The sequence below is a fragment of the Peromyscus californicus genome, unplaced genomic scaffold (genome assembly GCF_007827085.1).
Source record: "Peromyscus californicus insignis strain IS unplaced genomic scaffold, ASM782708v3 Scaffold_17__1_contigs__length_78620276, whole genome shotgun sequence".
In the NCBI taxonomy this organism is placed as follows: Eukaryota; Metazoa; Chordata; class Mammalia; order Rodentia; family Cricetidae; genus Peromyscus; species Peromyscus californicus.
In genome coordinates this window covers 37259313-37403491 of record NW_026294469.1, presented here as the reverse complement: position 1 = coordinate 37403491, position 144179 = coordinate 37259313, and positions in this window count along the sequence as shown.

The following is a 144179-nucleotide window of genomic DNA, read 5'->3' as shown; positions in this document are numbered from 1 at the left end:
GGGGGTTGGAACTTCCAGATCCATGCTGGAATGGCTACCCACTACATCCACGTGAGCGCCAGATATTGGTGAAATTATTAAGGCCACTCCACGTAGTTAAAAGGAGATTTATTTAATGGCGTAACTTACAAATTAAGGAATAGGTAGGTCGCGGAGTCTGGGGAAGGTGTATCACAGTCCAGCGGTGTTCTCTGGAGCTCTGCTCAGTCCACCTCTCCAGTCCAGGGTCCCGCAACAGAGAGAGCGCCCGCCGATCCAGATCTCGGGTCTCCCGGCGCCTCCCTTGGCCCCGCCTTGTAGGCGTGACAGTTGCCGAAGTCTCAATGGGGGTTGGAACTTCCAGATCCATGCTGGAATGGCTACCCACTACACACACTCACTTGTTATCCCTTTAAATATTGTTGCCTCAGCCCCTTTTTCCTCCTTGCTCCCTCCTCATTCTCACCCTCCTCTACCTCTTCTTCCTCATTCTCCTCACCCTTGGCATTCCCGTCCTCCTCTTCCCTTCTGTAGCTCTTGATGCAGAAAGCAAAGGCTTAATTGAGGACTCAGAGGGTCCTGACATTCAGTGACTGTGACGGGCTAAGAGATAAGATTCTTTTGCCAAGTGAACTAGACATGCTGTGTGCAGATCATCATGCACTGTGGTGGGGTATCACAAACGCTATGTTTGACAAATGAAATTTCATATGCACTGGAGATTTACAAGGTGAATGCCACTGAGATTTACAACTGTTAGAAGCCTAAACATGAAACTCTTTTTTTTTTCTCTTTAGAAATATCTAATGAAAGGAAATTCTTCTGTGCCTAAATCAAATGCCAACAGTTTAGCCTGAGTCTGTGAGTGATGTGATCTGTCAGCTCAGAAGCGTCTGTATTTTTTGACAACCAAGTACACAATATTTTAACTTTAGGTAAGTACAGTAAAGAGAATTTTATGATCTAAAACATTGGACTGGTCAATAGTTTTTAGGAATCTTATAACTTACTTGTTCACAGAATATAACTTTTAAAGAATACCCCCTACTGGAGTTTATGATGAAAAATCCCAAATCTGGAAATCAATTCTCTAATTTATAGTAAGGGTGTAAATTACTGTCATGAAGTTTTCTGCATTTAATTTTAATAATGCCCTCTCCTACACCCTGGGAAAGCACCACAGTTAAAAAGGAGATGAGCACAACTTCAGGTCTCCATCCTGGTCTGTGTACTATGTATGACACAGTGGCCCTTGGCCATTTGCAGATCCCAAATCCTTAATCCTACAACTACATTTCTATATGTGTCCTCTGAACACCATTTGCAGTAAATGATACTGTTTACCTTTTTAATTGTTATGAAAATCATGGTCACTAGAGCTGCTTGGAAGGAATCCTCACGAGTGACAACTTTGTTTTTCTGAAATAATAGAGAACAGATACCTAAAACATATTATAATTGATATGTACTGTTCCTGAAATGCACTAGTCTGGTTTGGAAAGAAATAAAACATAATGGATTACTCAAGAGTTTCCCTGCCTTGTTCATTCCTTCTCTGAGCAGTAACAAAAGTAGCAAGTGGTGAATGAAGTCTTCTAGGCCATTTTTACAGTTATAAGTACACACTCACACACTGAATATAGTTTGATTATTTCAAAGTATTATGTAAACTCTAGTATTGTGACTATGTCTTTCCATTTATGGGTTTTTTTTAAAAATGCAAGCACTCTGGTTTTGAGAACCATTCAAACTAATATATTGATTTAATTTGCTGTGAGATGGTCTGTATGTCAAATGTGTTGCTGATTGGTCAATGAATAAATCACTGATTGGCCAGTGGCCAGGCAGGAAGTATAGGCGGGACTAACAGAGAGGAGAATTGAGAGAACAGGAAGCTGGGTGGGAGAGACACTGCCAGCCGCCATCAGGATAAGGAAGATGTAAAGTACCGGTAAGCCACAAGCCACGTGGCAAGGTATAGATTAATAGAAATGGATTAATTTAAGCTGTAAGAACAGTTAGCAAGAAGCCTGCCACGGCCATACAGTTTGAAACCAATATAAGTCTCTGTGTTTACTTGATCAGGTTTGAGCGGCTTGGGACTGGCGGGTGAGAGAGATTTGCCCTGACTGTGGGCCAGGCAGGAAAACTCTAACAACATTAATTAGTTCATTTGTTTAAACTGCACTGGTGCTTAGCAAAAAATACATGAAATACCTATAAGGGATTAGTGATGGCAGTTCTATGCTTAAAACTGTGGTGATCTGGAGGATGAGGATGCCAGAGGATGAGGAGGCAGGAGGATGATATGGCCCAGGGGCTGTCAACCATGACTGGCAATGGCTGCTCTTCTATCTCCATGTATGTTACATGTGAATACATTTCTGAATTCTCTGTATTGTTGATCTACTCTTCTTTTTCTCTTCAGTACAGCATAATTTTAATTATCTAGCTTTAAACATAATTGATATGTATAAATCAATGTTCTTTTCTCACTTTAATATGTTCTTGGCTAATTGGGAATGTTTATACTTCCATATAAATTTTAGAACAAATCTGTTAATTTCTAAAGATGAGCATTAGAACATTTACTGAAGTAGTAATATCTTTCCATCTATTAGAATATCATATTTTTCTGTGATTCAAAATTGTTTTATGTACATATCAACATCATTTTATGAATTTTTATTCAAATACATTTCTAAAGAACTATAAATCTATTGTTTCTCTATTGAGCCTCATATTGTGGTTTCTTTCACTGACTGAAGAGCTCTTATATAATGAATATAATTTTAATATTTTGATATTAAACAGTTCATTCAAAATAAGCCTTGAAAGGAAGAAAACTAATCTTTCATTACTCTATCAGATAAGCAGAATTTTATTAAAATATACAAAAAAATAAGAACATTTGGATTGCTGAAACTAGCTCACCATTATTAAGGATAGATGACTAGAAATACTTATTTTGATATTAGTAGTGATGCTATGCTTAGAATATAGTCTTCTAAAATTGGTCACATTGTACTTAATATCTAATTAATATATTTTATATGTAGGGTTTTATAAAACACAAGAGCAAACTAAGTTAAAATAATTGAGGAAATCAAGGAAAAATTGGAAATTTTCTGATGTGACTACTGATAATAGTTAGACCTGGAGTGTTCTGGGACTTATTGGTAACTTTGAAAAGGTATGTTACACTCACATCTTTCAAGCCTGCAAGTGTGATAGCCATCCATGGAGAAGACCTAAGGTAAATGCAACAAATTACAGACAGCCTCACTATGTGGCAACACAGGAGCTGCTCCACCTTTTTCAAACAGGAATCTTATTTATCTTATCCAATCTTGATTTCTCAACTAAGGAATGTAAAAAGAAATTGTACGCATTACCTTCATGCTTGTTCTATTTGAAAATAACAGCTGTCAATAAAAAGATGCTTAAGAATTAATTTACTAGCTCCATGTACACTCACTGAAATAATCAATGCAATTTTTTCAGGAGAGTTTGGATAGCTCTCTTATTCAATTTTCTTTTCATTTTTTAATTAAATTAATTCATTTATTTTACATCAGGACTGAAGTTTCTACTCCCTTCTCTCCTCCCATTCCCTCCCCCACGTCTCCCTCTGCATCCCCTTCCCAATCCACTCCTTCCCTGTTTGTGTTCAGAAAAGGGAAGCCCCCCCCCATAGGTGTCAACAAAGCATGGCATATTAAGTTGAGGTAGGACTGAGCTCCTCCCCTCATATTAAGGCTTGGTAGGACATCCCAGGATGAGGAATAGGTTCCCAAAAGCCAGTCAAAACATCAGGGACAGGCACAGCTCTCTGTGCTAGATAGAAGTCCCATAAGTAGACCAAAGTATACAACCATAACACATATGTAGAGGGCCTAGGTCAGTCTCACATGGGTTGATTAGCTTTCAGTCCCAAGTCTGTGAGCTCCTATGAGCCCAGGTTAGTTGTCTCTGTGGGTTTCCTTGTGATGTCCTTGAACCCCTGGCTCATACAATCCTTTCTTGCTCTCTTTGACAGGATTTCCAGAGCTAGGCACAGTGCTTGGCTGTGGATCTCCACATCTGTTTTCATTAGCTACTCCATATTCTCTCCATTGTAAGTTGTCACTAGTGTTTTTGATCTTAGCCATTGTGACAGGTGTAAGATGGAATCTCAGAATCATTTTGATTTGCATTTTCCTGATGATTAAGGATGTAGAACGTTTAACGTTTTATAAAATCTTTATTGACAAATAATTCATGTAGTATACAATTTGCCTGTTTGCACAATTTGAAAGACTTTAGTCCAGCATCCTCATAGGCCCATGACACCATTTTAGAACATTGCTGTCTTCAATTTCATATACACATATAATGTGTTTGCTTCTTTTTGTTCTAGAGCTTTCAGGTGCTCTATTTAGTCTCTAGTGTAAGTTTTCTTCTAATTCTTTATGTAGGCACTTAGTGCTATGAAATTTCCTCTTATCATTGCTTTCATTATGTCTCATAAGTTTCAGTATGCTGTAATTTTCATTTTCATTGAATTCTGGGAAATCTTAAATTTCTTTCTTTACTTCTTCCTTGACCCATTGGTAATTAAATAGAGAGTTGTTCAGTTTCCATGAGTTTGCAGGTTTATTGCAATTTGTGTTGTTGTTGAACTCCAACTTTATCCCATGGTGATCTGATAAGATACAGGGGTTATTTCAATTTTTTTGTGTCTATTGAGATTTGCTTTGTGGCCAATTATGTGTTCAAATTTAGAGAAGGCTTCATGAAATGCTGAGAGGAAGGTATATTGTATTGTTTTCAAATGAAATGTTCCATAGATGTCTGTTAAGTCCATTTGAGTCATAGCATCTGTTAGTTCCCTTTTTTCTCTTTTTAGTTTCTGTCTGGAATACTTATCCATTGGTAAGAGTAGAATATTGAAGTTTCTCACTATTAATGTGTGGGGTTCAATGTGTGATTTAAGCTTTAGTAATGTTTCTTTTACAAATGTGAGATCCTTTGTATTTAAGGAATAGATGTTCACAATTGAGACTTCATCATGATGGATATAAAATGTCCTTCTCCATCTCTTTTGATTAATTTTAATTTGAAGTCTATTTTGTTAGATATTAGAATATCTACACCAGTTTGCTACTCATGTCCATTTAATTGGAAAATATTTTTCCAATCCTTTCCTCTGATGTAATATCTGTCTTTGTTGTTGAGGTGTGTTTCTTATATGCAGTAGAAGGATGGATCCTGTTTTTACATCTATTCTGTTAGCCTGTGTCTTTTTATTGGTGAATTGAGTTCATTGATATTAATAGATATTAATGACCAGTGATTGGTAATTCCTGTTATTTTTGGGTTGGAATTTTCCTTGTAGTAAATTCTGTAGGGCTGGATTTGTAGGGAGGTATTGTTTAAATGTGTTTTTTATCATGAGATGTCTTGTTTTCTCCATCTATTGGAATTGTAAGTTTTGCTGGGTATAGTAGTCTAGGCTGGCATCCATGGTCTCTTAGTATCTATAAAATGTCTATCCAAGCCTTTCTGGCTTTTAGAGTACCCATTGAGAATTTGGGTATAATTCTGATAAGTCTGCTTTTATGTTACTTGGACTTTTTCCTTTGTAGCTCTTAATATTCTTTATTTTTCTGTATTTTTAGTGTTTTGAATATTATGTGGTGAGGGAAGTTCTGCTTTGTTTTTGATCCAGTCTATTTGGTGTTCTGTGAGCTTCTTGTACCTTTATAGGTATGTCCTTCTCTAGGTTAGGAAGCTTTTATCTGTGATTTTGTTGAATATATTTTCTGTGCCTTTGACCTGGGATTATTCTCCTTCTTCTATTTCTGTTATTTTTAAGTTTGGTCTTTTCATGGCATCCCCAATTTCCTGAATGTTTTGTGTTAGGAATCTTTTAGATTTAACATTTTCTTTGACCAATAAATCTATTACCTCTATGGTATCTTAATGCCTGAGATTCTGTCTTCCATCTCTTCTATTCTGTTGGTAATGCCTGCATCTATATTTCCTGTTCACTTACCTAGATTTTCCATTTCCCAAATTCCTTCAGCTTGTCTTTTCTTTATTGTTTCTATTTCAATTTTCAGATTGTGAACCTTTTACTTCACCCATTTGATAGTTTTTTTTTCTTGGCATTCTTTAGGGGATTTATTGGTTTCCTTCAATTTTTTGTTTGTCAGTTCCTTGATTTCTTTGAGAAAACTTTTCATTTCCTTTTTAAGGTCCTCTATCATCTTCATAAAATTATTTTTAAGATCATTTTCTTATGCTTCAGCTGTATCGGAGTATTCATGTCTTGCTGTCATAGGATAGCTGGGTTCATGTCTTGCTGTCATAGGATAGCTGGGTTCTGGTGGTGCCATATTGCCCTTTCTGTTATTTGAATGTGTTTTTACAGTGGTGTCTAGGCATCAGAAGTTGGGAAGACTATAGGTCTGGGTGTTGATTTTTGTGTTTGTCTTTGTTAGATGGGTGTTTTCTCCCTTTGTTTTCTGTCTCCTTTATTGTCTTCTGGCCTAAATGGTCAAGAGTTCTGGTGTCTGACAGGTCTTCAGGTCCAGTAGGGTGTCTCAGCTGAGGTTTGGGGGGACTTGCCTAGATCTAGCCTGGCTTCATAGGCCTATGGAATGTTCTGGAGTTATGTGGAAGGTCTGGCCATGGGGAGGATGATGAGGTGGGTGTGGTTGGGCTGCAGGGTGGGTCTTGGGGAAACAGAATCCAGTGGGTACCAGCAGTCCTGCTTACTGGCTTTTGGGGACTGCAAAAGAGCAATGGAATTCCACCAGAGTTGGGCACAAAGCCAGCTGCCTTGCTGGTATTGAGCTAGGAGGGGAGGGCCATGGGATATTCCCTGGGGCATAGGGTCTGGAGATTTGGGCAGCTCAGGTGAGTGGCCAGTCACTCATCTGGTGTGGGCTGTATGTATGGCTATAGAGTCTGCTGGAGTTGAGGGGAAGAGCTGACCACAGGGAGGATGATGAAATGGGTGGGATTGGGTGGTAGAGTGGGCCTCAGGGGAACAGAATCTAGTGGGTGGTGGGGGTGTCGGTCTAGCTGGCAGGCATATCTCTAACCTGCTTGCCTGCTCTTATCTAATTTTCTTAATGTTGAGATTGTTATTTGTGTGTATTTGTGTGTGTGTGTGTGTGTGTGTGTGTGTGTGTGTGTAATATAGTGTATGCCTATGTGTGTGCACACAGGTGCATGAATCTATGAACAAAAGCACTGGAGGAGGGCATAAGGCATCCTGCTCTATTACTCTCTACTATAAAGAACCACCTTTAAAACAGTAGTTCTCAACTGTCTTATTGCTGCAGCCCTTAAATACAGTTCCTCATATTGTAGGGAGTCCCAACAATACATTTTTTTTTGTTGCTGCATCATAACTATAATTTTGCTACTGATATGAATCATAATGTAAATATCAGGTATGCAGAATATCTGATGTGAGACCCGTGTGAAAGGGTGAGTAAATCCCCAAAGGGGTTGCAACCCACAGGTTGAGAACAACTTCTTTGAAACACAAACTCTCACTGAACCCAGGCCTAGGCTTTTGAACAGCAAGTTTAGTTCCAGCAATCCTCTAGTCTCCATTCTTCTAAGCACTAGGGTTATAGGTGTGCATACAGCCATGCACAGCTTTCTACATGGATGCTGAATCTGAACTCAAACCCTTATGCATGTGAGGCATTGCTCTTACCCACTGAGCCATCTTCCAGGCTCCATCATTATTATTTTGAAAACTCATCCTGCAACAATATTCTACAGATTGTAAGGACAAGTGATAGTTACATGGTCTGGATAATTTTCAGTTTGATGAGGATGAAATTTTTAGTTAGGTTAACAAATATTAAGAACTAAAGAACGAGTTAATATTTAGAAATCTAATCAAATTGATTTGTTCAACTAGTCCTTTGTAAGAAACAAAATGTCATTGACTATATCTTTTTGTATTTTTCTGTATGGTGGCTGATATCAACACTGGACTTGAGCTTATTTTTTATGTATTATTTTCCTTTGTGCAATGGTCTTGGGAAATAAAGATTATATAAAGAGCAATGTGAAATAATTCAGAAAGCAAGAGAAGAAATGAAGGGCAGGAAGCAAACAATGATTAGGGAGCATCTATCCCATACTTAATAACTACATCATTTAAAAGTACATAAATAAAAATAAATAACATCATGTAGTGTTGTTTCTTGCTTCAGAAAAGGCAGCCAATGCCCTGAATTTAAACAAGTCAGTCACACAGTTAATGGAGGAGAGGAGGGCGAGTCAAAGCCATGTGTTTCCAGCCTAGCATATTAAAGCATATCCAGTTATATGCCTATTGCAGATTATTTTGGAAATGTTTTGGAGGTCCTCGGGAGATGTTTCTGGTTACCAAAAGTATTGAAAGTCACTGTTGAGTTTAACTGTTTAGCTCTAGGCTCAGGCCTGGGATAGGGTTAATACTTCTAACACTAAGACTCCAGTGCACAATATGGAAACAACTTGCATTCTGTGTGACTTTTGGAATCCTTCCTAGTGATTATCGTAGAAACTAGCCTATCTTTTACTTTATGAACCCCAAGTTTAACTCTATCTTGCGTATAAAGAGACAGGGATGGAAAGGTTTATTTCTTTGGGAGTAAGTTTTAATATATATTGAATTTTCCAGACATGCAACCTCTGTAAAAATCAGGAAATACTGTAACCTGTTTTGTTTGGAAAGCTCCCAAGAACTATCATGATTTTACAGATCTCTTTGCCCATGGTATGGTGACTTGTGTTATTTAACTTCCCAAAATCACTTAATTGCCTATATCAGTCTGTTGTAGTTATGTACACATTTGGTGCTCATATTAAAATATTAAGTAGGGCCGGGCGGTGGTGGCGCATGCCTTTAATCCCAGCACTCGGGAGGCAGAGCCAGGCAGATCTCTGTGAGTTCGAGGCCAGCCTGGGCTACCAAGTGAGTCCCAGGAAAGGCGCAAAGCTACACAGAGAAACCCTGTCTCGAAAAACCAAAAAAAAAAAAAATATATTAAGTAGGAAAAGTCTAAATATTTGAGCATTATTTTCTTTCTCCTAAATAAAGCTGAATGCATTACAAAATGTTCACCAGCATCCAATTATGTTATTGTGTCAACTAATATATTTACTCCTGCATATTTTAAGTGTTGAAAAATATATAATATATTTTATCTATTAAAGTTATTTGAAATTTTAAAACTAGTGTGTGAAGGTTAGGTAAAGGTGTTGTGAAATTTATTCATTGATATATATATATATATATATATATATATATATATATATATATATATATATATATATATATATACACATACATTATTAAATGATCCCCATACAGCAGCTAATTAACATTTCTATCACTTTTACATTTGCCATTTGTGTGTTTAGGGATATTTAAACCCTACTCTCTTGGTAAGTTTTCAGCATTTCTAGAGTGATATAGAGTATTGGCACCGTGCGTGCATATTATTACCAGAACTTAGTCAAGTACCATTACTAAAAACTCATTCATTTGACTGATAACCAGTCCTCTTCTCCTATCCCCTGGTTCTGAAATATACAATTCTACTTTCTACCCTGTAGAACTGTATTGGATTCTACATACAATTGAGATTATGGACCATTTCTCTGTCTGTGTCTTACTTTCTTGGGTTACCGTAATATTTTCCACCTCATGCCATGCTGTAGTAAATTGTAGGATTGCTTTTGTATGCTTTTATTCATAAAACAATTTATATTGTTTCTATATCTTTATCATGCTAGAGTGAATGTGGGAATTCCATGGTCACTTTGGGAAAGTGGTATTATTACCTTGGAATGTATATATAACAGGGGGATGGATGGATCATATGGTAGTTCTATTTTTCATATTTTGAGGAACCTCCACACTGTTTTTATAATAATTGTATTAATTTACTTTTCCATTCTATATAGAGTGGCTCTCTTTTCTTTGCATTCTAAGACGTGGTGTCTTTGTTGGCATGTTAACAGCCCTTCTGACACATGAGAAGTGGCATCTATGATTTGACGTGAATCTCAACAATGATTTCAAATTGAAAGTTCCTTGTTTCATTGTCAAATTTTTCTTTTGAGAAGTTTCTATTTAGTTTCAAGTGTTCCTAGTACAATGCAAATATTAATCTGTTATTAGATAAACAGTTTGTAAATATTTCCCATTAGTTTGTTGTTGTTGTTTGTTGATTGATTGATTGACACAGCATCTCAAGTAGCCCAGGTGGCCTCCTAGTTGTGGCTGAACTGTAAGTCCTAGCCTGGCTGTTTTCTTCTCCGAAATGCTAGGGTTATAGGTGTTCACCAACATTCTGGGATGTATTTCCCCATCATGCATGTTGATTTTTCATTCTGTGTTGCTCTGCTATGTTATTTGTCTGGTTTTGCTTTTGCTACATGTAATGCTTGGTGTCAGGCTCAAATAATCATTGTCAAGGCAATGGTGAGAAAGTTTTCTCTTGCTTCTGAACGTTCTGTAGTTTTTTAGTTTTCTGCTCTATCTCAACTATTTTGAGTTAATTTTCACTTACAACATAATACTGGACTCGGTGCTCATTTTCTGTGTGTGTGTCTAGTTTCTTGGTGTTTTTTATTGAAGAAACCAGCATTTCTTCACTGTTCTGGACACTGTTGAGAACAACATATTTTGACACTATTATTTTTCTCAATCTAATGAACATGGAGCATATTCCAGTTGCTTCTATCTTTTTAAAATATCTTTTAATACCAGGTGGTGTAGGGGGTATTCCACCCATTTAATGACCTTAGGGTACCAGCCCCTAGGGTTTGTCCTCTTGGCTAGCTTAAGACCTGTGAAGCTCATATGGGACCACCTCTCACTCACACTCTTGGATGGTGAAGACTGGGCCAGGTGGTGTGAAACAGCATAGGATCAATTCTCAGGCTTTCAGGGACTCTGTGTCTGAAATTGTCATATCCTGTGTTAGTGAGTTGATACCCCATATAATCCCTTAATAAATAGATTCATTATCTGTAATCCATGGATTTCCTTTTCCTGCATTAGAGTAGTGGTGGCACACAGCTTTAATCCCAGCATTCTGGAGGCAGAGGCAGATGGATCTCTATGAGTTTAAGGCCAGCTTGGTCTACAGAGTGAGTTCCAGGACAATCAGGGCTACACAGAGAAACCATGTATCAAACGACAAAAACAAAAATGAAAACCATACATATCTTTTAAAGTACTTTATGATTTCATTATAAAATCTAGTTCATTGAGCCTTTTTTAAAATCATGAATTGAATTTTCTTAAAATTTTTTTATTTCAACTAATGTTTTATCACGTGCCTTTTGTCTTTTACCCTGTTAGTTTGGTATGCAACAATGACTAATTTTCATATGTCTAAGCAGTCCTTGATCTGAAAGTCTATTCACTCATTGTACACCCTCCTTCTACCATGCTATTGAGCACAGTTAGCCTGGATGCATATCCATGACCACCAGAGTTATTGCCTTGTAGTTAGTTGTTCCTTCTCTGTGTTGTCTTTAACTGACTTTGGAAATAGGGTAAATCCGGAAAGATAAAATAAGATTGAAGATGGCCAACTTCTGTCTTGTTAAAAGAGATTACAAAAGGTTAATGTTTAATGTGTGATAAACTAAGTCACAAATCTCGACCATGATTTGTCGGAATATTTGTTGGAATATTATGATTATTCTTTTAGTTTTTTTTTAGTTTGTTTTCTCTATTCTGTTTTCTATTAGTAATTGTTGAGTATTAATAGATAGTTGGTTTCTTGGAGCTTTGTTCATTTCTTCAAGATTTTTTCATTTGTTGGTACATGATGGTCCATAGCAGTCTTTATGATCCCTTTTGTATCTGACACCCATTAGAATACCTTCTTTTTCACTTTTGATGGTTTTTAAAACTATTTTTAGTTGTCTATTTATTTATGTAGTATGTGTATGTATGTGTGTGGGTATGCATGTGCCAGGTCATGCCAATGAAGGTCAAGGGATGATTTGCAGAAATCAGGTCTCTTCCTCCCTGTGATCCCTGGCAATTGAGCTCAGGTCATCAGGTTTAGCAGTCTGGGCCTTTACTCACAGTGATATCTCACTGGCCTAATCATGGCAGGTTTATCATGAATAATGAGACCACTCTTATTTGTATCATTGAGGTGACTATCCTCATTTCTGAAGTTTGGGTATTACAAGTTCATCTGATGTACTATGCAGAACAGTAAAGGTGAAATTGAGAGGTACTTATGTCTTGTGGGCCATGGTGGTTTCTCCAACCAAAATCCATCCTGTTGTGTGTGACTCTCCTTTGCAATAGTTAGGATGCTATTAATGAACTTTCTTTTTGAGTCGTCTTATTTTCTTGTCCCTTAGTCTATCTAAGGTCTTGCAGATGTTATCCTCTCAAAAAAAAATCTTACTTTAATTTCATTGTATGCTTTATTGCTTTGTAGTCTTTATTTTAATTCTAAATTTATATATTTTCTTCTTAAATATATTTCTTTTCAAGTTCTTTGACTTGAAAGCTAATTTTAATTGATTTTTTCTTTTGTAGGTATACCAACATCCAGAAATTCCATAAAGTTGCTTTTATCTCTTCTATTTACTTTCTTGCACATTTTATTTGGATGTTAATTTTTTTACTAATTTGAAGATATTTCTGTGTTTTAACAGTCATTTTTCAGTTGTGTTTGTTACAGACATCTTTTTGTTCTAATATTTTGGCCAAGACTGAGTTTGCTAGGTCTGTGCTATGAGTGCTTGCCTATGGTCATTCTAGTGTTAAGGGTGGTCATCAATTACTCTAATATGTCTTGCTTCTCTGTGGTATAAATAATTCCATCCTAATAAATCAAGAAAGCAAGATGGTTAATAAATAGTTGAGAAGAGATAGAAAGTTGTTCAACATTAGCTAGTCTCTATATTGTGGAATGTTTTAAAAATGTGAGCAGAGTACAGATGATAGCAAAATTAGTAGGAAACAACAGGTTTACTGTTCTTTTTAAACGTATGTTATTTGGTTACAAGTTTTGATAATCAGATTAGCAATGCTTTGTCTAAGAGCCAGGTCTAACTAGCTATTGGCCCTCACAAGCAAGTATAAGCCATCTCAGTATATTCTAGAATCAAGTTACCATCAAGCCATCCTTCCTGCAAGTAACAAATTGCACTTTTGATAGTTATATGATATGCCATGATATTCTGTTGAAGCATAAAACAGCACAAGAACATGAAGATATTTTACATATAAAGCCTGATGTATTTCACAGAGTGAGAATACCCACACCCTAACTACTAACATTATCAGTCCCCCAGAAGCCTTTGCAAAGCCACAAGCATTTGTAACCTGTAATTGTAAACACCAGTTTGTCTCCCATCACCGAGCATTAAAGTGTTAAGTTCACAGAAATGAAAATTTCAAATGGATTTTACTGTTTAGAGACTTGTCAAGACACAATACTGCATGCTTTACAAGGCATGTAATATCACACACTAATGAGGCAGCGTCCCTATGTGTGTGACTGAACACATTGGTGGTACATAAGACTGTTCAATGAGCTGATGTGCTTTAGTGCACTTTTTAATTATTCTCTGATACTCTACTTTAATTCTTATTCTAATAACAATTTCCAATTTTTATACTCACTCTGCTTACATCAGAGACAAGTCTCAGCTTGGTACAATTAAGTACTTGGTATCTAATATGCATTTATTTCCCTTAAAAACGAGTGGAAATTTGGCATTGAACTAGCTTCAGACACCAAATTTCCAAAGCTAAAATTTAATTACATTATTTTCTTTTTTATTTATTTACCATTACCTCTATCTTCTATTTATGAAAATGCTGGTTGTGCATCGATAGAAGCAACACAACACTTTTTTGAATACCTTGTAGTATAAAAGTAAGTCATTTTGTGAATTTCATAAATTGCCATACAGTTGGTATGTGTATGTGGTGAGCCTTTATTAACAATACACTACCCTGAAGCTTAGGGAATTTGGATTGAGGAACATACTGTCTCAAAAGGGGGCAAAAGTACAGAATAATTACCTTCAGAAAGCCCAGAGAACAGGCAGAAAGCACACAAAAGTTTGGACTGGGTAGGACCAAATACATTCACAGGATGGTTGGGACTGAGGACTGGTGGAGTTTCCTTGAGAGAGAGATTCAACACCACTCTCTCATCAGTTAAGGGAAATTTCCTGGAAGAAGTGGATTTTTAGACTGCTCTGAAGGATTTGGTTGCCCTAGATGGAAAGTGCTGGAAAGACTTGCAAGGAGAATCTTACCTGCTCAGCATTTCTTCTGTCAGAAATATTTAACCAGGTTGTATTGCCAGTACCATATATAAAACTGCCTCATATTTTACATCGACATGCAGTGCATTTTATTGAGCATATCTAACAAGTATGTAGAAAATATATTGGATTCATTTCTACAAGGAACACACAGTGCCATTCTCCCTGATGGCTACCATAATTGTAGCAAAGGGACGGGGCTGTGACTAGGGGGGATGTGTTAACTGTCTGAACTTATAAGTAAATTCCTCTTCGAATGAAATTCACTGGTACATCTGTTATGTATTTAGAGGTTTGAAAAAGTATAGTTTAGTGTGAGTCAAGCAGGTGTGTGTTTCCCTTTCCCGTGAGATCCAGAGACCCCATAAAATGAAAAGTTCATGACTGTCCACAGCTCACAACAAAGGATCAAGACGAGGTGTGCCCCCTCCCCCTTGTTAGCCAACTGAGCTCTCTGGGGAATTCAAGAGTATGCTGGTGAACTCAGACCAAGAATGCATGATTTGGCAATGATTCTCTCCTTCCCACCACACCCCCTTGAGTATTTGGTATGGAGCCACAACAGTCACGGCAGTGATTTTGGACCCAAGTGATGAAGCTGGAGCAAAGAAGAGTGACATTCCCACATTGGTATTGTGTCTATATCTGTGTGTGTCCCATTGTATCACTCACAGATGTGTGGGCCTGACCCAACTTTGATTGATAGAATAGTGGTAAGGTTTCATTTCCCCCAAATATTTTTATTTCTTGCCACTTCCATCCATCTTCCTGTTCTGAAAGTGACATAGCACAGTTTTATAAATACTTTGGATTTTTTTCTCTTTTCCTCATCTCATGACTCTGTCTTTCTTTAAGTCTTTAACTCAAGTAAATGCTTGTGAAGTAAGTTAAGTCACTAAATCAGCATGACCCCTATTACCCCTAGAGAATCAGATTTTGAAACTCTCTCAGAATGGGAGTGGGTATTTCCTGCAAAGTTCAAAAATTCACGTTGCTTTTCTTTCTGGAATTTGCTTTTAGTATTTTCATCCCAGAAGTAGAATTTTCCAGAAAAAAAAACCTATAGGCAAGAAGAAAGTCTATGTGTATATTCAGAAGTGTATATGTGCAGAAAAATGTATCTCAACATAGAAGAGAGAAAAATAGTCTGTCTATATTGCCCCCTTGTTCTGGCTCAATTTATGTCAATTTGACACAATCTATAGACATTTGGGAAGAAGGAAGGTCAAATGAGACAGTTCCTCCATAAGACTGGCCTGTGGCCCACTCTGTAGTATATTTTCTTTATTCGTGATTAATGTGGGAAGGCCCAGCTAATTTTGGGTGAAGCCATTCCTGGACTGCTTGTTCTGGGTACCATAGGAAACCACGCTAAGCAAACCTGAAGGGAAAAACACTGCTCCATGGCTTCTGCATCAATTTCTGGTTCAAGGGCCCTGCCCTGCTTGGTTTCCTGTCCCATCTACCTTAGGCGATGAACATTAGCTGTGATATGGAAGTGTAAGCGAAATAAACCTGTTTATTCCCAAGTTGCTTTTGGTCATGGCATTTTATCACAGTAATAGAAACCTTAAGATACGCCTCCTCTCAGGCATCATAATGGCCCAAGTGACTACCAGAGAATAGCCACTGTGGGGCTCTGTTTAGAGAAAAAGTAAAGGTCAGCCCTAGTTTGTGCCTTTGCATTTCTCTTCTTTATTTGAATTCTCTGAGTCGTTATCTTTAAGATAAATTCTTTGCATGAGACTGCCTTGGTTTTGCTTATAAAGAAGAACTGCCTGTTTAAATTACTTTACTAGATGGCAGCTGTTAGCTACAGAACGGCTTCGTGACCTCCTAAGTGCTAAACTCAATTGTTAAAACAGTGATAGAAAGTGATAAAACTGACTGCTCCGTTGCGTCCAGTCTGCAGGATCTGCAGCTGCTCTCTCATCACAGACGCGTAGGATGTGAAGCGCACAGTGTGCCTTCACCTGCCACTCACGCTCAGCTCATTAGGCCTCTTGTACCTGAATCCGGAGTCTCATCTACAGAGCCAACCTAGAAGTAAGCACCTTTTACTGTGCCAACTTCCAGGGCACCTTCCAGACCTCTATAAAGGAATTCTGAAGGCAGTAATACATGCAGCCACACCCCAAGACAATCTTGGGCCTCACAATCTTGGGCAAAGTCACTTGGAAAGTTAGACAGAAATTAGACAGAAACACTAAGTTTTTATTTTTATAGACAATTCATAGAAATGGGTAGTATATTCTGTTTAAAACTATGGCAGTCTTATTGTACAGGATTCTTTTGCCTATCCTGGGTTTTTTTGTTTTCCATATGAAGTTGAGTATTATTCTTTCCAGGTCTGTGTTGGTATTTTGATGGAGATTGCATTGAATCCGTAGATTGCTTTTGGTAAGATTGCCTATCCATGAGCATGGGAGATCTTTCCTTTTTCTGACATCTTCTTCAATTTATTTTTTCAGGGTGTGTGGGGGTAATGAAGGGCAAGGTTGGAGGGAATGAGAGCTTAGGGGAGTGGGAGATCCCAGCTGGATTAAGAACAGAGAGGGAGAACAAGAAATAAGAGACCATGATAAGTGAAGACCACATGAGAATAGGAAGAAGCAAAGTGCTAGAGAGGCCCACAGAAATCCACAAAGATACCCACACAACAGACTACTGGCAATGGGTGAGAGAAAGCCCGAACTGACCTACTCTGGTGATGGGATGGCCAAACACCCCAATTGTCATGCTAGAAAGCTCATCCAATGACTGAGGGAACTGGATGCAGAGATCCATAGCCAGGCCCCAGGTGGAGCTCCAGGAGTCCAATTGGTGAGAAAGAGGAGGGCTTGTATGAGCGAGAATTGTTGAGACCAAGGTTGGAAAAAGCACAGGGACAAATAGACAAACTAATGGAAACACATGAACTATAAACCAATACCTGAGGAGCCCCCAACTGGATCAAGCCCTCTGGATAAGTGAGACAGTTGATTAGCTTGATCTGTTTGGAAGGCATCCAGGCAGTGGGACTGGGACCTGTCCTCAGTGCATGAGCTGGCTGTTTGGAACCTGGGGCTTATATGCAGGGACACTTAGCTCAGCCAGGGAGGAAGGGACTGGACCTGCCTGAACTGAATCTACCAGGTTGAATTGAATCTCCAGGGGAGTCTGTGCCCTGGAGGAGATGGGAATGGGGGGTGGGCTGGGGGGAAGGCGGGGAGGGGGCAGGAGAGGGGAGGACAAGGGAGGGAATCCGTGGCTGATATGTAAAATTAAATTATATTATAAAATAAAATTTAAAAAAAAAACTATGGCAGTCACCATTCTGTTTTCCAGGCTATTGAGAAAATGACTGATCTCTGAAGCAGAGAAAGCAGTGCTCACTGGTGGCTCCGGGACGTGGAGTCAGGGAGTTAGTAGAAGCTACTGGCTCTACTCTTGGAATCAGAATTTCACGCACACACAAATGGATTCTTGGCTCACTGTTAGAGACACGTCTTGTGACTGAAGCTAGGAATTCTCTCTCGTTGCTGCTCACCCCTGCTGAGATTTTAAGTAAAACGAATATAATAATAAAACTATTTAACATGTGATACTTATTTTAATCATTGCAGAAACATACTTTGTCCATCTTGCACAGTGTTTGTTTTGTTTTGTTTTGTTTTTTCTAAATTGGTATAAACACTGCCCTACCTACTTGGAGATTAACAGCTAAGGAGGAGAGGGAGAGCCGAGAAATAGAAAAGGTATGGAAATTGAGGATGATAGAACAATGAGGTATGTTTCTCAATTTTAAGGTGAGCATTTCAGTTTAAATAACAGCTTTTAAATCTTTCCTTTGTTTTTAGCTGGGGTCTTGCTCTGCTGTCTAAGCTAGTCTTGACTCCTGAGGTCAAGTGTCCCTCCTGCTTCAGCTACCTCAGTGCCAAGATTAACTATGTGTGCCTCCCAGTATAAAACGAATTTAAATGCCAAATAATTTAAACACCAAAGGCCCTTAGCTTTATGTGAATTTAAATACGCATTTGCAGCCGGGCGGTGGTGGCGCACGCCTTTAGTCCCAGCACTCGGGAGGCAGAGCCAGGCGGATCTCTGTGAGTTCGAGGCCATCCTGGTCTCCAAAGCGAATTCCAGGAAAGGCGCAAAGCTACACAGAGAAACCCTGTCTCGAAAAACCAAAAACAAAAAAAAAAAATACGCATTTGCTATAGTTTCTTAATGTTACTATATGTTCTCATTCTTAAATTGAGACAACATATCTCTAAAGAGTGCCTTCCTTTATCTATGTATATCTATGTAGACTAAGAAGAGAACAAAGGAGTGGGTATAGACACAGAAAGGGAGGACAGAAACAGAAAAAACAGGGATTGGACAATGCCAGACTTTTGAGCAAACACACAAACTATTAGGAAAGTCAGCAGGGAGGTTAGAATTTAGTATACCTTAAACCAGACAGCTTTCAGGTATTGAAGTCAGCTCCTAAGAAAGTGCTCAGAGAAAATGCCTAAAGACAGAAGACAAAGTGGCCTTTTCAAATTTTCCTAGTTGCCATTACCATAGAGCACCAGCACTTTGAAAGAAAAATACCATGTTAAGTTCTAAATAAATAAAGCTTTGGCAATGTGTTTAAACAGTGTTGAAAACTGAGGAGATCCAGGATGCTGAGTGGTATTAAATCAATAAAGCGACTTTTCTCCATATAAATACATTCTATTCACATCGCTCATTACCCATACTTCACAGTGATATTCTGATTAATAGTGCATGGAGTAGATCTCCCAGATGCCAGCCAGATGTTCAAAAAAAAAAAAAAGCTAATGTTGTTTGACTTAAGGAGAAAAGTATAAATCATATGTATTCTGACATACATAATGGAGCAAAGGGGAAGCAATCCCATGAGAAATTCCTACTTATTTCATAATTCTATTTAAATTAAGGAGGAGAGAGAAAATGGAGTGTAACTTTTGGTACCACTTAGAAAATAATGGAAAATTTTTTAAAAATCACTAAAGTGAAGTGAATAAATATTAATGGTTAAATATACTCACTACAATTTAACACTAAGACAGTTTTAATCATTGATTTGCTATATATTATCTCAGTTTGGAGATAAGTGTAAAAGAACAACTTAGCAGGTAGGAATAATATGAGGAAAGAGCTAATTCCAAATGGACAAACCTATAGGCCCAGATAGGGAAAGAGGTTTTGTATATTTTGAGTTATTACTGGTTGTAGACAACATCAGATATTGAATAGGGAGACAAATATATACCCCTGCAAATTTTTAGTTTCCTTTCATCTAGTATAGAAGTATAAAACCATGTTGTTTGTGTTCTACATCTCTCTGTCTCAGTAGGCTTATCTGACACTATGTACTTCTTATGGTTATAAGGTTATGATAAATGTAGACAACACATGCCCATACCTTTCCTCAATAGCAAAGGGAAGAGCTAGGAGGACACCAAGTTGCCTGTCAAGAAAAGAGAAAGGAAAATCAGTGGTAAATTGGTATGATATTGAAAACTAGCCATCAAGAACAGAAATGTCTCATTCATAGTATTTGCCTATTTCTATGATGAAAATATTCCCACTGTGGTCAATTTCAAGTTGCCAGAACATTGTTGATATGAAATGGATCAGAAATGTGCAAAAATGCATTCTCAGTGGTTTTGGCTGTAACACCCCACTAAAATGAATCACCTCATCTGCTTTCAGAATAGATTTTGCAGTATGCACTGAAGGACAAAGGCTACTTCTAACCCAGGTTGCAATTAAGAGGATAATTAGATAGTTGGAATGGACACATATTAAAATACGTTAAGTTTAGTTAATAAGGTAACTGAATCCTGTACAGTACTGCTATAGTGATGAGAAAACCATTCGTAGTCCACTACAGAAAATGAGGCTGTTGAGATGGCTCAGTGGGTGAGCCATCTCAAATCTGGTGATCTGAGTTCTATGCTTGGAGTCTACAGTAGAAGGAGAAAAATACCTCTGCAAATTATCCTCTGGCCTCCACACTGATACCTTGGCACATGTGTGCCCACACTCACACATGTCAGACACAATACAGGCACACACACACACATTCACACATACAGACACACACACACATGTGCATACACACACACACACACACCACAATAATAATGATGATAATAATAAATATTTTCAAAGGACTGAATAAAGTGAGACTTTACCAACTTAACCAAGAGTGAAAATTACTAGGCTTGTATCTAAATTGACCAGATTCCACTTTTCATTGTTACAAACCTGAACCCTCTATTTTTCTGGTTCATTTTTTTCTTTTAATTTGTAAACAATACTATAAGGCCTTTCATTTTTTTACTATTATATTGCAGACAGAGCTCACTAAAAGAACTGGAGGAATAAGGTATCTCTTTCTGTTATGCTGTGTTATGCCACCCTGAGTGTATTTGCTGTGAGTGTAATCATGTTCCAGTGTAAGAATACATGCTATCCTTTTTCTCTGAAAACTACCAATCTTAAGGTCAGCTAGACTGGCGCACATCTATTATCACATCTCTCAAGATATGGAGGTAAAAAGACAATGAGTTTGACACCAATGCCAGGATACATGACAAGACCCTGTTTAGAAATCTTAAATACTGTATAATATGAGCTAGAATATCAAGAAATAGAGTAGATGTATGAAAAGAGTCATTCTTCAACTTTGCAGCAATTTTCATTGAACTTGGAAAAAACATTTACATGAGGTGTAAATTTGGTCATCAACTTGATTTGACTTAGAATCATCATAGAAACAAACCCTAGACTATGATAATCGAAATGTGGAAACCCATCCTAAATGAGTGGCTGCAGCCCAGGAACTGGGCACCTTGATTGAATGAAAAGGAGGAAGTGGCTGAACCCCAGAACTCATCAGTCTTTGCATCATGCTTGGGGATGCAGTGCAACCAGATGCATCACACTGTCTGTGCCGACTCCCCCTTCATGGTGTAAGTCCTCTACCTGTGAGTCCAAACACACCACCCCTTCCTTAGGTTGTTCCCTCAGGCATTTTGTCGCTAATGCAATGTGCTGTCTGGTGTTATCAAATGACAGTCCTCTCATGTCATGATGCCCAGATTCTCAACATATGTGCCATAAGATGATATACAAAATAAAAGGAGATTCTAGTATTCTCAAGTATTTTTAAAAAATAATATAAATATCTAATTAATTTTTTTAATTCTGATCTAATATAAACCTCTCTGAATTCTATGTAACTTCTAAATTAGATTTTCAATCACTGAGAAATAAATATGGCTTTGCAACCAGTGATTTTTTTTTTGACAAATGTGACTTTTTACCATGAAGTTAGAGTTACTAAGTACAGGGAGAGAAAACAACTGGAAAACCTGGTAGAGTCATCATTTTGCTCTGAATTTAACTTCCCCTGCATGAACTTCTTGGGCTACGAACCCCTTTTATTCCTTGAGATTTATAACATTTCATAACACCGTATGAATTACAAATCAAGATGTACTGTAGAGACAGCAGAGTATTGATTTCCTAGGACCATAAGCATCAATCTCGCTCACAATGACTTTCAGAAATAACCTGATTCTTTTTCTTTCAGCCTGCTTAAAAGGGAATGAGCTCATGTCATGACCTGTCTTTGCAACTGTCTGTGTGTTTCTTCACAGCACACCACTGTTTCCTGCTCTAACACCTCGCCACAAGATACTCTTGTGAAGATGTTTCTTTTAACTGTTTGATGTTCTTGTTACCTTGTGATCTGGTACCTTGGTCCAATACATTTCACAATGCATGCATCTGGCTGTGATACAAATACTTGACATAAAAAATACATCTGCCTTTTGCTTTCATGATAATAAAATAATTTGCAGTACTAAATGCTGTAGAATATTATTTTAAGATGTGTTACATTTGTTTATGCTGTGGACCATGTGTTTAAAGATGCAAAGCTATGTTGCATTCTTTTATGTTGCATTTGTTTATCTCTGTGAAGCTGTGTTACTTTGCCTGTCTAAAATACCTGGTGGTCTAATAAAGAGCTGGACAGCCAATAGCAAGGCAGGAGAAGGGATAGCCAGGCTGGCAAGAAAGAATTAGTAGAAGGAGAAATCCAGGAGGAGGCAGAAGAAGGAGCAAGAGAACAAGGAAAGAAGGACTTCAGGGGCCACCCAGCCAGCTACACAGCCACACACAGAGTAAAATGGAAAGAAAAGATATACAGAAATAGAGAAAGGTAAAAGGCCGAAGGCAAAAGATAAATGGGATAATTTAAAGTTAAGAAAACTGGCAAGAAACAAGCCAAGCTAAGGCTGGGCATTTATAAGTAATAATATGGCAGCTCCCCCCCCACCCCCAAAAAAGCAAAAAACAACCAACTATAATTAAATGATGAAAATACAGATCAACTGTGTGATCTAGGATGCTTGTTGCTTAGCTCTACTTAGGAACACTTCCTTTACTTAGAACATAATGCTTACTGAGTAGATAGGTATAAGGATATAAGGAAAAGATACATTAGCATATCAGTCAGAGACCTCAGGGGTAAATTATTTCAAAGCTACCACTTTCATGTTATAGATTTGTACTAATGTAGTCAGAGCAGAGCCCCTCCAGATACAGACACCCAAATGTTGTTCTCTGGATCATTTCAACTCTGTATTTTCCATGAAGTTCAGAACTAGCTATGTGATACTGTATCTTTACACAGACATCCTGATGGGTCTCCTGATCTCTTTGATCACTTCTCCTAAATACCTTATGTCCTCAGGTTTCAGCTGAGCCAACCAAGTGCATCTTACTTTGGAAAACACAAGTACTAATGCACTTGCAACTCTCAAACTGATCCTTCTCTTAAGACCCCTGTTAACTTTGGTAATGTGGATGCAAAGGTTCAGAATCTTCATGTACAAAGTGACAGTGCTTTGTGCCAGTGTGGACAAGAGAAAAAGGGGACAAGCTGTCACTTGTTGTTGTCTTCTGATGAAGAAAGTCTATACACAAATACACACTTTCTAATTGAAACAAGTGTAAACCATAAATGTTTCAGATGCTTAGAGACACTGTCTTTCATTTAAGGATTAAATTTGTTTCTTGCTTACATAAGAGAATTAAGATTACACATGGATACTGGGGGCATTTAGAAGCAAGACCACATTCTTCACATTTTGATTTGGATCTGTTCAGATAGCTATTTATGAGATATACAAGACTGCCTGGACAAAATGTATAAAGCTTTACATGATCTTTGGTTTGTTATTTGAATTTTATAACTCTCATTTTTTGTTCCTAAATTATAGCTATTGAAAAGAGCGTCTTGTAAGGAAAATGAGGATAGTGAATGAGATAATGTATACAAACTTGTTAAAAAATAGTTCCAAGAGCACCCAAACTCTCAAAATCTCCATTGTGATAATAGCGTCAGTAATGATGACTGATGCCTTACCTGTAAGGATATACGTTGTGTGTAGATACTGTCATAGCTTCCACATGTAGTGGTGTTCATGTTTGTCAAAATGTTCCTGTGTTGACTAGTCTGATGCCAACTTGAAACACTAGAATTATTTTAGAAGACGCAAACTCATTTGAGAATATGCCTCCACTAGATTGGCCTGTGGGCAAGCTTGTGTTACATTTTCTTGATTGATTGTAGATGTGGGAGGACCTCTGTGGGTAGTGCCCCTCCTGGGCTGGTGATCATGAGTGCTATAAGAAGTCAGACTGAATAAGTGTGGGAGCAAGGCAGTAAGCCGTGTTACTTCACGACTTCTGCTTCAGCTCCTGCCTCCAGGTTTCTGCCTTGAGATCCTGCCTTGATGTCCTTCATGATGGACTATAAACACGACATGTAAGCTGAAATAACCCCTTTTCTCCCAAGCTGCCTGGGTCATGGTGTTTTATCAAAGCAACAGAAACCCAAACTAAGACAGGTCCCATGATTTTACTTCAATCTAACATATACAGAGTTCAACTACACTAATGTTAAAAGCAATCTGAGTACTTATATGGATGTGTGCTTCCCTCACCTTAAAAATTAAAATTATAGACAAAGCTGTAAGCATTTTTGTACATATCACTACTAACATATAAAGTGATTATTTTACGTTTTTGGAAGCAGAGCTGGCCCACTTTAGATAACACATCTTTCCCCAATTTTTTTATACACAGAAACTCCACATGCAGGGCTTGGAAAGCATACCTCAAAAGCAACTATGTCCACTCATTTTTCATGCTTTTGTCCCATGGAAACCTAGTCCTGACCCAGTGAGAAGCTTAATGAAACAGTCAAAATTGTTAGTCAAATGAAGCAACATGCTAAATTCATGCTCCCCAAAGGAAACTGAAGTTTTGAAAAGGTTACAGGTGAATTATTTCCCTCCCTATTGCTCTAAGTTTCTGAAAACATATTTATCATTTTCAATAGCAGCAGCCTTGGCCAGAACCTTATAAGTATCTCCAGGGAATTGGATGACCATATGCAAACATTTCAAGCCAGACCAACAATCGTGCACTCCTTCTCCAAGATCCAAATGGTATCCCATGAGACGGAACTAACGGCTTTGTTAAAAACACAGTTATTATCCTAAAGAAAGGGCAAAATAATGAAGCAATTTCTTCCTATTACAGTGCTTCCTGCTCAAAGCAACACCTTCAAGGTTGTTAGCCTTCAAAATGGACTCGCCTTACATAATGGTCTCTGTGGTCTTAGTGTCCTGATGTTAGGCAATGTGTTTTATTTTAAAACTATTCTTGTCATGGAAAAGAAATGATAAAAATTCCCAGTAGAAATTCCCCAGATCAGCTCAAGTAAGTCCTCCTGGGATCTTACTGAGTGTGTCCACTCTATCAAGAGATACACTCGGTAGAGGGAAACTGCTCTGACCTCCAGGCCCAGGCTGCCCCATCTCGGGGAAGCTGAAAGATTTTGCTTTGGAGACCGCTAAGAACATATAAGAAAACAGATCAGCCACTTCTCAGTCTTTTCAACTTAACTAATGTTCATGTTTTGATTTTCTTCTGCTATGTTTACACAGATTTTTCAGGGTTTTTTTTTTTTTTTTTTTTTTTGCCAGCGTATTTAAATAACTACCTCTCCTCAAACATTGTTACCTGATGTAATTTTTTTCAATTGAAGTAAATTACCATTTATTTTTCACTTTTCTTCATTCTTCTTTCTTTTCTTCTCCTTGTTTCCCTTTTATTTTTTGCCCCACCCCCACCCCCACCTCTTTCTCAAAGTATATAAGCCTCATGAGAGCAGGGGTGTGACCTGGCTGTTTTCCTGCTCTATCTCAGCATTTGCAAGAATGTCTGGTAAATGTTGAGTATCTGTATGTTACCTGACACTGCTTGAATTATTTTATATACCCTTCCTAAATACAGCCTCCCAGAATTATTTCTATTTTTTTACATAACGTATAAACATACAAAAGAATGTAAAAGAAAAATCAAGGAGGCAAATATTATCATAAAAAGGAAGGTTTTTATTTTAATGCATGTCAGAGAACTTAAAGGAGGCTACATTCAAGTTCACTGCCATAGTCAATTTAAAACTATAAAAAATAAATATTAATAGAAAAATCAGTACCACATATTTTAAACATATTTACAAAGGGGTCTCAGAGGGGAAAAATAATGATAGAAGTATCTATAAACACTTAGAAATCTTAAATTTTGAGTGTTGGTTGCTTGATAATGTCACTGTGTCCCAAGTGATTTGGAGCAGAATCAGAAGCAATCAGTCTCAGCTTTCTAGCTCTAATACTTCAGAGCCGCTAGTCACTGTGCTATTAGTCTATCGGTAGACATTTGCTGAGCATTTACCCCAGCATCCTCTGTGCTAGGGTTTGGAGTTGCAGAGACAATACCTGCAATTCACTTAAACAATAGACACCAACTGATATTTACAAATGTATTGATATAGTCTATATGGAAAACCCAACACTAAAAGAGTATTCTGGACTTTCTTTGATAATTTTCTTTGCTGGTGTTTCCTACAAGTAAGAGACAAAACCCTTGAAAAAATATCCAAATATCCTAGCTATGTAAATATTTATAAAGTTGCAAGGAGACAAACATCAAGAAAAACTATGAAAAAGTCTCACTTGATAAATTCCCAAGCAATACAAATAAATAACATTTTCTTCCTAATTTATGAAATGTCTAGACACTTACAGCAGTAGTTTTCCATAAGTGGGCTAAATTAAAACAAGGAAGATATGTAAGGATACATCATTTGGTTTTATTGTATTTTCTAACTATATAGTAAACTGTGTCCTCATTTCATAAGCTTTTTTTAACACATTCTTTTTCATTCAGAATGACTGAATTCACCATTTATAACTCTTCTAGGTGATGCTAGTATACCTAAAACATAAGGAGTCTAGCTTTTTAAAAGCATTTCTAGGATCAGTTATGATAGCATATCCCTTTAATACCAGAATTTAGAATGCAGAAACTGATGGATCTCAATGAGTTTGAAACTAGACTGGTTTACATAGCAAGTTATAGGACAGCCGGGGCTACACAGAGAAACCTTGTCTCAAAATCAATTAATCAATCAATCAATCAAATATTAAGGGTTAGAATGGAAAATTATTATATATATTCCATTTTCTCTTTTTTCTTTAATCACTATGTGTCCATGCACATAAATATATAAATAAAAACTGTTGACTCCATTTAGTGTTGGTTTTATGCATATATTTTTATGGATGACCACTTGGTATTGAATAATCTAACAGGGGACTCATTTCTGGGGAACACTAATTCCCCCGCTCTCAGAAGCCATTAATTGCCTATAACTGATCATCTAGGTATCAGACCTTAGTGAGACTTCCCCATTCCATGTTGGCCTGTCACATGGTGTTATCATCGTACAGGTCTTATTTAGGCAACCATATTGTTGAGATTTCATGGGTACACTTTCCTGTCACATAGAAGACCCAATCTTACATTAGACATTTTTGTCCTCTGGCTCTTAGGGTCTTTTTGTATCATTTTCCATGTTGTTCCCTGAACCTTAAAGGCAGAGTTAGTTCTGTAAATGTATTCACTGGTACTGGGAACCTCATGGTCAGTTGTTCTCCACATTTTGACCAGTTATGGCTTTCTGTAACAATCTCCATCTGCTGCAAAAAGAGAAGCTTTTTTGATGAGGAATGGGAGCTACTGTGGGTATCAGGATAAATGTTTAAAATGCAGTTAGAAATTATGTTGGTTTAGGAAACTGGCCGTCCTAGATTCTCCTCTAGATTCAGTGGCTTCACCACCCATGGTTGACTAGGTTTACAGTAAGTTATTATAAGGGCAACATGTTATAGTTAATACCAGTTGTGATGGTGTGAATAAGAATGGCCTCCATAGGTTCTTATATTTGAATACTTAGTCATCAGATAATGGCAATACTTGAAAGGGATTTGGTGCTGCGACCTTAAAATCTTCCCTGTGGGAGGAAGTATGTTATTGGGGGTAGCCTTTAGAGTTTCAAAGCCCAAGTCAAGCCCAGTGTCTCTCTCTTCCTGCTACCTACAGATCTGGGTGTACAACTCTCAGCTACTTCTCTAGTACCATGTCAGTCTGCTTGCCACCATGCTCCTCACCCTGATGATAATGAACTAAACCTCTGAAACAATAAGCAAGCCCCAATTAAATGCTTTCTTTTATAAGAGTTACTGTGGTCATGGTGTCTCTTCACAGCAATAGAACACTAAGACATCAACACCATCAACACAGGACAAAATAATCTGAATTATTGGACTTAATTCCTAGTCAGTGATCATATAAAGACTATCATTTTCTGATCCTAACAAAAAAATCTCTTTTCCTTTTTACTGTTCAAACTTCTTAATAATATTCCAGTCCAATATGCATAAAACATTTTTCATCTGTTAAAGATGCCTCAGCCAACAGATGGTGCTATGTATAACATTTTTATGATAGTCTATAGCATTAAAATATGTATTACAGCTGAACTTCAGGTTTAATTATGTAGAAGATATGCATGAAAATAAATTTCCTGAAATATATGTTTCATAAATCTTTTAGGATGTGTGAAAAAATTACAAAGTCACTGAAGAATGTTAAAGTTGAGTCAAGGGTCATAAACCATTCAGTTATGTATGTAAACTTGTCAGAGTTTGGGAAGGTTCATGTTCATCAAAATTAAGCTTAGCATGTGACTTCATCGGAGGATTCTGAGATTCTTGAAGTCATCACCTGGCCTTCTCCATGCCAACCCTCAGTTCAGAAAACACTTTCTCAATATACTGTCTCTGTAGTTCCTTCTTAAAGGACTATAACATTGACTTTCAAAGCCCATCTTTTATACTTAGCAATGAAGAGCAATTGGTGGTCTCAGCATTTACATGTAAGAATCCAACACAACACACACACACACACACACACACCAATGACACTGATCTTGTAAGATGTTATAAATAATTCAGGATGATTCAACTTGTGGAGATCCATTCCAACACAATCTGGATAGGGGGTCTCTGATAGTTAAAGCGCACCTCTGTGTGCATCTGGCACTTCTGGGTGTGTCTGTGAAATTATATCTAGACAAAGTCAAAACGTAAGTGCTATGACCAAAATCAACAGAATGATTCCTTGATTGACTTGCAATATGATGAACTGTTTGTGGGAGATGAGGATTAGTTGGAGAAAACAGTTCACTCAGGAGTTTCCTTAGTGACTGTATCTTATATACTTTATTCTACTTCCTACTCACCATAACATGAATTTTGCTGTCCCATCATGTCCTCACTGTGGTAGGAACTCTCTGTAACTTTTCTCTCCTCATGATATTTATATAAAAAATGTTGTCATAATGACCCCAAAGTAGCTAATACAAATCTATCCATCAGTGTTCAACATGGCTCTATATGGCACTTTTCTATGTATAAAATATTTCTCATTATGACAGACCAAGAACTCTGGTCCAACTCTAAAGCATTCCAGATCAGAGCATTACATTATTTGCCAATTTAACTACATCTTGTTCAAATTTTTTGCTGTATCAATTCAAACCCCAAATAATCCAGTTCATTATTATTCTTAGCCATTGAGCAAACTGGAAGTTTTATAGAATGTGCAATAAGTAATATCGACAAATGAAACTGATCTTGTTCAAACAGGGCCATTTATCTATCAGCAGACTGGCAATTTTATTATCATGAAGTTACCTAACGTATTAATTTCATATTAATTTCTGATAACTGAGATTTCACACCTCAAACTTTCAAACAGCTGTGCTAAGATTGAATTGATATCCATGCTGCCAGCATTTGTTTGTTTCATTTTTATAATTATAGCTTTGTAGTATTATTTACTATTTGTCAAGTCGTTACTGCCATGCTTTCCTTTAAGTCTTTAAATGCAGCCATCTTTGCCTTAAGTATCTAGCAGCAGCTTATTGGTAAATGTTTGCTAACTCCAGTACTAGTAAACAGTCAATGCCTGCTGTATTGGGAGCTTTCATTTTTATTTTTGGTATTGAGTATGGTTCACAATTTACTAAGATTGTTTTATGAAATAGTGAGTGTTTTAATAACTCTAATTGTAATTTTTTATTGAGCCTTATAATTTTGTTTTGACAGATCTTCTTTTTCCTCTGTAACATCTCTGGACTACATCTGTAGATTCTCCTTTCTCTATCATGTGAGGTGGCAGCATTGTTTTTTGATTGATACAGGTATTTTATTTTAAATCTTTAACCCGATTTCCTTAAGGGTTTCTTGCATGTCAGTCCATCTACGTGTTCAGCAAAATTTGGTCAGTAATTGTACTCAAATATACTTAGCAGTAAAGTGACTCTCCAGAACCTGCTTGGTGAAAGGAGAGAACTCTCACCCAGAAGTTTTCCTCTTAGTTTTATATGTACACCATGCCATGCATACACTCCAAATACAAATAAATAAATAAATAAATAAATAAATAAATAAATAAATAAATAAATAAATAAATAAATAAATGTGAAACAATATTGTCTAACAGCATTCTTAGCAACTTTATCACATGGAGAAATCCTTATTTTATTTGACATATAGTTCCTCAGAGATGGCATTTTTCATAAGGGAACTGAAAATACTGACTGTGGCGTTTTATTTAAGAAGCCATTATGTGGGGTTGGGGCTTTAGTTCAATGGTAGAGTGCTTGCCTAGCAAGCGCAAGGCCCTGGGTTTGGTCCTCAGCTCCAAAAAAAAAAAAAAGGAAAAAAAAAGAAGCCATTATGTATTTTGTTCCACATCAAGCAATATTCAATTCATTTATAACTTTAAAGTTACCTTTCTCTTTTGTGAGTGTTCATGTTGTTTGCAAAATTATTTACCTCATTAGAGTTAAAAATACGCCAAACCTTAGCATTGTTTCTTTCAGAAATTAAAACTCAGAGAGCAGTTGTCTGTGGGAACCCTGCAAAGGTATCCAATTGTGTCACATTATTCTCTGCAAGACTTGCATTCCTACAGAACCTGGGTGTTGTCATTTATTTCCACTTCAGTCTACTATCATTTTATATTACTATTATTATTATTATTATTATACTTTTGAAGTTTTGTCATTTTCCATTAAAAGTAATTTATTCAAGCATTCTCATCATCTCCTTGGAAAATTATTCAGTGGTTTAGAATTGACAACTCCAGTGTTTGTTAGTCTTTGTGCAACATTATGCTGTTATGTGAAAAAAATGGCTTTCTTGGTATTAGAGTTGCCAAACATGATTCCCATCATTTTCTTTGGCCACTCAGAGGTTTTCTTGGGTTTCATAATTTGAGACTGGGTATACCTTAAGTGTGACTAGGTAATAACTACCTATAATATTTCTGACCTAAAGCCAAACGTTAGAGAAAAAGGGTTAGAAACGGAGTCACTGAAATGCAGGGTCAACATAAGCAGTTTTTTTTTTTTCCTTTAGCTGTTTATCTCAGGTATTTTGTCCCAGCAACAGAGCACTAGCACAGTCCCATCATTGTTACTGGCTCTGGCTAGGAAGACACTTTATGCAGTAGAAGGATAAGAACTAACAAAGAACATCTTTTCAAACTCCGATTTTATTGAGTACTTTATAGTATCCTGTAGCAAATAGTGAAAAGAGTAAAACACTATTTTATTACTTGGAATTAAAATAGTTAACTATGTACTGAAATCAGTTTGTATGCAATTTGGCTTGAGAACAGGAAGAGTAAAGCATGTGGAAACTCTTTACTGTTTTAAAATTCTCTACAAAATTATAGTAAATTCCAAAAAAAAAGTTTTTTTTCACAATAAGTTATTTGCAACTTACTCAAATTGTGCATGTTAATACAATCATCTTCTCTGTTACGCTCTTTCCCTTTCTCCATATATATGCAAATATAATTATGATATATAACACGTAGGTGGCATATATCACATCATGTGAGCAAGTTAGCATTTCCTACAAGGTTGGCATATAAACCTAGTTCAGTGGATATCAAATCACCATTCACAAGACTGGGGAAATTTGATAACACTGTGAGTAGTTTAGTCTGAAATGCCATGGTAATCTGTTTATTTTTTAGCATAAACTATCATGTACACATTAAATTTTAAATATTTCATAAAATTTCTCTAAAACTTAGCTTTTTCAGAAAATGAAAATATTCCTGGCATCCAGTAGGCTTATTTCACAAATATTAAGGTTTTTTGCCAAGTCAGATTCATTCACCAAATGTCACAAAATCTCTGTAGACATTTTAATTCTTAAAAGTGACATTCTATTCCGTTGTAAATGACTCTTGGGTTTACCGACAAAGTGGGCTTGATATTTTCTAATAGCAATTATTTCCAGAAAAGCTTTTCTTACTCCTTTTGCCCTAGATATTGCTCCCAAGACCCTTTGGACAATTAGCAACTGAAATCTACCATCAGAGGGCAGAGAGATGAAATTATTAAAATCCTAGATGAAGATAACAAAGGCAATGCAGCACAAATTTAGAATCCTTAGCAATCATCATTCTTTGTGTTCCGGGAACAGCAATGCTCCCTCAGTGTGTATATGGAATACATTTTTAATCAATCCATTTCTACAGCACAGTGCCCTATGTTTAAGTTGGAGTGTGATAATTAACATGAAATAGAAAGTAAAGGAAAATGTTATTGATATTTGAGCCCTTAGCAGAATGTCCATGATGGAGAGTTAGAACACAGTATGCCTTCTTCAAATGTGAATTGTTCTTTTCATTGTTAAAAGTAATAGCCTTTAAAGACAGCTGAGAAATTGATCCTGATGCTGTCTCCGCTATTCTTTGTCTTTTCCAAGAGATGAGTAAGTACTGGAAAATAGTGAGTAGAGTATTTATTAATTAGGACTGTAGACAGCGCCGTGTCTGAAAATGAGCAGATTCGTGTTACAGCTGCCTTCCCCTTGACAAACTGCTGCTCCCATCATCCCAAAGAGTCAACACAAAGCAGAGCCATAGTAAAGTGTTGAATCAAAGATTTCCAAAGATTACTGTAATGCCTTGTCAATTCATGACTGCCATTTGCGAGTGAGTAATTTTCTCTTCAGCGGGTTTTGTCATTAGTAAGAGTTTGAAATGAACTTCAAAGTGCAATTTTATAACCTATTGACTTAGAGTTTGGAATAACATGTGGTAAGATGAAGTAAACCAATCTGAAAGGGAATTGCACCACAGCAAAGATTTTTTAAGGCTTATTTCTAGGGCTGTGCTTATAACAATTTATTAGCAAATGTTATATGCCATATGGAAACTTTGATTTATAAACTGCAGGTGTTTCATTCCATATTTTCAATTATTTAATAAAAATATTTTATAGCAAAGTTTTCTTTTTCTTGTTCTCTCCAACCTATTTTTTTTTCTTTTTTACCAAACTGATCATGACCACACTGTGCCACTTTTCTTTAAATGAGATTCAAGATGCCCTCTGCAGAGATTTTTTTCCCCCAGCCTCCTTTGAATTAGCAGGCTCTCCTCAGCTTTGAGGTCCTATAAACATAAGCATGTGCATGGACCTCTATGAGTACTTGTGAGCTGACGTATCTAATCAAAAGCCATTCATACACTTCTGGCCATCTCATGTGCTGCTATAAGAAGTGATGTTTGCCCAAGTTTTCTCTCATTCCCCCCACCCCATTACCTTCCCAAGTCTTGGGAAAGCTGCCTTGTAAAGATTTTCTCCCATTCTGTGGGATGTCTGTGCACTTTACTGATTGTTTCTTTGTTGTATAGAGACTTTTTAATTTCATGTCCCCCTCTTGGGTCTAGTGCCTGTGATACCAATACTCTGTTCCCAAAGTTCTTGCCTACTTCAGTGTCTTGAAAAGGAGTCTATACGTGTGTCCCTCAAATCCTTTCAGTATTTCAGGTTGTAAAATTAAGGTCTTTGATCCATTTTGAATAGACATCTGTAGAAGGTAAAATATATAAATCTAATTTCATTCTTCTGAAAGTGAATATCAGCTTTTGCTATCACTGTTTATTCAATATGTTATCTTTCCCCCAATGTATTTTTTTTGTTTTTATCAAAAATTAGGTGAGTATAGCTTTATTGCTTTATTTCCACGTCCGCTATTCTGTTCTGTTAGTTCACTGTCTGTCTTTCTGCCAATACTAGGCTGCCTTTATCATTATTGTATAATTTGAGGTCAGATATTGTAAAACTTCAAGCTGTGTTCCTACTCCTTAAAATTGCTTTGATGATTTGTGATCTTTTGTGATTCCATATGAATTTTTTGCATTCTTTTCTATATGTGTGAAATAAAATCACAATTTTATAGGTTTGTCATTGAATTTTTAGATTAATTTTTGTAGTATACTGTTTTCACATCATGAATTCTTCCATCCCAGGAGCTTCCATCATCTAATATCTTCTTTGATTTCCCATTTCAGTATTGTGAACTTCCAATTGTAGAGTCGTCTTCTTTGGAGATATATATAGATATAGATATAGAGATAGAGATAGAGATAGAGATAGAGATAGAGATAGAGATATATTCTTAGGTACTTAAAATTACTTTGAATGAAATTTTTTTCTAATTTATTTCTATGAGGGTACATATGAAGACTACTGTTTTTTATATTTATTTTGTACCATACACTTTACTGTTAGTGTTTATTAGGTTTACAACTGTCCTAATAAATCATATCAGGTCTTTTATATGAAGAAACATGCCCTCTGAAAATCAGAGTAGTTTGCCTTGTCTCTCCTATTTTTATTGCTTTTATGTCTTTCTCTTGTGTAATTACAATCACTGAGACTTGGAAAATTACTTCAAATAAAAGAGAGGAAAGTGGGCATTCTTGTCTCATTCCTCAGTTTAGCAGCTATACATCAGAGAAAGGGATAACATCCAGAATTTACACAGAACAGCAGAAATTAAGTACAAAGAAAATAAAATTGATAATCAGCAAATGGGATGATGATTTGAACAGATTATTTTCAAAAAAGAAGCACAAATAGTCAATAACTGTTGTTTTTGTTAAGTATGCTTAACCACCAGGCAAATGCTAATTCTAGAGAAGTTCATACAGACATATGGATGTGAAGTCTTTGGGTCTGGATGTGCTTCTTTGACAGGTGACACGAATCTGACCACATTTTTATATTTGAAAATACATTGCAATGCGGTAACTTTCAAAACTCTTTTAAGATGCCTTGTTTTCTACAGATGCTAGAACAATTCATTTTTTGATTTGTACTTAGGTGGTGCTTGCTCTGCCGACCTCAGTAAAAGGACCAAGAATTTTTGGCAGCTACCCTCTTGGACCACACAAACCCCTAAATTATCTAAACAACCATCACTTCAAGTGGGTAACTGGTCAAAGGACAAGAGAGATTGAACGGGGACAGTTTAAAAATGAAAGTTGGAACTGTACCAGGGCCTGCCTAACTATTGAACAGTCCTTGAAGGGAGGAGTAGGGATTAAGAAATAATAGATAAGAAAATAGAGACATAGATGACATAAAAGAAATGGACAGAGACACAGAATAGCATCAGAAGGGCTCTGGATAAACAGCACAGTGGTCCCGGATTTATTCCTCATGAGCTTTTTATATACCAGCCTGGGGAGAGGCAAAAGACTTCCCCCTCTCAAGGACACAGTGGTTCAAGGTACAAAGTACAGACAAGTGTAAACTCTTCCTTCACTCTCAAAACATCTAGTGGCCATGCCTTACAGCAAAACATTCTGTAATTAGGCCTTGAAGTATAAGACACCTGGTAACCATGCCTTTGGCCGAAACATCCCATTATATGCAGCCTTGTGGGGCCAAATAAGGTCAGACTCTCCGACCCTGAGTCAGAATGGAATAAGGTCACACTATGGAGTCTCTCTGTGGGCCCCCACAGAACTGGCCTTAGAATCTCAACTTAATATGAACTGGAAGTGGCCCAAGCTGGAATAAATGTCAGAGACCTTTGGGAGGTTGCAGACAATACCTGCATACCTTTCAGAGAAGATCTTGGCCAGGCCCTCTGAGACTGTATTAAAGGATAATTATTTTTTGAATTAACAGTCAAAAAATGCAGCAATGGGAAAAAAACTCATATTCATTTTCTCAAAAAAAGGGGTAGCCAGGTAGAGCAGTATTTTGTGCCTACAGCAGCAACACTTGAAGTTGGACAATGACAGAAAAAGAAAACTAAATCATCTATAGTAGAGAATCCAACATGACACATGTGCTTCTCTGTAGCCAGAAGATGATCTTGAAATGATAAAATGGGAAATAACAATTAGTGAGTACTTATTTATGCCAGCAATTATGACCCCAGCTTTGTGTGTTATTAGAACATTAAAAATTGCCATATAACCACACATTAGAAATTTTATCTGGTTGTGCACAATTTATTATTTTATTTTATATTCATGATCACTGTAAACCAATTTTTTCTTGAGGACTTATAAAGAAATTACAATATTTTCACTTTATAAATAAACACTGTTTAAACATATATCAAGAATTAGCACAGTTAATTAGTGACTAATGAAGTGGATTATATTGAGCATTAAGACTTAACTATGGGTGAGGAAACTGTGGTGCAAAAGAGTGAAGTACATTGTTGATAGCTGCATAGCTGATAAAGGAATTGACTTAGTCCATTTGGTGCTGCTATGCCAGAATACAAGAGCCTAGGTATTTTATGAAGAAAACAGGTACTCCTCCCAGTTATGAAGCTAAGAAGTCCATGTTCAAGGCATTGAAACCTGGTGGGTGCCTTTTTTTTTTCTGTGTCATAATGTAGTAGCAGGAATCATATGGGTAAGAAGTAACAAGTCTACAATCTCACCCATCACAAGGAACTAACTTTTCCAAGAATGAAATGATATATCCTTGTGATTCCTTATGACATAATTATTGCTCATGGCTCCCACTTCTTAAAACTGTTACGTTAGAGACTCATCTGCAAATACAAGCTTTCTATTCATAGTAGCAATAAAGATAAAATATGAACGGAGGCAACTGGATTCCAGATTTAACACTCACAATGAAGAAGCATGAAGTACTTTTCTCAACATCGGCCAGTTAGGAAGGAGAATGTGTTTTTACTGATTATATTAAGTGCTATTCTTTCTATGGTTGAGAACTCAACAAAATTAGGTAGCAATTGGAAAGCATGTGGTAGTCAGTAGGAATAAAGAATTTTTATTTATTTTTATTTTTACGATAAAAACTAACATTTGTTGAAAGCTCATAATATAATTAGACATTATACTAGTAACTCATAAAATATCAACTTTCATTTTCCCCATCTTAAGGTGAAAAGAATCAGCTTTAGCAATAAATACTGAGTAACCTGTCCAGATTGGTAAAGTAGATAGATGTACAAGCCCAGTTTCATCCCATTCGAGTTTTGTGTTGCTGAGGAACTATCAAATCCTTGACCAAATACTATAGTTTAGAATTGCAAACTGAGCCAATGGGGCTTGCCATTGAACAGACAAGGTCTTCAGAACTATGTCCATGCACGACCAGGCAGACACCTGGGTTTCTTGCAAGACAGAACCAGAATTTATGCAAAGCTTTCTCTTATGCCAAGCCAGACATAATTTCAAGTTACAGTTTGCAAAAAGTTCTAGTGTATTCTCTTCTGCAGGAAGCTCTCTCCCACAGTGCCAAGATCAACATGTAATCTCCACAGGCTTTTTTGTACAGACTGTAAGCAAGAAAGTAAACAATTTAAAATCGTGAACAGTGCTCTAGAGGAGAGAGGAAAGATAAGAGACTCGACTGCCCTTGCTTACTGCAAACAAGGCATGTTGGGCTGCAGCTGGTGCATGGGAAACTCATTAGAGCCTTGGCAAGTACAGTGGGTAAGCCGAGAGCTCAGCAAGGAGCCTCCTCGCCCAGAAGTCAATCAATCTGCTGTGGGATCAGAGCAGGCAGCACATAGAGAGTCCAGGCTGCAGACTGGCCCCCACTAGTGCACACGGTCTGCTAAGCAGCAAAACAGGACTGGATCATGAACAGTGATGACTGAGCAGTGCAGCTAGACCAAACTTTGTTCTCCCTTAAATAAAACCATCATCTGACACAAAGCTTCCAAGATGGGGGCAGTTCTGCCATTAAGTATGCGAATATCCTCATTGTATTAGTCAATCCTAGAAATACACAATCCGAATCTGATGGGCTCACTGGAAGATTTTAATGAAGACACAACAAACAGGCATATTATACAATCAAATTTCAAAAATAATCTTGAACTACCCAGAAGAACTAGTGATAGCTAAAAGGAGCAAAGGGGATTAGTGAGCCTGGGGAAGGCTAGGGACAAGACAGTTCGGGGAACTATGATTACCAGGGCTGCAGCTTCTTGCCAAACAGTCACTGGCACTGGCGAGGGAGTGAGAGTAGGGGTAGATATTTCCTCTTGCCCTTTGGTCTCTTGCCAATGTCTCCAATTGACTAAACCAGCCTGAAGCAACATTCGAATGAGAGCCCTGGGGAGCCAGTCTGTTCTCATCAGTTGCTCAAGGAGCATGGCAGGACAGAATGTCTCTGAGTGGGTAAAGGCATCAGCCATCCTCCTTGATGGGGAGCTCCCTCTCTATCTCTGTGGTCCTTGCTTCCTGGGTCATCTGCTCTGGAAGCAAAGCCTGTAGTCTCTTTCATAGGTTATATTTCTGAAGAGACTCCTGGCGGCAACCATCAATTTTCAAATTATGCTTTTTAAAAAACAGACATCTAACTTTCAAAAACAGTTTATGTGACTGAGTACACTGAATATTCATGGCAAAATAAGCCATCCAATCCAGTCTTAAATTGTTTAATAGGTACAATTCATCCCAAAGAGAGGATAGAAAGTCATCTAAACATTTATGCCAAGTATTTCAAAGTTAAAAAACAAAACAAAACTAATTCCTGTGGATAAGGATGAATTTTTGTTTTGTGTTGATTGCTGACACCTTAAGAAAAATCTGTGGGCCTCTATCTTTAAACATTTTTTATGTGTTTATAGATTAGTTCCTAAAGTGGACCTGCATTATTTCTGAGAAACAAACAGTGTGGATAAAAATGTTACTGTCCTTCATAATAACAGAGACTAGCAGAGAGGCCTATTGGCACAAAAAGTATGACATTGTCAATGATTTATATTAATATGTGTTATGTTCATCAAATTAGTTTTTATATTCAATGCCTACTCACATATCCAATATGTACTTATTAAGTATTTTGTATTTGCCAGGCAATGGACTACATATTGGAATTACCTCAGTGAAGCCAAAAACTCCATCTCTACTTTCTTATAGTTTATAGTTTAGTTGGCTAGAAAATTAAACATGCAAAAACATCAAATTAAACATTTGCCAAGGAAATAGAAAACATTCTAGGATTATACCAGACGTGTTTCTAGCTCCAGATTTCAGTATGAAGGAAAGATGCCAGGTGGACATTATGATATAGACGAGACCTTGAAAATGTGTCAAAGTCAAACAACTAAGGTGAAGAAGTAGGCAAAGAATCTTTCTACTCAGCAAAAACAAAGACACAAGGGTGTAGGCTTGAGGGAGCATGTTTGAATGATTGGATTATAGGTATTATGGTTGGTGAGTGATACGAAGCTTCAAACAGGACAGACAGAAAGCAGGTCACAAATACCATAAAATAAAAATTGAGGAGTATGGTCCTTACCCCTCCTGGCTGTGACAGGGGTCCTAGGCTTCAGGAACTTTCTGTGTGGTGGGGGACAGCAATTTCAAACATGCAAAGCCGGATCTCTTCAAAGACAAACAGAGAAAAGCTGTGAACAGCCCAAGAATACAGCAGTCATAGGGAAGCTGATAGTGTGGATGTAAGGAATAATGGAAAGACTTCCAAGTTGTCTTTCCGAGTGCAACAGAGACATTCACTGCACCGGCACTAACAAATACAGACATGAATTAGCCATTCCGGTAGTATCCATCAATAAGCAATTAGTTTACAATGATGCGCAAACAGTACCACCTAATTATTTACAGTACTTTTAAATTATCTGAAATTACTTAAAATCCTCCCTTACACAAAGCTGGCTCATCACCTGATGAGAAGAGTCAGTAGTGAATCAAGTCAGACCGTCTGAACCACCGTGGAACCTTCATCTTCAAACTACAGGACTCCCTAAAAAGAGATTTCATTGGTCTCTTTCACCTCCTGGGTTCCTGTCATAGCTTTTTAATATTTAGTTCTATACTTATTATCCATTTATATGTTAACTTTTTCCCAACATTTCACTTTAATTTCTTTGCTTGTTTAATAGTAAGATGGATTACTTGTGGCAGCTTATAAACTACTTTTGAGACAATTTAGTCAGTCTTCATCTTTTGGTTGATGAATTAATCTTAACATCAAAAGTTGTTATTGACAAGCATGTTATCTTCCTGTCTCATTGATAACTATATTCTACTTGACATATGGTTTTTGTTTCTTCCCACTTTTCTAACATATTTTTTCTGTGCTCTGCTAGCTTCTGTCATGCTAAGGTTTGATTTTCGTTCTCCCATGTGAATGTGTTCTAATGGGTTGTATATATCCGTGTTTTCTTGGTGTCAGTTGTACTAGGTAATTTTGTCATTGCTTTGGAAAAATACGTAACAGAGAAAAAGGGGATTTATTTTGGCTGACAATTAATGGAAGTATCTCACAGGAATATGAGGCTGCATGCTCACATCTCAGTGACTCAGGAAGAAGAAAGTGGGACCAGGCTACAGGACTGTAAAGCCTGCCACCAGCAACCCATTTCTTCCAGCTGCCACCAACGACCCACATCCCAAAAGTTCCCAAACCTTTCTTAAACAGTGTCAGTCAGTAAAGACCAAGCATTCAAGCACACGAATACACGGGAACATTTCCCATCCAGACGCTGGCATTCTGCCCATGAACACATAGCTGTCCTGTAAAACAAAATGCATACAGTCCACCTTCAAAAGCCCCCACAGTCTTAACAAATCCAACACTGTTTAGAGTCTCATGCAAGACTTACAGAAGTCTCTCAACTGTGAGAAATTTTCTTTTAAAAAAATACACTTTCAAAATATAATGCATAAATTAAACATTTGCATTCCGAAAGGGAAAAAATGAGGTCCAGTCAGGACAGGCTAAGGCAAGACTGAGACCCGGTAGAAAAAACAGAAACCCTGAAGCTTTATGTCCCGTATCTGGAGCTTCCAGTTGCAGTGCTAAGGTTAAACAAACTTGAGCAGCCTCTTGGTATGTGTGGTCTCTCTCTTGGGCTAGGTCTACAAAGAGTGCGGAGCTTTTCTCAGTGAACATCCCATACTTCGTGAATCTCCATATTATGGGATTTTCTGCTGCATTTCAAACTTTGTCTCTACAACTTCACACACACAACACACTTGGGAGCCCCACCTAGAGAACTCCATAACACCCCATACTGCCTGGCCTACAGCCTTCTGCAACTTCAGTGCAAACTCCTTGCCCTTCACTCTTGTATACTACGTGCCTTACTGGTGGAAGCAATACCACATGAATGATGCTTAAGTTTCACTGCTAGCTTAAGATGAGCCAGGTCCTACAGGTCTGCAATTGAAGCCATCTCTGTGTGCCTTCACAGCTGAACCTGAAACTACATTGCCTAAGAGTTATATTCCAGCCAAACATGCCAAAGACTCTCTCTTTTCAGAGAGTTGCTTTTTGAAATGTATTTGTGCTGTTATGTCTTCACATCTTCCATGAAATGAATTACAACCACTTGGGCCACACCTACTTTGTTTCCAATATTAACTGGGATCAAGCTCCTCCAGTAAGGAGTTTTCAACAGCCTTCCAAAAATTATCCAGGAACCACACATTTGCATGCATGAACCTGTGAGAGACATTTCGTATCCAAAACCATAAAGTTATCATTGTATTTCTAGTGTGGTGTTCTCTTTGGTACTTTATGTGGGGCTTATCTGGGAGTGAAGAATTTCTTCACTTTCTGCTTATCTGGGAAAGACTTTATTTCCTCCAGGTTTTAAGGCTCCTTTTGCAGGTGTTGTATTATTGTATGGCAATCTTTGCCTATGAGTTAATTAGAATATTTCATTTAATTCACTTTGGGACTATAAGAGTTTCATTGAAAAGCTGGCTAAGTATAGATGACCTTTCATTATCTGTGACTTGACAGTTTTGCTGTTTTTTAGGATTCTTCCTTTGTCATGTACTTTTAGCATTTTGATTAAAACATAACTTGGTGAAAGGTGCTTTTTAGTTTGAGTTCTTTACGATTTCCGAGTCTGGATGTGCATATCTCTCATCATTTTGGAAGTTTTCAGGTATTTTCCAAAATAAGTTTTCAATGGGTTTTTGCTTTTCTTCTGAATTCCCTATCCTTTGAATATTTGTTTAATTAACAGCATTCCATCACCAGCTTTCTTTATTCTTTTAAATCTCTCCCTTTCTATTAATTGAAATGATATGCACAGGTGGCTGTAGTGGGGCTATGCCTGTGATTCCAGCATCTAATACATACTGAAACAATGTATTGGAGTAGGAAGGAAAAAAGGGAGGAAAGGAGGGAAGGAGGGAGGGAGAGAGGGAAAGAGAGGGAAGGAGGAAAGAAGGAAAGAGATAGAAAGAAAGAAAGAAAGAAAGAAAGAAAGAAAGAGAGAAGAAAGAAAGAAAGAAAGAACAGAAGGAAGGAAGGAAGGAAGGAAGGAAGGAAGGAAGGAAGGAAGGAAGGAAGGGGGAGAGAGAGAGAAAGAAAGAAAGAAAGAAAGAAAGAAAGAAAGAAAGAAAGAAAGAAAGAAAAGAAAGAAAGAAAGAAAGAAAGATTCTCTGTTGTGCTGGTCTGTTGTAGAAACTACTTTGTTGTTCTACTAATTGCAGATTTATCTAAAAAATCTGTTTGATTTTTTTTATGATTTATATCTCTGCTAAATGTCTCATTCATGTCCCAAATTGTTCATTCATTCTCTTGGTGTCACTCACTGGGTTATCTTAAGAGGACTTTAAAAATTATTTCATTCTATTTTGGAAGTATCAGGTTTCTTTTTTCCCTTACATTGATGCCTATTTATCATTCAAACCTTGCCACTTTATGTGGAGTTTTTCGTTGATTAGCTAGAGGACAGAATTTCATATTTAATAGATTCATTACTTGTTTGTTTTTGTTTGTTTTACTGTCAGGACAGCAGCTACCTCTGGATCTATTGCTGTTGCAGCTATTGACGGTGGCTCCACACACTGTCCAGCTGCTCAGGCTAGGCCGGAGCCCCATGTTTGGTGCCACTTGTATTTGAATCAACGAGAGTCTGATAAAAGGGTATCAAGGATTTATTAAGGTATAAAATGGGGAGAAAATGCATTCGTGGATACAGAACAAAATAAACAGCGGCCATTGTCCCTCCATTCTGCCCGGGGGTCAATGAACCCAGGCAGTCAGATCTCCGACCACCATAAGAGAGAGCAGCCACATACTCTCTCCTCAATTTTAAGCAGTCATATACCCAGAGAAAAACTATGCCTCTATCAAACCACATACCCCAAGGTCATTGGCTGAGAGAATTCCCACAAGTGTTTCTTACAGGAATCTTTTGAAAGGCATGGCCTCTAGGTATGTTTCTTATCTTGGATCAATGTCCACAAGAATGCATTTACATCTAGGCTACAGCGGGCCTTAAAGACCTTTATGTGACTTTGCTGTAGACAGACTTCCATGTATCTGTATTTTCAGTCTCCGCAGCCTGGCTTTCTGATAGCATTAGGTGCTGAGGCAGCAGCTGCCATGAGGTCTTATGGTGTGGAATATGAAGATTTTCCTCACCTCTCTCAGTAAATGCACAGACGACACCCAGGGCTGCGGCTCTAGAATCTGATTCTAAAGGCACAAGGTGTGCAGGAGACCTTCCCCAGGACTCTCAGTATGAATGTGGGAGCTGTCTGGCCCTTTGGGTCTCTAGATTCATAGGATAAAGCAAGGAATTCCCTTGGTTCACAAAATTGTGCTGTGTGCAGTCTGCAGCTCTTATAAACATGATGTGGAAACTCAGCAAACAAAGATCCTTTGGTCCTATGCACAATATCATCTTGTGTATGGGATTGCCATACTGCTCGATGCCTTAATGGAGCTATGGAACCCAGATGTCCTTGCATCATAGAGGGAAAGGCCTTTGTGTGGAAGATGTGTGGCACTGGGTAGGTTTTGAGGTTTCAAAGGTCTTTGCATTCCGTGTTAGTTTTCACTGTCTTGAGCTTGTAGATTGGGATGTAAATTCCCAGGGCCATGCCTGACTGTCTGCTGCCATAGTGCCTCTCATAATGGTCATGGACTCACCCTCTAAAGCAGTAAGGCCCTATTAAACATGTTCTTCTATAAGTTGCCTTGGTCATGGTGTTTTATCACAGAAATAGAAAGGTAACTAAGAAATCTGCCTTTCCAACTCCCCACGCCAGAAGAGAGCGTGGCAGTGTGATAATGAGCCCCACTGTTCAGCCATCTTGGCTTTCTTCATCTTTAGAATTCTGTGGTATTTTGTTGAGACAGGTCTCACTATACATCCCTGGCTGCACTGGAATTCACAGGGATCTGTTTACCTGTATATCTCAAGTAGTGGAATTAAAGGCATGTGCTACCATGCTCAGCTTATGTTTTTTAAATAAAAATGTCTTGATATCAAAATTAACAATTACAAACATTATTTAAAATTAAACTATTTCACAAGATCAAATATACTTTCACATTTAACTTAAATAATTTACAGCAAAGTATAAAACAAATATACTTAAATGTTAACAGTTAAATTATCAAAATAATAATGTACTTCTAACTAGCATTGGCATTTTTCTGGTGACGTTTCCTTCAACATGAAGAAAATGTACCACTTTTAATTTTGGACAACAAATGGCTTATTACTTCCTCTTTTATCGCCTTGAGAGTACCAGATCATCAGATTATTGTATTTTTATACCCAAATTACACAGACTAAGTCCTTCCACATGGAATGCATTCCAGATGCATTCAGTTGGACAAAATTTATAATCACAGCTAGAGTTAGCAATTAATATTAAAAAAATGAATGAATGGCATATTTAAACAAAGAACGTATAGAGGAAACACAAGTAACAACCAATTCAGTAGTTCAAGGAAGCAGGAAAGGGATAGAAATTCCACAGAGAACATAACATGTGTCAATTCTCTGCACATTAATACAAAGGCGCTTTATATATATATTCACTACAGAAAAGAAGGCAATTTTCCAAGATCATAAGAAAGCTTTGGAGAACCTGATGCCACGCAGGTGGAAACACATCTGAAGGCCACACTAGATGATTGTGTAGAATGTTCTATTCATTGGATACTTCCCTTGGATTTCTCAGAATAAGTGGTTGGTATCTTGGTTAAGGATGCAGAACCTGCCAGAACAAACATAATGACTTCTACCCCAGAAAATGAGCTTCAGAATCTCAGGGTTAGTTTTGTCAATGAGAATGATTGAGGTCAAAAGTTCAGAGACTGAACTTGGGGTGAATCTTAAAAGACTCCTTTTTTTTGTTTAATAGTTTTCAAAGTGTGTTTTACAGAACTTTAGAAATGGTTACTCATTCCACCTTCTACTTCTCCACAGCACCACAACTGTTCTCAGAAAAGTGAAAGCAAATCTGTGGTCCAGTTTGAATAAAAAGAAGTGATGTGGACGTGCCACCTCAGTTAGGTCACTTATCTCAACCAAACAACAGCTCATTTGTACTTCACTTCATCCTACAACTGATCAAAGAAAGGTTGGTTGTTTCTCTAACTAGATATTTCAGAAAGGATATTCATGATCTTACATAGAAAGCTCTGGAAGCTGTTTATACATTTATTCTTGGGAATCAGAAAAAAAAAAACAGTTAAGGATGTTAGCCCAACTGTAATCTCAGTGCCCAAGAGACTATAGCAGGAGAATTGCCTCAAATTTGAGGCCAACCTGTGCCACACAGACAACTGAAGTCAGCCTGGGATACAGTGTGATCCTATCTCAAGAAAATAACCGAAAGTAAAAATGCTTTCCATTTCTTTTATATCTTCATAAGTCAAAATATTTTAGCCTATATCCTTAAGTTATCAGCTTTATCTCTTAAGACATAGATGAATGTCTCTTTGAAATGACAAAACTGTGTCTTTAGCATCATGAAGGACTTTCACTGTGTTTGAGGCATGGTCTCGGGTTACTACTATGGAAATGGAAGGAAAGATAGTGTACGTGGTAGGAATTTATGCTAAATTAGATATGTCCTAAAATGGTAGAATACATGAGAAAAGGGATACATAGTGCCAGTCATTTGTCTCTTTAGAGGCAGATTTCTTAAACATCCCCAGAAGCATATACAGCTCAGAAACTATCTCCATGTTAGCAACATTCTGTTTCTGGAGACCTCATAATTTAATAAATATTTACAACAAGAGCTCACTTAGTATAATGTGGACTGATTACGTTTTTTAAAATGCTCCATGTTAATGTCACTTTTGCCCCGCCCACTGGTGAGTGACTAGGATTGTTTGTGTGTGTATATATATATTATATACACACACAGTTGTATAATGAAATCTACCATCAATTTCTTTCAAATCTTGGCATGAAACGCAACTGAAAAATAATTGTGTCCATGGAAGTGATCTTTCAAATGGCCTTCCATGACTATTCAGGTTTTAGTAGAACCTTTTTCTTTTTGATTAATAATCTTTCCTGCTTCCTGATTCAGAACGCGGCTTCTGTCAGAAATTAGGTTTATGGACTACCTTTGACCTGCTCTCCACTAGATAAAAATAAATGTTAATGCACTGAAATCCAGAGGTCTATTCCTTCAGCGTTTTTGGAGTTGGCACAAAGTAACGATACAAGATAAATAAATAAAAAAAAAAAAACACTTTATAAATCTCACTGTAGTTTCTAGAATCTAGCCCACAAGCTGGTGTGGATGAAGTACATATAATAACCAGAGCCCAAGAGAGTTCACTCCAAGTTCTTCATAAAGCAAAACAAAAGGAAAATTCATTTTAAAAGTTCTTAGATTTACATAATTCTTTATGATCATCACTTAGAATTCAGTAATATCTAAAAGTACTCTTTGTCTTCTTTCACTTTCTTCCTTAATTTCTACTTGTTATGTTCTAAACTTGTGCTAAGAAAGAGAGAATCAAAATACTCTAGTTTACTAGAAACAATCATTGATATTGAGAAATGAATTGTTCTCACTGTTAAAGAGGCATGACTAACATAACAAAAAAAAAACCCAATAATGAATAAAATGTATTGGGAAAAGAATATCCATGAAGTTGTAAAATTCAAAAGAAAAACAATAAGGTTCCTTTTAATTTTTCAAATGTGTTGGTTGTATTAATTGTTGCTGAAGTTTTCTCTAGTACTTCCCAGCACCACAGACCTCACAACCGCTTATAAAATAATCACTCAGAAGCTTATATTAATTAAACAGCTCGGCCATTAGCTCAGGCCTACCACTGACTAGCTCTTACACTTAAACTCAACCCATTTCTATTAATCTATGTGTTCTGTGGCTTTACCTGTTGCCTTTACATGCTGCTCCCTGGATGGCAGGCTGGCATCTCCTGACTCAGCCTTCTTGTTCCCAGAATTCTCTTCTCTGCTCGTCCCGCCTATACTTCCTGCCTGGCTACTGGCCCATCAGCATTTTATTTATACAGAGCGATATCCACAATATCAAATTATTCTCTGTATAGGTGCCACCACAGTACACAATACAGAAAATGGTGTCTGAGCGTAAGGGGAAAAAAGCAATCGGAAAGATGGCATTTGATGAGCTACAGAAAACACTGCAGAATAAACTTCTAGAAGTTAACGCACGTGCATTACATATTCTGATAAAAAAATTCAAAAGAATTCCAGTTTTTCCTTCTCCCTGATAAACTAGGAGTAGAACAATATTTTCTTCAATCCAAAACATCTCCATACTCTTAAATCTAGAAGCCTACAGAAAACAATGGTGACAGCAGCATAGTGTGTACAAACCTGGACTTCTGTTGTGGGTCTTAATGTGGACTCTCAGGATGTCTGGCTCCATGTCCTTAGACAGATATCTTATTATTCCTCAGATTATGATTATCTCCTCACTCCGAATACACAGAAATTGAGGCTCATAAGGTTGATTCCCAGGTTTGTATGATATCCAGTCAAATTTCAACTCACATTAAAATAAAATACCCTGCCCTTTTGAAATCATTATACCACAAAACACCAGACAATGATTATAATGAATATTCCCTTTGTGTATGAAGTTATCAGCCTAGAGTTGCATTCATGTCAAACACTTGGAATGGCTATTATTTTAAGGTCATTTTCAGTGGTGTTGGCAGAAGGAGATGGCTTGGGGTGAGATTAGGAACACTAGACAACCTGAAAAGAAAAGATTGGCATTGGTTAATATGGACAATCCTCCTTGTGAAAAATATATAAAATCAATTATAATGATGAAATTATTTTAAGCACTTAGCAAGCTATTATAAACATATCTAAAAAATATGGCTTGACTGTATGCTAACATAGTTTTACCTGAAAGATGAGCCATTATGATTCATGTATATAAATGATGCTAAGGTACACACACATGAAGTTACTATGCTTTAGCCAGCATCCAGGGTTATTCTTGTTTTGGTAAAGATAGGCCTGGGTGGGAGAGCTTTGACAGCTATAGCGAAAAAAAAAAGAGAGAGAATTTTAATCTCTCATACTAGATTTGACCCAGCAAAGGCTGTATCTAGGACAATGAAAATGAGTTGCACAATAAAAAATGAGTTGCACAGAGCACTCCATGGATGATGATTTGTATCTCATTATGTTAAATTAGACCCTTCATATAAAAAGTTCACTTTCTAAGGAAGAAGAACTGTATTGGAGACTGAAGTGTATTTATCTCACTTGAATTATTGTTTGTTACAAAGACTTTTTTTCCATGACATCCCTAACTTCGTCTGGGATGACTTCTCTATGACCTTGTGATTAATTGAAGTTTCCTTCTCATGTTATTTAGAAGTGCTTTTTAACACGTCACTTCCAGTAATAATGATGGAAGAACAAATTATAGTGAGAAAATTATAATATTTATAAAGCCACATTTATAATCATTTTACAATTAATGAGTATATAAGACATAATTTACTTGGATGGAAGGAGACCATTTCACAATTCTATATAACTGAACCACTTAAATATTACTTATGTTGTTGTGGCTTCCTCCAAGCAGAGAAATAGCCAAAGCTTTTATTTAAAAAAAAATAAAAAAATAGAAATAAAAACCTATTACCTTCACTGTTTAAATTATGAGTACCCAAACACAATTTTCATAAAATAAAGAAGAATGACAAAATCCATGATATATGTCCCTTTATTTAAACTGCATCCTCAAGTAATTGCTTACTGAGTGACTTTAAGGGCTTGATGTAATGTTGCGAGCAGTGTAAAATTTGCACAGAACATAAAGCCTTCACCTCCCTCATATCAATACTACAAATAAAGTCATGGACTTTAAGAAGTTATAAAGATGACTATCTTCATATGTATGGCTTTAAAATTGTGGGCAATTTTAGATAATTGAATGAGTGGATCAAGTAAAGTGGGATAATATATAAAATATTGTACTATATTTTCCATTATTATTTATGATAGCTTTGTAATGTGATTCCTTTTATGGATGATTCATAAAACATAATCATGTTAACACTGAAACTATGCTTTTTATTTTATGTGGACAGCAATTTGTCATCTCTAGCTTAATAGGTGTTAGGAGTCTTCTGAGCTGTATTGATTCTGGATGTCACTTCTTGAAAAAAAAGTCATTTGCAAAGTAACACTTGACATCGTCCATAGGAAACATTTATGCAGAATTTTTAAAAAGTAAACCATGTTTCTATAATCTTTACAATTATTTCTTATACATCTATCTCATTTTATACGGCACTGGACAATCAAATTTCATTAGAAAAATACAAAATTCAATAAAGAACAATCTTGTGTCTATAAACAAAGACTAAGTGTGGTCAAATACTCAGTTGGATTACCTTAAACATTCTTATGTATGTATCTAAGAGTATTAATGAAAATAAATATAAATCTAATGAATAAAAGCAGATATTGACACATATTCCAAGTATTTTAGTCTAGAGACTATCATTTTCATGATCCTTGTCACATGCCATTCACCTGCCTCTAATTTAGAATACTTTTCTCCAACTCATCAGCTGGTTTTTAAAACTCATACGAAATATTTAAAAGAAATTGATGATTCTTTAAACCATTAATATATCATCTATGTTTTGGTCAACACTATCAGAAAGAGAAGAACTATATTCACAGATTTAGAGAAAATATTTGCAAATCATATATGCTCTAATGGGTTTATTTTTAGAATGCAAGAAGATTTCTTACAACTCAAAATAAAATGAACAAATTATGTCATTTAAAAATGAAATAAGGACCAGAGCATCAAGATCAGTTCTGGCATCAGCAAGAACCATATGCACTATGGGACACACCTGAATTTTAAGCAATTTAAGTTCTAGTTATGATTTTGAACCACAGAACATTCATTCTTCCCAATGAGGCCTATGCAATCCAATGGCTAGACTAATGTAACCTATATTTCCAGCTACCTTTGCCTGTCTTCACCACCTGCCCTCCACTCTCAGGCTTCACACCTATCACCATGTTGGTGCTCACAGTGTTTCCCAGTGCCATGAAGAGACATGGATCCCATTGGGACAGTCTGGTGGTTCATCTGCCTCATCCACTGGCTATGCTGTGGGTCCCAATTTATCCTTGAAAGCATGAAGGTCACTGTTGCTATAAAACTCAGATATTGCCCAGCTTAGATTGCCTAGGGCTTGCCTTTTTCAACATTGCTTCAACTTTGGGCAACAGAGTGTGATGAAAGATTCAACACCCTGTAAACAGGATAAGGTAACATGAGTGAGAATTTGCCAGTAACTTAGTACTGTGTTGGAGAAACACACAACTAGAGAGAAGTCAGTGGTCCTCATCTCTGAGCCTATGTGTAGATAAATCCTCTATAACAACTTTTGTACCAGTGAATGACACAGGATCTCAGTCTAAATATTTTTCTTTGCCAGGTAAGCACCATATGTGAATAGTTGAAATCCTCTTTCATCACAAACATACCTTAGAATTAGGCTGCCCATATGTACATGAATCTGGATCTTAACCCAGCGTTTGCTGGTCTAGGGAAGCTATGGGCTCAAGGCACAATGCATCTTGGCATCACTGATTTCTATGGATATAATATAGAAACAGAAGCTGGTCAGTTTGATTGTGTCCCTGTCTGGCAGAATCCTGCCTTGTATCACCACAGACCAGTAACTATGTATAAAGTAACCAGGTACACCTAACCCCAGGTGAGATCTGAAGACATGCATCCCTCTCTCTGATACTCCGAACATGCTAACCAAATGCTTGCTATAAGGTTGCTCTTTTGAGCTGAAACAGTGAGGAATCCCCAATAGGAGGACCTATGAAGTCTGGACCTGACTGACATCTAGAACTAAAATAGTGAAAATTAAGGAGAGTTAAAATTAAGCAGCCTCCTTAGAATTTCTCGAAAGGCAGAGGCAAATTAGAATCAAATGATCCTCCAGGCACTGAGAGTGTATCACATGTCAGTAAACATCAAGATTTTTAGGAAACCATGACCTCATTAAGTATTCAAATTTAGATGCCAGGTGGGGGCAGGGACAATTTTCTTCAAGGGAGTGACACTGTGTATATATCAACATACCAATCACACTCCAGGACAGGCCCCATAGGCAGGAGTTTAGACAGCAAAAATTGGATCCCATTTTTTTTTTTTTTTGCAAAGAAGAAAGCCAAGAGATCAGAGCTAAGAGCCTTACCCTTCCTGCTGAAGCTAGCCTCTTCAGCCAAGAGACCTCTCTGAAAGAGACCTACTTCCTGTCTGTCTTTATATTGACTTTCTGTTCTGCCTTCTCATTGGTTGTAAACCCAAACACATGACTGCCTCGTCACTGCCTGTGTGTACAGCCCTCCAGGTCTTCTATGGTATTGAGATTAAAAGCGTGTGTCTCCAATGCTGGTTGTATCCTTGAACACACAGAGATCTAACTAGCTCTGCCTACCAAATGCTGGGATTAAAGGCGTGTGCCACCACCGCCCAGCTTTTGCTATGGCTCTAATAGCTCTGACCCCCAGGCAACTTTATTTATTAACATACAATTAAAATCATATTTCAGTACAAATAAAATACCACCATATTTCCCCTTTTCTATTTTAATAAAAAGAAAAAAGGAAAAAGCTTATAACTAACATAAGAAAAACTACATGCAAAAGTACAATAACTATATACAATATATACAAGTAATAATTACCTAAACAATGTCTAGTCAATTTGTATTTGACAAATTCAGAGAAAATAATTCCATTATCTATCCTATTTTGGTAAGTCCAAAATGTACCTAATTCACTTTCTATCCTCACTAGTCTTCAACTATAACTAACTAATCTTCAACTATAACTAACTAATCTTCAACTATAACTAACTAATCTTCAACTATAACTAACTAATCTTCAACTCCCTCAGAGACCCAAGAAGGAAATAATATTAGCTAACAAAAATAAAAACAGGAAGTGCATGCAAGCAACTTCCAAAAAATTTGTGAGTTGACAGAAACAGCCAGCTGCCTGGACAGTCACCTGAGGTGGATCAACAACAGAGCGGGAGAACAAGGAATAGGAGACCATGGTAAATGAAGACCACATGAGACTAGGAAGAAGCAAAGTGCTAGAGAGGCCCACAGAAATCCACAAAGATACCCCCACAACAGACTGCTGGCAATGGTTGAGAGACAGCCTGAATTGACCTACTCTGGTGATGGGATGGCCAAACACCCTAATTGTCGTGCTAGAAACCCCATCCAAAGACTGAGGGATCTGGATGCAGAGATCCATGGCTAGGCCCTGGGTGGAGCTCTGGGAGTCCAATTAGCGAGAAAGAGGAGGGTTTATATGAGCGAGAATTGTTGAGACCAAGGTTGGATAAAACACAGGGACAAATAGCTAAACGAATGGAAACACATGAACTATGAACCAATGGCTATTGCTAGGAGTCTTAGCTGAGATCATCACTGTGGGTTCCTGAGGATTTCCCTAGCATCAGGTTTCTCCCTAACCCCATAATGGCTTCCTCTATCAAGGTATCTCTTTCATTGCTCAATTTCTCCCTCCTTCCCCCAAGTGGCCATCTGGATGTCTCATGTTCCCATCCCTCATCCTCTACCCCACCCTCCCAGTTTACCCAGGAGATCTTAACTATTTCCCCTTCCTGGGACCATCCATGCATGTCCCCTTTAGGGTCCTCCTTTTTACCTAGCTTCTCTGGGATTGTAGATTGTAGCCTGGTTATCCTTTGCTTTGAATATAATATTCACTTATGAGTGAGTACATACCATGTTTAACTTTCTGGGTCTGGGTTACCTCACTCAGGATGATTTTTTTCTAGTTCCATCCATTTGCCTGAAAATTTCATGATGTCATTGATTTTTACCGCTGAGTAATAATCCATTGTGTAAATGTACCACATTTTCTTTATCCATTCTTCAGTTGAGGGGCATGTAGGTTGTTTCCAGTTTCTGGCTATTATGAATAATGCTGCTATGAACATAGTTGAGCAAGTGTCCTTCTGGTATGTTTGAGCATTCTTTGGGTATATGCCTAAGATTGGTATAGCTGGGTCTTGAGACAGATTGATTCTCATTTTTCTGAGAAACCACAATACTGATTTCCAAAGTGACTGTACAAGTTTGCACTCCCACCAGCAGTGGAGGAGCGTTCCCCTTAGTCCACAACCTCTCCAACATAAGCTGCCATCAGTGTTTGTTTGTTTTATCTCAGCCATTCTGACAGGTTTAAGATGGTATCTCAGAACCTTGCTTTCAGCAGTGGACACATGATCCAGAATATTGGCCACAAAAAAATTAGTGTGAGATTGCACCCTGGACCAAATGGACAGCTATAAGACATTTTGCCTAGGAATTACAATGTTCACCTTTATTTTCTCACCAGATCATGGAACATTACTCATGATATATGATATGTCATCCACTACATAGGATTTCACAAATTAAAAATGTATTGAGATCATGTCAAATATTTTGGGGGATCTAAATGTAATAAATTTTGGAATCAGCATTAAGAAAAACCCTGAAAACTATCTAGATATATAGAAATAAAATCACTTCTTCTTAAATCATCAGAGGATCATGGAAGAACACACCAATACTATTAAAATATTTCTTGAAACAGAATGGAGAAAAAAATCAAATGCGTACAAAAGCCTGTGGGATGCAACAGAAACAGTGCTAGAAGAGAAGCTTAGATACATCAGTGCTCACATCAGAAAAGTAGAAACATCTCAAATAGATAGCCTCCATTTCAGAAAACTAGAAAAACAGGAACAATCCAAACCCAAAATGACAATAAACAGTCAAATTAGAGTAGACGTAGAAGAAATGAAGATGAAAAGTACAGCACAAAAATCAACATCAAGGAAAAGCTATTTGGGGAGAAAAAGAATGAGCATCTAGACTAAGAAAGAGAAAACCCAGAGATTAAGAAAATAATATTATAACTGAAAAAACACAAACTAAAAGCTTTGTTAGGAATTATGGTGGAAATTACATTCCAATACATTTGAAAATGAGAATGAAACAGAAAAAAAATTTTGGATAGATAAACTTTATTCCAAGAGTGGATTATGAAGAAATAGAAAAGACAAAGAGACTCATAACAAGTAGTAAAAATCAGTAATAAAAAGCTTCCCATGAAAGAGCAGATGCACTCACTTGCTGATTTCCATAAAACATTTAAAGAGCTAGATGAGCATTCTCCCTTTGTTATTCCAAAAGATCGAAGAGGAAAGGGTTCTTCCAACCACATTCTCTGAGGCCAGCATTATACTGACACCAATTAAATAAGGACAGGAAAGCAAACTGTAGGTTGGGCTGGCTCACTACTGTCACTTCAGAAAGAGGGAGGCTAAGACTGGAGGCTTGTCCAATGCTCTAGGCCAGCTGGAGCTATGTAATGAGTTCTATACTAGGCTGGACTACAGAGTGAAGAAGAGAAGCAGGCAGGAAGGCAGGCAGGCAGGCAAGGAAGGAAGGAGCTGGGAGGAGGAAGAAGGAAAGGGGAAAGAAAAAAATAATAGACCATATGTGAGATGAATGTAAATGCAAAAATCTTCAAAAAATAATACTGGTAAATCAAATGTACTAGGCTTTTTCTTTTGGGCCAACCACCAGCTCCCAAATCATGACACAGAGACTTATTATTAGTTTTGAATGCTCAGTCTTAGCTTAGCTCTTATTTGAATCTTTATCTTCATCTACATTCCTCTTTTATGTTTTACTTCAGGGCTTTTAACCTTTCATTCTTTTTGTATATCTTACTTTCCTGCTGTCTCCATATCTGGCTAGATGGCAGTTGCCTGGCGTCTGGCCTTGGGCATGTCCCTCTCTTTTTTGCTGTGGATATCACTCTGTATTCTGTGAATGTTTTGCCCTGATTGGTTAATAAATAAAGTGCTGATTGGCCAGTAGCCAAGCAGGAAGTATAGGTGGGACAAAGAGAGAGGAGAATTCTGGGAACAGGAAGGCTGAGTCAGGAGTCACCAGCCAGACACAGAGGAAGCAAGATGTAAAGATACCAGTAAGCCACAAGCCACGGGGCAAGGTATAGATTTATAGAAATGGATTAATTTAAGATGTAAGATCTAGCTTGCAAGAAGCCTGGGCCATTAGGCCATACAGTTATAATTAAGGTAAGTGTATGTGTGTTTATTTGGGTCTGAGTGGCTGTGGGCCCGGGCAGGACTTGCGAAAACTCCAGCTACACTTTTTCTCTTCTTTTTGGAGTCTAGATTGCTCCTCCTATTTATTCTTTCTGCCTGCCAGCCCTGCCTATGCCTCTCCTGCCTAGCTATTGTCAGTTCAGCTTTTTGTTAGACCAATCAGGTGCCTTAAGTAGGCAAGATGAAACAAATGCAACATATGCTTATATAACAAAAAAAAATGTAGCATAACCAAATGTAACACATCTTTACATTGCTAACAACGGCAGCAGAGGCCCTGAGGTTAGAAGGGCAGGAGATCTGCTCCTGTCCTCCACCAGCTGCAATACCTGGGAGAGCAGGGCCTGTACCTCATCTGGGCAGCACAACAGAACCAATCCTGCTAGGATAGGTGTAGTTGAGCCAGCCCTAAAGTGGTGACCATGGGAGAATTGTCCCCATTACTCATCTGTCATAAGGTGGCATGGGTGAGAGAGAGATGCCCCCTCCTCTGCCAATCAATGCCTGAGGCAGGCCCTGAGGTTATAGGAGTGTGAGAGCTAGTCCTGCCCCTTATCTATTGCAACACTCAGGAGAGTGGCTCCTACTTCATGCCTGAGCAACACAGTAGAGCTGGCCCTAAAAGCATGGGTATGGGAGATCCAGCCCTGAGGGCATGAAAACAGGAGAACTGGCCTCACCCCTTGCTCATCACTGCAAAGGGTGAACTCACCAAAGCCATGCAGGAGCGCTCACCCTTGTGGTGAGGACAATGAAAATAAAACAGGCTGACCAATTTCCCAGGCCTAAAACCAGGGTTATGGGTTGTCCCACCCCAACATCTACTCCATCTGTGATTTGCTGGAGCACATGAAAGGACTGGTCCTACAGACCCAAAGCTACAGGATTTCCACAACACAGGGCAACAGCAGAATAACCAAGAAGAGTCCCAGTGATAGCCCAGCATCTATAGTATACCAGAAACTAGAGGCCTTGAACCAATGACTCTTCAGTGAACACTTGCAATTAAAGATATATGGACAAAAGGGTTTACTGTGTGACTCACTGTGTCACACTACAGCTTCCATGATGAGATTTCTCCCCCTTTTTTCTTTTTTATTTCTTTTTCTCTTAAATTTCATGCAGGGCAGGTTTTAAGGGCAGAGGGTAGATATGCAGAGATGGAAAATAAACAGGCTTGAGATGCATGGTATGAAAGATTTAAAGAATGAATAAAAGAAAAAGTTAAAACAGAAAAAAAGGCAGCAGAAACAAATGTAACACATCTTTATACAGTTAACATAATGTTCCATAACAATCAAATACACCAGCATATTAAAAAGATTATTCACCATGATCAAGTTATATTAATTCTAGGGCTCAATAGACAAATATTCATAAATGTAAAACACCTTGTCAACAGAATGCAGTGCAAACCATATATCCCCCTGAATTTATACAGAGAAGGCATGCATCAAGATTTAACATGTTCTAGGCTGGGAAGATGACTCCATCATTGTAGTGTTCCTTGCATAAGCATGAATAACTGTATTCAGATACCAGCACCCATATAGAAAGCTGTGTAAAAGGGTTTGTCTGTAACCACTGCTGACAAACAGATATGTCTGACTCAGTAAGCTCTAGGCTCGGTGAGAGAACTTGGTTCAAAAAATAATGTATAAAGTGAAGAACAAAAACACTAACATTGAACTCTGACCCACACACACATATGTACATGCCACAAGTACATAAAAACATTTTTTTAAGATTTAACATTCTGATACAGAAAAATACTAAATGAATAAAACATACCAGAAATATACTACAACATAATAAATACCATTTATAAAAGTCAAAAGGTAACATTATATTCAATGGAGAAAAGTTAAAACTTTCTCACTAAGACCTATAACAAGATAAGAACAAACACTTTTGTAGCTTTGATTCAAAATAGTATGTGAAGTCCTGGCTGGATCATATAAGCAAGAGAAAGAAATAAAAAAAAAAATTCAGAAAATGTAAAGTTAAATAGTCACAATTCAGAAGTGACATAAAAGGCTTTACTGAGAGCCTATTAGAGTAAATAAATTGAGCAAAACTTCAGAATATAAACTAACATGTGATAGTTTTTAGTAACTACTAAAATCAGTAATACTGTCATATAACTATAACAAATTTGATGAAATTAGTGAATAAACCAAACTCAGGCCTGGAGAAATAGCTCAGCAGTTAAGAGAACTGACTGCTCCTCTAGAGGACCCAGATTCAATTCCCAGCACCCAGGTGGCAAGCTCACAACCATTTGTAACTGCAGTTGCAAGGGTTTCAGTACCCTCTTCTGGATTCCAGAGGTACTGCATGAACATGGTGCATAGACATACATACAGGCAAAATACCCATATACATAAAATAAAAAGAAAAGAAAAAGTAAGAAATCACTCTGATTTACAATAACTGGAACATTTTTATATATGTAGCTATGTATCAGATCAAAGAAATAAAATATGTCTACAATGAAGATTCTAAAACATGATGTAAGAAATTGGAATTGGACATGCAGAAGCACACACACACACACATATATCACACCACACACACACACACACACACACACACACACACACACACACACACACATTAAAGATATGCTATCACCAAGAGTTACAAGAATTATTACTGTTGAAATGTCCATAATAGCCAAAATAAATTACATGTTCAATGCAAGCCTTATAAAAATACAGAATTATTCATGAAACTACTAGGGAAAAAAATCTAAAATTCACTTTGAAACACACACACACACACACACACACACACACACACACAATAAATAAATAAATAAATAAATAAATAAATAAATAAATAAATAAATACACAGAGCCAAAAATGCTAGTGCCATCCTGATTGAAATGAACAAATGTAGCTAGAGTTTTCCTGCCTGGCCCACAGTCAGGACAAATCTCTCTCACCTGCCAGTCCCACAGCCGTCAGACCCAACCAAATAAACACAGAGACTTATATTGGTTACAAACTGTATGGCCGTGGCAGGCTTCTTGCTAACTGTTCTTACAGCTTAAATCAATCCATTTCCATTAATCTATACCTTGCCACATGGCTCGTGGCTTACTGGCATCTTCACATGCTGTTTGTCATCGTGGTGGCTGGCAGTATCTCTCTAACTTAGCCTTCCACTTCCCAGCTTTTTTCTCCTCCTTGTCCCGCCTATACTTCCTACCTAGCCAATGGCCAATCAGTGTTTTATTTATTGACCAATCAGCAACACATTTGACATACAGAACATCCCACAGCAAACAAAAGCAAGAAGTATTACTCTATTTGACTGGAAAATAGCATGGTATTGGAACACATACAAACCAATATCCCATAGTAAAGAACTCAGCAATACACACACACACATACATCTAAAAGACCGTAATAGAGAACTCAGCAATACACCCACACATCTATAGCCAAATGAATTTTAACAAAGATGCTGAGAACACTCATTGGATAAATAAGTCTTTTCAAGAAATTTGTGTTATGAGAATTGGACATGTACGTGCAACAAAATGAAATTTTGTTCCTATGTGTCAACAGTTTGAAAGATAAATTCAAATTGTGTTAAACGTAACACCAAATTATGACACTACTATAAAAACAACTGGAGATGTTTCAAGAGAATAAGACCAAATCACAGGAAACAAAAGTCAAAATAATTAGGGAAATCAGTTACATTAAAAGACTTCTGTACAGTGAACAATCAAGAGAATGTACAGACCCTGTGAAGAATAATAGAAAATATTTATAATGTCAACATCTGACAAGGGCTTGGTGTCTAGACTACATAAGAAATCCAAATATTTAATAGTAAGAAAAGGGAGATAAATAACCCAACTAAAAATGAACAATAGATCTTTCAAATAGACAAATTTCAAAAGAAGACTATATAAATGCTGAGCAGGTAGAAAAAATATGCTAAATATCAGTAATCATCAAATAAAATGCAAATCAAAATCATCATGAGATATTCTTCAACTCAATAACAATAGATGGCAAAGCAAAGAATAAATAAAAAGTGCTGGTAATCTGAAGAAATGGGAATAGTGGCACACTGTTGGTGGGAATGGAAATTAGTATGGTCACTGCAGAAAACTTTATGAAATTCATCTGTATTAGAAGAGAACTACAATATGATCCAGTAACCTCATCCCTAAAGTCATTATGCAAACCTCAGGGCCAATGAGATTGCTGAGCATGTTGACCTGGGTTCAGTCCCTGAAACACACTTACAGATGGAATAAGAGAACTGCATCCCAAAAGTGGTACTCTAACCTGTGCACATCACTGCAACACATGCACACTACTTCACATGTGTGTACCCCCCCCAAAAAAAAGATGAAGAAAACAATGAATAAAAATAAGAATAAAGCATAATGTACAGGAAATCGAGTGGAGTAGTAATACAGTATTAAACAAAATAAGCCAAACACAGAACAACAATGGTCACATATTCTGCTCCCACAAAGCCGCTGAAGGAGGTGGAAGTGAAAGAGAAGAGAAGAGTATCCCTGAATGTAGAAGAGTAATTATTAAAGAGTGAGAAATGGAACCAGGGCAGAAGTGGAAGCAGGAGGAATGGATGTGAGTGTGTGTGTGTGTGTGTGTGTGTGTGTGTGTGTGTGTGTGTGTGTGTCCATGTGCATGTGTGCATACAATCAATGTATGCCATATGCATATGCAGAAATATTATAGTGAATCTCACTAAACTGTACAATTAACATATGTTAACAATATGATGGGTTTGAAACTGTGTGCAAATACCAGAAGGTTAATACCTTAAATACATTGATTCTGAACTCCATAAGAAGGCATCTTCCTCTAAATATTTACTCTCTGTTTAGTGAGAAATGTCTAGTTCTCCATATGGAAGTCTTGAGTTTTTTTGATTACTTTTAGAGCTTTTTTGTATTTTTGATGCTTTGTCCTTAGTTGTTTCTTTCATTTATTTATTTATGTTGTGTGGTGATGGCTTTTATCCATGTTGATACATTTTTATATTAAACTTACATTTTGTATTACTTCTAAACTAAAAGGCAAAATATGTTTTTTATTAAAATTTAAAAAGACAAAGATTTACTTGAGCCATATTCCGACATTTGTTGGTCTAAAATTTTATTTCCTTCAGGGTATCTTATCCTGATTGCCTGTTTATAAATAGCTTCAGCAAGTATACTAGAGGCTCTGAGTGAGAGCCCTGTGTGTGAGCCTTGTATGAAAGCCCTGTGTAAGAGTCTTGTGTGCGAGTCTTGAGTGAGATCCCTTTGTGAATGCCCTGGGTGAGAGCCTGTGTGAAAGCCCTGGTTGAGACTGGGTGAAAACCCTACATAAGAGTCCTGTGTGAGAGACCCTATGTGAGAGCTTTGAGTGAGATCCCTGTGTGAATGCCCTGGGGAAGAGCCTTGAGAGCCCTGAGTGAAAGCCTGTGTGAAGGCTTTATGTGAGAGCCTTGATAGCCCTGGGGGTGAGCATTCAGTGAGAGCCCTGAGTAAGAGCCTGGAGATAGAGCCTTGCTGTGGAGTCCCTGTGTACTTGTTGTAATCTTTCCCTTCTTGTCTCTTTGTGCTTGCTGTAATCTTTCCCTTCCTGTCTCTATCAATCCTACTTCCTTCCTACTATCACAAAAAGCAAATGCATACACACACACACACACACACACACACACACACACACACACCATACACAAAGACAGTTTGCAGACAGCCTTCACATGTGTGGTTGTATGAGAGGTTTACTTCACAGGGAAAAGTGACCTTCTGCTTACAATATTTTTGAAGTTAAAACAAAAGGAAAATTATTTTAGTGATCTAGGTTGAACTTTTGATAGCTAGTATTGTTAATAACAAAATAAATCAGAATATAGACTTATTTTTTCTAAAAGCATATAAAAGTGGTTTGGGTTTAAACTGAAGATAAAGAAATGCCTCCTATTGAAGTTAATTAATAAAGAAAAAATACAGCTTATCCAAGCACAATGTCTACATGTTTTTCCCAAATAGTTTTTGCATAGTGAACCAAAACAAGTACCTGCCAGATATTCAAGGTGGTAAAGAAGTGTTGTTCCTTCAATCTGTCTTAGTAAATGATGTTAAAATTTATCAACTCAGAACTCGCAACCAGTACAATTTTGCAAAAACTCTAAGATTCAATTCTAAGCTAAAAGATATGCTTAAAAGAATAAGTAAATGAATATCATATTACATATTATAGGAATCATTCATTTTGCTGTTTCATTTTATAACTATTTTCAAAGTTTGAATTTGGCAGATTGTTTCAAAAACAATAAAGGCTGTTAGGAAATATATCTAGTAATTATAGTGTTTTAAAAGAAGATACAATCCTTTTTCTTAAGAGTTCAAAATCGAAGAGCAAATCAAGTTAGCAAATACTTAATTGTATACTGATGTCAAAGGAAAAAAAAAACAGAGTAATGCCAGAAATATAAAAAGATACACATAGCTGTGGAATACATGAAAAACAGAGTTAGAGACATTGCTTAGGAACATAATATTTCATGAAGAGTTTTCCAAACACAGATGGGAGATAATAGACTGAACAGAAAAAAAAAAAAAAAAAAACCACAAAAGCTTGAAGGGATTGAGGACTGAATATGTGAGAAAAGAATGAGGTAGAGGCGCTCTAGAGACACACTGTTCCAGCAAGGAGTGGAGAAGATTAAGGAAAGCCAGGCTGAAAGAATGCTGGCTAGAGTGTTTGAACTTAACAAGGTTTGGAGAGAATCCATGTATGAAATAGTATCCCTGGTCTCAGCCTGGGATTTTCCTAAAGTGGAGATTCTAACACATCCTTTCTAGGGATCCAAGTGTGGGAGTCACAATACGTGGCCCTTGGAGTGCGCTGACTGACATAGGGACTTGAGTATCTCAGTGAACCCACACGGAATTTACATGGGAAAGGCCAACTGCATCACTTTTCTTTATCCATAAATTAATTTTTTTAAAAAAGCATTTGAGCAAATTGTAAGGCCAATTGTAAATTGAAGAGGAAAACAGTAATTTATCAACCCCTCCCAAGTCCACAGACCTTGCCCTGTGCATTGGGGAATGGCTAGCGATTCGTTCAGTCCCTAGAGAAGAGAACATGGAGTGCACAGATCAAGCAGGCTGTAAATTTCAGTGCACAGCTACCCCCCAGATTGACTGCCAGCTACATGACAAGACAGAGCATTCCACATGGGCACCATCCATAGCAAAGGTGAGTCTCACCAATGAACACAACAAGGAATATGACAAGGACAGTAAGAGATGTTGTCAGCCATGTGGCCCCAGGACAAATAATCTTAATCCTAAAGCTACATCCCATTAACAAAGCTCTTAGAAGTAGATGAGACAAGGGCTTTCAACAAGCAAATGACATTTAAATCCTTAATTGCCAATAATTGCAAAGTGCTAATTTAGAACACAGATTTGTCTATATATGTGTGTATGTGTTTGATGTGTGTGCATGCACGATGTGTATGGGGTTTGGATGACAACCTCAGGGACCAGTCGTCATCTTCCATGATGTTTGAAATAATGCTACTTCATTGTTCATTGACTGCATGCACCATGACAGCTGGACTGCCACCTTTTAGACCTTCTCCTGTTTCAACTTCCCCATTTTACAGTTAAAGTGGGGTTATGGGGGTGTGCTGCCATGCCTGGATTTACTGGGATTTTGAGGATTTGAACTCAGATCTGCATGACAAGCATTTACTCTCTGAGTCATCTTCTCATCAAATATTTCCTGTAACTTTTAAAAACACTTAAAGACTTTGGAATAGCTCTGTACTGTATACATGACCAAAAAAATCTTAAAGGATACAAATCTTAGGAGGTAACTTTTTTTTGTGGATTTGAGAATCAGTGACCATAAAGACAGGCAATAAATAACCTACACTTTAGGGCAGAAGATTTACTAATTAAAGGTCAGGAGTAGACAACTTTAAGAACATGTTTGAGATTAGCAATGCAGAGTATTTTGCACCCTGGGATATATTATTTATCATATAAAGTGGATGTGGTAACTGTTTTGGAAACTGTTCCAAACTGACAGAAATAATGATGAATATATATTATAATATGTAACTATTATATTATTTTTTAATCCTTTAAATTTATTCTAAATGTAAGATTTACAGAGGAAGAAGAGACCAGTTTTGTTAGGTACTTCATATTAATTTGTGAGGGAATCTCCTTGAGAGTCTAGAATGCTCAAGTTGAAATATAGAATTAGGCATGTTCAAAAGTTCTATCTTTTCATTATAGTTTTATTTGGCTTTTTAAAGAATTATCAACACCTAGGATATCATGAAGTCATAGCCATACTCATACAATAAGAATTATTATATTATAATAAGAAATCATTATAATAAGAATAATCATTATAATAAGAAAATATTGTTAAATTAATACTTATTTTTTAGAAATTGGGTGAACAATAGAAAGCTAGGATGATTTTCAGTAGTACAGGAAAGCAATTACATGATTACAAATATCTATTTATATATTTCTATCAATATCCATCTATATCCTTTTTGTGTAGTGAGATAATTAGTATGTAAATCCAGGACTGTGATTTAGCTGTTTCCTCAGAATTGAAACATTCCCTCCTGGAATGCAAAGGGTAACAACATTCGCATTCACAGGAAATGCCTGAAATTTACAAGATTCACAAGCCTCCCTCTTCAAGGTTATATCTGCAATAACAATTCTAGGAAGAGGGATCTAATCCATCTAGTGGCCTAAAATTGTGCAGAATACTTCAGGGACATAGCTTTGATGAGTCACCTCCCTTGCTGCTGTGGGCTTTCTGATGACACAGCTGCTTTTGACTCACCCATTCTGTTATTCTTTAAACTAGAATTGGGTACAATCAATTTGTTGGCCTGTCATCACTACTCTGGGGTAAGCAGAAGTTTGTTCACATTGACCCAGAAAAAGTAATACAATAAGAATGTGTGTGTGTGTGTGTGTGTGTGTGTGTGTGTGTGTGTGTGTGTGTGTGTGTTCACCTATTTTTGAATGTCTTCTTATTTCAAAGCATAGGATACTATGCTCTATTACTCTATCCACGAACTATATTTCTTCAGATTGTCATTTTGATTCAGTAGAGGTGGTAAAAGTTTTCTGACTAATCATTTCCATTCATTAATGTCTATTTCATCTATAGACTATTTAGATGTAGAATATATTCTTCCACCAAGAAGAGATCAGTTTAATGACATTGCATTAAATAAGATTTGTTCCCTTCTTTGATCACTATTCAAATAGTACTTTGCATTAATACAAAATTATCTGAAATACTGAAGACTGCTTTTGTAACGATGTAACAGCTGAGGACTGCACTATGCCATGTGTACTCTGAAGATCTCTTGTTTTTAAAATTTGAGTATCAGTGTCCTATTATTCTTCATCTTAAAAATCATGCCATTTACTGTACATGTCTAATTAATAAATTCTGTTAGAGAATTCCTTACAAGAGAAGATCTTGCTTTATAGAATGTCTATAGTATTAAGGAAAAGAAAATATAATTGAAAAACATGACTTTCTTAGATTATAGAGTGGGATTAAGTTCCAGGTATAATTTTCTTCAGAGTAAGAACTATGACTTATAGCATTCAACTTACTATATTTTCTATTAAATTACTTTGTAATGAATAATAAAGAACAATCTGGTTTATATTTACTTCATATCTGTAGACTTGGGATGAGAGTGGTCCCTGTGGTGTTTGTGTCTATAATAGCCATAAATAGCAGGGTAGACCGGGTTCCTAAAGAATGTCATTCATAAGGATGAGTCAACCCTCAGAGCAGGTGCATGGTCACTGGTAATTTGGAGATATCATGTCTGGTACCTATATCGTACATTTCAGCAAATGCCAACAAGATCCCTTTAAAAGCTTTACTGTGATAGTCTCAAACATGGCAGGATGGCACATCACTCTTCCTGGTAAAGATCAGGAGTAAGAGGGTGCAACATACAAATACAAGGAAGTTAGTACTTGATCACAGAAACTGTGAAGAAACCTATCAGTTAACTTCCTCTGCTTGAATTGTGGGTATCTGTCTACTGGTAAATGTGACACTCTATATTTTATATTACTATGCTGGGGTGTATTGGTCATACCTAGTCCCTGAGGGACTAATTGAGGAGACTGTGCTCTCAAAACTTCTCTTTTGTTTCCACTATTTACTTTTCAATTTGTCTAGTAGTACCTATTACACAAGAAAGGCAGTGTCATGACCCAACACCTCCCAAAAGATTTCATGAAAAAAAAAAATGTCACCTAAAATACATAAACCTTATTTTTCAAAAGCTTTGGGTAAATATTAGCATCCAATGACTTAGCATCAATCTGCAAAATTCATAAGATTCTCCTTTTTAATTGAGGGATTAATCATTGTGACCATATACACAGCTTTAGTCTTACCAATGAACACGCTGATGAGAAATTTTATGTCGAAATATATTGCCTCGGGTTTTTCTGCCATTTTTTTACTTTTCAATTCTTTATATATTCTATGTTCTTGATGATTTTTTGATCATAGTATTCACTTCCAAAACCAGCACCCTTTCAAAAATGAATCTTTACCATATCATTCTGACCAGTTGAGAAACCAATATGTTTTTATTTTTCCTGGTGTGTGTGTGTGTGTGTGTGTGTGTGTGTGTGTGTGTGTGTGTGTGTGTGTATGTGTGTGTGTATGCAAACACACACGCACATATGCATACACACAAATCTGCATACATGCTCATTAGTCATTTTCAAGCACAAAGTTATAATTACATCATAAAATAAATCAATATAGACTCATGATATGTACATAGCTACCTATGTGAGTTCCAGATCTTCTACCTGTTCCTTCAGAAAAATCATACAAAAGGAATAGAGATCTCTCTTCCCACCCCACTTTTACTGAAATGTGAATATATATGTAGCACACATATGGCAAAATTTATGCAATGGGTGTGCAAATCCATGAGAGTCTGTAGAAGGTGTAAAAGAGAAAGTTAGGAGAGAAACTTGGCAGCATCATTTTTGAAAGTATGAGAGAAATATACTTTCTGATGTTGAAGAGCAGATTTAGCAATACAAAAAGACTTGTAGCAATATTTGGCAATATGAAAAGACACTTTCTAGACAAACTTTACCAAGAAAGCAAAAATTCAATTACATATCAAATCTACTCAAGGGTCCAAAAAACAATGAAGCCATAAGGAATGTTAAAACACATAAGCGAAAGAGTGTTTCCAATGTGTGCCTCTTCTATGTATTTGTTACATCTAAACTATACAGAACATTGCCTGCCATATATTAAACCTGATTGGATAAAGCTGTGAGTCAAATGGTTGGCACACATATTTAAAGTAAGAAAATTAACATGCCACATAAATACACAGAAATGAAACAAGCAATAGATACAATCTATAATGGAGAGTCAGCCAGAATCTTGATGGTGTGTGTATGTGTGTGTGTGTGTGTGTGTGTGTGTGTGTGTTTGAACTATGGATGTTTGTAGTGCATAACAAGATCCTTAGACTTCATTCCAACTGGAATGAGACTCTAGGGGAAGGTATTATGCCCATGAGACCCTAATCTAAGTAAACAAAATGATTGACTCTGTTATCTGTCTGTATATTTTGGGATGGTATGGTAGTTTAAATGTAATCGGCCCCCACAATCTCATAAGGAGTGGTACTATTAGGAGGTTTGGCTTTGTTGGAACGGGTATGGCCTTGTTGGGTGAAGTGTATCACTGCGTGGGCAGGCTTTGAGGTTTTCTTTGCTCAGTCAACTTCCTGTTGCCTGCAAGATGTAGGACTCTCAGCTACTCCTCCAGCACCATGCCTGCATGTCTCCATGCTCCACATCATGATGATAATAGAATGAACCTCTCAAACTGTAAGCAAGTCACCCAATTAAATGTTTTCTTTATGAGCTGCTGTGGTCATGGTGTCTCTTCACAGAAATAGAAACCAGAACTAAGATAGATAGTAAAAGAGCATTGTGACCACGGTGTCGTCCCTGTGGTCACTTCTGTAACCAGTGAAAAATCAGGATTTATTGATGATTGAATTGAGGGAAAGAAGAAAGGAATAACAGAATCCTGTGTTTAGGCTTATGAAATGAGGTATAGAATAACTCTATGTTGGGAGAAACAAATTTAGGACATGAAATACAAAGTGTCTTCCAAGGAAAGATAAAGAATAAGTAGCTAATATATGTGTGAAACTCAGGGTAGAAGCAGGGTCAATACAAAAATAATTAGCAGTCATTTGCATATAAATGATATTTAAGCCCAAAGAAATAAAGGAGAAAAGAAAGGTCCAGTATATGACAAGAAATAAACATGAAATGTTGAAATGGGAACTTAGCCTAGAAACATTCCAACATCCAGAAACAGAAGAAGGAGGATTTTTAAGACAAAAATTTTGACAGATTAAAACACATAGACAATTAATTAACCTTAACTACAGGTGAAAGCATCTAAGATAAAAATAAGTCTTTTTGTAACTATTTATATCATATATAATTTTTGAAGTGCTAATCTTATAATTATTAAAGATTATTCACTGGAATCGTACTTTCATTTCAATAAAGCAAAGAATGTGAGCAAATGTTTTCCATAAGCAACAATCATAAAAACCAGGAAAATGTACATTTGTCAGTTATAAAAGAAATAGAAAAACAATACTATATTTTTCATTAGTGAGTAAAGCGATTTTGCTAAATGAGAACATTCAAAGCTTGTAAGATTTTGGTGAAACTAATATAATTGAACACAGCTGCTTGTTCTGAAATGAACAATACATAGTGAAAGACAATATGTTCATCTTATTTAACTCAGTAATTCTACCTTTGGGAATATTTAAACTGAGACTATAATTACACAGAAAAGGGCTACTCATGTAAAGAACCAGATTTTCATCACAATATCTTTTAACTTTTAGAAATTAGAGAAAATCAACATAATTACATATAGAAAAGTAGTCAAATCAAGGATTGGGTGTGGGTAAATACCTTTAAACCATACACATGTACAAAAAAATCATTTACATAATCCCTGGAAATAGGCAAAATGTAATAGGATTTTAGATGATTAAATAAATACCACTATACTGTGTTTCTAATAATTAATGGGTAAATTTGGGGTTCTGTTTTTGTTTTGCTTTGTTTTGTTTTTGGTTTTTCTGTCAATGTTCTCTGTTTTAAATTTTAAGATTCTACAGGATTTATGTCTCCTTTTCTTAGTATGTACCTCTGCCATTCTAACAAGTGACCCCCTTTCTGGGTGAAGTTCAGGCTGATGACTATGAGTTAGGATGACATCACCTCTGACAGACCTTCATTTGTGGAAAGTTTCCCTCCAAGCCATGACTCATAATAAATACCCAACAAGTCAGGGCTGATAGAGGAGCTATATGAGTACACCTGAGGTGACAAAATTAAATGACTGTAACAGAAATCATTTCCAAAGGATTTTTCTTATGATTACTAGAAGTTGTTCACTGAAATATTGATCTTCATTTCAACCACAGCAGGAAGTGTGAAAAGTAGGTAGGACTGAGTCCAAGACAGTGGAAATTTGAAAAAAGCAAAAACAACAATAACAACAACAACAAAAAAAAACCTGAGAATGGAAGAAAACATGCTTTAACCTGTGTCCCAATGTTTTATAATGAGTTAAGTATAGAAGCTCTAAAACACTGTATTGACCTGAAAGATTCTTTGTTTGGGGTACTGGTGTCTATTAATACATGAACAAACTCATAACACAGTATTACTGGTTGTGAAATTAGACTAGTATACTACCATGGTTTGAATGAGAATGGCCCCCATAGGCTCATGTGTTTGAAAGCCGGGTCCCAGTTGGTAGAACTGTTTGACAAGAAAGAGGAGGTGTGGCCTTTTTCTAGAAGGTATGTCACTAGGGATAGGCTTTAATGTTTCAGAAGCGTTGTATCACTCCCAGTGTGCTCTCTGCCTCCTTGCAGTTTGAGGTGTGAGCTCTTGGATATTCCTGTTACCATATCTTTGCTCTGTTTTCATGCACTATAACCTTCTGGAACTGTAAGCCCTATTAAACATATTCTTTTATGAGTTGCCTTGGTCATGGTGTTTTATCACAATAGAAAAGTAACTAAGACAGCTAGTTTTCTGGGACTCATACGCTTATGCCAAATATCTTTAATGACAACTTTAATACTCACTGTGAAAAAATAAATATTTTACTTCATAAGAATTTTTCTTTAAACTCACCCCCCTCCAAATCAGAGCATTAAAGATAGCACAGCTTCAGAAGTAGCATTATCCCCAGGACTAGAGATATTCCTGTGTGGATTTCAGCACAAATAACAGAGGAGTTATTGAGCATTCCTGTCCCACTGCAGGTGGATAATGAAAGGAATTAACTGTTTTTATATGCATGTTTTGATCAACATTGAGTTAAATTTCTACAAATGTCTACTGATTGCTGAGAAGTTGAGAGAAGTACTGTTTTCTATTGTGTTGTTTGCAAAGTAAATAATGCCCAACCAACTACATTTAAAACAAGTCAGTCACTACCAAGTCAGTAAATCAAATGCAAAAAAAAAAAAAAATACATCCCTTTCTCAATGTTAAACAGAGGCTAGGATTCTGATGGTTCTCAAGATGGTATTCGAGGGGTGCCCAGGGTTCTGCTGCACTTTAGTGGAACCTTCTCAACCAAAATGGCAGCTGTGTGGATTAGAGGACAGTTGGAAAGTGCTAGTATGCATTAGAAGAGAGTGGTCAGATAAAATCTAAACAGGCATCCTGGATATTTGAACACTAAGAGTAACACAGTATCCCCAGCAAAGAGGGATCCACAACTTGTTAGGGGGAGTAGAACCATTGAGGACAGGTTTAGGTGAAAGAAAACAAAAATCCGCATGCACAGAAAATATGGCATCGTGAAAACACATAAGTAACAGATAAGGGACCTGGGTCCTAAAGAGCAAGCTGATGCTACAGATGTTCTCCACAGATCCCAGCATGTCCATATAGTTTTTTCATCAGGGACCATATTGAGGTGGGCTATACTGTGTGAGCATACTGTTCTGAGGATCAAGGCTGCATTCTTCTGTCTTCAGATAATAATGGCCTCTTTTCTATACTGTCTCAGTGTACAACTATCTAGAGAGATAATATGGCAGCAGGGAAGCAATTAACAAGCAACTGTGAAGAATTTTGTAAAGCACAAAGATAGTCTGAAGTTCAGAGGCAAGCCGAAGTCATTTTCATTTCAAATTGGCAGTTACATAGTCTGTACTTCCAAAGCATGAACTGACACAGGCCACTCCACACTCAAGTGCCTCAGGGTCTGTGCCGCTGGAGATGACCACAGTTCACTCTGAGCACAATAGCTCAGAAACCAGAAGTGCCAGCACCTCCCCAGCGCCATCAGAGCCAAGCCTCCTGTGTCAATCACAGCCTATAGATGTGTATCTGGAGTTAGGAGAAGGTCTCACTGAGCCTTGTGGATCTAGAACCTGCCAGTGACTTTACTTTCCCAGCACAATGTAAGAAACATTCTCTGACTCAGTCCAAAGCCCAGAGACATGTATGTCTAAGTCAGGATATAACAGTGACTGCAGGTCCCAGGAATAACATGAGCAAGTTGCTCTCATGTACCCTGTCGTGTGGGGACCTGTGTAGCTATAGCTTGGTAAAGTCCATACTGAACCTTGGGGCTCTGAGATCTGCCAGCGATTGTCAGCAGCTGACAGGGATCCAGGTCTAGTCACACAATTCCAGGAACATGGCAACAAACAAATACAGCCTTTACTTGTACATGACTGGTGAGATTTCTCATGAAGATCTAAAGAAAGCAAAGGACAGAGACTGCAGTAGCTTGGCATTGCTGGAGCCTGACTTACAAAAAACAGAGGAAGGTTCTAGCTTTGTTTTTCATCTCCAGGTTCAGTCCATAAACTTGGAAATAATAGACTTCACTGCAGATATACAAAAACTCAGCTAAGGAACCAAAAATTTCGAAATGTAAAATATCCAAAAAAAAAACAAAAACAAAAACCAAAAAAACCTAAGATGCCTCAAATACATCTTAAAATAAAAATCTCAGTAAAACTTAGTGAGGTGAAAAAGAATACAGGCAAGTATACCACCAAATTAGAAAAGTGAATCATCTACAAAATAATAACTTCAATCAACAGAACGAAAAATACAGTAGAGAGCTTCTACAGCATATTTGGTGATGGAAAACTATTTCCATAGTTACGGGACAGTCCAGTGAATTAACACTACAAAGAAAAATATGAAGGAAAAAGAAAACATACAAAAATATAATAAATACAAAAAACAAAAAATAATATGAAGTGTAAGAATCCAGAAGATGAATGAAATAGAAAAGGTTTAAGAACCCTATTTTATAAAATAATGTCTGAATACATCTCTCATTTTCCAAGAGCTATCAACACCCATTTCTAAGATACTCAAAGAACCCCAGCCAAATTCAGCTAAAACAGTGGTTAATGAGACATATTATCATTAGCTGTTAAAAATTCAAAATAAAAAAGAACACACACACACACAAGTATCATGAGACTAGAAAATGGAAATCAGGAGGGTAATACCAGACAAAGCCAACTTTAAATGAAAACTGTTTGAAAAGAGAAAAGGCAAGCCATTGTGTATTTATAAAAGTATCAAAATAACAATAGCTATGAGAAGAATAAACATATATATTACCAGATTTACATGTTTATATACACGTAAACCTGGTACTCTCTACATAGAAAGTAAGTACAATTAAATATAAAGGAAGAGGTATGCGTGAACACCACACAAAATTGGCATTGTACACATCTAAAACCAGATCTCAAATAACCTAACAAAGTACCTCAGAGACTTAGGAAAGCTATAACAAACCAAATGCAAAGGGATTGTAACAAATTAACTTATAATGATGATAAGGGCAGACATAAATAAACTAAAAGGCAAAACAACACTAAAATCCAACACAACAGAGTAGAAAGTATAAACAAAACTGACAAAACTTTAGCTTGGGTAACCAAGTAAAAACAAAGAAGACCAAAATAAATAAAATCAAACATGAGGGATAGACATTATAACTGATACTAGATATGTACAAAGTACCATATACTACTGTGAACAATTATGGGCTTTGAAGAGTGAAAAACTTCGTTTAATTATTTATCAAGACATCCATATATGCATATGTGTCTTGATCTAATTCACTCTTATTCCTTCTTCTGATAGCCTCCATTACATTTCCCTCCCAATTTCAAGTATTCTTCTTTAAAAAACCCACTCAGTCCACTTAGTACTACCTGTGTGTTCATAGGAGTAGGACCATCTACTGGTGCATGGGTAGTCTTTCAAGGGCCACACCTCTGAAGAAACCTTAATCTCCCTTAGACATCAGTTTCCAATAGCACCTCAGACAGGGACTTCATGAACACCTCCCCCCATCCATGCGGGGATTTTATCATGCCTTGTTCATGCAGTCCCAGCCACTGTTATCTCATATGTGTAACTGTGTTGCCATGTCTGACAAATACCATTTCCAAGCAAACATTTACCATCTCTGGCTTTTACAATCTTACTTCCTCTTGCTCTACGATGGTCCCTTAGCCTTGTGGGGAAGGAGTGTGATGTAGATGCCCCTTTTAAAGTTGAGTACTCCAAAGTCTTTTAATCATTGCATGCTTGTAGCAGGGTCCTTGGTGTTGTTCCCTTTGGGGGCAGGGGCCAAGTAGGCGCAGAGTCAAACCACACAGACTCTGGGAGAATGTCGAAACAACAACCTCAGTTTACTCAGGAAGAGGCAAGCCTTATATACCCTCCACCCCACCCTGGGGGGAGGTCGGATGAATATGCATCTGCTGGTGTGACATGGCTGTCTCTTATTGGTCCAGGTCATCTCCAGATCATGTTTCAGCTGTTATTGCTAAGGCCCTTAGGCAGACCCTGGCTGGCTCTCAGAAAGTATCTTTTTTACTTGTTTGGGCTGGATGGCCCACAAGCCTGTTAGGGATGAGTCATCCCACACATGCTGACCTGTTGTGGATCTCTATATCAATGCCATCTACTGAAAAAACAAACAGAAAACAAAACAGGAAAACAAGTATCTCTGATGAGGGTCAGGAGATGTGTTAATCTAGGAACAAAGATAAGAACTTAAAGGGCCATTTAATACTATGTCCATTAGCAGAATAATTAGGTTATGTTCTTGCTCTTTGTTTTACTCTTTTGGGGGCCTGCCACCAAGCTCCCAAATAAATCACACACAGAGGCTTATTCTTACTTATAAATGTCCAGCCTTAGCATGGCTTTTTGTTGGCCAGCTTTACTTAACTTAAAATATCCACATCTATCTTTGGCCTCTGAGCTTTTATCTTTCTCCATTCCTGTATACCTTTTCTTTCCTTTTTACTCCATGTCTGGCTCTGTAGCTGGGTGGCTGGCCACTAAAGTCCTCCTGCTTCTCTGGCTGCTTCTTCTTCTCCTCCCAGATTTCTCTTCCTGTATATCCTCTTTGCCTGCCAGCCCCACCTATCCTTTTTCCTGGCTTGCTATTGGATGTTCAGTTCTTTATTAGACCATCAGGTGTTTTAGACAGGCATGGTAACACAACTTCACAGAGTTAAACAAATGCAACATAAATAAAAGAAACACATCTTAAAATAAAATTCTACAAAAGGTTCTCCCATCAGACTGTGACCTATGTCATGAGTTTTGGACCCAGTTAATGGTGTCAGGCATGAGTTCCATCTTGTGGAGTTGCTTCTAAATCCAATCATAAAATAGTTGGTTGGTTTCCCCCATAAAATTCATGCCACTATTACTCCAGTGAATCTGCCTTGCCACCACAGATATTACTGTATCTTCCAAGGTTCACAGCTAAATAAGAATGTCGATTAATTTCCTTCCTCAGGTAGCACATATAGAAACTTCAAGCACTATGGATGCTAGCCAGCAGGATGAAGCTTCCAAGCTAGTAATGTTTGAGTGGTCCAGTGGACCCCACTAACCAACAACTCAAGCAGAGTTAAGCCATAACTAGCTGTGAATTTTTGTTTGATAGCCAATGACATTTGGAGAAGGCACTGACATCCCACCCATTAGGGTGTAACTCCATTTAAAACCCTTTTCTGCGTGTGTATATTTGAGGAAGCTTCTATAGTGGTAGGTTTTCATGTGTGATTTTCATAAGTACTTAGTGTTAACTGTCCTCATACTCCCTCTGCTCTGTCTTCCTATTCCCCACTTCATTTAATGAGTTTCTAGACCAGTATTCTGAGTTCTTTCTTCATACCACCTGCTTTCTTTACCCACTCCCTAGGCATCTACCCTTGGACCCTTACTAGTATGCTAACATATATGGATACTCCACTTTAAATACATATATCTAAAGTTTCAAAGTTAGCAACACATATGAGTAACACAAAAATTTCTTTCTGGGTCTGTTACCTTACTTAATATAACCATTATTGGCTCCATTTATAATTTCATTTTCTTTATATTTGAATAGCAGTTTCTTTTGGAAATGTAACCTTTTCATTATCTATTTATCAGTTGATGGACATCTAGACTTTATACATTTTAGAGTCATGTAGGTCATGTGGTAGATCTTTTTCTAGCTTTTTGCAGAACCCACACTGATTTCCATAGTGCAAATTTCCACCCGTTTGTCCTGATATAATGATTATATAAGTGTTTACCTTTTTCATATCCATGCCAGAGTTTGTTGTAATCTGACTACAGTATAGTGAAATCTCAATGAGCTTTTAACTTGTGGTTCCCCAATAGCTAAGGATGTTAAGCATTAAAAATAATAATCCTCAGCCATTTATATTCTTTTAAGAACTCTTTGTTCAGATCCATAGCTAACTTTTTAATTGAGTTGTTTGTTTTCTTGGTGTTTAGGTTTTTTAATTCTTCACATCATCTAGACACTAGCCCACTACCTTATGAATAACTAAAAAATAACTTTCACTTTCTGTTGGGTAACTCTTCAAATCAAGTGTTGGTATTCTTTCCTACACATAGACTTGTTAGTTTCATGAAATCCCATTTGTCACTTGTCCCTCTTAATGCCTATGCTACTTTTTTATGACTATAAATTTAAGTATAGTCCTTATTTCCATCTCTATCAGATTCAGGGTGTCAAAGTTCCTGAGTCAAGTTGAGTTGAGCTTTGCTATGTTGAGAAACAAAAGTTTAGTTTCATTCTCCTTTAGGTAGATATCCAGTTTGGTGAGCACCATTGTCAAAGACACTGTCTTTTCTCAAATACATATTGTGGGCTTCTTAGAAAAAAAATCAGGTGACTCTAGGTAGGAGTGTGGGTTTACATGTGGGCCTTTAATTCTGTTTCATTGTCAATGGATCTTGTTTATGCCAGTCTCATGCTATTTGTCATTACTATATCTCTGTAGGACTTATTATTTTATGTACTTTTTTATTTGAAATATATTTTGTTAATTTTCAAGGCTATTGTAAGTGAGATTTTCCCCTTATTTCTTTTTTAGTATGTTTCTTGTTGGAATATATGAAGGACATTGTGTGTGTGTGTGTGTGTGTGTGTGTGTGTGTGTGTGTGTGTGTGTGTATTTGTGTCTGTGTGTGAAGTTTGTAACCTACTGCACTGAATGTGTTTATCAGCTCTAGGACTTTTCTTGTGTACTCATCAGAGTCTTATAGTTGTATAAAAGTATCCTCTGCAAATAAATATATTTTAATTTCTTCCTTTCGTATATTTATTCCATTTACCTCCTTCAACTGTACTATTGCTGTGGGAAAGACTTTAAGTATTATGTAAAACAAGTATAAACTCCTGAATGTATACAATCTATGAATGTTTAATCAGTAATAAATAGTAAATCTGGATAGATCCACAGTGTACAATAAGATTGTTAGATTATTCAAGATTTCCTTGCTACAAAAGCCCAGGATTCAATGTTCTTATAGCTGAATTCTATAGAGTGTTTTCTAAATATTTATTTATTTTTATTTCAGGTGTATGACTGTCTGCATGTATATGTATGTGCTGCATGTAACTGGAGTAACAGTCATCCTCACACCACCATGTGGGTGTTAATAACCAAATTTGGATCTTCAAGAGCAGTAAGTTCTACCTTCTGACCCCTCCCTCTAGTCCCTCCATCCAACATTTAATTATACAAATTCTTCTTAAATCATTCCAAAAGAGTAAAATGGAAGGAATTGTGCATCATTTCATGATGCAACACTCATAATAAAATCCATAATACTACTATCATAATAACAAAATAAAACTGCAGATGTGTATTCCTACTAACAAATTGTACACATTCTCAATACTCAAGATGGTGCTTTATGAGTATGTTCCACATATACAATTTAAGAAATGCATACAAATTAATAAACCTGTCAACAGAATGAAAAATTTAAAAGTATAAAATCATGTCAGTACATGCATAAAAACACTCAGTAATTCTTAACATCCTGCCATTTAAAAAAATAAAAGGCACTGAGACAAAATCTGCAATAAAGATATTGCAAAATTTAATATATAAGAAAATTCTTCCACCTAAAACTATGAACTTCTTACCCAAACCTAGAGGTAACACTTGAATACACTGATGTTGACAAAGAATTTTCAACTGAGCTCCAAAAGCACAAACAACAAAACCAAAATTAGACAACTGGGAACATACACAGTAAAAAGGTTTTGTTCAGCAGAAGAACCAAGACAAAGAAATAACTTAAAAACCAGAAAATAGATTTGCAAATGGCACATATTACAATGTCACATCCTTACACATTGTGGGATCCATAACAAAATAAAAACCAACCCAGAATATGTAAGGAGTTCAGAGGGAGAAACAAAAGTATATCCTATTAAAATATTTTAAAGAAATTAATACAGACTTACAAAAAGAAAATGCATAAACAGCCACCAAACACTTAAAAAAAATGCTGAGTTCACTGATCATGTTAGAAATGTACATCAAAACCACAGTAATATTTCATTTTGCCCCACTTAGGATGATTATGATCAAAAGTAAAGAAATAACAAATGTTGGCAGTACATGCTGACACACAGCAATAAAAACTCTGATATATTGTGTGGTGTGTGGGAACTTAAATTAATAAAGCCATTGTGAAAAATGTATGGTGATGTCTCAAAAACTAAAAATAAAACCACCACATAATTCAGCAATCCTACCACTGGAAACATATCTGAAGGAGTTGAAATCTTTATACCAAAAGATATGCTCACATTCCCATGTTTATTGCAGCACTATTCAAAGTGACCAAAATATGGAACCAATCTTGATGTCTTTCACCAAAAAACTCAGTAAGGAAATGTGGTATATTTATGCAGCTGAATATTACCCACCCATAAAAATAATGGAATCCTGTTGTTCACAGCATGTCTGGAACAGGGGAACATTATATCGAGTGAGAGTCAGACTCACGCAAATACTACATGTTCTCATTAATGGAAGGAAGCCAATAATTCAAGAGTGTAGAAATAAAGAGTGGAGAGAAAAGAAGGGGATGGAGGATGGGTAAGTGGGATTGCAAACAGAAATTACCAGACTTTTAGGAACTGAGAAAGAGATCAGGGGGAAGAAGTCCTAGGTAACAGGGTATGTGGACATGAGCAACGCATAATGTATAGAGATAACAAAATGAACCCCGTTAACTGGTATAATTAATATATAGCAAACCTGCAAATTTAAAGTATCAAAAAGAGGAAATAATTGAAGCATTGCTGAGTATTACATATAACATCCTCAAGAATATCACATGGAGTCGGTAAGATTTTTTAGTAGATAAAGATGCTCGTTGTCCAACCGGTTGACCTGAGTTCAAGTCTCAGAAACCACAAGACAAAAAGAGAGGATGGATTTTCACAGGTTGCTCTCTGACTCTGCATGCTCACTGTGGCACATGTTACCCCCATACAACAAATAATAACGTAAAATTTTCATGTAAAAAGCATTATATTAAGTAACAAAAAAGCCAAACATGAAAATCATATATCACCTGATTGTGTGGAATATTAGAACAAGCACTACATAGAAACACAAAACAAATTCCTGCTGGCAAAGTATATGTGGGGGCATGGGAAATAGCTGCCTACTCAAACAAGGTTTTCTGGGGGCAGTGAGAAAGATCTGGAACTAGATAGCAATAACTGTGTAAGCTGTGAATTTCCCACATGCCAGTGAATTTTATATTTTAGATGAGATCAAACATGTGCAGAGTGGTATAAACAAGAAATAAATGAAAATGTGATGAACAAAACCACTTCAGTTTTAATTTTTAAAAAGACTGCACTGTTGAATTTGAGGCTGCTTAATCTCTAAGAAATCATATTATGTATTATTGGAGGAATCTAAGAAAAAGAGGAAGGTGAAAAGAGCATATTCCTAGTTCCTATTGCTCACATGCAGAATATTATCAGGGAGTTGGGAATTGGCCAGACCTCCACATTCCATAAGCACTGGAACGGGAGTGAGTCCGGCGGCACTTTGGTTTTGACTTTTTACTAGGACTGCCCCTCAAGCAGGATACAGGAAGTACTAGGACACAAGCTTGGAGCAGGACACTGTCAGGCTGTGCCTGTTAAAACCGATGCAAAGCCAGTGGCCCCATCAGGAGCTGGAACAAGCTGAAGTAAGGGATAAAAGATATGAAGTCCTACATTCTCAAACTGTTTCAGGCTTCAGAAGCCCTTGAAGGGCTTATTACAGCAAGTACTGCTGCTGGAAGACACTCCAAAGATAATCATTTGACATGTCTGCCTCTGGACCAATGTAGAACTTTTTTTTTTTATCAAGTTTATAGGTGATATGATGCTGATAGCTGAAGACGACACTGAGAAACAGTACATGAGACTCTACCTGGTGCACTGCATTCCTGCCAGGTTAGTGAGCCAAATTCAGCCAATTCTGCAATTCCTTCTAGAGTGATCCATTCTCTCCAGGCCACAGACAACACTTTCCTCAGTAGGCTTGCTATAAATTGGCTCTTCTTACCAAAAGGAAGAAGCCAGAAGATGGTAGTGGAGCTTTGCAAAGAATAACACCATTTTGAACTCTGATTCAGGTGAGGGCTTGGTCCAACTGTGTGTGAAGAGTAAGACTTGCAATAAGAGTGACTGCTGGCAGCCCCCAGAGTGTGATGGGAATCTAGACAACCAATAGTCTCTCTCTTGAATCTGAAGTCAATACACTCTTTTCTGAGGTTATTTGTTTGCTTTCATTCAGCTACACAAGGCGATATTTTTATGAGATGAAAATAATCATCTAAATAAAAATAAAATCCTGTTAAGAAGTTGACTAGCAATATAACAAGCTCTATGAAGAAACCATTACGTTATGTATAATCTAGACTATTGAGCATAGAGTGCAAATGATTTCTGGAAGTGATATGCAAAGTTGGTATAGGATATAAGAACAATAAAGAGAAATCATTTTTCTTTTACATGTAAGCCTAGTCTTGTCTGACTCAAGATTTTATTTTGCTTTGTATTGTCATCACATACCACATGTTGCTTCCTGGACTACTACTTCTTCTTCTTCTTCTTCTTCTTCTTCTTCTTCTTCTTCTTCTTCTTCTTCTTCTTCTTCTTCTTTTTCTTTTTTAACAGCAAGAAGGATGGTTTATTGTACGTGAGTTACACTTGGCCACAAGTGAGAACAGAACTAGTCTAGAATGCCATAGGTCGAGGGCAAAGAACCAGCAGGACTGTTTAGGTTGTAATGAAGGCAGTCAGGTCTCTCAGGTGGTCTCTGTGAACAGATGGTGATATTCCAGGTCCATTGAGACATATACCAAGTAGCACACTGTCCAACAACTTGTACCAGAGTTCCAGACTTCAGCATCCCTTGCTTCTGCTCCTTCAGCCTTTGTGGGTGCACAGGTTGGTTTATTCAGACCTCTGCCTCATCTTTCTTTTCTTGCTCCTGAGCATTTGCTTCTTCCCCCATTTTGCTTTCATGGCACAGGAGTTTTTCCAGGAAGATGATCTTGAGGCTGAGAGCAATCTTACTTTTTTTTTTTTATTTAAGAAATTTTTTATTCATTTTACATACCAACACCAGATCCTCCTCTCATCCCTCCTCACACTTCCCCTAGCCTTCCCCACACCCTTAGCCCACCTCCCATCTCTTCCTCCAAAAGGTTAAGACCTCCCATGGGGAATCAGCAAAGCCTGGTACGTTCAGTTGAGGCAGGTCTAAGCACCTCCCCCCTGCATCAAGACTGAGCAAGGCATCCCACCATAAGTAATGGGCTCTAAAAAGCCAGCTCATGTACCAGGTATAGATCCTGACCCCACTGTCAGGGACCCCTCAAACAGCAAGAAACTAGACATCAAAATACCACATAATCCAATTAAAAAGTGGGCTACAGATCTAAACAGAGAAGTTTCAATAGAGGAATCTCAATGGCCAAAAGACATTTAAGGAATTGCTTAACATCCTTAGTCATCAGGGAAATGCAAATCAAAATTACTCTGAGATACCATCTTATGCCTGTCAGAATGGCTAAGATCAAAAACAATGATGACAGCTTATGCTGGAGAGGATGTGGAGCAAGGGGAATACTCCTCCACTGTTGGTGAGAGTGCAAACTTGTACGGCCACTTTGGGAATCAGTAAGGCAACTTCTCAGAAAATTGGGAATCAATTTACTTTAAGACCCAATAATACTACTCTTGGGCATATACTCAAGGGATGCTCAATCATACCACAAGGACAGTTGCTGAACTAGCAGCATTATTCTTAATAGCCAGAATCTGTAAACAATCTAGATGCCCCTCAACCAAAGAATGGATAAAGAAAATGTGGTACACATACACAATGGAGTATTACTCAATTGTAAAAAATAATGAGCTCATGAAATTTACAGGCAAATGGGTGAAACTAGAAATAAGATCTTGAGTGAGGTAACCCAGACTCAGAAAGATAAATATTTTTTAAAAGCATCCTAGGAACATAATTCTTCACATTCTGTAAAAAAAAAAAAAATCTCTTGGGGAATTTTATATTCTTTTGAAACAGCTAAGACATGCATCCTCAAGTCAGAGCATATCATTTATTTTGGAAGACACCTGACTAAAGAAAACCTAAGGTTCAGAGATAGAGAGAAATATCAGGAGGCACATCTTATTAAAGCTATTTTCTAAGAAATTGCTCTTGCTGACCTTGAGGCTAAGGGATAATACCTTTGTGGCCCAAAGCGTAGTTCTATTTAATTGAATCAAAATTTCAGTAATTGAAATTATTACAGGATTAAAGAAGTCAAAAACACAAGACAAGAAGTTTTCACATGAGGCAGAACATTTGGATAAGACCCACTCTGTCATTCAATATGTATTGAACACCCATCTTGAACTAAGAACTTTGCTAAGTACACCAAAGTGGAAAGGTGGTTTTAAAAATATTTTTGCCCTCTAGAAGTTTATTGAGTACTGTGTGAGATGATAAATAAGCAAATAATTCTAACAATATGATTTAGATTTGAGAGCAAATGTAATTGATTTCATTTAAAATATGTTCTTTCTGTATTATGCAACAGAATGCTAATTTCTGGAATAAGTAAAGCCTATATGCATGGAAAATTTATTGTCTGATACAAATAATGATATTTGTATTAGTGAAACCTATACACACAGAATTAACTTTATGAAACATAATTCAAAATCACTACCCCCCTATCTTTTGACCTCTCCTGAATGACCCTTTTTTCACACTGTCTCCATCTGATGTAAGCTGACATTACATTAAAAGGTGGCAAGATGGAAAATATAGAGGGGAACATGAATTTATAATAATAAAAATGTACTTGTATATCATTAAATATAAATTTAATCACTTATTCTTCTGAAGTTTCTGTTTGGGAGACAGGAAAGGTAGAAATTATGAACTTATTCTGCTATTTATGACCTAAAAAAATAAATCAGCCCACAGCTAATGTGGGAACTGGAAGAAGACAAATAAATTGGATGCAATGTGTAGAAAGAATAAGGTCCTAGAATGGAATTTTTTACAGTGAGTAATTTTACTTGATCCAAAATGTTCATTGATTTAAAATGATATTTAGGATCTATAACTTCTGCCTAGTTAATATCAATTTTTAAAAGATAAAATGTTAAAAGTAAACACCAAGTATTAAATAGTGCTTGATGTGGTTATTACATTTTGAGAACAGAGAAAGAGATGGACTAAACCTCTTTCTCTTTCTTTTGTTTGCCTTTCTCTACTGTCTCTGTTTTCTCTTCTATTTCCCCTCCCTAGCCACCTTGTTCTTTATTAATATTAATAAATTAATAAATTAAAAACATTTTTTAATTTTTTCAAAACCAAGTATCAGTCAATTGCTTCAGAATGAGCTGTTGCGTTAGGTCAGGTGACACTCCATGCTCTGAAGGACAGAAAGGTTTAAAAGGGAGGGAAATTGCCCAGGTAAGAATTAGCATGGATGAAAACGGGGACTGATGTGGTCCAATTTGTGGGCTCCCCAATGGAGCCCAACCTCAATAACACAGGATGTCTGCACTTTGTCACACTTCCAGAAATTTTGCTAGTTTCACATCTTTTGATAAATACATATTCCTTCCAAAAACATTTGTCCCAATTAAAGAGGCAATGTATCAGTCAAAAACAGTGAGATAGAATTAGATGGTTCCCCTTTAACACCCATCTAAAAAAGCTATAGGACTTAAAACATATATGCTGAGCAGAAAAATCATGAGAAAGTTAACTGTATCAAATACCTTATTTTGATTGATTTTTTTTCCTCATAATTAACCCTGAAATCACAACAGGGAGACTGTTTTACGACCATGTGTCTCTCTTAAGGCATCTCTAAAGCCAACTAAAGGGGCCACAATGACATGATCTTAATATTTCTATCTAATGCATACAAAAACTATGATAAATACATCTTGAATCACATTTAGTTCATAATAATCGTATTTCTATTACAAAAAGCATCCCCTGTGTTCCAAACATCTTAGAAATTCTTGGAGTTAGAAAAGGTCATTGGAACTTGGAACTTGCTTGTGCAGAAAACTAAAGGGCATGGAATTTGACATTGGCAGAGTGTGGTCACCCAATTGGGTTTTTCTTATCCTGTGAGACAGGGCAAGTCAAGGAGTGGGTAGGATATGGGTGGAATCTTTCATTTCTTTGAATTTCATATTAGATAATGATAATGCCAAAAGGTAGATGGCTATTCTAAATGTCAGCTTTACCTTTTGTTGATTAGTTCCTAGAATAATCTTTTCATAAGTGGTAAAAGTAATAACATGGTATTTTATTTCATACTGAGAGCAAATGGTATAGAGTAATTATGAAAGATGGTAAAGATCTTGGGAGTAACGCAAGGACCAGGAACATATAAAACTATAGGATAAGGATATGAATGTATCACATTTAATATTTTTTTAATTTACAATTTTTTATTAACCAATTAATTAAAATTTCCCAGACCAATCACATTTTCCCTCCCTGCTTCCTTTCCTCCCAATCCTTTCCCCTACTCTCTCCCCTACCTCATCCACTCCCTCTCCCTTCCCTTCAGAAAAGTGCAGACCTTCCATATATGTAAGCCAGGCACAAAATATCAAATTGTAGTAAAACTAGGTACCTCCTTTCCCCATAAGGTTGGATGAGGCAACTCAGCAGGAGGAAAGGGTCCCAAAAGCAGGCAACAGAGTCAGAGACAGTCCCACTCCCTCTGCCAGGAGTACCACAAGAAGACCAAGCCACACAACTGCAACACATGTGCAGAAGGTCCTGACCAGTCTTATGCAAGTTCTCTGGTTCGAGGTCCAGTTTCTGTGAGCTCCCATGAGCCCAGGTCACTTAACTCTCTGTGTTTTCCCGTGATGTCCTTGGTCTCTCTGGCTCCCATAATCCTTCTTCCTCCTCTTCTACAGGATTTCCCTGGGTCCACCTAATGTTTGGCTATGGACCTCTTGCATCTTTGTCCATCAGTTTCTTGGTGACACCTCTCTAATGACAATTGGAGTAGACAATGATCTGTGAGTATAGCCGAATATCATTAGGAATTTTTCATTGATTTATTTTCTTTTTTGTCAGTCATGTTTGGTTCTATCCTAAGTCTTTGGGCTGTCCAGCCTCTGGGTCCTGGCCCTCTAGGCATTGTTAGGGGTAGGTTCCCTCTCATGGTATGGGTCTCAAGCTGGATCAGTCATTGGCTGGCCACTACCATAATTTCTGTGCCACCTTTACCCCAGCACATCTTGTAGGGAGGGCAAATTTTAGGTCAGAGGTTATGCGACTGGGTTAGTGTCCCAATCCCTCTACTGGAAGTCTTTCCTGGTGGCAGGAAATGGCTTGTTCAGGCTTTGCAGCCCCCGTTGCTAGGTGTCTTAGCTAGGGTTACCCTCATAGATTCCTGGGAGCTTCCATTGCACTAGGTTTTTTAGCTCATCCCAAAGATACCCCTGGTTCTAGTTGTCTTCCCCAGTACTCTCTCCCTCCCTCCATCCTCCCCTCACCTGATCTTGCCTGTTCCTATACCTACCCCCTCTCCAGACCCCCTGTCCAGCTGTGATGTCTATGTCTATTGTACTCCCCCCTGAAGTGAGATTCATGTGCCACCCCCACCAGCCTTCCTGGATTCTAGCATGGTTATCCTTTGCTTTATGGCTAATGTCCACATATAAGTGAGTATGTACCATGTTTGTCTTTCTGGGTCTGGGTTAACTCACTCAAGATGATCTTTTCTAGTTCTTTCAATTTGCCAGCAAATTTCATGATGTCATTGTTTTTAACAGATGAATAATACTCCATTTGTAAATGTACCACATTTTCTTTATCCATTCTTTGGTTGATGGACATCTAGGTTGTTTCCAGTTCCTGGTGATTACAAATAAAGCTGCTATGAACATAGTTGAGCAAGTGTCCTTGTGGTATGATTGAGCATCCTTTGAGTATATGACCAAGGTTGGTGTAGCTGGTCTGGAGGTAGATTTATTCCCAATTCTCTGATAAACCACCATATTGATGATCAGTCATTTTCTTAAACCTGATGTCAGCCTGGATCTAAAACCAATGGAGGCTTGTAATCACCCTAGATTGAAATTACTTTGCCAAATGGGAACAATTAGCCCATAATAAGAACCAAAGCTGTCCCTCAATAAGGATCGATGATATCATGAGAATTGTATTGTCCCTCATGTGGACAGAACTCTGTAATCAACTCCAATAACAGGATTGAAATAACAATCAATAAGCCTACAAGCTGATGCAAACTGTTAAGTCATATATGCTTCTCATCTCTCACCTTAATCCATCCTCTATTTGAACCTATGGTTTGTGGAAATAGTCCCGAAGATGGACTAAGATGACTGATCTCTACATCACAATGAGGCCACAGGACTAAAGCACTTCCCTATCATTTCACCGTTATTTCCTATTTACTTTCTTTGGAAAGTAGTCTGATCTAATTTCTTGGAACACTCTCCAGTTACATAAACACTCAAATGGAAAAACAGAAAGTGACTTGGACAGCAAAACCATATTAAGACAGGTGCTGTTTACAAGATATATGTAAAGAGACACAGTAACAAAGTAGAACTGATACAGCATTAAAACAAAAGTGGAAGAAAATCTGTTGTACAAACATCATAAACAGTATATTGTTTCAAAACAAGGAATTTCGCAGGGAGTAAAATCAGAAATTGACATTTCAAGAACTTTCAACTCAACAATAACAGAATACATTATTTTCAAGAAAGTATAAAGCAATTACCAAGACATTCTGTAGTCTCTGCTATACAGTAAATTTCAACAATTAAAAAGGACTAGTATCAGTCAACCAGGAATAATCTATCAAGTCTAATGGTAAAGCCTGTAGTTAATAAATGAGGTAAAAGGGGGAGTGAGAGGAGCTAACTTTGAGCAGCCAATTCAGCAGAAGGGATGGTCTGTAAAATGTCACAAGGGAATTGGGAGGGTGGCAAATCTTGACTATGAATCAAACTTCATCAAACTGTGTGCTTTAAAAATTGCTTTAATGTATATGAGTTGTTCTTCAATAAACTTTGCTTTCAAACACAAAGTGGCCTGTCACTGTTGCCATGTACACCTCTAATTTACTGTTGCAAATCAAAGGAGTCACCACGGTATACGTTTATTTCCCCTCCCTATAGGGACACCACAACTGCCTGCAACTTCTGAGAGTCTCAAAACTGTTGCAGTCAACAGTTTCACAATGTTGGTGAAAATTTCTGAATAATAAAATGCAGAAGATTCCTTTGCCTTCACAAAAATGATAGACAAATCAAAAGATTACACTTGCATATGTTTAATGAGTCTATCATTGATGGAAGTTAAAAGCACTCATATTAAAAAAATCAGCTCTGTCCTAGGTAATGTTTTATGTGCTTAACCTTATAAACCACCCATTTTTTACATGGTGAATTTTCCCCACTTCTGACTATTTCAATTCCTCCTTCTAATTATTTGATTTATTTTTAAGATATTTTATTTTGATTTTTATCTGTGTGCATGTGTGTGTGTGTGCTGTGTGTGTGTGTGTGTGTGTGTGTGTGTGTGTGTGTGTGTGTGTGTGTAAATGCCCAAGAAACACCGAGGAGAGTTTCTGATCCCCTGAAGCAGGTAGCTATGAGGATCTGACTGGGGTGCTAGGAAAGTAAAAGAGCAATAAGTGCTTTGAACCAGTAACTCATCTCTCCTGCCCCAATAATTTGCAATTTTTTTCTCCTGTTTATACATGCAGGTTTTCTGAGAGACCATCTCTTTTGAAATTCCATTATGAATTAAATGATTTTTCTTATGTGCTCTGACCCACTAATCTTCTTTCTAGGTTAGTGGGGAAGGGGAAAACAAACCAATAACAATAACAAAAATAAAACCAGAACATAACAAGACTAGCAGCCAAATTTTCAACAATTAGTAATCTTGAGAAACTAGCTCACATATCCAACTCATTTTCAATATTTTCTTCTGCCACATTTGGAAAGACAAACATAATGATTTTAAAGTACAATTAGCATAAATTTTACTATATTGTTGGCAATTTTGGGTTCAAATTGTTATTATAAAAGCAAAACTAAAGATTGAATTTTTTTAAATTTGCAGTTACTTACGCAATTAGATTATCTATAATAGATTACTGTAGAGTTGGCTGCATATATCAGAAGATTCTTTATCCTTAGTTCAATCAAACTGGATAAAAAATATATATATTTTTAAATAAGTCCCTCCGGGATAGTCTTTCTGTTCTTGCTACTGTTCTTTAGACACTACAGTAGAATAACTATTAACAAAACATTTATATTGTATTTGGGCAATATAAGTAATCAAGAGATAATTGAGAAGACGCAGGGAGGTTGTATAAGTCCCATACAAATACAGCCTTCCCATAAAGACCACCTGTTAGTTATTTTGCGGTGCTCTTACCCTGCGAGAAAATGTCACAAAACAGGACAGAATCCACTAACAAGAGTTTTATTAAGATAAGAGAGACAGACAAGTGCTCAGGCCTGGGGAAAAGACACATGTGTGGAGAAGAAAACCAAGGAACCCGGGAATATGGCGCCAGCTTATAAAGACTGGGTGGCGCATGCGTACACAGGTCAATGTGGCTACTCCACACATGCGTGTAGATCACATGGTTGCATTGCATGCTCTTATGCAACCATGCAAAGCCATGGGGTCCCAGTCACGGGAGACGCCTTGGCCCGGAAATGGCTATTTTGACCCGGAACTGGCTAGACGGAAGTGTCTAGGTCCGTGGGGGCGTGTTGTGGATATATCACCACCTATCATGGGTACTTTTTTCTACAGGAGGTCCTAGAGATAACCCCTGTGTTTCCAGAGGATTGACTATAAAGACACACTTTCATGAGTGTACACATGAATGTGCGCGCGCACGCACGCGCGCGCGCGCACACACACACACACACACACACACACACACACACACACACACACACAATTCTTCTTGGCATTCCTTGGTGTTTAACAAACTCGATAGCTGTTTTTCCATCCAGGTACTTGATCTAGTTTCTGAGTTCAATCCCTGAATTGCATATCACAAGTATAAAATAAAAATTTCTAGTTTTCTGTAATTAAGTATAAAAGAATAAGTATGGTATCTATATTTGCTATAAAATGTAAGGCATAATTAAGAAGTTTTATGGAAAAAACTAAGAAGAGCTATTTTTATGACTAAGGGGGAAGTCCATTGCATTGCATTACAGTGAACTTTAATGAAGGGAGTGTACCGTCGGAGCTTAATTCATATTACAAATTTGATCTTATAAGGTGACTCAGTCATTCACTGAGAATTATTCCATTTCCCATAATATTAAGAGCAATAATTAAATCAGCAGCACTGGTCTCTAAGGAGTGAACACAGCAAACTGTTTTAGGCACTTTAGATAATTTACTTACATCAGGTACTTAACAATGCTTCATTATTTTAAGCACCTACAGTGCTGTGCTGTTACAATTTTCATCTTCTGTTATAAATATTTCTGCATTTAATTAGATCTTACTTTCTTTTTTATTCTTTAACTACCATAGTCTGGTTTAAGGCAATTTCCCTCTCTGTTGCCCTAGGACAAACATAATCGCCACTTTATTCTTCTAGAGTTGATACTGTACAGAGTATACCAACCATCCAAATTTGGGGGCTATAAACATTGTTCTCCAGTTCCTTGGTCAAATCCCACGTGTTCTTTAACATGCTCTAATCATCTTAAATAGTTCCAAACTTGCAAAAGGCAGAGACAAAGTAATCTAAGGCATAATTCAAGAGTAACATGCTAGTTGTAAAGAAACTGATTTAATAAGCAAATTGTAGAATTCTTGCTGACTGCTCAAACTGAGTGCTCTAGATGATGTATTCCCTCCTCCTTGGTCCTCCTCCACCTCCTCCTTCCTCCTCCACCTCTTCTCCCCTCCCTTACCCTCTGCCCCATCTTCCCCCTCCCCTCTTCTTTCACTCATAACCATTTCCATGTTGTGTATCTAGGTACAGGAGTAATCTGTCAACTCTATGCTTCAGTGGCATCCACTTTTCTCCAGCTCAGCCCTGGACTTTCTCAGCTGCTGTCCCAAGGGATCCATTCTTGAACCTGTTCAGACATACAGATATATGAGAAAACTTGCCAAGGCTGTGGGACAGATTCTTGGAGGCAGTGGAAGAGTCCATCAAAAGGTAATATATATATACAACATGCACTGAATTGCTCACAGGATTTTAAGGTTAATTGGATAATTTATTGTATTTCCTTGAAATAAGACAATGAGCAGAGAATTTTTCTCAGACACTTGAAATCCCAGATGACAGGAAAAATGGCATTTACTCCACTGCCTTTTATGCTTCCCAAGTTGTTATCAAAATGGAGGGTGTTGATTTGGAACAGTGGTTCTCAACCTGTGGGTTGCAACCCCTTTGGGAGTCAAATAACCCTTTTACAGGAGTTGCAGATTGGATATTTACATTACTATTCATAGCAGTAACAAAACTATAGTTATGAAGTAGCAATGAAATAATTTTATGATCAGGGGTCACCACAACATGAGGAACTGTATGAAAGAGTCGCAGCATTAGAAAGGTTGAGAACAACTGACTTAGAAGAATAATGTAGTGTAAGGACATTTTTGTTAGAAAGTTGCCTTCCTTTCTTACTGTAGAAACACATAAGTGAAACTATTTAACACTGTTCCAAAGTAACACATTCAGTTATTTGTCTATGTTGATCACATTAGCAAAATCACCCCCTCAGCGCTCACACATCCCACATGGTAGTGCTATAACCACCGGTTACCTGATTACCTTCTCTGATAATGAAGGATGCCATTCAGTTAAAGGGTATCAAAGTCAATGCCATGCACTTGGACTTGGTTTCTGGAAGTACAAACGTAGATGAGCTATTCTGAAAGACTTTCCTATTACAATTCTGTAGAATGAGTGAAATCCTGAATGAATGCGGGTTATTGATATGGGCACGCCTATGTCAATGACCCTGATGCCTCAGTTCAATGGAGCGGCACAACCTCCCTCAGGTGAGTTTCAAGAGAATAGCAAAGCCTTTCTCTGATCCAAAGGCAAATACAGATAGTGTATGGAGAAAATGTCCACCATAGCTTCCTCCCCATAGATATTTATGGCCTGAAGACTGCCCTTCTCCAGAGAGTGCGCCTACCACGATTAGCCAAACCTGCTTCTTGTTCATCTGTATGAGATGACCCCATCTCCCTGTTCAACTATATATAATACACACTCCAAACTTTCCTGGGCTGGAGGAAAAGAGCCTGGGAGTTTCTAAATCAGAGAGTCTTAACGATCTGATCCCCACATTTCCATATGTGTGCCTGTCAGTTCTTCATTCCCTCATCAACCTAGCCAGGGTGCAGGACCCAGGCTATAAAAATATGTGGCACATCACTACCGTATTAAAGTCGGCATAGAAAATGAAGTAAAAGATATTGGTGGGCTCATGGAAAATATGAAAAACTCCCCAATGGGTAAAATTTATGCCACACCAACAATACAAATAACAACAGAACAATGAACTAAAATGAACAATACTCTATGAAGGGCATCTTCCCTTGAGAACTTTTCATCTTTCTTTTAGGCTTAGATCAATACAAATTCTGGGTTCAGCATTAACAAAATGAATCATTTCTGGCAAAAACATTAGCAGATCAAATCTAGATTTCTCACAAATTAAGTTCAATGAAATATAGCTATGTAAAAACCTAATTAGGAAATATACCATGAGGCAGATTCGGCAGAAACTAAAAAGGTAATAACTTCAGGCATTCAAAGAATTTAGATAATGAAGTTATCAGAAAACTAAAACCTTAACATATTCAAGAGAAAAAAACTTTCTTTAAGAAAATATCTAATAATAACATAAGACTGATTTTAAAAAATAAATAAAATTATAGAATAAGGATCTGTGGGGTAGCTTCTTGGGTAAAGGCACTTTCCACACATGTCTGATAATCTGACTTTAATCCCCAGAACCCATATAACAGTGAGAACTGACTCTAAAAAGTTGAACTTTGACCTCAATATGCAAGCTGTGGTACATGTTCCCATACACACATCATGCCCATATGTACACATTAATAAAAATAACTTAAAGTTGTTAATTTCTAGAATAAAAAATTTAAAGTAGGTATAGTAGCACATACCTGTAACCCTTTTAGTTAGGAGGCTGAGACAGGAGGATTGCCCTAAGTTCCAGATCAAGCTGGGCTACACTGGAAGACCTTGTCTCTAAAATAATGAATTTAATGGACAGATAACAGAACAATGAATTTTTTATTGGAGAATTAGAAAATATATCTGAGTAGGTACTGCAAATCATATTTCACAGATACAAAAAATAGAAAACTTAAGCTAATATTAATTAAATTAAAGAATAAATAGAAAGTATTCCTCCTTATTTTAATATCTAATAATGAAAGAATAGAAAGAATGAGTGAAGCTCATATGAAACATACCATGAAAGATATTTTAATATGGCATATGGTACACAGCATTCATACACATAAATTTAATATTCTTAATGCACAAAAATGTATTGATTGCTGTGAGGGGGTTTTAATCTCAGTTCTCACTCTGTCATGGCATTAATAAGCAGTCTGGTCTGGGTTTGACTTGCTGTCCATCTGTAGAGAGAATGTCATATAACAGTGCTCTAGAGCAGTGGTTCTCAACCTTCCTAATGCTGCAACTCTTTAATACAGCTCCTCATGTTGTAGTGTCCCCAACCATAAAATCACTTTGTTGCTACTTCATAACTATAATTTTGCTACTGTTAAAAATTGTGCTGTAATGAGCTGGCTTTCTGGAATCCATTACCTATGGTGTGACACCTTGCACAGCCTTGATGCAGGGAGAGGGGCTTGGACCTGCCTCAATTGAATGTTCCAGGATTTGCTGACTCCCCACGGGAGGCCTTACCTTTTCTGAGGAGGGAATGCGGGATGAGTTGGGGGGAAGGCTGATGGGGTGTTCAGGAGGAGGGAAGAGAAGGGAATCTGTGGTTGTTAAGTAAAATGAATAAAAAAATTCTTAATAAAGAAAAAAAGAATTGTGCTATAAATATTTGATATGTGACCCACAGGCTAAGAACCATTGCTCTGGAGTAAAGGAACAGGATTTCACTGCTTTCTCTACCACTTACATAGATCTCCATTTCATCCTTCATAAAATAGAGGTAACCTCACTGTTCTCAGACTGAAATGATTCTTGAGACACTAAAACTATGATTGTATCCTATAGCATGCTGTATACCTAAAGACATAGTAAGCATATAATCGCTTATCAACCAAGGACACAAAAGTATGTGAAACAACAGACTTAGCTTTTTAATCTTCCACATGGCCTCCAGCTTCATTCTATAATCAGAATCTTCATTTCCCACAATTCTCAAAATAGTTCCTCCAAACCTTCTTTTGGAGACTGATGTAAAATAATAAAATAGATAAAATGTCTCATATGACTTCAGAGATGGCACTAGAGTTAATAAAAATTTAATACTCATGTTTAAAATAGAGATGTCTGTGAGGTTGGGGAGATGGCTCAATAGAATTGAGTACTGAAGTTCTGATCCTCGGTATCCATGTAAATGCCTATCTGGTGGCCTGCAGGTTCTTCCAGGACTCTGTAAGTGGAGACAGGGAATCCAAGAGCAAGCTAGACTAATTAGCCATTCTGAATCATCCTGATATGGGCCCAACAAGAGGCCCTGCCTCGGTGTATAAAGTGGAGAGTGATGAAGGAAGACAGTAATGCCAATTTCTGGCCTCCACATGCCCAGGAACAAAGGTACATAGATGCCTGTGTACACGTGCTTGCGCGCACACACACACACACACACACACACACACACATGCTGACATGCATATTTGAGACAGAAGAAGGGAAGTGGGAGAGAGATAGAAATTGAGAGACAGAGACAGACTAGTGTGAATTTTTTGATTTGTCCCAGCTTACTTTGGACTTCTCTTTTAATCAGGATGAAATGACTGACAGATGGGAGGAGGAGCCAGGATCCTGCAGAGACTAAGTGGATCTGGGAACTATGACAACTTGAACATTTATTAAGTGATGCCTACTTGAATCTGGAAAGCGTTTCTAGAATTTCTCTTTATGAAGACACCGTGGAGGTATTTCACAGTATGAGCTATTCTGGCAGAAGTTCTTCTAGACCATGGAGGCCACTTTACGTAGACGTGCTTGGGTTTCATTCAGATTTTCTATGTTTCATTCAATTATCATTTTATTGCAAGTGTGCTCTTGTTCCTAAAAGAACTGATATGTCTGCTTACATATCACAGGGAAAGAGTGAACTGTGACAAAAGGAAGGAACACAATTTCTGGAAGCTATCCAAATCTTGAGAGGTTGGTGTGATGGGTGAGGCTATCCAAGATCACTGTGCTGCTTGGATTTAGAGGATGTGAAGCGGTAACACAGAGGTTGGAGGAGCAGAGTAGACAGGAATGTCAGAGGGCACAAAGCAACTCATCTATTACACTTTTTAAAAGTGGGGAATTGAAGGGAACAGACAGAATTGGTTGTAGCCAAAAAAAAAAAAAAATCACACTTTTCCAGAAAAGTTCATCTCCTTCTGAAAACAAATACAGTCCAAATTTTCATCTACTGTTTTACACTGTAACTTTGACCACATTTACCTCCTTACGGGATCAAAATAGGGTTTTTTATATGTTCTCCAAAAGCTACTCAACCTGATCCCTTTGTTTGTGGATAGCCCATAAAGAGGTCAATGCAACTTCGTAATTTATTGAGACGTCAACTCTGCAAACTTAGCTGGAGCCTGGAAGGACAAGCCACATCTTTCTCTCTTTTGAAAGATGCATTGACTTCATGCAGAGAACATTTCAAGGAGTTTTGTTCAGGTAATCAATACATTTCTATATTTATAAGCCTAATCAGAGCCCATCTGCTTTTCTGCTAAAGTACTAATCAATGAGACAGTCACATAATCTAAATTATAAACTTTATCGCATTGATCTTTTTGTTCTACTTGTTATTCAGACCACAAAAATAATTAAATATTTTCATTTTAATAACTACAACTTGACACAAAATCATTTCCTGGGAAATATTTCCCTAACGTCAAGACCATGACAACTTACACTCAGTTCTATCATTGCTCATGCTAATTTTTAGAGTGTAGCAAAGCGAGACTTACTTTAAATGTTCCAGTCTTGAAACTTGCCAGCTGCTCTCCAGGCCATAGCTAAAAATCCAAGCAGCTGCCTGAGACTGACCTCAGTGGCACAGTCACTCAGAGCCTGTTATCAACCGTCCAGACTCCAGTCTCACAGCAGAAATCCTGCAGGGTCATCTATAAATGCATGCAATCCACCATGTTTCACCTGCTGTTGTTTTGCTGAGGCAAGAGGCTGCTGCCTCTACTCATGCAAAAACGAGCATCTTTGAAACTTCAATGACATTCTATTTTTTCCGGGGGCGGGGGGGGGGGGGGCAATGCAGCTAATGAATGTTTGACAGACTCCATCCAAGCATGGAGAGAGGGCTAAAAGAAATAATTATAGATACGTGACATTTTACAAGGAACACGGAGGGTTAGACATGTGGAGGGTGTATTTCTTTCTGTGCTATGTGACCAATCCATTCACTTCAGCTGGCTTTTGGACAGTCATAATGGTCAGTAGAGAAAGTATACAGCCCCTCCTCCTTTCCTATCACATCCAAGCCACAAATGCTACGGCTATGCATTTTGTCTGACAAGGCAGCTGTGCCTTTAGATGATGAGCAGGATCCGAAGGCACCCAAATGCTTAGCGTCTTCACTTTGTATTTGAGGATTCAGTTGGTATCATTTAGGCATATGGTGTTTCCATTCTGAGATGAATGTGCACTTTTTGGCTTTTAGGCTTTCTCAGTTACAGGATTTCCAAGTCACAATCTTTAGGTCAAGCTGGCTGTCTTAAACTCTCCAAAGGACTGAGTCCATTGACATTTCTTTTCTATTGACCAAATTATCTGTCCATAGAAAAACAAACAAATGTGTTTTAAAACTCAACATCTCTAATTTTAACAGCAAGCATTTGTCATAACTGTGTGATGACTTTCTATTACGATTGTTGTCATTTTAATAATAAAGACAGATATAAAGCCCCACTGTTTCTATGCCACAATTTATAGGGTTTTTGTTTCTGTGTATTTTAAGTCAATAGTCTCTGCATGGTATGTAATACCAACATACAAAATATGTTAGTAAAAGTGTATGTATGTATGTATATATATATGTGTGTGTGTGTGTGTGTGTGTGTGTGTGTGTGTGTGTGTGTGTGTGTATTACATCTGCTATCATAAGTAATCTTTGAATTGTCACAAAGCCTTTAGACTAAAAAATACCTCAGCTTTAATACAAATGTAAGCTGCTTTGCAATTCCATCTCACCCCACTTGGAAAGGCTGTCATCCAGACAACAAATGACAACAGGTGCTGGCCAGGATGTGGAGAAACTCAACTCTTCCAGTTTCCACAGAGCATCTTGTTGGCTTTTGTCTATGAATGTATATATTTTAAAATTATTTATGAAGATGGTGGTGATGGTGGTGGTGGTGGTGTGTCTGTACATATTTGATGTGTATATGAGTGTGAGCATATAACATGGTACGTGTAGATGTCAAAGGACAACTTTTGGGAGTCAGTTCTCTCCTTCTGCCATGGGTTCTGAGCCCTCAAACTCAGGTTGTCCTGCTAGAGGGCTCACTCCATCTTACTGACCCTGCATGTGTTTTATTTAAAAAATTAAAAAAAAAAAAAAAAACCTCAACATTACCTTTTGGGTTCCCAAAATAGCTAAACAGGAGTTTGAACAATGGCATATAATAACAGTGAGTTTTCAGTAAATGTGGCTAACTATGTGTGATGGTTTGAATTGAGGATGGCCCCATTAGTCTCACATATTTTAGTATTTGGTTACCAGTTGGTGGAACTGTTTGGAAGGATTAGAAAGTGTGGCCTTGTAGGAGGAGATGTGTCACTAGGGGTGGTCTTTGAATTTCAAAAGCCCATACCAGGCCCTGTCTGTCTATCTATCTATCTATCTATCTATCTATCTATCTATCTATCTATCTATCTATCATCTATCTATCTATCATCTGTCTATCACCTGTCTATCATCTATATATCTATCTCTCTGTTTATTATCTCTCTCTCTCTCCTCTCTTCTTCTTTCTCTCCCCAATAAAGACATAAGTTCTCAGCCACTGCTCCAGTGCCATGTCTACCTTCCTGCTGACATATTTCCTTCCACAATGTGCATGAACTCACTTTCTGAAACTATAAATAAGTCCCCAATTTAAATGTTTCCTTTATAAGTTGCCTTGGTCATAGTGTCTCTTCACAGCAATAAGACAGTAAGTAGGACACTATTATTGTAAGATATGTATAAATCTAGGTAGCATAGACCTTGGCATTTCATAAGCAATACTATTTTCAAAGGTTAAAAAAAATAAAATTTCAAAGCTGTCTACTTGTAGTTAGCATCACCTTTGAAAGATGGTGGACTTATATAATAACATGAAATGTACATTTTGAACTAAATAGGAGCCTGAATGGTTATTTAGGTCAAAACATACATTTAATTTTCTCCATAACATGTTTTCTAACTTGCTGGTCTATTTTAAAGTAACTCCAAAGGTTTTGATAAATCATTTCTTATTGAACTAGCTTTTACTGTTCAATGTAGTATCAATCCAAGGTTTATCTCTGCAGAGCACAGCTACTGCTACACACCAGATAGATTCCCTGGAGTCAAAGGCATTTTTTCATCTCAACAGATAAAATCTTTGCAACACTAGTACCTCTTGGTCATAGATGTAGATTTTTGTGCTCTGGGGAACAGACCTGGACTCATGCACATGATGGCCCAAGGTAAAGTCCTGCAATGTAATGTGTCATTGCTATAGAGGTAGTGCAACCTGGGAAAATGGATAAATGAGGCTGGCGAAAGCCTCATGAAATAGCCAACTCTCTTCAGAACATCAGACAATTTATACTCTGAAGATGAAGAGGGGTCACATGAGTAAAGTGTCCAATCATAAGGATAAACCACAAGCATTGACAAGTATGTTTTTCCATAGAGACATATAAACAAATAACAGTAGTCAGTTGTCATGACTAAGAGGAAGCAAATTCACTCCTCTCTGATACACCTGGGAGGGTCACAAAAGCACAATCCAAGGACAGTTCTGTGTTGTTGAAGAAAATGAGGTCGCAAGACTCTTATCTTGATTTCTTGGTGTTTTCTCACAAGCACTCGGAAATCTCCCCCCACACAACTCCACTCTTCGTGTTTACAACTTTTAATGTTTAATTCTGATGCTGTTAGTGATGAAACGTCACTTAATATCACATTTGACTTATCTTGTGTGAGGAGTTCTACTACGAGCTACACAGCAACACAAACAAAGACAAGAGTATCACGGATTGTACCCAAGTCACTTCTCTTTCGCATTAACAGAGGGTATTTTGGCGTCATATGGACTGGAGTCCAGGTCCCTTCAACCTTGTTTCTCTGTCACAAATTATAATCTATTATTCTTAGTCACGTGGTTTACAGCAGCTCACAAATACCAGATATGTACACCAATCCAAGGGATTGAGAACAAAGTAGATTGCAAGCGGTATGAATGGAACAGATTACCTGTCCAGTATGTCAAGTGGCCACACACCAATGCCTAATCCTTCCTTACATGGCCACCTCCACCATGTACTAGGAAAAGGAGTAGCTGATGGGATAGGCACATAACTGGGTAAAGTTGGTGGCATGGATAGGAAAGAAAAAGAAAGCTATCTGAATCCAAAGGAGCAAAATTAATAATGGAAGAAAATTAATGCTGTAGTAATATCTCCTTGATCATTAATTAGGCTAATTCCAATTTATTTTATATTTAATACTCATCCTAGACCAAAATTTACATCTTTGACTAAGGCACCACTTAGATTTAAGCCCAAATGAAAAGTCTGAGAGTATTATAAACAAAGAATATTTTTAGATGGAAATTTTTATGTTTCTGAGGGGTACATCTATAATTTATGTTATTTCCTTAGTAAAACATATCTGAAGTTCAATCGCTACATCAGAGAGAATTATCATCTTCAGTCTTTGATATACTTTCATCAAAATAGCCTCTGAAAGTTTTGCTAATTTATACTTTAATAGAAAATTTGCTAGGATGTGATTCAATGATTTTACAAAGCACTTTATTGAGTTGTAATTTATTTGCTATAAAAGTCACCCTGTGACATTTATCCTTCAGTAGCTTTCTGCAGATTTATGCAGTTCTGGCTATCATCATGCTATTAGAGCATTCCCATACCATCATCCTAAAAGAGCCCTTCCTTGCCCATCTACAGTCAGTCTCTGCTCCCTTGTCCCAATAAACCACCTGCCTCTTAGGGATTTGACTTAATAATTTTGTGTAACTAGAATTACATATATAATTGTAATTACATATTAGCCAGTACATAGTTTTAAGGGAGGCAGAGACAGAGACAGAGACAGAGAGACAGAGAGACAGACAGAGAGAGAGAGAGAGAGAGAGAGAGAGAGAGAGAGAGAGAGAGATTCGTTTCCTATTTTATCAGTGTTGTCTATGTAGTATCATGTGTCTGTGGCCTATTGGTTTTTGTGGTTGGATCCTGTATAATATGATGATGCATTTTGCTACAGGTTTACAAGCTGATAAATACTTAGGTTTCTATAACGATGAGATTAAAAACATTTAAGAAAAATTTGTCCAAGTCTTTGAAATAAGTTGGATTTATTTCTCAGCTTTACTATACTTTTCTTTTTGAATGAATGTTAAATATGAGAATACACACAAGTAGACATTCAGTAATATAGTTATATGGGAAAATGGCAACCATCATTCTCTTAAGAAAACCAGAGATTTTCCAGAAAGGATGTTAAATCAAAATGAAAGTATATGCCTAAATTCATTTCTATGAAATAAGCTTTGTGCTGGTTTTGTGCTATTAGGAAGAAAAACACTGTTTGAACTAAAAAGAAGTGATATTTCTTTCGTTAGTTCTTGGTACACGATATATTGTTCAAAAACAGAAACATTATATTGTGATTGAGGTGTGTTACACACATTTCTTTGTTATAAATTTAATTTACTTATTTTGTAGTAGTATCTGAGTACCTGTTATATACCAGAAATTCTTTGGAACTAAAAAATGAACATGGCTGTTTGAATCATGGAGCTTTGTCAAGCAAGCAGTTGTTTCAAAGATGATGTTTATGAAATGAAGGAAATGTTCAGTCAATAAAAGCACCTTCTTCGGCTATGGGAAGACTAGACAAGTTGCTAAAAGAACGAATTCATACCCAGGCTGAAATCTGAATAATTAGGAAAAGAGGATGTGATAGGTACAGGGGAGACAGTAAAATATGCAAAGACTGAGTCATCAGAACTTGAATTCTTCAAGAAAACACAAGTCATTCTTTTAGGCTAACTTAGGAAAGAATAATATTGAAATAGAAGAAGATGCAGAAACAAAGAGGAACAACCTTATGAAGTATTCGTAAATCACACTAAAGACTATAATTCGACTCTTTTCCTGAAGATACCAGTGTCCACACTGGCAATTTCTTGTCATATTATAAGGCTATTGAACTTTAACCTCCAAGCTGCTCATAATGGGTCATATCTGTAATCCTAGCACCCAAAGGCTATGGCAGGAGGATTACTCACTAGGTCAAGACCAGCCTGAGTTACACAAGTTATATCAGACTGGGCTACAATGTGAGACCTTAGATCAAACTATCCTAAAAAAAACGAAAGAAAGAAAGAAAGAAAGAAAGAGAGAGAGAGAGAGAGAAAGAAAGAAAGAAAGAAAGAAAGAAAGAAAGAAAGAAAGAAAGAAAGAAAGAAAAAGAAACACTTGTAAGATAAGTTATATGTGTACATGTATAATTTTGAATATATTCGCTTGACTTTAAAAAAAAAGTGTACGTAATGTTGGAAATTGGATTCTCAGTAAATGTTTTTATAATAGGTATATGGTCAATTGTCACTTTTGAATAAACACTGAATTACTCTATCACCACTTATATTGAAATAAATAGCAGGGACCAAACATAAACACATAGAAACATTACGTGCACTGAAAGTGAGGACAATTTAAAATTTATTAGGAAATATAAGAAATAGATCATTTATAAATATAAAACAAAGAAACCATAGAAATTTTATGTACTTATTTGACCATATAAAAATAACTGTAGGACAAAAAAAAAAAGCTGTGTCAAAAAAAATCAACAAACTGAGACAAAAAAAAAATAGGCAATGTATCAGAGATGGAGACTAATTTCCTTAATACAAAAATCTCCATGAAAATAACTGCTCCAAAAATAGCACTCAGCAAGGAAAAATGAATAATGACTGTTGAACAGAATGCAGTGAAATACAGTACAAACTAAATATGGTGAACATACACAAAGGTGTTAAGGAACCCAAACCACTGGAGCCTTAAGCAGGGAAGGTTGAGAGCAGGAAAACAGAGGGAGCCCTGGCCACCTGGGGATAAAAGTCAAACAACAGCCAAGTCAAGGTCACACAATAACTCTACCCACTTCCCTACCCTAAAGGGAATGACCCCTTTCAAGCATCCTATACCCCACTCCTCTGCCTGTGCCACATAGCATAGGTCACATTAACTAAACCTGGTTCCCTACACCATTATATCTCCCTGCTCCCTATCTCTTCCTGGAGAACCCTAAAGAGAAGACATCTTATTTTGTCTGTGGGTCACAGTGTCTAAACTCCCTACTTCAGACTCCACTGTTTAGCCAGTGTTATTAAAGGCCCTTTGCCTAAAAGGATCTCTCTCTCCAACTCTGAAAATTTCCAAAAGGCACTTAATCTTATTAATGCTGACCTGAAGAAAAACAAGAGTAAAGTGGTTACTATATTACATTCTTATCTATTAGACTGCGTTGAAAATTGTAACAGAAAAATGGAAATTTTAATGTATTCTTAGTGAAAATAGAACTTAGTAAAACTTCAAGAAGATTTTGGCAATATTAGTATTTTAAATGTATACAGCCCACCTTTAGGTTTAATTCTAAAAGTACACTGTTGTATGTAAATACATAAAGTATAAGCCCATACATTGAAAATGAGATGCATACAGTTAAAGTTTCAAGGGTTTTTTGTGTGAAAATTATCTCATATATATTATGCACTTTTGTGCAATGTTTTACTATTAACAAATATATATTTACTTGCTTACTTACCTACCTGCATCTCAACTATCCATCTATCCATTCATCTGTATCATCATATTGTTGTAAATGAAAGGAAATTTTCTAGAAAAAAAATAGTCTAAGGACATCTACTTCCATGGAGAAGAGAGAGAAGTCTATGCCACAGCACATGTACAGAGGTCAAGAACAGTTTCTGTGTCCTGTCACTTGTATGAGGCAGGGTCTCTTTGGGGCTTACTGTGCAAGTGCCAATTTAGTGCTCTGACCTTCCAATAATTCTTCTGCCAATGCTTTCTAGGGGTATGCTAGGGTTGTAAATGTTTGCTACTCCATTGGAGTTTTGCATGGGTTCTGGTGATCTGAACTCTGCTTCTCAGGTCAAGGACTTCACCTATGGAACTATCTCCCTAGCCCATCTAGATGATTAAATTCCAAATAAAAATATGTAGAATGTTCAAATATTTGGCCATAAATCTTTGCACTTAGCACGATAATTGGTTACCAATGAGGCATTATAAGTCAAGTTAGAGAGCAGAGAGTATTAATGTTTTGGTCAAGTTCCATGCAGACAACAGATGGTGCAATAAAGTTAGGATAATTTCAAGAGTATCTAATGAAGAGACATTTTGCAAAGGTGTGGCAAGGTGTGGAAAAACCATCTGGGGCAGTTCAGTCCAGGTTTGCTATAAATGGCAGTGCTAAACAACCTTTCTTAGTTTTAGATAGAGTGGAGCGTTATCAGAAAATGGAAATGGTCTGTAGCAGAGGGTCTCTAGAGGTCTTCAATAGGAGTTGAAGCCATTTATCAACAGTAAACTGCAGCAGCTCTGCCAAGGGAGCTAGGAGAACAGCCCTTCACTGCCTTCCCCTGGATTCCCGCTGGTGATCCCCAGTGGCTGGTGATAAACTGAACTTAAAATTGGTTTCTTATAATACTAAGAAAGATACGGATTGAGCATGATCCCGGTGGGGTAACTAGGTAACAATTTGCATCTTTAAATGCTCATAATTCTGAGCCCTACAAGTTATTATCAATCATGTGAACTTAAGTTTGTTTTCTGTGCTTTAGATATTTTGTATGTTGCATCAGTTAACATCTAGTTCAGAGATAGAAAAGTCACCAGTTGCTTGAAATAAAGAGTTGTAATTTACCTACTAAACTAATTGGAAGAATCTAAAACAGCAGTTCTCAACCTGTGGGTCTTGACCCCTTTTGGGGGGGGTCACAGATCAGATATCCTGCATATTAGATCTTTATATTACAGTTCATAACAGTAGCAAAATTACAGTTGTGACATAGCAATGAAATGCTATCATGGGTGGGGGGGGTCACTGAAACATGAGGAACTATACTAAAGGGTTGTAGCATTAGGAAGGTTGAGAACCACTGGTTTAAAGGGTCCAAAGTAGCAAAAGCAGGATTCCACGACTGCCTCAGGGCCCAGGGACAGTGAAAGGTGAGAAAAATTAAAAACTCCAAGAATATTTTCTCTCTAAGACAGAAAATGGGACCTCTTGCAGAATGTGGTCACCCTAAGAACAAATGATTGCCAAGGACCAGTGGTCATGGACCACAGTTAGCCCCTAAAGTAGATCAAATGGGTACTACTAGATCTCCTATCTCTCTAACCTGACCACTAGAAAAGCCCCCTCTATTTACAGTGTCTAATGCTGAGACAGAGAGAAAAAAAAAAAAAAAAACGGCTTCTAGGTCCCCCTCACAGTACGAACCGTCACAAGTGTGGTGAATTGGAACTTGAATTGTAATAAATTCATAACTGGAATGTGTAAATGAGCATAATAAGAATAACTTTAATTGTTGCCACTTAAAAACCAATTATTAAGAACAAAGCACATTGCTAAACACTTCAGAAGTATTATCTTACTCATTTCTTACTGAAATTATGTTTAGAGTCTTGTAGTACACATGAAGGAAATAGTGACAAAATATTAATACCGTACTAAAAGTCATTGAGGACGTCCAGAGATGTGGCACATATAATGCATAAAATGCCACATTCCCCAGTCTCCTATTTATATAAGGCTAACCATTCACTTTATTTTCTTTGAGGCTTATGGCAGAGGTAGTATTTGGTGGTGACAACTCTGACACCTTTGCTGATTATGCCTTCACCATGCCACATGATCTCTACAATTTTCCTTTATGCAATCTATGGTGCCAACCTTACCCCTTTTTCTTATGTTCCTGTGATGGGTGATATTGCTCTGTATGCTGTGAATGTGTTGCTCTAATTGGTTGATAAATAAAATGCTGATTGACCAGTAGCTAGGCAGGGAGTATAGTCAAGATAAGCAGACAAGAAGAATTTTGGGAAGAGGAAGGCTGAGTCAGGAGACACCAGCCTACCATCCAGGAAGCAGCATGTAATGGCACACAGGTAAAGCCACGGAACACGTCACAACAGATAGATTAACAGAAATGGCCTGAGTTTAAGTGTAAGAGCTGGTCAGTAGTAAGCCTGAGCTAATGGCTGAACAGTTTTAATTAATATAAGCCTCTGTGTATTTACTTGGGTCTGAGCGGCTGTGGACCAGGCAGGACACAGGAAACCCTTCAGCTACATTCTTATGCATCATAAATATATATAATGTGAAGCTAGAATATTCTACATTAATAGTGAAAGTGTTCCTGAAATGTTAATGAATAGAACCACTCACATTTCTTGTGACTTTCTAACAGTGGATAATTGTCATTTGTCCTTTTAAACACATTTCCTTCTCTATTGACTTTGGCTTTTATGTTTGCTACTGGGACTGGGTTTGTTGCTTGAATTTTTTTTCTAATTTGCTTATTCTGGAGACAAGATCCAGATACACAGTCCAGATGAACCTTGAACTCATGACTCCTTGCCTTGCCTCTGCCTCACAAATGCTGAGGTCTGTGACAGCCCTCACACCTCACACTCCTGCTATGTGCTCTTTTTATCTTAAAATTCTTAAGGAAAACATTGCTGATTTTGAAGTTTAAAGTTAATAATTGGTTTTATTTTCTACAGATTTGTCAGTTTACTGAATTCAACATTGACCTTTTCTTCCTCACTGGTAGAGAAAGCATGCAAGGCATCTTTGCACCCTTGGCAAGCAGAGCAGCTAGGAGAGTAGCAAGCATGCACATGTTTAGATGACAGTCCTTTCAGAACTCAGTTAGCTGTGGATGGACAAATGCTAAGAACTGCAACTACCTATGTGTCTACTTCACTCATCTTGGATGCAGAAAGGATGATTTAAGATTACAGCAGTTCATAATTGTTTCTGACATACGCTTTACTCATATCACATCTAAAGTAAGCAAAGTGAATTAGAATCATCTTAAGATTTTTTTCACAAAATAGCACGTTACAGTTGTTGCAACACAATATCTTCACTCACAGTGACATAATTGCCATAATGCATAAAGTGTTTATCCTGTGTAGTGCTTCTCTGTATAATCACCATAGAAACTAGTAACTTTAATAATCATGGGCACTTGATACTCAATAAAATGTATGAAACCTAGAGCAAACTAAATTTAAATTAGAAGAGAATTTTCTTTTACAGTTAAAAATAGTAATTTTAAAGTTATTTGCCACATGAATATGTAGTTGACATTATCTCAATGAAAACTACTTTCCCATATTTTACTATTGGAGGTATTGGGTAGCAGTGGAAAATTACTCACAATAATAGAACCAGAATATGTGGGATGAGAACACACATGAGGTTCATACCCAGAGGCCACAATATACCGAGTTTGGGTAAGATTTTTTAATGTCTCATTGTGTGTATACATGCATTCTCCTGGTTGATTTCTGTAGTGAGAATTCTTCATTTATCCTTTAATGGTGTGTTCACTGGATTTTCAAGTTTTCAGAGGACCACAGTGAAGCTGTGCTTTGGATTAGCCACTGACTATAACCTAAATATTTATTAGTTTCCTACCCTTTTGTTGAATTGCTACCATTAAGAATGCTCTGTCTGCTGTATTGATGTAAAGATAATGTGAGCTGATTGAATTGTTTTACAGGACATTTAGTCTAGGATGTGAAGGTCAATGTCCAGTTGTTGTGTAGATAAATTTCTGTCTATAATTAAAATCAGCACAGGCTCCTACATACATCAGGCAAGACTTTATTTTGGTAAACCTAGATTTTGATTAGAGGGAAAAAATTCTTTTCCTCCAGTGATAATAATTAGCAAGGTTTAAAATGTATTTAAAAGAGATAGGTGAGTGAATCAAAATAATATTTAATGTCTGGGGCAAAGAAAGAATTAATTCACTTTAATATTGCAAATATTTGGGTTTGAGGGGAAAAGATGCTAAGAAATATATTTAAGAACAACTTTGAAATTTTTTTCAGTCAAATATGTACTACAACTTCATTTTTTCAGCTAATTAAGTGAAACTTGAACCCCAATATGTAAAAAGCAGTGATCAAATTTATTATTTTCTGCTTGCTCATTATTTTCTTTAAATGCAATATCATATCCAGCAATTAAAATATTTATTAAAATGACTTTCACATGACATTTGTGTCAAGGTGAACTTATGTAATCTTCCCTAATTTTAGTTATTTAATCCTTGTTTTTCCATTTCAGTGTTTACTTTAAAAGCATCTAGCTTGTATAGCAAATATTTATATTCTTTAACTCTGTCCTTAAATAAAGCCACTTCTCACACCACTTTTCGCCTTCTCAATAGTATAACATACATATATGGATTTAAATTAATCCATAGATATTGTATATCAAAGCCTCAGTTCTGAGTTACATACTTTCTAATTTGCATCTGGATGATTACTGGCTCTCTCAAAGGTGACTCCAAGTCAACATGTCTAAGCAGGAATTTACAGTCTTTAGTGAAACCACTGGTTCCTTGCCAATGTTTCTTCCTATCTCAAGAAAGGCAATGTCATCCATCCAAGTCATTCCCCAAATCTAGGAATCAAACATAGCACCCCCTTCTATTCCTACAATCATGCAATCTCTTCCCAAGACCTGATAATTTTATTAATATAAATATAAAAAGGTTATATTTATAATGCTAGCAGCAAGGCTTCAGAACAGGAATTAAGTAATTTCTGAACACTTAAGATTAAATCAATCATTGTAAAGAATCGAACAGACCTGAGATTAAGTTCATAGGCTGCTAATCAATTGTTTCCTCCTAACTTTTAAGTTCTAAGTTTACCAACTTTAGACCATAGTAATTTCATCTATAAAGAAAGAGAAATAGTTTTAAATTGTTGTTTAAGAAGTTCATTTATCCATTTCCTAACAGGCTAAATTGTGACTGATTGGACAACTTCAAACTTTCAGTTGCTTATAATTCTGAGATATCTGTGTGGTTTCTGCTACAAGCTTATCTTGTGCAGGTAGAGACACTCTTGTGTACTTCTAATAGTCAAAGAACTAAGCAAAAGAAGAAGAAATCAAGACCATTGAAAGAGAAAAAGAAAAGCCTTCATCAGCAACCAAGACAATTCTGTATCACTCATAAGACATTCCAGCCCCAAAGTAACATGCATTATCCCTGTTCAGATCATCAGCCAACTAAAACTGGTTGCATGTCAAGCTCCTCATAGCAGCAGAGGATGCAATGCCTGCATACACTACTATTCAGAGCAGAGAGGAAATGGCTGGTGATCAATAGTAATGGTGTCCACATTTCTATTCAAAACAATCAATGAACTAAATGTAACACAGTATGGAACAACTAAAAGTTTAGATTCTTCGGATCGATACACTGTGAATGAACTCAGTTCTTACTCAAGTCACTTTTGGATCTGGAAACTTGTAGAAGAAACTCTCATAATTTCAACAAAACTTTAATTCCTAGTGATATTTATCTCTTCCAATAACAGGTTTTCCACAGATTTATTGAAAAAAATTGCACATAAATGTGTGTATGTATGTATATATATATATATATATATATATATATATATATATATATATATATACACACCCAGACATATATGATTTGGTGAACTTTCAATTACCATAGGCCACTCCTTGGGGGGACTTCATGAAAAGTGGGTTACATCTTTTAAAAAGGCATTATCTTTCCTTCTTTAACTTAGGATATTTAAATGTGCCCTTCAGAATATTGGAAGTCCTATTTCCTTTAGACAAAGGCACCAGCCTCAGTCTTCAGCTGTGTCAGGCAGGATCCTGTCACTTTGGAGTGGGATAAAATCATGGTGGGGCTTTGGAGTAATCATCTGGCTCTTGCTAAGTCTCCTGTTTTTAGTTCACTCTGAACCTGTGTGCTACATTAAAATTTTCACATGCCCCTTTTTGAGAATGGTTAGAAGCAAATTAAATATATTTCCTTAAAGCAATAGTATTTTTGCTGGGTGGTGGTGGCCCATGCCTTTAATCCCAGCACTCGGGAGGCAGAGCCAGGCAGATCTCTGTGAGTTCAAGGCCAGCCCGGTCTACAGAGCGAAATCCAGGACAGGCACCAAAACTACAAGGAGAAAACCTGTCTCAAAAAAAAAGAAGAAGGCCGGGCGGTGGTGGCACACGCCTTTAATCCCAGCACTCGGGAGGCAGAGCCAGGCGGATCTCTGTGAGTTCGAGGCCAGCCTGGGCTACCAAGTGAGTCCCAGGAAAGGCGCAAAGCTACACAGAGAAACCCTGTCTCGAAAAACCAAAAAAAAAAAAAATAAAAAAAAAAAAAAAAAAAAAGAAGAAGAAGAAAAGGAAAAAAAAGAAATAGTATTTTCTAAAAAATCTAACAGGTCTGAAAGAAGAAACAATGCAAGAAATGTTAAAAGCAGTATTATTATCCTGCAATTCCTATCTCTTCAGTCTACTGTATGGCAGCTAAGTCAAGTACCTGTGGTTCTGGCAGTCTCTCTTGATGAAACTATACATGTACTTGTCTGTACATTGTTTTCAAACTGCCAAAGTTTTTAAAAGTTCCTTTCTATTCAACAGCCATGACAAAAACATTTAATGTTGTCCTTAAGTGCCACATTGAGTAATTGCAGTTCCATTGTCAGAATAGAGTGTGTTTGATTGACCAAAGCTATAGGAATTTTGTTTAAATTCTTCACTAGGGAATATAAAGCACTAAGAATCCTTTCTTAAAGCTACAGCTATGTCATATCACACAGCTTAGCAAGCATAGATGGCATCTCATTATTATATATCAGTGCTGAAATCATTAAAGAAACAGCCACACACCCCTGATGCCAATCTGTAAAAGCACTTTGTGCATTCAAACACTTTTTAGCAGAAGGGACTTATAAATCAAAGACCAAAATAATAGTTGTTCAACTTTATGAATTTCCATTATCACACAGGGTCTTATAAAAAAAAACCACTCGTCCAATTTTCAGTGCACGGTGATTACCATTTTGAAGTCACAGAAGCATTTATAAAATGAGCAGGATTTATTTATTTCCTGAATGGTAGCCAAAGGATATTTTACATACACAGTGTATCGTTTACTTTTCTGTCACTATGAGGAAACAGCAGACCAAAGAAATTGATAGAAAGAAAGGTTTATTTAGCCTTACAGTTCCAGAGGGATACAAGTCCATCATGGCAGGGCAGCAACACAGCAGGCATGGTGGAAGGAGAGGAGAGAAATGAGAGCTCACATCATGAACCACAAGCATAAAGCAGAGAGAGTAAATTAGAAGCAGCAGGAAGCTTTTAACCTCAAATCGTCCTGGTGACATACTTCCTCCAGCAAGTCTGTACCTCCTAAATTTTCTAAGTAGCATCATCAATAGTAACCAAATAATCAAATAATTTAGCCTACAGAGGGCATGACTACCAATTTGACTGATAATTCTAACTGGAAAAGTAGTATTTCCTTCAGGAAATGTCTGAAACCAAAATGTTTTGCAAAGCAAAATGCCCACTAGAAGCCATGGTTCAACAGCTGAAACATAGCAACCTCTCCAGTAACAATGATTCATGAAGACCTGGCACATACAGATTTTATAAACAGTGACAAGTAGTGACTGGGTGTGCTTATTTCCTAGAGTAAGAGGTTATTCGGTTGGAACTTTCAGCTTTCTGTACAAGTTGCAAAACCCCTTCTGCCCTACTTCCCCCAACCCCACCCATGTTGAGGAAACTCTGAACCAAAGAATGGCACCCAAGTACCTGCCCAGGGACTTAGCTTTGGATCATACCTGAGCACAGTCCCCGCTCCTGGATTGCACATCATCACCCCTTGCCTAAAGTCTATAAAACTTCCCTTCCTTAGCTTGGTGGTGTGACTTCTCTGGCCTTGTTCTCTGAGACCAGTGAACCCACCCAGGAGTTGCTTTGTTCTTGGTAATAAGCCTGCTGCTATTTGTGTAATTTGACTTGATCCAGCTTACTGTATCAGCTGGAAAACTTACTATCTGGAAAAAAATGTCATCCACTATCAGGGATGTGGTGTGCGTGTGTGTGTGTGTGTGTGTGTGTGTGTGTGTGTGTGTGTGTGTGTGTGTGGTGTTTTTCAGGGTTCCTTTGTTTTGTTTTTAACATTTTGCAATTTAGTTGACATAGGATGGGGCTCTAAAGACATGATGGAGAAAAATACTGGAAAAGGCTTCTCTGCTATGTGCAAGTAAGTACTAATCAAGGATTTGCTATTGGTCCTTCACAGAAAATCTGGTTCAGTTTATGTCTATCAAGATTAGACCATCAAGATTAGACCAGTTTAGACCATCAAGATTTTCCTTATTTAAAAGATTTCACATCTTACTCTGACTGCTATTAAAATACAGAGTGGAGGAAATCACATATTTGATATCTTCTGTCTCTACTTGTGTTTACAAAGCTCCAGAAGTCTCTGTTTATGGAGTCGGATCCCAGGGCAGCCTAGTTGCCATGCACTGCTATTATTTGCCTCATCAGAGGACAAAGGTGGAGCAATTTGCTTCTTTAAGCCAAACTCTCCCTGGGCCTCTGCATTTGTTTGCATTTCCAACAGTTTGGTTGTAGAGGGCTACAGTTTCTGATTTTGTAAAGGCTGACAGTCTCAAACTGAAATTCCTATTTCCTGGGCATCTTTCCTCACTGTGCAAACCCTTTTGTGCCACACACTAGCACTGAGGACCCTTTCACAAGAAACTTTGCTATGTAATACACTCTGTCTACCTCCCGGAACCCTAATAGCTCTCATGGGTATCAACATGATCCACACGCAGCCATCCCTGGGCTTCTCAGGTCTTGTGTGTGAGATAAGAACAGATTATTATTGATTTCTTCTTATGGAAATATTACCAGCTGTAGGATGTGAAAGTATGTACAAAATTAAACTGCAGAGCTGGATGTGACTTTAACAGGCCATCGACTTCAAGGAGTATTGTATCACGGAGGAATCCTTGAGGTGTTTCTGTTGGTTTTTGTACATAGATAGGATCGCTTCACTGTCATTAATGTTGACATTCTCCAACATGGTTCTGTCGCTTAATAACACTGCGAGAGCTGCAGAGCCTAAAGCATCAGCAAAGCTAACTTGTAGCTATTACAGAAGGAAATTGAAGGGCGAAATGATAACAAGAGCTGAGATATCTCTAATAGCAAGGAAATGTTAATTACCTGGGGCTAACATAATGACCTCCCAAATCAATTAGGCAGGGAGTTCAACCATGCCTATAAAAATGTTATCTAAGAGTGAACAACTGTTTTTCCATTTGTCCTGGAATAAATCTTTTAGCAAAAACAGGTTTACTATTACCTGAATTAGCCTAAGAGCTGCCTGGACCCTCTACTCTGTCAGTGAAACACAAGTCCGTGAGAAAACAATCTTAAGGGATTGCTGGGCATGGGGGTTATCAGCCTTCCAAGGTTCACTGAAACCTGGCTGCTGGCTCAGAACTCCAACTGGCTCCAACTAAGAAAAGGAAGGACTAAATGTCTTTAGGAAGAAGATCCACCCTCCTCGTTAGAGATGATTAAGTACAGTTTAGCCCAAAGACAAGGGTTTTTTACAAAAAAAGAAAAAAAATTGTACTTGCTTATGGCATTCATTAAGCCATTTCCTGTCCCTCACTTAATGTGTCAGAGCCTGTCTGAGGCATTACCAAGATGAAGAGCGAGGCAGAGGATATTACAGGCCCTTTCTTCAATGTAATTCTCCAGACCTCAGCAAATAGCTGAGATGCAGGAAGATAACAGGATTCACTCAGAATCACTCAACATTTGGCAAAGGCAAGGCTTGGACTGAGAAGCAGCCAACTATAATCAAAAGTTAGCTCAGCAGGTGGACCCTGGGCAGTGTGAATCAAAGATGTTAGTTTATACTTCTCTACTCTGAAAGTACAGTGTAGCAATAATTTAAAAGATGAAAAGGGGGAATAAAGCAATATCTTTCTGAAAAGTCTCCCACTATCGAATAGAAAGCTATTCGAAGCTCTACCATTGAGGAAATGTGGACTTTTTAAGGTGGTTGTTTTGTTTTTGTTGTTGTTACTGTTTTTTCTGGAAGCTATAGTCTTCACAACATAAAAATGACACTCTGTGGCGTGGCGGCGGGGGGGGGGGGGGGGGGGCGACAAAAAGATCAAAGGCTCTTTTATTTATAGATTAATAACCTCTACTCTTTTTTAGAACACAAATTAAAATAAATTATTTCCATGTTGAAAATGAAGGGACAGTGTTGTGTTTACAGTGCTTCAGGGAGAAGGAACCATCTGCATATAGGGACTTGAAATACTGCAGTGACCACCGTACATCTGAACACCATCCTTATAGCACTGAGCACCACAGGAACTTTTAGTGAGCATCTGCTGTGTGTCACTAACCATCTAGGTGCTAAAAAGGAAACAAACAAAAAAAGAAATCTCTATTCTCATGAGGTTTGCATGCTTAGGGAAAGGCACATAAAAAGCAATTAGGACCTACCACATATTTTACACATCTATAAATAGTTTTGCATAACCATCACAAACTTAGAGCTGGTTTGTAGATTTCTTGCTGAAAAGCAAGAAAATCTCACTGCTAAAGACAACTAACACAGCTACCAATTTGTTCTACTGAATAAGAAAAGTTTACCCAGTTGGGGGGAAATGGAATGAGTTTCTGCATTACCACAGTGACCCTGATGCATTTTCTCATCCGTCATTTTACTGAGGTGTGGAGAGGAAACCCTTCATAGTGTATGTATTCCTTCCACATGAAGAAACCAATATACTACATATTAGATTGAAGGAAGGCATTAGTCAAAAGAGTGAAAATAATCATGCAACTAAATTTTGGAATGAAAATTAATCTTAAAGATCATGTAATCTAAACTGTGTCTTTTAAATAATAAAAGTCGAGTATATCAGGAAACAAAATCAGAATACTTACATATAATTAATTACTAGGTATAGACCTTAGTCTATATGGATATTAAGATGAGTTTCAAAATAAGCAATTATGATTCCTATACATCAATATTCTCATTAGTTGTGATAATACTAAGGGGTCCTGAGATTTTTTTTAACATAGTCTTAAAAGGCAGATTAATAATAATAATAATAATAATGATGATGATGATAACGGAACATTTTTTTTCCTTTTCATGTTTGGGCTCCTTGAGTGAGTCATCAGTTCTTCACAGCTCTAGGATGTCTGACATTGTCGCAGATGGAAAACAGTAACTGACCTCACTACCAACTGTATCCTTTTAAACCAGAGAGATTTGCTAAAATATAACAGGTACTTCATTTATTCTTTTTAATGATTTACTTATTATTATTTGATGTGTATTATTTCATGTTTTGCCTGCATATATGTCTGTGTACCACACACACATACAATGCCCACTGAGACTAGAAGGGAGCATTGGATCTCCTGTAATCGGAGTTACAGACAGTTGTGAGCCGCCATGTAGATGGCTGGGAATCAAACCCAGGTCCTCTGAGTGTTTTTAACTGCCAATCCATCTCTTCCAATCTTGTGACTTTATTATTTAATAAACTCAACATATATGTTGAAAATTCTCTACTCAGATTTAAAATACCAAAAGTTATAGTGTTCAAAAACAGTATGTTTTTAAGATTAGTAATATAAAAGGGGTTTGTGGCATACATTATAGTGTCAATGAATTCATCTGGTTAGTATCTCAAAACTGAATGTGTGCTACAACTACTGAAAATCATGAGAAGCATAATGGCTATCACCCATTGCGCGTATGCTTTATGCCAGACAGAGTCTAGAATTTAGTAACAGTCTTTTAAATGAAGTTCTTTATTTCCATTATACAGATATGGAAACCAAGAGTAAGAGAGGTTACATCGTTCATCGTCAGACACGTGGTAGGTGGCGTAGATAAAATGTAAATCCAACTCTAAACCCAACAGCTGTGCTCTTAGATATCCTGTGAGCAATGCTTGTACCTTCTTAGAATTCTGATCAGTCTATAACCACATCAGATTCACAAACTATGTAAAAACAAACAAAAATATTAAACTGTAAGTTATATAGAAGAATGTACATTCATATGAAGATATTCTAGTATATTAATGAGTGGAGAATCATGACGACAGAGAGTAGGGAAAGAAACAGAAAAAAATGAGAATGGAACAGAAAAAGAATCAATAGAGCAGAGGTTCTCAAACCTGTGGATTGTGGCCCCATTGGGGATCTAATGACCCTTTCACAGAGGTCACCTAAGACCATCTGCATATCAGATATTTACATTTCAATTTGTAACAGTAGCAAAATTGCAGTTATCAAGTAGCAATGAAAATAATGTTATGGTTTGGCTCACCACAACATGAGGAGCTGTATGAAGGGTCACAGCATTAGGAAGGTTGAGAACCAAATGCAGTAGAGCAATATTCTCCTTCATAGAAAATAGAGCAAAATAAAAGCTCAGTTCTGTTGGGGCAGTACACAGAATAGCAGCACCAAACATGAGCACTAGAAGGTCTCAGAATAAATATGAGATTGAGACACAGTAGTTGATACTGGCATTCCATTAGACACCATCAACTATGAAAGTCAGCAGTGGCTAATGTATGTAGGACATCTGAAACAAATAACCTAAGTGATAGACAGGAAGAAAATACAATGCACAAAATCCTAACAGGACTCCTGTGTACTTACTTAAGATAAGAGAGATTGCAATAATCAAAAATCCACTGAATTACTCCCTGGCAACAATAAACTTTCAGTTTAGGGCCAACTGCATTTGATTTATTATTTTTCTCAGAGGGGCTTATTATGAGTTGACCAGTTTACTCCCTTTATATAAAATTTATAGAAATAGCATGAATCTTTAAATGAGTACTTTATATGGTTTTATACCCTTTATAATAATCCTTCCTCTCCTGCTGTCATAATTGATTACAAAGTAGAGAAAAACTGAAAATGTTTTTAAAAATTCTTGCTATCTCAGTGGGATTGGTTAACAAAGCTGCAAGGGTAATAATTGCACAAGCTGTAAAATTTGTGTCTCTGCTCTTGAGCTGGGATGGGAAGCCCTCCCTCCCTCTCCCAGCTGAGACTCCATTGCTGCTGAGAGTCAGTGCCCAGGTTACAGTCACAGGAAGTGTTGCTAAGACATCTTTTCTGGAGAATGTGCTAGTGATTGATTATTTTTTTTCTCCATTCAGTCTAATCATGAAGAGTTGGGGAGAGAAAGAGAAGGAAGATCAGCTTGCACTGCAATTGACTCTTGTCAAAACTGCATTTGTGCCGGGTGTGCGCTGGCCCACACCTTTAATCCCAGCACTTGGGAGGCAGAGCCAGGTGGATCCCTGTGAGTTCAAGGTCAGCTTGATCTACAGAGCGAGATCCAGAACAGGTAACGAAAAGCTGCGTTTATGTCTAAGTTAAAAGTTTGGAGATGAAATGAACAGAGCACAAAGGCACTGCAATGTTGATTCTGAGTTGTGTATCCCACAATGGAACCCCCTTCCTCAGTCAATTTAAATCCACAATTCAAATGCTTTTAGGAAAAGCAGTAGCCACTGTTAAATGCATGCCTTATCCAACTGAAACACTGTGATAGGCAACTCTCCCAGTTACCCTAAAAGTCTAGTCCATGCACTCTGCACCCACTGATTCAACCAACTGCAGACTGAGAATATTCATAGGAAAACTACATCTGCATTGAACATGCCCTAGCCATTTTATTTGTCATTAACCCCTGAACAAAACAGACAACTATCCATATATCATTTATATTATACTATGTAATATAAATACTCCAGGAATGACAAGATAAAGGAAGGTTATGTGTGTACTATATACAAATACTTCCCTATTTTATATGTGATTGGAGTATCTGTAGATACTAATATCCTTGGAGAGTATTGGGGATTCTATAATTAATCCCCTACAAATATCAAATCATAGCTCTATTTTATTAACTTTTTTACATTTAAAAAATTTGAGTAAGTCCTATTGACAGTGAGCAAGCAACTCAAGACCACCCCAGTAGTAATTTCTGTGGCAGGGGATCAACTGAGGTATACAACTCTGCCTGTACTTTCAGCCTCTGAATCACACTGGCTGGGAGAGCGGTCTGCATTTTTTTTAAAGTATCCCAAATCACAAGCAGGATAAGTAAGCACCACTTTATCCTGGAGGGTGTACAAACATATCTGCAATAGCCTTGGAGATTTAAATAATGAATTGGATAGATCTAAAAAACAAAGCTGTTTTATTTTTCCATATAATTCAATGTTTGGGCCCTGAACTTAAAGTAATCTTTCTCTTACATGGTGAGTGACCTGCTTACGAAGTTCATTAGTTTAATACTGTACACTCAAGCTCAGTTTGTGTTAAGGAAGACGCTGAGATAAAAGACCCTTCTTTCCTTTTAGATATCTGTCTTCCTACCCTCCCATATATCCTTTACATGCCTTGTGTTTTCAAGTCAAATCCAATGAAACAAGTCAGAACTGGGGGGAAAAATGTGATTGAAATCAGAATATGTTTCATCAAAAAAAAAAAAAAAATGAGCCAGGCAGTGGTGGTGCACACCTTTAATCCCAGCACTCTGACGGCAGAGCCAGGTGGATCTCTGTGAGTTCAAGGCCAACCTGGTCTATAGAGTGAACTCCAGGACAGGCACCAAAACTACACAGAGAAACTCTGTCTCGGAAAAAAAAAAAAAAAAAAAAAAGGGAAAGAAACAGAATAAACACAAAATAATTATAAAAATGGAGAAAACACCCATTTAGAGGGCACAGATATCATACAAGGGATTCATATAATAGGGTAATGGGTCTCCCTATACAGTCCCTTCCTTCGTTTTTTAAAGATGTATGATACAGGCATTTTCTGACACTATTTGAGGTTAGCTACTTATTAGGACATTGACTTAGAATCTGTCAACTTTACAGCATGTGAAGTCTTTCTTTTGTTGAAAAGAAGTCAGACAATCACAGAAATAAAGTGGTAAACAGTAAGACAAGAGAAGAAGATTTGGATAAGAAACCAGGACTAAATGTACACAATGGGGAAGAGAGTTAAACGGCAGCGGAAATATGAAGTCATAGAGTCAGAAATATCATTATCACATTCCTAGAGGAAGGTGGTTGTGGTGGTTTGAGTAGGAATGGCCCCCATAAACTCAAGTGTTTGACTGCTTGGCGTACAGGAAGTGGCACTATTAGGAGGTGTGGCCTTGTTGGAGAAGGTGTGTCACTTATTGGAGGAAGTACGTCACTGTGGAGGTGAGCTTTGAAGTCTCTTATATGCTCAAGCCACACTTAGTGTCACAGTCTCTCCCTGCTGCCTGCAGATGAAGATGTAAACTCTCAGATCATTCTCCAGAACCATGTCTGCCTGCATGCTGCCATGTTTCAGCACCATGATGATAACAGACTAAATCTCTGAAAGCCCGCCACAATGAAATGTTTTCCTTTATAAGAGTTGTCGTGGTCGTGGTGTCTCCTCACAGCAGTAAAACCCTAAGAGAGTGGTTTAGCATTTTAACTTGAGAGATTTAGTAATTTATACTGATTAATCAATCACACAGTAACTGGCACAGGGAGACTAAAGTCAGTTGAGTTTACAGTGATTTCCCACAGTAGGTCTTGCCACATTTTACTTAGGAACACTGAAAGTGAGAAGAGTAAAGAAATCCCTCAAAATTTCAAGATCAGAACAGAGGGCTCTAGAATCTATAGAAAAATGGACAGAGAACTCCAATAAGAACCAAGGAGTCAAGCCAGGCGGTGGTGGTATATGCCTTTAGTTCCAGCATGCATGAGGCAGAGGCAGGCAGATCTCTGTGAGTTCAAGGCCAGCCTGGGCTACAGAGTGAGTTCCAGAAAAGGCTCCAAAGCTACAGAGAAACCCTGTCTCAAAAAAAAAAAAAAAACCCACAAGGAATCTCACTAACTGGTAGGAGGACAACTGGGGACTGAGTGGATGGCACTGTTTTTTCAATATTTGTCAATATTTGCTGAATGACAGTTTTATCTCTGCCTTTCCCCATAGAAATGGCCTCTTCCTTGTCATTATGATCCATATGAAATAGTCTGTCTGAGACACATACAAATTAGTGCACTGATGCAATCTTTTAAAATAAGCTAGAAATTCTTGATAAAAATTTCAAAAACAATCTAAGGCACTGAAAAATATTCAGAACTGAAATAATAGAGCTTGGAAAGCAATTGTTAACCCTTTCAGTATTGAAGACCAAACAAAGAAAAACACTCTAATATGTATTGGCATTATGTACTTCCTTAAAAGGCCTAAAACTAAAATTAAGGTACTTTTTTAACAAAAGGGAAATAAACAAACAATGACATAATAAAATATGAGAAGACATGATTTAAGTAAAAAGTGGAAAATATTACCTAAAATGTATGGTATGATTCCATGAAAAAGAAATTCATAACCAGAGAGAACAAGTACAAAAATTTGTTAACTGTCCTGAAATTAAAAACAAATAATAAAAATAGTTGTAGTTATAATTGCACAGAAATAATACATCAGAAATATAGACAAATAATCCAAGAGGACAGAAACAATTTAAATAGACCTACAATAAGTGACAAGATTAAAATGGTAATAAAAACTCTTCCAACTGAAGATTAAGCTCAGGCCGAGCTGAATTCTACCAGAACCATAAGGAAGAATTATCATCAATGTTCCTCTGTTTCATAAACTTAGAGGAGGCTCACTGTCAAATTCTTTTTATGAAGCCACTATAACAAATCATACAAACACTGAACAAGTACACAACCAAACAAGAAAAGTATTGTACAACCTCTCAACTGAACACGAGTGTAAAAATTCTCAATAAAATACTTGTAAACCAAGTTAAACCAAACATCAAATAATTCACCATACCTAAGTGGGCTTCATAAAAGATGCAAGGTTGCTTTAACCTATATAACTGAATAATACATTAATATATTCAATGATATAGATCACATTATTATCTCAATAGATGCAGAAAAGACCTTTGATAGATTCCAACTTCCCTTCATAACAAAAGCCCCCAAACAAATTAGAAACAGAGGGAACATATTTAAATATATTAAGGGCTACATATGACAAACCTATAATAACATTATACTAAATAGGAAACACACAAGATCAGACATGTTCAGGCTGGTATGGTATAGGCCTGAATAGGAAACAAAAGAAAGCAAAACATTTCTAGTAAGATTAGAAATGAGACAAGAATATCCACTTTCTCCACTCTTTTTCAATATAGTATTTGAACTCTTCACTACAGCAATATGATAAGAAACAGAAATACGAAAGAAACAAATAGGAAAGATAGACACCAAACATATTCGCAGACAATATGATATCATACAAAAGAGAAAATAAAGACTCAACTAAAAAAGTCTGCATTTATGAACACTTTTAGCAAAAGAGCAACACATAAAATCATCATCCTTTCTATATACCAATAGAAAGCAAGCTGAGAAAGTAATCAGGGAAACAATTCATAATAGCTTCAAAAAACATTTAGTGTACTAGGGTTCTTTCAAGGAATATAAATGATATGTTCTCTCTCTCTCTCTCTCTCTCTCTCTCTCTCTCTCTCTCTGTCACTCTGTCTCTGTCTGTCTCTCTGTCTCTCTGTCTCTCTGTCTCTGTCTCTCTCTCTCTCTCTCTCTCACACACACACACACACACACACACACACACACACACACACACACACACACACTATGAGTGTGTGTATTCCAACAATGGCTGACAGCACACTGGAGAGACAGAGAACTTTATAGCTATTGAGTCTTCACTACTGGAAATCGTAGAGGACCTGATCCGCAGTTGGAAGCCGGAGGATTTCTAAGCAGCCTCAGGCCTTCAGCCCACACAGAAAAGCCAATGAACCTGAGTTCGCATAGCAGTGGAGGATGAGAGCAGCAGCAACATGTACTCACAGGTGGAGGCAGCAAGGTCCTTCCCTGGGACCTCTTTATATCTGGCTGGGTGGCAAAAAGTGCTGCATGCCTGGGGAGGGCTTTCCTCCCTCAGTTAACGCCTCCTGGGAATGTCTTCCTATATCCAAGTGGAGATGTGCTGTTTAATTGATTCCAGATTTAATCAAGTTGACAATCATAACTAACCACCTCCCCTAGTAATAAACTTAACCAAGGTAGTGAAAGATCTCTACAGCAAAAACTGTAAAACATTAAATAGAAATTGAAAAAGCCCATAGTAGATGGAAGACTTCCCATGTTCCTGGGTCAATAGAATTGATACAGTGAAAAACAGTCATATCACACAAAGCAATCTAAAGATTTAGATTAAATTTAGTGCAACCTCCATTAACATTCCAATGACATTCTTAGCAGAAAAAGAAAAAAGATCCAAAAATCCACATGGGACCAGAAACAATTTTGTGTAGCCAGAAGAGCAAAAAGAACAATACTGAAAGTATCAGGATGTCTGACTTGAGGTCTTAATTCAGGGCCATAGTAACAAAAGCAGCATGGTATTTGCACAAAACAGACACATTGATCAACAGAACAGAACAAAGAACGGGAGACAGGACAGCAGAACAGCAGCAACGAGATTTATTTGTTTGTTTGTTTGTTTGTTTGTTTTTGCAACAATGCCTGGTTTAAATGTGAAATATTCCTATAGTCTCATGTGTGTGAAGCTTGTTCCCTACCCGGTGGTGTTCTTTTGATAGGATGGGAACCTTTAGGAGATAGAGATATGTGGAGAGTCTTCTACGGGCTCCTTGAGAACAAGGGGAACCTTGAGTTGGAACTGTCCTCTGTTCGTGCCTACTCTCTGCAGACTTACAAACTGCAGACACACTGTGACCAGCAGCTTCACCTTTCTTAGGCCTATGCCATCCCCAACAAGGATGGGATCTAAACCTTCTTAAACTGAAGGCCAGAATATGCCCTTCTGTTGTGGAATATTTGTTTAACTAGGCAAAGATGTGTTACAGTTGTTTATGCTGCATTTGTTTAACTATATAAAGATGTGCTGTATTTGCATTAATTAAATAAAATTAACCTGGACTCAGAGAGGCAGAGGTAGCAGCTAGCTGACAGGAAGTAGCAGGGAGGAGCATAGGCGGGTTTTTTAGTTGGGTGGAGCGTGGGAGGAGAGAGGCTTCCGGGACATCAACGAAGAAAGTTAGCCAGTTGCTATTCTAACTCTCTGAACTCACAGGTTTTCACCCTAGCCTTTGAATCTCGAGTTTTATTAAAACGATGGAGATTTAGTTAAAGCTACTTTTAGCGGCTGCAATAGAGCCATTGTCTGGGGGAACAAAATCCCCCCCGCCCAGGCTAAGGCCTGAGCAGCAGAACTGCTTGCTAGTAGTTTAAAGCACAGACACTGTGAGGAGGTAAACCATCACCCTTCCTCCCCCAAGTTGCTTTATTGTCAGGTTTTTTGTCACGGTATTGAGAAAAATAACTAATAGAGATGCCAAGATCACATACTGGAGAAAACAGACTCTTTAATGGACAGTGCTGGGCAAACTGGGTATCTATCTACAGAAGAATAAAAACAGGTCCCTATTTATCATCCTGTACAATTGTCAATTCAAAACAAATCAAAGACCTTGAGTAAACGGAACTCTGAAATTGATCAAGAAAAAGGGAAGGGAAACATGCCACTATATAGTCAAAGGCCAAGATTTTCTAGAACATCTCAAGGCCATCAAAAGAATTGACCTATAGGACTCCATGAAATTAAGTTTTCTGCATGGCAATCGAAACAATAAAATAAGATAAATACTTGTTAGTTATATATCTGGTTATATATCTGGCAGAAGTTTAATATCAAGATTATATAAGGAACTCAAAAAAATTCAATACAATAAATAAATAAATAAATGCATTACTATTTAATAAATTAGCTAATAAGTTAATAAAATAAACAAATAGTTTTCAAAGGATGAACTACAGGTAGGTAATAAAAATATGTAAAAATGCTTAACATTCTTAGCAATTTTGGAAACGCATATTAATAGTATTGTAAGACTATCTCTCCACAGTTAGAATGGTTATCATTAGTAAACAAAATATAACGCTAGCCAATGGTGTAGGAAAAGTGGAAGGAATCCTTATGTACTGCTGGAGGGGATGTAAACTAGTTCACGATTAAGGAAACACTGTGGAGGTTTCTCTATAATGTCTGGATGTATACCCAAAGAACTATAAGCCTACATGCCACAAAGCACCTGCATATCCGTTTATTGTGACACTATTCATAATACCAGAATAACATAACAGAACTATATGTCTGATAACAAATGAATGAATAAAGAAAGTGTGTGATAAATAAACGATGGAGTTTTATTCAGCCATAAAGAACAAAAGTGTGGGGCCTGCAAGACCATTCAGGGGTAAAAGCACTTGCCATCAAGCTTGGGTTTGATTCCTGGAGCCCATGGGTAGAAGGAGGGAATTGACTCCTGTAAATTGTCCTCTGACCACTGTGCACTGTGCACACATACACAGCTAAATAAGTGAATGTAGAAAAGAGGAACATTTGTAAATCAAATTATAGAATTTCCTAGATACTGTATGCAACCAGAAAGCACCATGTGAAATGAAACAAATCAGATTCAGAAATGCAAAAAAGGAACTAAGAAATAGGTAATAGTTTTCATTAATTACATTCTTATTATTATGTTAGTATTGATATTTGAGGCCATCAATGAATATGTTTTGGGCTAAAACAACTTAACCATCAAGGTATATTTCAATATTGTTATTATTAAGCTTTTCAACATAAAAGCAACATACAGAGAGAAATATATGATTAAAGAAGTTAAAATTATTCCCATGATTAATTTATATTTATAGCACATACATACTTACATATTATATGTGCATGCCTATATAAACATATAGTGGGGTTATTTGTCTATCTTTATTTTGAGAATAGGTGTATAGTACCATCTGCTTAAAAGTCTAGAGATAATAACAGGCTTAGAAATAATGATCCTCCCATACCTCTTTTATAGTCTGCAATCATTTTCCAGTAAGGAAATAGGACATTTTAATGCAGTAAGTTATTTCAAATCTGGAGAAGTACAGGTATAACAGAAGCTACAACATTATAATGTCTAAAGAGACAGTTATCAGTGAGAGCCAGTAACCACAGGCTCCTACTGGCCAAGAACAAATAAAATTTCAATACCAATATGGCTTATCCTGTCAAAAATGGAATACATCAAATCATAGTTTTTGAGATGGATTCTAACTGTGTAGACCAAACTAGCCACAAACTCTTGATCCTCCTGACCCAGCCTCCCAAATGTTTAGAATTACAATAATCATGCAACCATACATATATTCAAACGCATAAATGATATATGCATCTCCATTTTAAAGGATGTTTGAAAGCTAAATTATTATTTTTAAAACTGGTACATCCAAGGACAGAATTTCTCATCTGTCCCATCTTTTCTTTAACACCTGTATAGCCAGCTAACCAAATGATAAATGAGAGACACTTCCCTTCCAGAAACACTGCACTGATGAGTCAGAAATTTATAATAAAAGATGATAATTACCACTTTGCAACCTATGATTGATGAATGGATCTAGGTATAAATCGCCAACACCTATTTGCTTCACAAAACTGATTTTATGGCCTCCTGAATGAAGGAGTCTTGGGGAGGGAAAAACAATCTGATTTGAATATGGCAAGCCTCTGTTCTCCAAACAGAGTGAAGAAAGATGGTGACCCAGGATCTAACTAAACGGAAGAAACATAGGAACAAAATGAGCAAAATCAGAAGTGTGGAAAGTACAGGAAAAAAAATACTGAGTTTCTTCAGCATAGACAACTCAAAGGTCAACACTTGAGTTGCACATATCACAAGGGCACTCAGGAGACAGCAGTGATTCTGTCCTGGCTTTGAAGGGTTTTTGGTGACAAATCTTTACAACAGGAGAAAGCTGAGGGAAAATAATAGCCAGAAAGTGGATTATTTTTCTGTTGCTCCATTAGAAAAACATTGCAGGAGATGCCACTACCCCCTACATTTGAGGAGATTCATGTACATGAAGCAACATTGCCAAAACCCATTCAGTGGAAACAGACCTGTGGATAGCTAGCTACAACTGTGAGTTTGATGAATTTCTGGATGGTAAGTGTGGGCCAGTGTAAGTGTGAGAAAGCTTGAGAAGGTGGACAGTTTGGTAAAAACCAAAATTTTCATGGGATTAATCACCAGATTTTCAGAGAAAGAACAGGTTGTTCATGGCTCTGGCAGAAAGGGGAGAGTAGTCACTGTAGAATACAATCTGAAACTTTGCCATGGTCTGCCCTGTAGAGGAAAGATTGCCAGTGTCTTATTCCACTGGTAAAAAAGAGTATTCATCTGACTCCCTGTGCTTCTAGCCATTCTCTCTTGTGTGATAAAAACAAACAACAACCCAAAAAAAAAAAAAAGCATGCTAAACAGAGGTCAGAGGTCAAGGATTCCAGGAAGTAGGAAATACTAAAGCAAAGGAAGAGTTTGAATTCAAAGTTATGAATGTAAGTCTTCTTATTAGATAACACTTTGGAAAGGCAGTCACAGCATTGAAAGGGATCCATGGAAAGACTGGGACTTGGAAGTGTGGCTGTCACAGAATGCTTCTGTATATGAGGGGGTACAGTAGAGAAGCTGCCAACACGACTGCTCCATTTTTAGGAGGAAGGTTTTCTATTGTGAATAAGAAAGAAAAGAGCCAGAAGTATCTGGAAGAGTCCAGAGCAGTGAGAAAGAGACTGGGCATGGCCAAGGTTATCTGTGAGAGAAATGAGAGAGGGAATCGCAGAGATAACAAGACAGCAAGGAGCAGAGAATAAAGCACAGCAAGAAGGGGAATAGCAAGAGAGAGCTGGAGGAGGATGAGTAGTTCAGAGGAGGGTAGGACCAGGAGGCTAGTGTAGACATTGAAATGTATAACAGGCACTGAGGAGTAGGGACTGCAGGAGCCTGGAGGCCAGCATGAACTTTTATATGCTGATAAGCACCACCACAGGTAGCCATATTTCCCATCTGCCAGAGGTAGGGAAATGGCTCCTTTTGACCTTCTGGTACCAGTTCCACAACGTTCCTGAGGAATGCTGACTTTTATCTAATCACCAGAAATTCTTCTACAGACCACCTTGAGTTCATTTCTGAATATATGGATTGCCTTTTGGAGTTTGGAGAACTAGAGTTAACTTTGACCTCGAGAGCTTTTCTCTCACCCGCCTTACCATTACACCCACAGACTCAATACAATAAAAGGGATGGCAGCCCAAAGAGCTTCAAGATGAGGGCTACCTGGGAGAAGAAATATTAAGCTGTAACTAGAGGATCTCGTGGACTGTGTCCTACAGCAAGCCCAACTTTGTAGGTAGAGTTTTCCTGCCTGGCCCACAGTCAGGACAAATCTCTGTCACCTGCCAGTCCCACAGCCGCTCAGACCCAACCAAGTAAACACAGAGACTTATATTGCTTACAAACTGTATGGCTGTGACAGGCTTCTTGCTAACTGTTCTTATAACTTAAATTAACCCATTTCTATAAATCTATACCTTGCCACGTGGCTCGTGGCTTACTGGCATCTTCACATGCTGCTTGTCATGGTGGTGGATGGCATTGTCTCCTTCCTCTGCCTTCTACTTCCCAGAATTCTCCTCTCTCCTTGTCCCATCTACACTTCCTGCCTGGCCACTGGCCAATCAGTGTTTTATTTATACAGAACGATATCCACAGCACAACTTAATTAATAAAATTCTGAAACTGAAAGCGTTTCTGCCACTGTTTCTAATAACTAGTACAACATGCATGACTAATAGCAAAATAAGCATTGCATGAAAAAGCCAGGAAATAATACAACTGGACCTAATCATCAGAAGCACACTTCGACACAGCACAAATGTTGAAAATATCAGGGAAGGAATTGGAGGCAACTAAGGTTAGTATGTTAAGAATGTTCACACACACAGTCAATGACCTGGAAAAATCCCAGTAGAACATTCACAAACTGAAAAGCAGAAAGTAAAACAAAAAGATAAAGGAGCAGAGTGATTCCAGTAAGTATTATCCATATGAAACTGAAATGGCAAAAGGAGACGAGGAAGGAGAGGAGAGCACACATTTGAAAAATGGAAACCTTCTAGGATGGGTAAGACCCGGGACCAAAAGGAGGGGTGGACAATAGATAAATCTATGAGATGGGATTGACATCTTATTTGTAGCTCATAGGCCTATCTTTGTATGTGTTCCTCTTCCGTGAAAACTAACCAGGAAGAGGCAAACAAGTGAGAAAACTGAATGTAGGGTAGCTGTGAACACGGGATGGTCTTCACAATATTTTAACCTCAGTCCATTCTAAACTGAGAGTTAATTACCAGAAAAAAAAAGAGAGAGAGAGAGAAATATACCATCTAATTAAAATGCAGGTAGTGTAAATTGCTCTTGTTATTTTGAAAACAATGACATATTGAGCTCATTGAAAGTTGCCTGTCGCTGGGTGTCTATTTTTCCACAGATCTTTGCTAATTTTTTGAACAAGGTGTTTTACTATTTCAAGTTGTTATCATAAAGATTGTCACAGTCAGTTCGTTACTGCTGTAACTCAATAACACCTGTGGGGGTGTTTGTGAGGGGCCACATCTCTCAGTTCTGGAGACTGGGGGGAGCTCAGGAGAACTGAGCTGGCACATGGGGAAAGGCTTCTGTGCTATGCCACATCACAGAGGAAGGCAAGAGGCAACTGAGTATATGAGACAGAGAGAGAAAACCTGCCTTTGGTCAAGGATCCTCTACTGAAATAACATTGATCCATTCATGAGGAGTCAGCCCTCACGACTTAATTACTGCTTACAAGGTCCACCTCTTAATATGACCACAATGACAATTAAACCCTAAAATGAATTTTTGAGAGGACAAATACACCATAGCAAAAAATGCAAACTGAACTTTAGAGATGGACTAATTTAATGCCAGCATCTTGCTGTATCAAGAATAGAGGAAACAGAGGGGCTAAGACATAGAGCTGGTCTGGTTGGGTTTAAGAGTTACTGGCAATGGGCACAATATAAACAGGGTTTGTGATGCTGCGCTCATGGCTTCTGAATACAGTAGACCAAAATGAAATATTCAAGTTTCTGAAGGAAACTTGTACAGCATCTTAAGTATTGTGAGGGGCGATTAAAACTGAACAAATAAAAGACAGATGGACACATTTCTCTCCGTTAAAAAAGAGCAGTCTGACAAAACATTTCAAATATTCACAACTTTGGTTCTTTGAAATATAACTATTCATTATTCTTAGGGAAAAAATTATAGTTAATCCATTCATTAACAAACCATCTGGGGTGCTGACATCGCCCCGTCCTTGCCTTTCTAACTGTGTATGACACACAGAGAGAGATTTAAAATGTAGCAATGCAGTGTGTACAGATAGAAAGAGGCATGTGCAGATATTTAATTAAAACCATGTAAGATGGAAGGAGATGGATGTACATGGTGGAACCCTGTTCAAGAGGTTTATAATGGTGCATGTGAAGAGAAGTCAGAGCCTGGTGCCTGTTAAGAAGCATTACGGAAAATTGCTAAATAAGCCCTATTATGAAAGATCAAGGATTGTAACTACAGGCCAGGCAAAAGTGCAAATGGATGTTAAAAATAAATCTCATCTTTATTTTACCCCAACTAGCAAAATTAGTACTTAAGGATATATTATACTTCAAGGTATCTCTGAAATTCAAGATAGATGAGCATGTGTGTACACGTATACACATTATTTTGCATTAAAAGTTGAAGAGATCATACCAAATGCATAATTGAGCTTAGACATAAATAAAATAAAAATTGGGGGAAAGTTATAGCCGCTGTGAAATAGTAAAGCTTTCAGGTGTAACTGAAGCTCGTGTTGTGTAATAAAAGGAGCTTTAAGCTGTTCTGGCTTTAGGCCTTTTACACATCATTAACATCCACCATCTCAAGTCACTTCAAATTAGGCATCCAAGCAGTTAAGTTCACATTTTCCTTGCTTCAAGAGAAGAATTATAAATGTGAGGCCTCCTCCTCCTTCCCATAAAAAATTAAAATGCTGCAGTTGGGTCAAAGCAGAAAGGCAGGAGCCCAGAGCATGATGAAGGAAACTGCTGGAAATGCAGGAAGTTGCAGAACAGAACTTCCATGACTCTCCTCGCTCCTGTATTTCTCAGCTGTGTGGAGACTATCAACGGTGAAGATGAGTAAAACTGTAATCTATGTCAAAACAAATCTTCCTGTGCTGGTCTTGTGGACTCCAGAGAAGAAGAATTCACCTAGTAGATTCAGAGCTGAGATTGTGAAGAGAGGCATCCCAGTGTAATTGGGGGAATGTACGTTTTTTACAGTGATTTATTCCGCAGAGACATTTGGAGCAAAGTTTTTCATTCAAATTCATGTGTCACATGTGTTATGTTTTGTTCTGCATTAAAGTATATCCACACAGATTTCTATGCTGCATTATTATTTATGAGTATGGAAGAATTTAAAAACAAGTTCTAATAACCAAGATTATTTCCAGCATGTTTTCCATCTTTAAAAATGTATAAATTTGTGCTCCAAAATATAACACTGAGCATAGGTCAATGAGAAATGGGAGGTGAAGAAGACAGAAGTGTCCTAAAGCATCTGGGAACCCAGGATACAACACAAACATCATCGTGAAGTAAATCACTGAGATATATACGACAAGAAAAGCAGAGACAGATAACCGTGATTTCCTGATAGAGAAAGAGAATAAATACAGAGAAAGAGACTGGAGTTAGTTCTTTAGTGTTCTTTTTGTTGGCCAGAGTTTCAAAACACATATACAACACACACACACACACACACACACACACACACACACACACACACACACACACACACACGCACACACACTGCAAAAGATGTAATAGATTTAGTGATTGCTAAATATTTTAATATATTTCCTCAAGGCAATTCACTGAAGACACAACTCAAATTGACTTGAAAAGGAACACTGTCACCTCCCAGAAACTAAGGCTGGCTGAGACAAGATAAACTCGGGAGGCTGATCACATCAAGGAAAATGAAGTAATGCAGACTGCAGACACAGAAGTGAAAACTGTGACTGTTTTTCTTTTTCCTTGCTCATATTTTTCTTTCTACTCTCAGATGTTCACATAGGTGGTACTTTTTGCCCCCTTTAATAAAAATGCTGAAGGTCAAGAGAGAATGGACTGACTGTACACGTGGATATTCAGCTGCAGTCTTCCATTATGACAGTGAAGTTCATGCCAAGAAGCAAATGGCATGTGGGGTTGAAGTCATGGGTAGGAAGGCAAACCTGTCTATCTCCAAAGATGGCAAGCAGATTGTAGTGACTTCATTTGACAGGTGCCATTGACCCGAGAGTTTGCTGTCTTCAAGATATGCATAACCAAATTTCTCAGTTTTGAAGTGGTGGTATTTGCATGTGTTTAAATATGGTACTATGGGAAGGAGGTTTGAAAAACAGCAGCAGTATCAGGGTTTTAAGAAGGGGAGAATTCCATTACCATCCAATTATGGAAGAAATTCAAAACCTATTTTGAAGGAAGAGGGAAGAAGGTTTTACTCCTTACTATGGGAAGGAGGTTTTAAAAACAGCAGCAGCAGCAGCAGCAGCAGCAGCAGCAGCAGCAGCAGCAGCAGCAGGGTTTAAAAGAGGGGAGAATTCTCTTACCATCTAAGTCATGGAAGAAATTCAAAACCTATTTTGAAGGAAGAGGGAGGATGCTCTCTTGAGCAGGGTTAGTAAGAAAGCCTGTCTTGTTTGAAGGATAGTTAGAGCAGGGAAACATCCAGGCTGTGGCTATACACCTGCTTTTTCTCTTCCTGTAACCAAACAACCTAGAGGAAGCAAAGATGTTTCCACTCAGACCCATTCACTAATTCACAAGGTTGGGAGGTAAGCAGAGTGTTAGAGAAGAACCCAGATGATAAAATACCTACTGAGTACTAGGAGGCTTTTTGAAGATATACAAGGCCTTTTCTCTAATGGGAACCAAAAGGAAATCCCCATCCAGAGCTAAACCTTCAGGAAGATGACATTGATGCCACTTTTGATTCTTAGTACCATGGAAGCAAGCGAAGGAAAACTAAAGATGCTCCCGGCAGTAACTCATTCTAACATTTTTTATTCTAAAAGTTAGACCATAAACAATGTCTTACTCTGACTCCTGTGTTCCTCATCCTCAGGCTGTAAGATGAAGTTTATAAATTCATAAATTGGCAACCTGTTAGTAAGTCTGCCCAATTATAAATGTATAAGGTATGGTGTGTGTGTGTGTGTGTGTGTGTGTGTGTATGTGTGTGTGTGTGTGTGTGTGTGTGTGTGTGTGTGTGTGTGTGTGTGTGTGTGTGTGTGTGTGTGATTGTGATGAGCAATCCTGGGCTAGAATAACCGGAGGTGAGTCGTCATAACTGTCTTTTTCCTGGTGCATTCCACCTGGGGTATATTTTGTCTCCTTCTGACTCCCTGGTCTGTAGGCACTTCATATCTTACAAAAAGCAAAACTGTGCTCACAGTGTGTTATTACATTCTGTAAGTAGAAACTAACTTTGCTAGCAGTATTTAATGCACAGTCTTTTTTTAAAGTTCCAGTTGTATGAAAGGAAAACTGACTAAATCAACGTTTAGCTTTCCCAACTCAAGCCCAAGGGTAGAAAATCGTATCATTGAAGATATTACCAGAATGTTGCTGCTGAAGCTTAATGTTTTATACCTGAGACAGGATCTGGATTCTACAATCTTCAAGACTTAAAAATGAAGGAAAACAGGTCACTTAGGCAGGGGACAAGCAAATGTTTGCACTTTTCTCCAGGTAAGGGTGGGTATAAGCTTCCCTTGTAATACCTGCTGCTAGAATAGTTGCTGGACCAAATTTCTAGAAATTTCTTTTTACTTGTTGAATGCAGGTTACTTTGAACTCTAAATCACTAAACAGTAGTTTCCTGTGTGAAAATAAGATTTTGATAATAAGTAAAGCCTATGTAAAGAAGGTATAAGCCAATGTGTGTAAAATGGGCATCCTGCATAGTGAGTGTGCCTGGGTTCTACTAGGTGAGACAACTGAGCCCTGTGTCCTAAAGGCATTAAAATTGTGAATGGTCCATTAAGAACTTGTTCTTAGAGCAAAATCACACCCTGCTGATGTGCATGCAAGGCCTGCCATGTTCACTCCAGGTCTAACCAGATCTCAACAGCAGATGGAGAACAAGGAACTGATTTAGGTTTCTGCCTCTCACAGAGAAACTTCTGAGGTCATTCACGAGCACTCCATCATAAAACAAATCATTCAGCAAGGCTGCCAGAGGGCAGTAAAAACTTCATTGGCTCTATATATTCTGTGTTGGAGCACTGTAGGCAGCTTTCCATAAGGCAGGGGTAATAGGACAGGTGTGGCAAAACCATGAGCTAGAAACTGCCTGGGAAACTCTGGCCAGGCCTGACAAGGTGGTGCTGCTGGCACCCTCGCCATCACAGTCCAAAATGCCCCAATTAGGCACTAACAAAGAGCAAGCTGAGCAAACACATTGCTAAGACAGCTCCCCTGGGAAGACATAAATACAAACTGATGCAAAGCCCAGAGCATTTGGATACCCTGGCAACACGCATCCCTGGGAGAAATGAGGTTTCCAGTTTGTGTGTGGAATGTCAATGCTATCATGTTATGGCAAAGACTCCAGAGGATTGTTGAGTCTCCTACAGCAGAGGCCAGAGCCACTGATGGGAGTACTGATGATAGGCAGATGACCTCCTTAGACCCAATCACAAGTCCTGCAGGGCAGGAATGCTTCCCACCTCTGCATTCATAAAAGACAATGAAAGCAATGACTGGGAAGAAACACAATACCATTAGCTAATGAAACTACATTTTTTCTATCATTAATTTATATTGAAGTGTGGTTAATTAGTTTTCATTTCTTTTAGCACCACATACCTTAACACCTTGGGGCAAAGAGTTTTGAGAATTAGTCATAAAGAAGTACTTTAACATATCATATGCAATAACTCTGGGGGAGACTGCTCACATTTTCCCTTGTTCATAGACTTTTAAACCATTATTCAATTATCTTGAGCTGATTACGAACATTACATAAGATACAGTGCACTTAAAGAGAGAGGGGAAAACATTAGGACACTTAAGATGTGGTTTTTGTTTTGTTTTGTTTTGGGGTGTATGTGTGTCCAACATTAGTCAACTTTTCCCATAGATACTAAATGGTTTGGGAAAAAAATTTCTTACTTGGAATGTCTACAATTAACTTGGCCATAATTTAATATTTACAAAGAATAGTTTAAAGTTTCCTAGTGTTTTACAAGTAATGCTTAGTCTTCCTTTAGAACAATCTCAAAAGGTATAAGAAGTTGAGTTTCTCACCAGGGACAGAAGAGGAAATTCTGAACTGCCACAAGAAAGAATATTGTTATATAAAGGGTTTTTGGGTGGTGAACAAGGGAAGGAAGTCGGCTGCTTATCCATTTTATTGACTTGATTCATGGTAAATTCTGCCAACACTTACTTGAACTCAGTTGTGACAATAATCTTCCATGTTTTAGTTATGATCAACTGTGATGAACCGTGGTAAAGAATGGGAGTTTAATATAAAGAGTCTTAGGGAGATCAGCTGTTCTGGAACAGATCTGAAGTGGGCCATCTCAGACAGACAAAAATGAATTAAGTTCTTTAGATACCTTCTTTCCTCAACCCTTTCACAGTGGAATGTTGTCTTTTAGTACAAAAAAAAATATTGTTTCCTTATGTCCAAAACCCACAAGGTTTCTGGATAAGCCCATTTCCTCTTATTTGGTCCTCAATAGAAGTGAAGAGATTCAGCTACAAACTATTTATGAACACACAGAGCAAAACTGATTTGTATTATGGATGCTTACCTTTTCCATAGAAGTGTCTGCTTCTTAGACTTCTTTCAGCTGAGTATTTTACTCTTCACTTATAGGTTATTGGCAATTTATCAAACAACCACTATATTTACCTAGTAAATTTTATGAGATTTTAATCATGACCCTTAACTTAGAAAAATGCAGTTTTCTGGTAGAACACAGTACCTAAATGAAGGAACTCTATGTACTTATCCACCTAGGCCACTCAAGACACTGTCTCAAAACAAACACACTAATAAACAAACAAACCCCAAAATGCAAAATGCACCTGTCCACCATTTCTATGAACCTATACATTTCTTGCTTCCAGCATTCTCCTTTCTCCTTTTACTTGTGTTCTGTACTGTGTCAATCCATTAGGCATCAAAAAAAAGAAAATGAAGAAGATCAACCCAATTGCATGTTTTCCTCAGTGCAAAGAAAGAAATAGAAAAAATGAATTAAGCACTACTGTAGTGCTGTGCACACAGTAGCTACTCAAGACACATGGATCACTCAGGTTTCTCATGTAGATACTTAATGTAATTACATTGGGAAAATATTTGGGCAAAGTAGAGGACTGGATTGCAGGATAGCTTAAGGTTATTTTTATGAAAACAGATGGCATTGTAAGAAACCAGGCAACAGTGTCATATAGGATAACTGCTGTCAATCAAGATTCATACGACAATTGTGATGGTTAATGAAATATTGCATTCAGAAATGCTGACATGTATTTCCATATTTTGACTGTTATGGTGATTACTCAAGAAATGGGAAACAGTGAAATGTGGGTTAGAAAATCAGAGCGACCTAAGTTTGGATACTTGCCAGCTGTGCGACCTATCTTCTTGAGTGTATTGAATCCCTTCTCCCCCTCACCCTGCACAAAAGGCAACTCCAAATGGGTGGAAGACCTTGATATCAGAGCTGAAGCTCAGAAACCGTTTAAGAAAAAAGTAGGGAGAACACCTCAACATATAGGCATAGGAAGGGACTTCCTGAATAGGGGGCAGTCACTCCGGAAAAAGGCCAACCAATGAGACATTAAGAGATTTTCGAAGCTTCTGTGCATCAAAAGGAGAAGCTATTGAGGGAAGAGATGGCATAAAGAGTTGGAGAAAAATCGGCACCAGCTAGACATCTGACAGAGGAGAAACATCTAGATACACAAATAACAACAACAAAAACCTGAACATCGTGGAAACAAGCAAAGCAATCAATAAAATAGCTAATCAAGTGAACAGACAGTTTTCCACAGAGGAATTACAATTTGCCAATAAACATATGAAAAGATGCTCAATCTCACTAGCCACCAGGAAAATGAAAAATAAATCACACTAAGACGCCATCTCACTCCAGTCAGAAGATCAGACATGAAGGAAACAAGGAACAAAGGCCGACAAGGATGTGGAAGGGGGCGTCCTCATCCACTACTGGTGAGAATGGAAAGTAGTCCTGCTTCTGTGGAAACCGGTTTGGAGGTTTCTCAAAAATCTAGAAATAGACCTACTTTGTAGTCCAACTCCACGACTCCATATTTAGCCAAAGGACTCCAAGTGAACAAAGCAGAGAATATGTACACCAATGCTTACCGCATCAACACACATAGTAGACAAATTATGAAAAATCTGTACACCAATGCTCACTCCATCAACACACATAGTAGACAAATTATGAAAAATCTGTACACCAATGCTCACTGCATCAACACACATAGTAGACAAATTATGAAAAATCTGTACACCAATGCTCACTGCATTAATACCCATAGTAGAGAAATGATGGAACCAGCCTAGGTTTTCAACAATCGAGGAATTAATAAGAAGATGTAGTATGGAATTCTTTTATTCCATGAAGAAGAATTTACGTAACTCATAGGAAAATGCATGCAAATAGAGACAATTATATCAAGCGAAAAAGCAAGTCTCTGAAAGACAAAAGTGTGTTTCCTCACATCTGTGGTTCCTAGACTTCTATACAGTCACATGAAATCATAATACAGTATACATTAAACTAAAATAGAAATTAAGTTGTTTAGGGAAATATGAGGGACTAATGGGTTGGGAGAAGGTGAAAAAAGGAGGGTTGGGGGAACAGGGTTGGGGAGGATATTTTTGATGTACAATGTATGCCCATGAGAAATTTAATTTTTATAGGTTCCTATTTATATGATCCCTACTCTCTGAGTCCTACATTCTTACCAAGACAGTGAAATAATCCCTGCCTTTAGTTTGGTGATCCCTCACTTAGCTAAAAAATTATAGGGAAACATCATTCTCCAAATTCACACTGATTTCTAGAAAAGGTTAATAAAGAAAAAAAATGAATGAATATTAGTTAATGAAAGTATATTGCAACTACTTTCCAGTTAGATATAAATGAGTGACATAATAATACTAAGAAAGTAAAAATTTTAAAATGGGAAGAAGTACACCGTGATAAGAAATAAGTATGAAATATCAATATCTACAATTTCATAAGAGAGTTCCTAGGGAATAACACATTCGAATCCACTGCACAAAGGAACTTTTCTGATGGGGTCTGAGAGCTGCCCTAATCAATAGGTGAAGAGATACTAATTTAGAGGGCAGTTTGATGTTACATTCATTTAGTAGTAGATTCACCCCTGGGGCCTCTGAGCTCCCCAACTACAGGTTTCTGGCCAGATTTATACTACCACACAGGCATTTCCTCCTGCAGAGTAGGCCTTAAATCCAGTGAGAAAGCACCTGGTTACCTCCATATCATTCATCTCACTATTGAGCCCTTGGGAATACTTCTCAGTGCTAGTGATTGTTATAGTTTACAGCTTGGTAGAACTACTGATGACTATTTTGCCTCAACAGCCCATGAAGCACCTACTGGCATTATGAATTAAGAAGTTTCCTGGACATTACCAACTTGATTTCTTCATATCCTGTTACCAAAGTGTGTGGTATTTTCAGCAATCAGGCTTTAGCAATCAAGTTCTGGTGGGCCACCAAGAGCAGCAACAATAGAGTATTTGTACTGGGGGTCTCCAGAGCACCCCTAACCAAAATCAGGGAGCATATCCCAGACCTGGCAGTAAGCTTTTTGTTTAGCTTCTGGGGAACACCATTATCCCCTATGTAGGATAACTTCAATTAAAGTCTTTCTATGAATACATTGAATATGTTTGTGTTTGACACCTATAAAACAGTAGGTCTTTTTCATACGTCCTTAGTGTTAATTGTCGTTCCATACCCCTCCTTCACTCTACTTTCACATCTCTCTCTCCCCAACTAAACCTCGCTCATCAGTATTTTCCCTTTCCCCCATCATACAACGTGTGTTATATTATCCTGCTACACCTAATAGCCTTCTTATCCTGCCTCACAATTGTCCCTTTCCAGTTTTTTTTTCTTAATGCTACAGGTGTTCCAAGATAAACACACAAATCTAAAGATCTGACACTAAGATCCACGTATGAGTCAGCATATGGATAATTTGTCTGTCCGAGTCTAGGTTACCTCATTCAGTATAATGTTCTTTGGTTCCATCCACTTACCTGCAAATTTCATTATTTCATTCTTTATGACATTTTGTATAGATAACACATTTCATTTTCAATTTATCACCTGATGGACATCTAGACCATTCTCATTCCCGAGCTATTGTAAATACAGTAGTCATGAACATGAATGACCACATGTCTGTGTAGTAGGAAAAAACTTTTTTCATATATGTTCAGAAGTAGTATAGCTGGGTCACAAGGTAGATCTATTTCTAGGTTTATGAGCAACCACCATGCTATATCCATAATGGTTGAAACAATTTGCACTCCCATCAATGGACATGGGGACTCCCAACTCCCTGCAACCTTTGATGTCTTTTGTTTTCTGTTTTTTAAAAGCCTGATTATTTATGTGTTACTCTTAAAGATTTATTTTTCACTGAGCTCAGACTTAGAAGTAGAAATGCTCAATGAGGACAGCCCACATCTCCTGGTGATCTCTTCTTGATGTTTTTCTTTTGCTTCTTTCATTCTCTTGACCAAAATGTCAGTGTCTTCTGCAGCCTCCTCCTTGTTTTTTTTAGTGAATTGTTTCTTCTTTTCTCCTTCTCTTTCTCCTTCTTCTCCCTCTCCTTCTCTTTCTACTCCTCCTTCTTTTAATAGTAACCAAGTGAGGGCACTCAGATTGTGATCCATGGTGTACTCTCCTTGGTCTGCAACAAGTACATTGCACATGTAGTTTTGATTTGCATTTTCTTGATGGCTAAGAATAGTGAACATTTGTATTACTATTTCTTAGGCTTTTGTATTTTTTACTCTGAGAACATCCTGTTCAGTTCCATAGCCCATTTTTAGATGGGGTTGTGTTTCCTGGATATTCAGTTTTGAATTCTTTGCATATTGTAGACACTAACATTCTACTAGAGGTACAGCTGTCAGCGATTATTCCCATTCTTTGCACTGCTTCTTTAGTCAATAAACAGTTTCCTCTGTAGTACAAAAGCTTTTCCATTACTACTTGTTGACTGGTGGTCTTATTTCCTGGGTGACCAATGTCCTATATTAGAAAGTCCTCACCTGAGCCTATACTCTAAGTTGTACTGCACACTCTATCTTCTAGAAGTTTCAGGTCCAACATTAAGATTTTTTTATTCAATTGGTATTGATTTATGTGCAGAGTGAGAAGAGAAGGATCAAGGTTCATTCTTCTACATATAAATATCCAGTTTTCCTAACACCACTTGTTAATGATGCTGTCTTTTCTCTAATGTATATTTTTGAAATCTTTATCTAAAAAAAAATCAAATAACTGTAGGTATAAGACTTATATTGCCGGGTGGTGGTGGCACACGCCTTTAATCCCAGTACTAGGGAGGCAGAGGCAAGAGGATCTCTGTGAGTTCAAGGCCAGCCTGGTCTACAAAGTGAGTTCCAGGAAAGGTGCAAAGCTACACAGAGAAACTCTGTCTCGAAAAACCAAAAAAAAAAAAAAAAAGACTTATATCTTGGTCTTTAATTTATTCTACTGATGAATGTGTCTGGTTGTGTACCAGTACCATGCTGTTTCTACAACTGTGACTCTGTGGTATAGCATGAAATCAAGAATGGTGATACTTCCAGCAGAGTTTTGTTATTAAGGATTGTTTTGACTCTCTTGGGTCCTTTGTGCTTCCATAGTGTAAAGAATAAGTGTCAGTAAAATACACAAATCAAACATCTGTATCTCTCACACATGTGTGCACATGCGTGCGTGTACACACACACACACACACACACACACACACACACAAACACACACACATACCACTCAGAGATCAACAGAGAAGATGAGGCAGAAAGAGATTAAGAGTCAGAGTTAGAGGGGACAGAAATGCAACAGTATCTTCTAGGCATGACAGAATGGCTGCACTCATGAACTCATAGCACATGACTTGCACAAGATCAATCAAGTCAACACTCCAGCATGGAAAAGGGAAAGGCTCACAGACTCCACTCGAGGAGCTATTGACATTTGGAAGCCTCTGGATGGGAGAGTCAGCATTTTTTAAGGGTATGGCCCATGGTAGCATATTGACCATGCTACAGTGAATAGCCCACACCCATGAGTGCATCAGTGATACAAATTGTGCTTGATGGGTTATTTAAAATAATAATAATAATAAAGAATTCGTGAAATTGGAGGGGATGGGGAGGTGGGGTGGATCTGGGAAGAGTTAGGGAAGGAGTGGGGAGTGAATATGATCAAAATTACACTGTATGGAATTCTCAAAGAATTAATAATGTTACATTTCAAATGACATTCAATTCCAATGATCATGCTCTATAAAATATTACAGCAACACTGGGATTACATATAACCAGAAGGCTCAAGTTTTAAAAATTCACTTTAAGAAATAGTTCTTTACACATAAGCATGCTCTCAAACATACCACATATGCTTTCTGTTCCTTTTCTTTCTTTTGGAAAAATACCTGGTATGCACTGAAACCAATACTCATTCAGCCTAACCTTTTCCATATTTCATGTATTATACTAGAATAAATTTATGTTTGGTTCAACTGCGGTAGAGGAGCTTGGTATCCTCAAAAAGCTGAGTGTAAAATTACCACTGAACTGAAGGCAGAGACTTGGAAAAGATCCTATACACCCAAATCTCTATGAGCAGACAAATGGGTAAATAATAATTTGTAATTATATTGATTTTACTTTTATTTTACATAACAAAGCCATACATAGCAATGAGGATTTGGGACATGTTAAAGCATGGATAATGCTCAAAAATGTCATGCTGAGCGAAGTAAACCAGATTGATTCAAGGACAAACCTTGTTTGATTACATTTAGGAAACTTTTTTTTTTTTTTTTTTGGTTTTTCGAGACAGGGTTTCTCTGTGTAGCTTTGCGCCTGTCCTGGAACTCACTTGGTAGTCCAGGCTGGCCTCGAACTCACAGAGATCCGCCTGGCTCTGCCTCCCGAGTGCTGGGATTAAAGGCGTGCGCCACCACCGCCCGGCACATTTAGGAAACTTTTATAGTGATGAAAGTTAGATTCAAGGTCATCAGAAGCTGAGAATGGAGGAAAAAGGGAGTTATTGCTTAATGATTACAGAATTTGTGTTTGGATATAGGAAACATCTAGAGAATAGTCAGTAACCATGCTTTCACAATGATATGAATGTAATTAATGCTACTAGATTACATACATTACAGGGCTTAGCAGTTAAGATTACTTATTGACCTTTCAGGGGCTCAGAATTCAGTTCACAGCACCCACATCAGGTGGTTCACAATGACCTGTAAATCGAGTACTAGCATGTCTGACTTATTCTTCTATCCTCAACAGACCCTGACAAAACACAAGTAGCACACATGCGTGTGCGCACACACACACACACACACACACACACACACACACACACACACAGGAATGCACAAATTAAATTAAAAAATAAATCTTACTTTTTAAAATAAATGTCAGAATTGGGGCTCAGTAGTGGAATACTTGTACTGTATGCCCCAAATCCTGGATTTTATCTTCAGCATCAAAAGGTATGTGTTGGAGGTGAGGGGTGTTCAAAAAGATAAGTTTCAGGTTGTATGTGTTTTAGCACAACTTTAAAAACATAATAAAATAAATGTACTGTAAATGGACACATTGTAAAATATATTAATTATATCTCAATAGTTACTTTTAAATTAAAAACACCTTTTATTTCTCAAAATTTGTATCTAAATTAATTTTAGATACAATTTCATAATTTTAAAATGAGATAGATGTGTGTGGAAGCTGGTAGAAAGCATACACTAAGAGAAAAAAATTTTTTTCATATATGCTACAGGCCAATTAAAACAATTTCTCCAGTGTGGAAGTCTATAAACACAATTGATCATCTCCTAACTATATCAGAATTTAATAGATTATGGCTGCAGAATAAATACAAATTTTTTAGTGTTAACTAACTGGGCATAAAGACCCTTCACTAGAATGGTATCTACACTCCAGACTGTTCTAAACATTAGCAATCAACACACATGGCTGGCTGTGAGTTACAGCATAGCACAACGAAAAGATTTCAAGGGGCAGCATGCCTGACCCCTGGAGTGTCTATACTCTTTATACCCTCAGCAAGGCTGATTCTGTCCCTGAAGAATCCATCCCATCCTAACTCCAGAGAGCTGTTTAAGCTCTATTACCAGTATGCTTCTAAGCTACCTTTACTCAACTTGAAGAGATTTAGGTTTTCGAATTGATAAATTCTCTGTTTTAATCCTGGTTTTGTTGACTTAAATATACAGCAAGGTTTTGGTCCTTGTTATTGTTTTTCCACCAATTCTAGTAGATTTGAGGAACAAAACTGAGTTACTCAGACAGGAAAATGGAAAGAGAACAAGAATCTTCACTTATCCTTTCCAATGTGCTTTTAACTCTGTTTGCATGACAAATCAGCTCTTTCCTAGCGACAGCTAGTTGAGCTGAAACAGTGATAACTACATGTTTTTCTTCCCATATCTCAAATTTAATCTTAAACACGAAGCCGTACATATCTTTCTTTATGTAGTCAGTGCTTAAAGGGAAATGAACAAACTGATTTCTCTTTTTTCCAATTCTGGGGTCACCTCAGTGTCTGATCTTCATCTTCAGACAGTGTTCCTGGACAGACAGGGGACTTCTCTGTCTCACTAATCTCGTGCTTTCAAAGTCACCTGCATCACCTGGTAAGAAGGAAAACATTCAGCTTCCCTTTCCTTCCACCAAGATGCACACCCTAAGTGTCTCCTCTTCTGAAAATCCCATCTATTGTAGCTGGGAAACCAAATCCTGATTAATGGCTTCATTTAAAGACAAACGGATTGGGTTACTCAACATCTTCCCGAGGCATATCAGCCTTGGAGGAAGGCTTCCTTGCGTCAATTTATGAGCACTTACGATCTCTGAAGTTTTGCCAAGTTTCCCAAACACAATGACTATGAGTTTGTCATAATGCACTGACTTAAATGTACTTTGCATAGTTTTGCTGTCAATAATGCATCTATTCTCATCAGTCACAGCTTTCGTGATGTTGCATCTGTATGTATTTCTCCTATGAAGAATGACTGTTACTATGAATACAATTTAGATCAAGCTGGAGGCTTCTACTGACGGCCTGGCAAGTTTGAGACCTCCTGCTGTGTTTTGGAATTTGGATTTCAGCTGCTTGGCTATGATGGCTCTTCTTGGGAGCAGAAGATTGTGGTGATATTTTGTTTGTACTCTCAACAAATAAAATTTGCCTATGAGATCAGAAGGCAGAGCGAGCCACAGAGTTAGCCATAGAGGTCAGGCAGTGGTGGCATGCACATTTAATCCTAGCACTTGGGAGGCAAAGGCAGAGATCCCTCTAAATCTTTGTGAGTTCAAGGCCACCCTAGACTACTCGAGATTAATCCCGTCTAAAAGAGAAACAGAGCCAGGCAGTGGTGGCACACACCTTTAATCCCAACACTTGAGATCTCATGCCTTTGCTATCAGTATTTGGGAAGCACACATGCCATTTATCCCAGCACTAGGAAGGTTGATACAGGAAGTGATATGGCTGGGCAAAGAAAGGCATATAAGGCGGGAGAAGACAGGAACTCAAGCCCTTTTGGCTGAGGACTCAGAGGTATCAGTCTGAGGATTGTAGAGACAGAATCTCGCCTCCCTTTCAGCCTGAGGATTCAGTAGTGGTGATAAGTTTCTCTAGTAGCTTTTTCCCTTGTCTTTCTGATCTTTCAGCATTTACCCTAATATCTGGCTTCAAATTTTTATTATAAGACCAGTTAGGATTCGTGAAACCCAAGATGATAATCAGAACCTTTCCTAAACACCTTGAAGTGTGAATTCTCCTTCTCTGTCGAAGGAGTTCTGTGTGTGTTGAAACAGGTCTCTTGGCTCCACTAGGAAGTTCTGAATTCTGCTTCACCCTTTAATTCCTGCTTGCATATAGGGCAAAGGACATAAGAAGGTGAGAGTGATGTCTTTCTTTTGTCTTTCCTGGAATGAGCATGTGTATGTAGTTTTAATAATTCCCCAACTACATTTTACATATAAGGAAACGATGGGTTACATGAGTTTGTCCAAACCCACATCAGAATGTATAAACTTCCACATCATGGTGACCACTCCTTCTCCCTCCATCCCCCGACCCTGTATTCTCTACTGAAAACTAAGATAATTCCTGGGCAAGGACTATCTTATTTGTCCTGGTACACTTAGGAAATAGTATCCTAGACTAGCTGTGATATCCTAACTAAATAACATGGGACAAGGCCATTTATAAACAATACAAATCTGTCTTTCCCCAATCTGGGAGCTGGGAAGTCCAAGATCAAGGCATATGGTGCCTGGTGAGGCCTTCCTGCCATGTTGACACTAGGTAGGAAGTGAAAACGCTGTGTGGTCACATGTGAAGAGAACATATGTTCTCGCCAACATTTTATTTTTTTAACAAACAGTCATTTCTTTTAAAATTCCATGATGGTTTTATTCTTTTATGTTTATGTGCTAAAGCTAAGCAGCAGTGTTGGGTATCCTGGATCGTCACTAACTCCCACAGCTGGAAGGTCCTTCTTGGGTCTCAATTCCCACCTCAAGGCCCCACCTTCCACTGACAGCAGAGTATTCCTTAGCCAGTGCATCAGCCCTGTTCATGACAGCCCCCCTTCCTCATGCATCTATAGCCTTCCCCACATCCTTCAGCCATAGCTGCAGCTCTTTACTACTTTACTCAGAGATGGTTTATGGTATGGAATCCTTAATGATGTCATTCATCTTGCTTACTTGCTTCTCCTACTGCATTGTGTTCACCTTTACAAACACTGACACTGGTTTCCATAGGCCTAAAGAGACACCAAGTTTATTTAACAAGTCTTTCCTGAATGTGTGAATAAAAGGATGCTCGCATTTACTTCCCTCTCTAGGGAAAATAGAAAACAAAGTGAAAATAACTCCTGAGCTCATTCTGGAGGCAAATGAGGACAAGCCTAAGTTAGTATTCTTTGTCTATTACCATTCAAGAGAAAAGACCAATTACTTAGAGAACCAAGGGATAACTGGAGGAAAACTGCAAGGCTTCTGGCTAAGACAGTAGCTTAGATGCTGCCTCCATGTGATTCAGTGAAGGAGAAGGGCCTGGATAAGGAGGGATAGAGTCTGTTCCAGACAGAAGAGGAGCATTGGAAATGCATAAAGGAGGTAATAAAACTGATGAAAATCACAGAGACACAGACCAAGTGAGTCTGCAAAAAGCAGTTACATGAGGATGCTCAAAGACCAGCCTCCTCAGCAAGGCAACCTCAGGAACTGTGCTCATGGGAAGGCCCCCTCCAGATTTTCCTCCATTAGGACCTCTCACACATTTGAAGGCCATGAAGTAGCCACTGTGTGGAATTTGGGGCCGTGTATAGCATCCCACAGGCTGACACCAATTTCAGTCACTGATTCATATGGAGAGGTAGTCATTCTCTGAGTAGAAGCCC